This window comes from Ctenopharyngodon idella, chromosome 18 (genome assembly GCF_019924925.1).
Source record: "Ctenopharyngodon idella isolate HZGC_01 chromosome 18, HZGC01, whole genome shotgun sequence".
In the NCBI taxonomy this organism is placed as follows: Eukaryota; Metazoa; Chordata; class Actinopteri; order Cypriniformes; family Xenocyprididae; genus Ctenopharyngodon; species Ctenopharyngodon idella.
The window spans coordinates 30,854,651-30,998,829 of NC_067237.1; the positions used below are offsets into that span (position 1 = coordinate 30,854,651).

General features: G+C 36.5%; 5 protein-coding genes across 5 annotated transcripts; 2 read left to right on the forward strand and 3 right to left on the reverse strand.

Moving 5' to 3' along the window:
• Nucleotides 1-4,417: 4,417 nt before the first annotated feature.
• LOC127499486 (CUB and zona pellucida-like domain-containing protein 1) lies at nucleotides 4,418-15,340 on the reverse strand. Its single transcript, XM_051869838.1, has 13 exons — nucleotides 15,198-15,340; nucleotides 14,326-14,519; nucleotides 13,155-13,292; nucleotides 12,929-13,043; nucleotides 12,659-12,845; nucleotides 11,808-11,949; nucleotides 10,310-10,465; nucleotides 10,166-10,221; nucleotides 8,033-8,208; nucleotides 7,522-7,922; nucleotides 5,839-5,935; nucleotides 5,593-5,770; nucleotides 4,418-5,009 (listed from the first exon to the last, which is right to left on the reverse strand). Exons 1-13 carry the CDS (start codon nucleotides 15,318-15,320, stop codon nucleotides 4,855-4,857), a joined length of 2,118 nt encoding a protein of 705 aa, XP_051725798.1. The 5' UTR covers nucleotides 15,321-15,340; the 3' UTR covers nucleotides 4,418-4,854.
• Nucleotides 15,341-18,844: 3,504 nt separating this feature from the next.
• Nucleotides 18,845-43,868, forward strand: golim4a (golgi integral membrane protein 4a). The gene is made up of 16 exons (XM_051869839.1): nucleotides 18,845-19,418; nucleotides 25,694-25,768; nucleotides 26,051-26,100; nucleotides 26,384-26,437; nucleotides 26,578-26,728; nucleotides 26,849-26,931; nucleotides 28,134-28,217; nucleotides 31,582-31,737; nucleotides 31,847-32,089; nucleotides 33,263-33,528; nucleotides 33,842-33,918; nucleotides 35,554-35,618; nucleotides 36,142-36,333; nucleotides 36,531-36,599; nucleotides 36,693-36,779; nucleotides 42,301-43,868. The coding sequence occupies exons 1-16, from the start codon at nucleotides 19,133-19,135 to the stop codon at nucleotides 42,430-42,432; spliced, it is 2,070 nt and encodes a 689-aa protein (XP_051725799.1). The 5' UTR covers nucleotides 18,845-19,132; the 3' UTR covers nucleotides 42,433-43,868.
• Nucleotides 43,869-47,817: 3,949 nt separating this feature from the next.
• Nucleotides 47,818-56,117, reverse strand: LOC127499493 (uncharacterized). The gene is made up of 7 exons (XM_051869851.1): nucleotides 55,841-56,117; nucleotides 52,918-53,044; nucleotides 52,710-52,803; nucleotides 52,492-52,619; nucleotides 51,117-51,259; nucleotides 49,984-50,182; nucleotides 47,818-48,176 (listed from the first exon to the last, which is right to left on the reverse strand). Exons 1-7 carry the CDS (start codon nucleotides 55,849-55,851, stop codon nucleotides 47,994-47,996), a joined length of 885 nt encoding a protein of 294 aa, XP_051725811.1. The 5' UTR covers nucleotides 55,852-56,117; the 3' UTR covers nucleotides 47,818-47,993.
• Nucleotides 56,118-57,858: 1,741 nt separating this feature from the next.
• serpini1 (serpin peptidase inhibitor, clade I (neuroserpin), member 1) lies at nucleotides 57,859-92,016 on the reverse strand. Its single transcript, XM_051869849.1, has 9 exons — nucleotides 91,879-92,016; nucleotides 69,760-70,029; nucleotides 68,039-68,269; nucleotides 66,776-66,970; nucleotides 63,885-64,089; nucleotides 63,650-63,759; nucleotides 63,314-63,400; nucleotides 60,250-60,339; nucleotides 57,859-58,539 (listed from the first exon to the last, which is right to left on the reverse strand). Exons 2-9 carry the CDS (start codon nucleotides 70,010-70,012, stop codon nucleotides 58,466-58,468), a joined length of 1,245 nt encoding a protein of 414 aa, XP_051725809.1. The 5' UTR covers nucleotides 70,013-70,029; nucleotides 91,879-92,016; the 3' UTR covers nucleotides 57,859-58,465.
• Nucleotides 92,017-92,338: 322 nt separating this feature from the next.
• pdcd10a (programmed cell death 10a) lies at nucleotides 92,339-103,949 on the forward strand. Its single transcript, XM_051869855.1, has 8 exons — nucleotides 92,339-92,492; nucleotides 95,348-95,516; nucleotides 98,334-98,387; nucleotides 100,410-100,527; nucleotides 101,160-101,286; nucleotides 101,789-101,867; nucleotides 101,998-102,080; nucleotides 103,384-103,949. Exons 2-8 carry the CDS (start codon nucleotides 95,427-95,429, stop codon nucleotides 103,463-103,465), a joined length of 633 nt encoding a protein of 210 aa, XP_051725815.1. The 5' UTR covers nucleotides 92,339-92,492; nucleotides 95,348-95,426; the 3' UTR covers nucleotides 103,466-103,949.
• The last annotated feature ends 40,230 nt before the right edge of the window (nucleotides 103,950-144,179 follow it).

Consider the following 144,179-nt stretch of genomic DNA (forward strand, 5'->3'; position numbering starts at 1 on the left):
TCACTACCATAAGGAAGTTGTGCTTTCCAGTAAGTCACCTGAGGTATAGGTGACACGAATCCAAGATTACTTTCTACTGGTATAGCATTTCAACACCAACCTAATAAGCAGGTTTGTTGCTGAGAGTTAGTTTAACTTTGGGTGTTATTACTTTTGTTTCTTCTATAACCTTCTACATAAAATATTTGCAGAGGAAACACCCCAGTCATGATGACTCAGTGGAAACACTGCAATAGTTTTGATATTTGAGTGATGATCTTTTTTAGATTAAATTGATTCATTTTAACAGATATTGTTATTGTTATTCAAAATAAATGTCCTTTTCCTTATTTAACTTGGCCTATCCCTAGTGAAAAAAAACCTATACCAAAATACATTTAAAATAAATTTCATACTAAGTATAGTACAAATCCATTAACATGTTTACTGACATATCGCTTGAGACTTACTGATATAAATATTATAATTAAACTTTATTTGGAGTACTTCTTTATTGCACAATGCACATTATTAAGCCTAAAATGTGTTTTAATATCACTACTGATAGTATGATCACTGTATAATATCTGTCTTTAAATGCGTACCTACAGTATACCTGAAATAGTTCCATTTTAGATAATCAAATATACTAAGTATAGTTGGACCTCAGCACTACTTCTGGATAAGGTAAGGTAAGGTAAGGAGGTAAGGAGCTTAGATGGAACGAAATTAGATACAGAGGTCCGGTTAAAACCACTCACAAATAAATAACTAAACTTCACATCATAATAAATACAAATAAAATACAAATAACCATTCATACACACCCATATATAAACACTAAACAAAATTCACAGCATATTAATAAAAATGCAATATAACTTTGAGACAAAAAGTTCAGTTTGTTCAATTCTAGAGTATGGCAGAGTTAATAAATCTAACAGCTTCTAGGTCTGATGCTGCACAGCCTCCTGCCTGAAGGGAGAGGGACAAATAGTCTATTGGCAGGGTGGGAGGAGTCCTTCATGATGCTGCTGTACCAGATCTGCAGGCTGAGAAATTCTTGATGGTTTGGTCTGATGGTGTTGAAGTTGCAATCGATTTCTCCTGAGTTGACTGAAAAAACGATGACAAACTTGCATGGTTAGTTTGACTCTTGTAGTAGGAAAGAGTTCTTTCTCTCTTCTAGGTAAACACATGGCTGGGGTGCAGGTCGAGGCCTGCCAACAGGCAGCACCCAGCAGATGCAGAATGTCAGTCGGAGGAGGCAAGAGAGTGAGGCTGAGCTGTGCGTCGGTCTTTAAAGTCTGGGAGAAGTCACACCTCTTAGGGTTGACCTGACCAATGAGAAAGGTGGAATTTCTGAGCAGGAAATTCCTCTGTTGGGGTTTATTTCTGGGTGGTTCCTGTTGGTCTTTCTGAAGTCCACAATCATTTCTTTAGTTTTTTTCACATTGATACAGAGATTGTTATCACTGCACCAGGCCACCATTTGTTCCACCTATAATCTGTAAGATGACTCGTTATTCTGAGAAATGAGTCCCAACACAACAGTATCATCTGCAAATTTGACAATATGGTTACTCGGATATCTGACGGAGCAATCATAAGTCACCAGAGTGTACAGCTGTGGGTTCAGGACACATCCCTGCGGCGAGCCGGTGTTGAGAACAATTGGGGAGGACATGATATTATAGATCTATACAGTCTGTCTTCTATTGGTTAAAAAGTCCAGTACCCAATTGCACAGTGAGTAACTCAGTCCAAGAGTCTTCAGTTTATGTATCAGTGTCTGTGGAATGATTGTATTAAAAGCAGAACTAAAATCCATAAAAAGCAGTCTCACATAAGTGTCTGTGCTGTTAAGGTGGGTGAGGGCCTAATGAGACAGCATCTGCAGTGGAATTGTTCTTTCTGTATGCATACTGATTCTGGTCAATACTAACATCAATTTTCCCACTGATTTGAATCATGACCAGCCACTCAAAATACTTCATCACTACCGGAGTGAGTGCTACCGGGCGATAGTCATTCAAGTATGACACTGTAGTAGTCTTAGGCACAGGAATGATGGTAGCCGATTTAAAACATGACCGTACAACTGCTTTAGAGAGTGAGATGTTAAAAATGTCAGTCAGTACCTCTGAGAGCTGATTTACACAGTCTTTCAGGACCCTGCCTGGAATGTTATCTGGGCCTGTGGCTTTACGTGGCTTGACACCCTACAGGACCCTCCTAACATCTTCTGTGGTTACACTGGGTGGCTGGTCACCAGGTGGTATAGTGAGTCTAGTGCTAGGGTTGGTGTTAGAGTCCTCAAAGCAAACATAAAAAGCGTTGAGAGCATCAAGAAGAGACAGGTCTCTAGGGCATTCAGCGTCTCTTCTTTTATAATCAGTGATGCTCTTAATGCCGGCCCACATGCTCTGGGGGTCGTTTGTAGAAAAGTGACCCTGTATCTTAAGAGCATAATCAGCCTTGGCTCTTTTAATCCCAGTACTCAAGTTTCTCCTTGCCACTCTAAGCGCCTCAGTGTTGGCATTCCTGAATGCCAAATCTCATGCTCTCAGAAGGGATCTGACCTCTGCAGTCAGCCAGGTCTTCTGGTTTTGGGTGGATAGTTATTTTTCTGGTAGTAGTAACATTGTCCACATACTTACTGATGTAACAGATGACAAAGGATGCATACTCTTCCAGATCCACCTCTCCAGCATTTGTTGCTGCTTCCCTGAAGACCTGCCAGTCAGTACACTCAAAGCAGTATTGAAGCACAGAGGCAGCGTTACTGGGCCACACTGTGATTGACTTTTGTGTTGGTTTCATTGTCTTCACAGCAGGGCTGTAAGAGGGAACAAGCATAATGGAGATGTGATCGGAGAGTCCAAGGTTAGGAAAAGGGACTGCTCTCTAGGCTCTGCATCTGTTTGTCTACACACGATCTAGGGTATTATTTCCCCCGGTCACAATAGTGACATATTGGTAGAACCTTGGTGTAATGTCCATCAAATTGACATTGTTAAAATCTCCAGCAATCACATTAAATGCATCCGGGTGATTGTTTTGGAGAGAGCATATGTTTTCATGTAGTTCTCCTTGCGCCTCACTAGCTTTTGCGCTCAGGGGGATGTAAACAACTACAATGAACACTGCTGTGAGCTCTCGTGGTAGATAGTATGGCCGACATTTGATGAGCTTCAGAGCAGTGAGTGATAATAATAGAACAATTGGTACACCAACCTTTATTGAGTTACACGCAGAGTCCACCTCCCCGAGTCTTCCCTGACAACTGACTCCGGTCAGCCCGGTGGAGTAGCATGCAGCTAATCTGGTGTGCCGAATCTGGAACATTGCCGTTGAGCCATGTTTCCGTCAATAAAAGCACGCAGCAGTTCCTCATCTCCTTGTACACATTTATTCGCAGCCTTAATAAATCCATTTTGTTGTCCAACGCTCGAACATTGGCTAAAAAAAGGGACGGAATCACCAGTCTGTTGTTGTTAGCCTTTAACTTAGCCAACAGGCCAGCTCGCTTGCCCCTCTTCTTTTTCTAAGCACACCACTTCGTCTTGCCTCTGAGCCAGCATATAGTGCAGCGCCATGCTACTGCACTCAAAAGCTCCATCCTGCCCAGCTCTGATTTAAGGTTCTGTGGTAGTTTTGCTTCATACTTGCTGTTAATTTTGCAGAGTTCAAGTGGATTGTATCACACAAATCTCTCTGCACACGTACACTCACTATCTCTTACTATAGCCAGAGAAGCCGGAAAAACACTAAGGGCTGAACCAGGAGCTTGAGAAGCTGCTGCGCTGCTGCGAGCCGCCATTACGCTAGAGATAACTAAAGTACATGAAGAACAAAATTAGTTGTTCCAATTTAGCAGACTTATCAATTTAGTATACCAAAAGTTCAATTGCAGGGTATTTATATTAAGTACATAAGTATGTAAATACTTTCTTATAATCTGAAAGATTGCAATCGGAATTGGTTTATTGCAATTATATAATAGATATGAGTGAGTAACAGCAAGGTAAAAGTTGTGCATGTACTGCCAGCATCGGTAAGAGAATGTGAGAATAAAACAGGTTTGGGTTGAGGAGTATGATTGACTTTCATAAAGCAAGTCCCATAAAATATAGCTTTTTAATGTTAAAGATATTAATAGCTTCTTTTAAATGGCATGTGGTTTATATTTTGATCTCATGAGGAGAAAGTATGCGTGAAAAATCCAATAAAACCACTTAAACTTAATTCTTTCAGTATTTTTCCGTTTGCTCTTTGTGAGCTACATGCTTCTTTATTGAATCCAGTTCTTTATTTCTTATAATGAATAAAAGTGAAGCAGTTTTCCATGCAATAATGACTGAATAAACACTTTATGTATACAACATTGACCAAGGAGTGTATTTTTTTGCAAATTACCACACACCAACACAATAAATACCTCAATGTATATTTTAATTCAATACAGAGGCATGCATATTGCTTATCACATAACACCAACATTAATTTTTAAACATTTTTTTCTTCCAACAACATTTTATCCCAAAAATGTCAGATCATTCTCAATATTCAAGTGAAAGTTCATGTTTTTTTTCCCCAATAATTATACATCCTGGTAAGCGTGTTATGTTCAGTGAAGCATGTTGAGTGAAAGTGAAGAAGGAAATAAGTGGGGAAAAAATACAATATGCTCAAAGAATTAGGACAATACCAGCCACACCAAAGGCCACTGTTGTGCAATTATACCTTAAAAACTGTTCATTTACTGCTCTTGTGTGAGATATGCAATCAAAACAGAAAGACTTTAACTGGTATTTTTAACCTGGTTGGATGTAGGTTCTTTGTCTGCCTACTCAAACTGGCCACTAAAGGATCTCAGAAAGTGGACAGTAGTTGCATGCGGTCAACTGATCTTGTTCTTTTGGCATTATATACCAACATCCCCACCACCACCGCAATGGAGACAACAAAGAGTCCTGCAAAGACCCCGGTGCTTGTGCTCATGTGTAGAAATCCACCGTCATTTGAGGCTACAAAATGAAAGAGCAACAGAGTTACACAGAAAATAATGACATAGGAATAATATTACGGTCACTGTTAAAGGAATAATTCAGCTAAAAATGAGAACTGTTGTTTTAAAGAAGATCTAGTATGCTTATTTTCAAAGTCATAATTTTATTTTTGGGATGTGCTAGAATAGGTTCTCATGCTTTAATGTTTAAAAAACACATTATTATTCACATATTTCACATTGTTGCAGCACCTCTCTTCCCAGTCTGTCAGTAACACTCTGTTTAGTTCCTGTTTCTATGAAGCCCCTCCTTCTGAAAAGCGCAGTGTGCTCTGATTGGTTGGCTGGATCAGTGTGTTGTGCTTGGGCAAGTGCCTCAAGTGCGTTTTGTAAATGTCATGCCATAATGTGAGTTTCATATAGAGAATATAGAAACTCACATTATTCTCTATAACTGATATAGAGGATGAATCCCTTTGGAGTGACTTTGTACTTTGTAACTTTGCAAACCTTTTTTATGCTCAAACAGCAACATTTCACACTAAAGAAAGTTGAACATGTAAAAAAGCCTAATAGGACCAGTTTAAACCATATTCATATACCTGCAGAATTATGAGTCTGTCTCGCCACACGTAGGGGACCCTGGGTGATGTAGTGTCTGGCTGTTTCTTGGCTCATGTCTCGCCTACGTCTGCGTGCGGCTTGACCAAGACAGCCTTGGGCACATCTGGAGTTTGGGCTGTCTTTTGCACACAGGATCACGGAGCAACTAATGTACACCTGTCGACAATTATTATAGTGAAAGGTTCCCACAATTTACACATTAATGTTATGTGAATGTGTCATACCTCATCAAAGCCTCCTGTGAACTTGAAAGCTTGGATCTCAAAGTCATATTTTGTGGAGTCACCTGGGTAAACCATGACTGTTTCATCCATAACACACCTGAAATAACACAATCAAAGAACTGAATGACTTCTGAACACATCTTGTTCAGTTTCATTACTTGTTTCATTACAGTTTCATTACTTCATACTTGTTTCATTACAGTTTCAAACCTACTCAACTTTTTTGATACTGGTGTTCCCATCATGCAATGGGGCATAAATAATTAATAAGGTTGATTTTTTTTTTGCTGTTTTTTTTTTTTTTTTCAGCTGTATTTACACTGTTTTATCATTGCTTTTGTTGTTAGGTTTAGTAACTTGCGATTTTGTGACATCTCTCATTAGCAGATCAAGTGTTTGCTGATTAAAGGGTTAGTTCACCCAAAAATGAAAATTCTGTCATTAATAACTCACCCTCATGTCGTTCCACACCCGTAAGACCTGGAACACAAATTAAGATATTTTTCATAAAATCCGATGGCTCAGTGAGGCCTTCATTGCCAGCAAGACAATTAACACTTTCAGTACCCAGAAAGCTGCTAAAGACATATTTAAAACAGTTCATGTGACTACAGTGGTTCAACCTTAATGTTATGAAGCGAAAAGAGAATACTTTTTGCACGCCAAAAAACTAAATAATGACTTTATTCAACAACATCTAGTGATGGGCGATTTCAAAACACTGCTTCGTGAAGCTTCGAAGCTTTACGAATCTTTTGTTTCGAATCAGTGGTTTGGAACATGTATCAAACTGCCAAAGTCACGCCCCCCAGTGGTGAACCATTGAAATTTTGAAACACATGACGTAACGAAGCCTCATTTACTGAAATCACGTGACTTTGGCAGTTTGATACGCGCTCCGAACCACTGATTTGAAACAAAAGGTTTGTAAAGCTTCAAAGCTTCATGAAGCAGTGGTTTGAACTTGCACTTCACTAGATATTGTTGAATAAAGTCATTATTTAGTTTTTTTGGCCGAAAAAAGTATTCTCTTTTCGCTTCATAACATTAAGATTGAACCACTGTAGTCACATGAACTGTTTTAAATACGTCTTTAGTAGCTTTCTGGGCATCTGAAAGTGTTAATTGTCTTGCTGGCAATGGAGGCCTCACTGAGCCATCAGATTTCATGAAAAATATCTTAATTTGTGTTCCAAAGATGAACGAAGGTCTTACGGGTGTGGAACGACATGAGGGTGAGTTATTAATGACAGAATTTTCATTTTTGGGTGAACTAACCCTTTAAGTACTTTGAGTAACTTGACCTTATAATTAAATGACATATCATTTTTCTTTCACTAATACAGTTCTTTACCTTCACACTTGTTTTTTCACATTACTAAACCACACCTGCAGCCACAGTAAATTATTAATGGTTTTGAGGAAAGCCATTTTGAGGTTTTCAACAAAGCCTTGAAGGCCGACTGTGTATTTAAAGGAGACCATTTATACATGGCCTTGAACCTGAAACCTTTTTGTTAGTAGACAAAAAGCTTAATCCATTGAGCCTTTAATTCTGCAATGATCCTGCAGTGTTTTAAACATAACCAATGACAAGCTTGGGATATAATGAATAAACTTTTACTCTATCATTAGTGCATGCCATTGCTCATTCTGAAAATCTAGTTCATGATAAAGTCTTACCCATCTTTGATGATGTCATAAAAGACAGGACTGAACGGATTGTCTTCTGGAGTGGCCCTGCAGGACTCAACGAAGAGTGTGACCTCTGGGAGAGCCGTACGGGCTTCAATACCCATGTAGATGGAGTCCATCAGCTGAACCTGCACTGGATACTGGCTGGGATCTACCTGACTGTTAAAGCTGCTGTCGGTGAAAACTTCAAATGAGTAACTAAATGTACCGAAGCTGGATTCAGTGAAGATGTAGTCAGATTTATGGTTGACGTAGCGGTTTGACACACTGGCTATTTTGGGATACTGGCAGGAGAAGCCGAATTTAACTTGATTGCGTCTGGTGATAACAGCATTCGGGTTCTCAAAAGAGTTTATCTCGTTTTTGAAGACCATGAAATCTCCAGAGTCCTGATTGGTGATAAATAAAGAAAAAATAATCAAAATGTAAAGGGCTTCAATGCAACACTCATATATTCATAAAAAAGAACTTAGAAGAACATAATACGCAGTTTCCATACATCCATCGTAGTGCCACAGGTGTTGAGGGACATTGTTCCCAGGATGTGGGTCTGATTGGAGGTAAGAGAGCAGGTGGGGTCTCGCAGTTTTAGCCAGTCCTGGTCAATGCCATCCATGGAGGCTTTACTGACCACAATGCTGATACTGTTATTGTCACAGATGACCTTTGCTTCACCTTAAAAGATATGATGCATTTATTAAGTCACGATTAGAGTATTTTTATGTAACCTGCATTTAAATCATAAAAAAACACTAAAGGATGACACATACAGTGGCTTATTCTACGCAAGTACATGAATGCAAACGCATCTAGCTACATAATTTGTGAGATGAGCAAGAACGCAATTCATAACTCACTGCAATCTCAGCGGACAGCGATTAATCTATTCTAAATATATTTGAAGGTAACTTGCTTGAGCACAAAGGTTTGTTCATCCCCGCCCCAGCAACACAATGTACTGTTAAGTTTGTTCAACCGGACTATACCCATTTGTTAGAAATGGTAAGGATTTTGGTTGATCCGCAGCAAAGACTCTAGATATAGGAAGACGGTTCACTCCTTTTAGTTATGAATGGGAGAAACTGCCACATGCAATATGGCGGAATACATCCTGCCTTCTAAGTAAAAGAGCCAATCGCTGATTGACATAGTCATTGCGTCACTGTGGCTGCCGTTAGCAGCTCCGGTTCCCATAGAAACCTGAGACTCGCTTAGGACTGCACCTGCGCATTGGCTCGTCTAGCCTAAAAAATACGTTTTTTCAACGCTCTTTGAGCATAAGAAATAACATTTACGGGACAGTTCATGTAAGATTTTTTTTGCTGATTTGAAATATGTTATTTAATTGTGAGTTCACCAAGCAGTTTTTGAGATTTCAGGATTCCCCCCTTTGTCCACAGCGATTCACCAAAAAGATTTGTTCACTAATTAGTTCAGTGGCTCTTTCTACAAGTTATCGTTGCTGTTGCGTCAATATGTGGCAATGAGTGAATGTATTTGTACTTTATGAGTGAGTCAGAGAATCATTCAGTTAACCGATTCATCAAAATTTTTTGCATGTCTACAAATCCAATAATAAAGAGCATTAATGCATCATTTTCTCCACAAATTACAACAAAGCAGCCTATAACACACTGATAAAAATGATTCTGTGGTGAAGTAAATACTACAAAAAACAAAACAAAAACAAATGTAATTTCTATTAAAAAAAACTGAAAATTGAATTGAAAAAAAAAAACAAAAAACCCAAAGTAAATTCTGTATTAGTACTCAATTCAAGCTTCAATTCAAGCTAATTAATAAGGTTGATTTTTTGCTGTTTTACCATTGCTTTTGTTGTTAGGTTTAGTAACGTGCGATTTTTGTGACATCTAAAGTTCATTTTCTACTCGAAATGACACATTCATGCTCAAAGATGATCTATTGAATGGGTAACACTTTACAATAAGGTTCATTAGTTAATGTATTAACTAACATGAACTAACCATGAGCAATACATTTGTTACTGTATTTACTAATCTTCATCAACGTTAGTTAATGAAAATACAGTTGTTCATTGTTTGTTCATGTTAGTTCACAGTGCATTAACTAATGTTAACAAGATTTTAATAATGTATTAGTAAATGTTGAAATTAACATTAACAAAAAATAATAAATGCTGTATAAGTGCAGTTCATGATTAGTTCTTGTTAACTAATGCAGTTAAGTAATGTTAACCAATGAACCTTATTGTAAAGTGTTACCATTGAATGTTACCTTCACTGTGCATTGTTTACCAAGTATTGAGGACTCTGTGTTCAGGTGAGTGCCGCATTACTTCTATATGTAGATATGGTGTCACAATAGATATTTCTGAGTAAAGCACTTTAAAAGCATGCTTATAATTTAATGTTATATAATTTGAGCAAAAAGTTAATTTGTTAAATTTACTTAACTTAGATAAGTCGATTTTATTTAATTGTATATGAGAAATTAAATATAAATAAATAATAAGTATTAATTTCTTTATAATGTTAAGTTATAAGTTATAAAAAACATGGATTCATTCACAAACAACACAGAACACACCAGTACTTAAGCATTCACATTTGTATCTAGAAACTTTAGATTTCTGCTAATGTATTAGGCCTACCTGATAAAACCCTTGCTTTTGCCACAACCACAATAATGCACCTCATTTCTGACTGACTGATGAAGAAAAGACAGAAAAGAACTCTTGAGAAATTATACAGAGAACATGAATAACCCGTGAACTTAAATACAGATCCCAGTTTACCTGTTAAGTGTTTCTGCTGTGAAACACAAAGGTACATGACGATACAGATCCGTCTCCTGTGGAATCCAGGTCAGTGTTGCCATCATAACCCCATTACTTAAACTTGTCAGGGTCTTAGACATATTAGAGGGGCCACTGACCTGGAAGTCAAAGATGCTACACAAAAGGAACAGAAAGATCACATAACATTAACTTAAGTGACTGGCACATATGGAAAACCTGCTTTGGCAAACATTGTCAGTTGAGCATATCAAAGTATGCTTTTGATCTAAATATAAAAAAGAAATTCAGTTCAATTATTCTCCTCACCAAAGTCACTGCACTAAGAAATGACATTTTGATACAGCATATCAACTCTCCCAGCTAATAAAAATGTTCTAAAACCATTTTGCTAATGTTCGCATTTAGTTAAAACGTTACTTCAGAATGTTCTCTGAATGTTCACAAACAATTTATAAATAATGTTTTTTTGCTTAAAGGGTTAATTCACCCAAGGGTTTGTTCACCCAAAAATGAAAATAATATCATTTATTACTCACCCTCATGTTGTTCTACACCCGTAAGGCCTTCATTCATCTTCGGAACACAAATTAAGATATTTTGATCAAATCCGATGGCTCAGTGAGGCCTGCATTCACAGCATTGACACTTCCTTTCTCAAGATCCATAAAGGTACTAAAAACATATTTAAAACAGTTCATGTGAGTTCAGTGGTTCTACCTTAATATTATAAAGCGACAAGAATACTTTTTGTGCACCAAAAAAACAAAATAATGACTTTTCAACAATATAGCGATGGGCCGATTTCAAAACGCTGCTTCAGAGCTTTACGAATCGAATCAGTGACTCGGAGCGCCAAAGTCACGTGATTTCAGCATTTTAGCTGTTTGATAGGAGATCCGAGTCACTGATTCGATTCGTAAAGCTCCGAAGCAGTGTTTTGAAATCGGCCCATCACTATATTGTTTAAAAGTCCTTATTTTATTTTTTTGGCGCACAAAAAGTATTCTCGATGCTTTATAATATTAAGGTAGAACTATTGAACTCGCATGAACTGTTTTAAATATGTTTTTAGTACCTTTATGGATCTTGAGAGAGGAAGTGTCATTGCTGTAAATGCAGGCCTCACTGAGCCATTCGATTTAATCAAAAATCTTAATTTGTGTTCCGAAGATGAATAAAAACCTTACGGGTGTAGAACAACATGAGGGTGAGTAATAAATGACATTATTTTCATTTTTAGGTGAACTAACCCTTTAAGTTTTGCATCCATTGTTAAAGAGCAGATAACCGACGGATAATAACCTTACTGGAAGAATGTTTGTTCATAACTTTGAGAGAACAAAGCCAAAAGTCAAAGTTTTGGGAACGTTCCATGTTAGCTGGGCTGTTGAAGTTTGGTAGCATCAGAAATGTAAAAAAGTGAAATGCAATCAAATCCAGAGGTCAGAGACAAAAGTGTGGAAGAGAAATATGTAACACCAAATATTATTCGGACCTGTTGTCTGAGACCTGTGCTCGGAGGGTGATCTCATGAGCCTGTCCCACAGCAGCATGATGCACATCTCCATGCAAAGGAGTTGGTGTCAAGAAACTTGGCTTGTTCACACCTGGCACGCAACCCTGGGCTGGTGGAAGAACTGCAAGATTCCGTAGATTGTGTTTAAATCCGCAGAAACAATGCACACAATACATGCTATTCATTGATGAGCACAACAGATCTAAAATACACATACAATTGTTTCATCATCCACAAACTTTTTGTAAGTACAGCATGTTCACATCTACTTTCAATTACATGTGTGATATAATTAACCACTGAGCCTGTTCATCCACAGTTTTTCTTTTGACATGTATTGCATTGTTTCTGGCTCTTGTATGCATGTCAAATGACAGAAACTGGTTGTTCAGGTTAATTAAACTCAAAAGAATGTCTAATGTTCTGTTGGTGGTGATTGATGTCTCTGTTGGTGGAATTATACTGTGTCTCCATGTCTAGTTTACACTCCTTCATATGCGCACTTTTGATTTTAATTTCTTTATATTTTATCAATGCCTTTATTCAACAACAGATTATACATTTCACACCTTCTAGTATTTTCTGCATGGATCTGAGCCATATATTTGAATGCCTTTTCCATTAATTTGTAAGTATTAGACTTGTGTAATTTTAAAATTTGAAAGAGATTGGCCTTAATATTTCTTACTTTTTTATTCATTTGAATCCTTGTTTGATTTCTGTCAATTTCTTCTTAAATGCTATATCTATACAATTAGCTTCCTAATTTATTTTATTGCATAACTCTGTCTGACCCATAGCAGATGTGCTAAAATGTGATTCTCACTCACTTTCAACTCCAAACTGCAGAGGCACTTGACTGAGAGCAGTTGGATTACTGTCTGATGCATTACTGACTGAGAGGACCCCATTATCTCCCATCACAGTTATGTTTGAAACAGGATAATCCTCCAGGATGAGCTCAAACACGTGCATACCCAGAGCCAGTGAGTCACCTCTGTGCAAAGTGCATGATTCCTACAAAGCAGAATAAACATTTATATATATATATATATATATATATATATATACATATATACATATATATAAATGAACATTACCTCGTGAAGATGTATGTTTGGATGTTGATTGGTGTCATTAAACCTGCATCTCACAACATCGTCATCTGGGTCATGTGACAGCAACTGAAGGTTCTGGAAGCAATTCTGAGGAATCCTGAATATTATCAAAAGGAAGAGCAAGATGCATTATTTATTTATGGAAGTAGATGTGTCTGTTAATGAAAATGCAAATGTAAACTATATTAATACATTAAAATGCACAAACCTTATGTTTGGAATTGCTGCTGAAACAGGGGATCTGTTTGGAGACTGAGTGTCGGATCGTCGGCCAGTGTCAACATGAGTGCGAAGGGTCCATCCACTGACACCCTGAACATTATCCTCCCAGCAACAACCAGAGGAGCTGAAAGAGATATTTGATCAAATGCATGTGCATTCTCTTAATGTCATGTATTTTATGTGTTTAAAGGGTTAGTTCACCCAAAAATGAAAATTCTGTCATTAATTACTCATCTTCAAGATATTTTTGATGAAATCAAATGGTGAGGTATATGACTCGTCCACAGACAGCAATTTAACCACCACTTTCAAGGTCCAGAAAGACATAATTGAAACAGTCGACGTGACTGCAGTGATTCAACCTTAATTTTATGAAGCAACGAGAATACTTTTTGTGTGCAAAAACAAAACAAAAATAACGACTTTATTCAACATTCTCTTCTCTTCCCGGTCATTATTCTTACGCAGTAAGCACAGTGAAGGTTTCCGTGTTTACGTCCGAATGCCGACTTAGTATTGACCAAAGCTGATCATGTGAGCAGCACGACGCATGCGTGTGATGCTGACGCAGGAGCCGGCCAATAACGACGTCGATGTTCTGATGTAGAACCTGGAAGCGCTGGACGTAAACAACGTATGAGAATGACACAGAAGAGAAGATATTGTTGAATAAGTTAATTTTTGTTTTGTTTTTGTGCACAAAAAGTATTCTTGTCGCTTCGTAAAATTAAGGTTGAAACACTACAGTCACAATGATAGATTTAATGATGTCTTAACCTTTCTGGACCTTGAAAGTGGTGGTTAAATTGCTGGCTATGGATGAATCATATAGCCTACCTCTCGGATTTCATCAAAAATATCTTAATTTTTGTTCTGAAGATGAACGAAGGTCTTACAGGTGTGGAACGACATGAGGGTGAGTAATAAATGACAGAATTTTCATTTTTGGGTGAACTAACCCTTTAAATGCTTGAGTTCACTTTATGCATTAACTACAGAACTACTAATGACATATTAATTTGTAAAGTCTTTAGTATGTGCATTTTAGGATTTTATTATTTATTATGTAGGTATATTTTGTGACCATTTAAGACTATTATCAATAAATTAAGGTAGAATATAATAGTTCTTTAATATAAAAGCAGTATCAGAATTACCTCAGAATGAAGGGACCATTAGTAGTGACATTGGTGGCCATGTGAACCTCTGATTGGCACCACAGACCTTCAGGTCCGCTGTCTGTCACCATAGCTCCTGTGTTGGTGAGGACGCCACAGGATCCACTCTCACAGATCCAATTGACTTGAGAACCACAGGGACCCCTGCTGGACTCTCTGTAGTAAAACTGCATCTGCCAAAACACATGATTCCAGGGTTACCACGTTTAGTTTTTTTTAATTTTACTTTAAAATCTAGGCTAAAATGCCATATATACACTGTTATTGCCAAGGAACAAACAATACATATGACAACTAGCAATGCCATTTGTTATTATTAACTAAAACTATTAAAATCATTAGTTATCAATTATATTGATCAGTTTCTCATTTGACCAGTCAATATAACTTCAACTTTAAAAAGTTAAATGAAAATTAGAAATGTTGCCTTGGCAGCTAACTGAAATAAATGTTTAAGTCAAAGTATTAAAATGGCAAAAACTAAAACTGAAATAAAAATAAATTAAAGCTAAAGATTTTCTAAACAAAAACTAATAAAATAACAAAAGCACATAACAATATTTCTAATAAAAATTAAAATGAAAACTGAAAATAAACAAAAAAGCACATTCAAAATATTAATAAATACTATATATAAATAATACTAAAATAACAATGTATTGCATCACAGAAATCATCTCTTTTTTCTAAGAAACTTCACCAACTATTAAAAGTTTAGATTGCTTAATTTTATGTACAATTAATCTTACATATTTTGTATGACATTAAAAATAGAGAATTAGCAAAAATAATGAATTAAAAATAAACAGAGTGAGACTCTTTCAGTTCTAAAATGTTAAAACTGGATTTACCTCCACTGATCCATCTGGAAATCTGTTTCCAGGCGTGAACGTTATGGAACCCCCGTAGAAACCTACGGCTGGTCCCACAGCGAGAGTCAAGCTAATCAGCAGCAGCATCGTGCCGTGTGCCATTGTGTCTGAAGAAATCACACAGTGAGCAATGCCGTACATAGAGAAATGGGTGGATACTTTCTGTTTCCAAGTTATTGTTTAAGTTGTTCCACCAGCTGAAGACAAGCATGTGATGAATGACAGGAATCAGCTTCCTTGAAAAGCCACATAATTACTGATTATTTATATCTGGTTACTGTATTAATGTTGATTTCCTATTATAGAAAAATTATACAGATACAAATATCATTCATGGATATCATGTTATGCATTGCAAAAAAAAAAAAAGTTTCTAAGTTAGTATTTTGTCAAAACTGCATAAGATATTAAAAATTGTTTTCATAGTAAATATGTTGAAATAAGATAAAAATACAAATTTATAAACTGACTTTTGCAGTCTACATTCCATTTGAGAGGAAATTCACATTCCACAAACAAGATACCAAATATTTCAGATGATCTAACTGTTGATCATACTGTCTGGAATCACTAACCATAGTGGCTAAATGTTGATCAGTCAGTATGTTTTACAAAGCAATATAATCTGTAATACTAATCTATAAAAAAATTAAAATTAGGCCATTGTTTACTCAGCCTCATGTCATTGCAAACCTGTATACTTCTTTTCTTCCATGTAATACAAAAGAAGATGTTAAGTATACACCGATCAGACCTCTGTCCACCGCTGAAAGCACCAACAGTGGGCACGTGAGCTTCAGAACTGGACCACGGAGCAACAGAAGAAGGTGGCCTGGTCTGATGAATCATGTTTTCTTTTACATCATGTGGATGGCCGGGTGCATGTGCATCACTTACCTGGGGAACACATGGCACCAGGATGCACTATGGGAAGAAGGTAAGCCGGCGGAGGCAGTGTGATGCTTTGGGCAATGTTCTGCTGGGAAACCTTGGGTCCTGCCATCCATGTGGATGTTACTTTGACATGTACCACCTACCTAAGCATTGTTGCAGACCATGTACACCCTTTCATGGAAACGGTATTCCCTGGCCTCTTTTAGCAGGATAATGCGCCCTGCCACAAAGCGAATATGGTTCAGGAATGGTTTTAGGAGCACAACAATGAGTTTGAGGTGTTGACTTGGCCTCCAAATTCCCCAGATCTCAATCCAATCGAGCATCTGTGGGATGTGCTGAACAAACAACTCTGATCCATGGAGGCCCCACCTCACAACTTACAGGACTTAAAGGATCTGCTGCTAACATCTTGGTGCCAGATACCACAGCACACCTTCAGGGGTCTAGTGGAGTCCATGCCTCGACGGGTCAGAGCTGTTTTGGCAGCAAAAGGGGGACCAACACAATATTAGGAAGGTGTCATAATGTTATGCCTGACCTGTGTACAATGATCTCAATCACCTTGCATTTTCAAGGAGAAAATTCAATGAAAGTAAATGGACACCTGGGCTGTCAGTCCTTAACATCTCCTTTTGTAATCAACGGAAAAAGAACAAGTCACATAGGTTTGTAAAATAGTAAAATACAGCCACCCCACCCACCCCCCATTTTTAGATGAGCTATTTCTTTAATTGAAGGGCAGCTTGTACGTTGTAATGCTTGGCCAAATCTGAGGTTCATATAATGAACCTTGGCTTATCTCCAGCTCAGGGGTGTCCAAAGTACGGCACGGGGATGAATTTCAAACGGCCCGCAGCTTGTCTATTAAAATATATTACATGTGGCACGCCATGCATAATTTACAAATTGTGCAGTTTCACAATGTCAACACAAGGTGGCAGTACTAGATTTTATGCCAAAAGCGGAACGAAATAGCGCTGCTTGTGTGCACTGCGCATCCATGGTATTTTGTCAGAAATGTAAGTTAATATCTCACTTTATTTAATTTTTAATGTAGACATGTATTAAATGAGTAATAAAGGCAATTACAGACTATTTTTTTTTCATTAACTTGCAGTTTTGTGCATTTGTATTTATATTAAATGTGTTTATAGACTAAATAAACACATTTCATAGGCCTATATTTATACCATAAAGCCATTCTACATATAGAAACGATAATTTTACTTTTTACCATGTAGTGAGGTGCCATGTGTGGTTTTACCTGCGGTGATCTAAATAGAGTTCTTTTTAATTTAAATAAGAATAGAGTTCTAACTCAGTAATAATATTTAAATTTAAAAACGAGGTTGTTAAAAATTTTACAGATATTGTTTGTGTATTAAATTTACATCTGTGTCCTATCTCAAGCTACTCTACTGTAAGTTCAAGCTTTTGTCAAATCTGTCATGTTTTCAAGAAACAATATGTATAATAGAAAAGGATCCGGCCCCCAGATGTGTCCACAACATCAAATTTGGCCCCCTTTTAAAAAAGTTTGGACACCCCTGCTATAGCTCATGAGTCAGCTCTAACTCATTATTGTAATGCTCAATAAGGTTGTTTTATTGTTAAGTCCTGCCTTTAAATTAAAAAGACTTCTTTACTCAGAGAAACAGTAGCTTTGGTTACCTTTCATAACATTTCCTTCAAGTGTAGAGTTGAGAGGGAAAGAGAGTGAGAGATCTAAAAAATAACTAGAAATTTTGTTTGCAAAATGGTTAATTAGAAACAGTTGATCTGAACAAAAGGGTTTTGTGTAATGTAGAACATCCACAGCATATTTGCCTCCTGCTGCATTTGTCTAAACAGTCAAAGCGTTTTATTAATTTTGAATAAATCTCCTACAGACAGTTCCAATGTCTTCTGTTATTGTGTGTGGCGTTAAACGTTAGAATAGATAGCTTTTATACATTTACAAAATCAAAAAGCCTGTTGTAAAGATGCAGCCTTGCCAGATTATGTAAACAGCGATAATAATACATGAATGTTAAAATTACTGAATATTAATGACTTCATTTAGGACTGTATGTGATTGTTATGTGTTTTATGTAGGCTATTATACACAAAGGCATTCAAAATTTTAAAAGTAAAATTTAAAAATGTATAATTCTCTTATGCTCACCATATTAATTATTTAAATACAGTAATAGTAATATTATGGAATATTATTAAAATTTAAAATGACTCTTTTCTAACTTAATATATTTTAAAATGTAATTTAATCCTGTGATGCAAAGCTGGATTTTCAGCATCATTACTCCAGTCCTCAGTGTCACATGATCCTTCAGAAATTATTCTAATATGATGATTTATTATTATTATTATTATTACTAATGTTGAAAACAGCTGCTTAAGGTTTTTTTTTTATTATTATTTTTTTATTTTTTTATGGAAACCGTGATCTTTGATGAGCAGAAAGTTCATTTGAAATAGAGATATTTTGTGACATATGTCTTCACTGTCACTTTAGATCAATTTAAAGCGTCCTTGCTAAAAGTATTAATTTCTTAAAAAAAAAAAAAAAAAAAAAAAAAAAACTTGCATACGTAATGCCATACTTAATGCCTTACGTTTTTAAAAAACAAAATAGTTTGTTTTCATCTCAAATAAAAACCAGACACACGCCCCTCCCATTAGAGCGAACCTCTTTTGATTGACATGAACCATGACCAATCAAAGCAATGGAATGTTTGAGGGGGCGGGATTTCCTTCAGCGCTGGATGATCTGCTGCAGCTCTAGGTGACACGTAACGAAAGGTGCGATTAGGCCTCTCTAAACTTAAGATAATTAGTAAAAAAAGACTGCTTTTCATTATGTAAACATCTTCACAGAGCTTGGACTAACCACGAGGACCAAATACAACCGGATTCGTTACTTTTTTTAAACTATTGAATGTCTTTGGAAAACTTGGCAAAACGTAAGACATTTCAGATATGCATGTCGTTTGAGCAGCAGTCCAGAAATATAATGTTTCATGAGAAGTCTCGGAGGGGACAGAGTTGTTTCTATACTGAAGAGTGAAGAGAAAATAATTCCCAGGAACGTTTCTGTGGAATCCAGGAGAGGAGGGAACATGGGCAACGGCGTGTGCTCCAGGAAGCAGAAGAAGATTTTCCAATCTCTCTTACTGGTCACGGTCGTGTTCGGGATGATCTATGGTGGGATGGTGTCTTATGAGATGCACAAGCAGCTGAAGAGGACAGAAGAGATGGCCCTGAAATATCAGCAGCACCAGGAGTCTCTTTCCGCACAGCTTCAAGGTAAAAACACACTTCGTCGCGATGACGTCACAGCGCAAGAAACATTCTCCTAAACTTTGGCAAGCCGCGAGCTCTAAAAAATATGTAGCTTACTGTATGTGCTTATTCAGGTGATACTTTGTTTGTGGTGTTGTTGCTTGGAGGTTAAAGATCTAGAGTGGTAATCAAATGTTTTAGGCTTAAAGCACATACAAGAATGTCACATACAATCCACCAAATGCATTGAATACATTGACTGAGGTTTCTTACATTTCTGCAAGTGTCAAGGCTTTTTCACTAGAATAGAATAGAATGGGGTAACGTTGTCTAGTGGTTAAGAAAGATCTGGGCTGGTAACCAAAAATTTTCTGAAAAGTTTCAAATGACATAAAATAATGTCTGACACAAGTTGTTTAATTGGTGACAAATGTTTCTGAATGTTTCACACATTTATTTTTAGAATAGAATAGAACAGAATAGAATACGATAGAATAGAATGGGGTAGCATTGTCTTATGAATCTAAGTCACCATGAAATCAAAATGGAGTTAATAGAATATTGCAGTATTTAGGTGTACATCATTTAAAAAAAAAAAATCATTAGTCTCTTCTCTGATGAATTGTTTAGTGGCACGAGGGTGGGACAAAATGTTACTTACATGAGATCACAGCAATAGCAAACCACAATGATCCAATCAATTCAACATGGACAAAATCAAGTCCTGCCTACAATTTTACTTGTTCAAGAAGGCGATTCACTCGGATATATGTCACAATGGGGGAAAAAAAATTATTGCAACCTCCGTTTCATGCTGAATTTATACCAAAGACCTGTCAAATCAAACCATATAAAATGATTCCATATAGCAATACATAAATGTTATCATCTACATGACACTTGACTGACACATATTTAATGAAATGCCGCGGTTTGCAAACCTTTTTCATGGAAATCTAACAGGGTTTTGCTGCAAATTCAACTTTGCTGCAGTTCACACAGAGCTTGAAACTGATCAGGAAAAAATGTTTTTGGATGTTCAGGTATTGAAATCCTAGAAATGTTTGATTGTTTTTTCTGTGTGTAGCTACTGCAGTGTTTCCCTGCAGCTGCCGTTGAAGATGCTCATTTTTATGCAGAACATTTTGTTGGCAACCACATTGTTTCAACCTGTGCCTAAAATCACAGTCTCTCATTGTCCCAGTCTTACAGAGATTGGCTTCGCAGTTTGTCTGCAAAGAGGGCAAGAAGAAATGGCCCTTGTTTTTAGATAAAATACAAAGGAAGCAGATCTATGTTCAACTGTTGCCACTTGACAGATTAAACCTTAATTTTGTTACTTTGCAATATTGAATTAAATGCCACATTTTCTGTTCAGTTCTTTTCAAATATTTGGAGTTTGGAGGGAGTTTTGTGTGTGCAAAGATTTTTATTTTTTTCTGACTAGTCTGCAGTCCATATTTTTGTCTTGACTACAACAAATATTATTAAAAAATGTCTTAAGAATCATATTTATTTTTGTAAAAAAAAAAAAAAGATTATTAATGACTGTTAGAAACTGTCATGCATGATTTAGCTATGTTAATTATATAACAAATAAAAAGAATAAACTAATAAATTAAATCTTTTACTATAGGAAAACAAATAAATATTTTTGTACAATCAACTATAAAAATATTTTTTTAAATAAAATAATTATTAATCATATGTTTTGTTGTCAAGACACAATCTGAAAAATATAAATAAATATAAAACAATTTATTATAAATGACTGATGAATTAATTATATAACAATTATAAAATTAATCAATAAAAAATCTAAATCACTTACTGCAGGAAGTTAAATAATTCCTTTTTTTATATATATATGTTTATAAAAAAAAGAAAAAAAAAGATGTTTGTTGTTGTCAAGATCTGAACTGTATTAAACAAAATCTAAACTATATAAATATAATACAAAAATACATAAAAAAAAGTTATTTATGGCTGTTATATACAATAACTATAAAATTAATAATAAAAAAAACATCCAGGTTTCGACTGTAAGTAACCATGGTTCCCTGAGAAGGGGAACGAGACACTGCATCTTGGTCAATGCTATGGGGAACGCCATCAGTGTTTTTTATTATTAAATTTTTTTTAATTATTTAATTTTATAGTTATTATAATTCATTAATTTATAACAGCCATGAATAATAATTTTTAATGTATTATATTTATATAGTTCTTTTTTTATATAGTTCAGATCTTGACAATAACAAATATGATTAACACTTTTTTGGAAACATTTTTATATTTTTGTAGAAAATTATTTATGTATTTATTGAACTTCCTGCGATTTAGATTTAATGTTTTTTTTTTTTTTTAATTGTTGTAATTTATCAGTCATTTATAATAATTTGCATAATATTTATTATATTTATATATGTCAGATCTTTGTCTTGACAATGAAAAATATTAATAATTATTTAGGAAAAATCTTTTTAAATTTGAAAATATTTTATATTTGAATGTACAAAAATATTTATTTTCCTACAGTAAATGATTTAATTTATTTTATTATTTTTATTGTTTATAATTATTATATAATTATTCTAAATTATGCATAATAGTTTATAAGTCATTAATAATACTTATTTTATATTCGTATATAAAAAAAATAGGACTTTTTTATGCACTTTGGAAGCCTAGAGCCAATGTATCTTTTTTTTTAATTTCCTGACCATATGTGCTGCTCATTGCACAAACGATTTTACTTTTAATTATTATTGTAACCACTAGGAGGTCCTGTGATTACTGCCTTCTTTGAGTCCTAATCACTGCACAGCCTCTTTAATCAGCATAATAAGTACTTGATGTGTCATGTAATGATGATTGTAATGGGAGGATACGAGACAAGAGGCAAGGGGTCGGAGGACACATACCATGACTTCACTGTAATAATGCAGTTTAAGGAACAGCCTACGCTGCTGGACAAACACAAATATGGGGAGGAAAGCTTCTGTCAGGCTTCATTTCCTGTGGCATTTCAGATTTTGGAGGAGGACTGGCGTAGCTCATGTTACGTGTGAAAAGAGCAGACGGTTCAACCTTTCATTCTGATGCCATTAGAGAGAAATTAAGAGGGCTCGGATGTGGCACTCGACGGGTCAGTGGTTCACACAGTGGGGAAGTCTTCAAAAATAGCTCAGCTTACTTTACTTTTTGATTGTGGTACTGTAAAAGATTCTGGTTGTAAGGAGATTGTGTTGGTGAGGGGTATGTAGAATTTATTTTTTTTTTTTTCATTTTTGATATTTTTAGCACTGGTGCTTTATTTGCATGTTAACAGGATGCTATACTTTATTTGTTAGACTGACTGCACAGGAAATACATGTCAAAAAATTGACATCTTTAAATTTATATATTTTAAAACACAGCCTCTATTGCCATATGCATTCAGACAGATGTTTTGCATTCATACTGTTTCAGAGTAATTGTTTGCATTAGTCTGTTTACTGTGTTTAGTAAAATCACTTTTCGATGTTGGACTGTAAACTATATATTTTCAAATGACAGTTTAGTGTCATGCCCACATAGGACACATTATTGTATTTGAAAACACACATGGTGCATAATACAGGGGTTTCAAGACACACCGTATCAAAAACACAACTCTCATTGTGCCAGATGGTGAAAAAATGGCACGAGATATGACATGAGTCATGACAGACAAACACGTTTATTTGCATTTTTGCAAAGACCAGAAGTTAAAAAATAACTGTAGCTAATAGGTAACCGAGAAATTTATCTAAACTTTCAATGCACAAAACTGTCATAGACCTTTGGATTATGTGTTCAAATTTTAATGTTACACACACACACAGCTGTGGCTGTAAATTCTCTCTAAAATCATCCCCTGTAAAGAAGCACTGTTAAAATATTAAAACAAAAATAAGCATCATGCTTGACAAAATTAGTGTCAAATTTTTAGCCAAAATCTTGCCATAACAACTGAATGTATTGGTTGGATCTGTTGAGGTCATCAGCAGTCACTTCCATTTTTGATGTTTTTAATAAAGCATATTGTTAATTTTTTCTATAAAGAAAAGCGTAGGTTGTTTTGAAATAATTTTTGATTATATTGTTTGTGAATAAATACAACGATTTTATATGCATGTCAAACCTGCAATAATTAAATATTAATTAAATAAATGTAAAATGCAATGTGTTTAATCTCACTTTATTAAACACTTTTTGCTGCTGACTTTGGGGATTTTTGACAATGGGGATTTTTCAAATGCAGATAGAACATTCTAATTCTAAAAAAAATCACTTTTTGCTTGGAATTATAAGGTTCTGTCTTGCAAAACATTAATTGAAGCAATAATTTTCAAGAAACACAAACAGTTTACTTATAATTTGTTTTGAAACCTAAAATTAGTGTTGTAACAATGTGTTGACATGCATGAGAAAGTTAAATTTAATGCTTTCTATGACATTTAATTCATATTTTAGAATGAATGTTTTTTTCTTGTTCAAGTTAAGCATAAAAGGCAGTGTTAAATATTTTGTCCAGTGCAGATGTTAAATTTAGGTAGGAATATGGTGGGTAATTTAACACATTATTGCAGGAACCATTTAAGTTTTAAGTTTCCTTTTGTTTAGACAGAAGGCAGCTTCTGTAATACATCTGAGCAGGACTTTATTCTATAGAAAGTGGGACAGGTGAAATGGCTTTCTCTCTAGACATCAGTAAGGCTGAAATAACATGCTAACGTTTATTATTGTAATTAAGACCCCATCAATTAAAAAGCTGACTGTTTGACCTTTAAGGCTTAATATTGTAAAATTTAAGACATTTTAAGACTTAAAAAACCGCAAGAAAACAGACAATGCTTCAGCAAAGGTGTTTAACAAAGTTTAATAAACATTGAAAAATGTTTCACTTACTATATATAATTTAAAATATTTCACATTTAAAAATATTTAAATTACTTCAACTATGCAACAACTCAGTTTTTACCAACAATGTAAAATTTAACATTTCATCTCACTTAATGTAGTTTATACACTTCAATCCAGTGTGCCATAGCGTAGAGCTTTATAGCTACATACATCTTAATACAAGTACATAGGGTGGATCAAGATTAAAACATAACCCAATATATACATAACATTCCCTCGTATGACAATGACATGACTGGAATAAAGCAAATAGACTACAAAACCCGAACCTATCCTCTTAATAGCGCTGATGGCTAGCATGGTGTCTAACTATAAAAATAACTCCTCAGCAATCAGATACAACAAAACACAAAAAAAGACTGAAATTTGCTGGAATTTGGGCTGCTGTCATTGACAAGATCATAAATAAAATAGTCGATCATGAGGTTTCTAATAAACATTGTGTTGCGTGGAATTGTCACTGTTTTAACATTTTCTGCGCTCTTCTGTGTTTTCTGCACCAGAGCAGTCCGATGACACGATAAAGAAAGCTGATCCTGATTGGTCCTCGTGTGTGCATTCAAAGTGCTGAGTGGCTCACAGATAGAACTTTATAGAACCAAGTTAGAGTTTGACTTTGTAGATAGAACCTTTTTGTTCTAACCTTTTTTCCCAAAATGTGCACAACTTAAAAAAGGAAACATCACATAATGTAAATAAGTTGTCACAGAATATGAATATGTAAATAACTCAATTTTGACAAAAATGTCAGATAGAATCCAAGGGGATGATTTGGCATGTTTGTGTGCTGCTGCACGTCTCTGTGTGTGTAATAAGCAGAGTGTACGCGTGTTGTACACTCTCCTATAGGCACATATTACTAACTAGCTCTTTAAAGTAACAAAAAAAAATAAAAATAAAAATTGTGCTTTTGACTTTAGACCAGGTTTTAGTTGGTCAATGGCGCAGTCTATTTCATTTGCCTCAAAATAGCAACGCGCCAACAGTGCGCAAGAACACACCTCGTTTTCAGACCAGCACACCCATGGGTGCACAAATGTGCATTTGCTATTTAAACAACGTGGCACTGGACGTGAAAATGATAACCGTGTCGGGCTGAAACTAGCAAAAAACACCTGGCATTGCTTTGCGCTGGGTGTATGATAGAGCCCTAAGTGTGAAAGGACCTTTACATTTGACAAAAATAGAACTTTTGTTTGTTTGTTTTTCTCAACCCAGCCTAGTTGAGAAAAAGTAACGCAGAAGTAACAACTCATTGCTTTCTATAAAAACAACTTTCCCCAACACTGGTCAACACTCAACACCAATACAAAAGACAAATATATTTTGTTCTCTCTCTCTCTTCTTCTCAGTTGTGTACGAGCATCGCTCAAGGTTGGAGAAGTCTCTTCAGAAGGAGCGGCTGGAGCATAAAAAAGCCAAAGAAGGCAAGATTGTTTATGATATATGACAACATAAATGACTAACTGATGAAGAGGAAATGATGAAGTGTAATGACATCCTGTAGCTTGCATGATGGATAAACTGGTGCAGCCCAAAGCAGCTATGTTACGCCAAGTCAAGTTAATAAGATCCTAAGAGTATTTGGACATTTAAGCCACACTTAAAATGCATGAATGTCATTGCAAAATAATGACATACAATTTAGTTAATTAATTAGTCTTGCATTTGTCTCTGCTGTAATACTTGTTTTTGCCTTTTCCTCACAGATTTTCTTGTGTATAAAATAGAGTCTCAGCAGTCTCTCAACAAAGAAAAGGTATGTTGTTTTGAGAGCTACGGCATGAAGAATGTTTTTTTTTTTTTTTTCAGTAAAAACTTGTGTTGTAAAACTAGATGAAATGCAGGCAAAGCTACATTTTTTTTTCTGAGAGCAAACACTCACTTGCCCTGCAGTCAAATACTCATCTGGTTGTTTGTATGCGAATAGCTCATATATTTCTTGAATATCACGGCCTGTGGCTTACTGGCATGGCATTTAGAGGTACAGTGATGCCATGCTTACAAAATGACCAGGTTTGTTTGTATTTGTTTGTTTACAGCAAGATGCCAGTGTCAGGTTTAATTCTCTACATTCCCAGCATCAGATTTTGAAGGTCAGTGAGAAAAATGCATGCTTGTTTTTAAAAACTATGTTTTGTGATGTACTGTAAAATATGCAGTATGTATTTTCTTCACACAACAAACACAGATAACAAACTGTTGTGTGTATGTGTGTGTGTGTGTTTACCATCAGAACCAGCATGACGACCTAAAAAAGCAATATTACGAACTACAAGAGCGACATCAGCTACAAGGAGATGAACACAACAAGGCATTAGATGAACATAAACAGAGACTTGACCAGCTTCATCAGACCAAAGAGTCTGAGATTTCTAAGCTCAAAGGTATCATGTTCTCACCATCTTTCTCTTAGCAACCACAGCCTGGCAACCACCAACTAAAAGGCTCTAGCATCACAAGCTATGATCATTTCAGTTGCCTCTCTTTTTCTCTTTCTTCCCCAGAGAATGTATATAACCTACGTGAGGAGAACAAGCAGTTGAGAAAAGCTCATCAGGACGTCTATGTGCAACTTCAGGATACCAGGGTAATGCCGAAAAGCACTAGGTCTTTTTAGAGCAGTAGTATAAAATATGTTTTATGGTTATTATGGGGTAATTAAGCCAGGTGTACCATTTGCCACAGACAAAGGGGTGAATTTGGTGAAAATATGTCTGGTTATGGCAGCCCCAAAATTCACAAACAAACAAACAAACAAACAAATAAATAAATAAATAAAAAATTACAAAATATATTTAGCATAAAGAAACGTAATCATATTTCAAGACCATTAAGATTTTTTTATTTTTACATAAAGAAAAAAAACATAATTCTATTTATTTCTCTGTTACTTTATATTTAAGTATGCTTATTTAATATATATAATATAATGTAATACATATTATATTTAGTTTTTTAAATAAAATATTATAAATGGTTATTTTGTTACATTACACACATAATTGTGCTTGATTGTTATGATTCTGAAATAATTTCATATATATATATATATATATATATATATATATATATATATATATATATATATATAAATATACACCGATGAGCCATTACATTATGACCACCCCCAGCCTAGAGCAATGAGCGTGCCTGGCAAGCGAACAGTGCCACAGGGGCAGTACACAGAGCAGTATATATACCCACTGACAACCGGCTTTCGGTCAGTAGAGTGTTCACTGTCAGAATGGGAAAAGCTGCTGAGTTATCAGAGTTTGATAAAGGACAAATCGTGATGGCACAGCGCCTCTGAACTTTGATCTTGGAAACGGCGCGCCTTGTAAGTTGTTCACATGCCACTGCAGTGAGTACGCATCAAAAGTGGTGCACGGATGGCCAAACAGCGAACCGTCATCCAGCCGTGTGTCATCCGCAGCTCATTGATGCCAGAGGGTAGCAGAGACTGTTGCGCATTGTTCACAGCAACCACAGGGCCACAGTGCGACAAATCACCAGCAGCTACAACAGTGGTGACCAGGGGAACATGTCACAGCACACAGTTCATCGCAGCCTTCTGCGTATGGGCCTACATGTTATTAGATAGGCTGGGGGTGGTCATAATGTAATGGCTCATCGGTGTGTGTGTGTGTGTGTGTAATATATACATATATATATATATATATATATATATATCATGATAATGATATTTAAGATATACATTTATGATGATAATTCACGCTGTCCATATGAATGCTTGTATTTGAGCTTTGACTGTGATGGTTCCTCTTGTAGCAACAGCACAAGAACCTAAAATCCTCCCACGACCAGCTTGTGTTGACCCTGGAGGACCACAAGAGTGCGCTAGCTGCTGCCCAGGTGAGTGTGTGTGTGTGTGAGCGCTTTAAGCAGGTGAAAGAGTGTGTGTGCCATACAGAGGATATCCTGTGGGAAAGGCAAGTGCAGTTTCACACAGCACATGTAAGCAGCAAAAAAAATGGTGTTATATTTATTTCTACACCCATATTAGCAGAGTATAGTAGTTACACTGTCTTTGTAAGCAATGCAACACTGTGTAGCTGCAAGTAGTATTTCAGGAATTACTTTTTTTGCTGCACATAGAGAATTATTTTGCTGAATTTAGCATAAAACATGGTGAACATGAGCTGTAAACCTACTTATCCGTTGAAATATTTTGCTATAGTAATTTAATAATTACACTATACACATATACTAATGCATTGGGTTTGATAAAAGAAAATTACTAATGAAGCTTTTTTTTTGTACAAACATACACAAAACAATTTTGTTATATAATAATTTTAACACACAATTTTTTTTTTTTTTTGTATATTTTATTATATTTGTAAGTAAAGTTGTTTTCTTCCCCATGGAACTGCTTACATTAATGCAATTAATCTGATATATATTAGTAAAAAATTAAATCTAAGACTGTGGACAAAGTGAGAGAATATATACTTCTACATATAAAAATATCTCATTCAATACTGAAAAGCATTGATTAATGGTTAATAGCATTTATAGTTTAGTGTAATTAAATTAGATTATTGCATGCATTTAACAACACAATACCAAATGCTTACTGTAAGTTGCAGCAATTAAGTTGCTTTTCCTGTGCAATTTAGGAGTATTATTTATTTATGTGGCTTCATCCCAAATTAGTCGCCATGACGGTTAGGATGCTGCCTATGTAGGACATGAGGCAGCTCACTAGGTTTTGCAACAGCTAATATTTTTTATTTCTGCATAGCACTTCATATCAATTTTTCAGTAGAAATGCGCTCAGTGTGAAAGCAGCACGTGATCCTGCTGATTCAGTTAGACTGCAGTGCTGCTTTGCTTATGCAAGCTGTTTCAGACTGGACTAAGCCTGCATTTCAAGTCCGGTCGCATTCCACAAGGCCATTATGATCTCTTGCACACACATTCTCTCTCGTTTTTCAGAAATTCTTGCCCTAGTTTAGTATGCTAAAATGTGCATGAGTCTGATAAGCCATACATGCTGTACTTCCTGTTTACTCGCTTTTTCTCTGCGGCTTTGTAAAACCAGATGTACAGATGCTTGTTAATTAGAACTGTCACTATCTGCTTTCTCAGGATGATAGAGAAAGGATGCTGGGAGGCAGTGGGTTTAGTGTGTTTGTGTGTGTTTGCACTTGTTCTCCTTTCAAACCAACACATCCAGAGTGATATTTTCGTTCCACATGCTGCCAACACTTGGCACTCAAACAGAAAAGAAAACAGGTACACTAGTGAAGGAGGTCTGGGAGAAAGGTTTAATTAGGATTAAAGGATCTTGGGTATGAATTGAGAATGATGAAACAATAGTATGTTTTAAAAGAATAGTCTTTTGAAGTCATACATTAGCATTGTGTGAGGAACAGCCCCAAATTTAAAGTCTTGGTTTACTTTCCTTTGTACCTCTTGCATCTTATTGTACAAGTTGATGTGCAAAGACCTACATTTAATTTAAATCAATACTAATATTGAAACCAGAGCAAAAATATGCTTTTGAGCACTTTTATTGAATATAAATATTAAAGGTGCAATATTGTAAGAATTTTGCAGTAAAATATCCAAAAATCACTAGGCCAGTGTTATATATTTTGTTCACTTGAGTACTTACAACATCCCAAATGTTTGCAACTATTTGTAAATCGTGAGAAAATTGCAATTTTAACCAAGGCTCCGGGACGTGTGAGGAGTCGCCTGTCAATTGCGTCATACCCGCTACTCTTGGTTTCCGGTTTTATTTTGTAGAAACCATGGAAACACCAAAGACGCTTTAATATTTACATATTTTAATAGGCAAGGGAACAACTGTTTTGGTATATTTATAGACAGAAAACGAAATTATTTTTATATAGCTCAACACGCTTAGTCTTATTGTTTAAATCTAGCTTACTGCAATGTGCAACAAGTGTCTCACAGCAGCCACCGAGCGAACGCACAGAGTAACGTTATAACATAATTTTCAACACTCTCAAATGTATCTAATATGATAAACAGAGCTGTGTTACCTCATACTCATGACCGGAAAAGCGGAAGCGGCGCCGGCGACTGTGGCATAATAAAAGTTCCGCTGAGTGTGTTGCGCAATCGCTCCAGCGGCCTCGTTCAGCTCCCACAACACTCGGTCCTGCTCTGCTTCATACTACAGTAACGTTAATAATCGCATCCATGAACAGGATTTCTTCCCGAGTCCTATCCCGATTATTTTCCACCGGCCGTTGAGGTGAAGACCACATGTCCCAAGATTCCGCGCTCAAACTTGCCGTCATCAAGCTACGCCTTTGTTTTGAATAGGCCTTTAGCGACCTCTAGCGGACAGAAAATATTACATATTGAGGCTTTAAATAAATTTAAAACCATGTAGTTTTCTAGTATTTATTATTATTATTATTATTATTATTATTATTATTTTAAATTAAATACATTCTGCTTTTTAACAAAATCTTTTTATTTTAAAAAAGTATAAACATTAAATTATGAAATATTTATTAAATATCAAATAAATAAATAAATACAATAAAACCATGTTGTTTTTTTCTATTTTTCAATTAAATTATTTTTGCTTTAAGATCGAAATATGATTAAATTACATTACATTAGTAAATAAAATGAAAACCATGCAGTTTTGTAGTATTTTGTCAGTAACACTTTACAATAAGTTTCATTAGTTAACATGAACTAATAACGAACTGCATTTATACAGCATTTATTAATCTTTGTTAATGTTAATTTCATTTACTAATACATTATTAAAATCAAGAGTATTTGTTAACATTAGTTAATGCACTGTGAACTAACATGAACAAACAATGAACTGCTTTTTTTATAAAGCTTTTTTGTTGTTGCTTTTTTAAGATATTGCTCATGGTTAGTTAATGTTAGTTAATACAATAACTAATGTTAACAACTGAGAACTTATTATGAAGTGTTACCATTTTGTCAATTAAATAAATGTAGTTTTAGGTTCTCAATTCATTATTCAAGTAATTATACAACTTTTGATATAGATTGCACTAGTTTTTTTCTGATATTGATGTATTTCCCTCATGATGGGAAGAAATGCTAGGCTCTTGATTTTGGCTTGCTGTATTTGTTGTCTGTTTCAACTAACTACCAAACAATCTCTCATGTAACCCTTCACCAATGTATATGAAGCCTTCACTCTGATATGTGGTGTTGTACTGATGTAGTGGGTCTCCATGGGTTCCAGGTTCAGGTGGATGAATATAAACAGCTGAAGGAAACACTCAGTAAGATGCCCAGTCTGAGGCATGCTGCAGGGCAGCCCCAGCAACATGAGGCTGTTAAGCCCATCCAGAACGGGAACGCAGAGGAAAACAATCAACCCCATGATGCTCAGCCAGAGGTATTGAAGCTGTTTACCTATCATGCATTCAAAACTGAGGTTTTTCCCCACTCATGTCACTGGTTTAAATGGTCAAGAATGAGATCTGTCTCATGTGGATCTCCATTAGAAGGAGAAACATGACGAGGTCGAGAAGCCTCAATCGCACCACAGGGAGGAGGTTGGAGAAATGGGAGGAGCCGAGGAGAGGAGGAGAGAGCTGGCAGAGGAGGAGATGGAGCAGGCGGGGCAGCCTCAGAAATTAGAGGAGGAGTTTGATGGGCCGCATAATGAAGTGGAGGAGGAGGAGGAGCCACAGGCCAACCAACCAGATGAAAATGCGCTAGAAAGGGAGCAACGTGACGCTCAGGAGGTCAGAACTTTTGCGACATGATTCTGAATGCAAACATTAGATAAATTACAAATATACTAGTATAGCTACATTACCGTTCAAAAGTTTGGCGTTGCTATGACTTTTTTTGAAAGAATATATATATATATATATATATATATTTCAAAATGTAATTTATTACTATGATGGCAAAGCTGAATTTTTAGCATCATTACTCCAGTCTTCAGTGTCACATGATCCTTCAGAAATCATTCTAATATGCTGATTTGCTGCTTAAGAAACATTTCTTCTAATTATCAATGTTAAAAACAATTGTGCAGCCTAATATTTTTGGAAATTGTGATGCTTTTTTTCTGATTTCTTTAAGAACACCATTTATTTTATAACATTATAAATGTATTTACTCTCACTTTTGATCAATTTAATGCATCCTTGCTGAATAGATGTATTAATTTATTTAAAAACAAACACACACACTGACCCCAATCTTTTAAAGGTAGTGCCTAGTAAGCTGCCTACCTAGACAACATTTTTAGCCATAATAATGTGCTGTTTCAAAGGGTAGGCAGCCAAGTTATTCTGTTTTATAAGACAACTTATAAGACAATTGGTCAGAAAGACAAAAAATGTAGTTTTAAATGATTTTTATAAAGTATTAATCGAAAACGGTTCCATCCAATTAAAAACACACTATGGCTATGTTCAGACTGCGAGCAAAAATCCAATTTTTTACATATCCAGATTTTGCATATCCAAACAAAAAAACGCATGATTCAAACCACATTTGGAGGTGGTTTTAAATGTGATTCCAATCAGATTTACAGATGAGTCTCATTCTGGACACACTGGTTTCAAATTGTCTTTTGCATGACACACAATAATAACGTCAAAACCGGTGACAGAAATGCCAGAAGTATACATACGTTATTCAAAAGATTTCGGCTGTGACTACAGCACAGAACATCACTATATATACCAGTTTTTCTTGTGCAATAAAGTAATTCCCTGCAGTCTGAACATAACCTATTTCACCCAATATTTGTGTGTGCTTCAGTATGTGTTTTCATTCTGTATGTTTTCATTATTATTATTAATATTGAGTTGTTAGCTTAGCCAGTCCACCTTCCTGCATTGTCCTCCAACATTTAACTCATTTTCCATTGTAAGGCCCTCACTCTTCTGTTCTGCCCCCAGGTGGCGCCAGCTGAGGCACATGTGGAGCACGCACAAGTGGAGCGGGTGAAGTCTGCATACGAACAGCAGCAGGAGCAGCAGCGTCTGGCTGCGCAGCTGGCGGAGGAACGCAGACAGTTGCACCTGCGTCAGGAAGCCCTGCAGAAACAGCAGCTGCAGCAGCAGAAGGAGAGAGAGGAAAGATTACGTCTGCAGAGAGAGAGAGAGGAACAGCATAACAGAGAAGCTGATCTCAAAGAGCAACAACTCCAGCAAGAGATGCTCCGGTCAGAGGCCCTCCCTTTACTTTTGTAGTTATTCATTTATTTTAAGTTTATTTTTATTATGAATGATGTTTATAAAAACTAAAAGCTACAAGAGATTGTGTTGCTGTGATTTTCCACAGTTAGTCATCAAACCAAATGCAATATTAATAAAGAAAAAAGTAAATAATCAGTGATTTTCATTTTTTTTAACATTAATGAAGAATAGTCATGTGTGCATGTTTACTGGCTATTTTGCTGTTCTTGTCACAGTGATCTAAGCCAGGAAACTGTAATGGTTTGTTTAATAAATCATTTTATTTTCTGTATTTACCAGGAAAAAGGCACAGTATGAAAACATGGATGCTGATATAGTTCAGGGAGAAGATGACCCACAGATAAATGAGGAGAAAGGTGACAATTTATTTGGTTTGATGTAATACCAGTGCTACTTTTACCCATGGTGTCTCAAAAATGTTTTTTGTAATTTTAATATCTGGTCCCAGTTGTTCAAAAGTGATCTGATCGGATTTCGGCTATCGGATTGGATCAAATCTTGAAAATGTGTTGTTCAAAAGATCAAAATGATTCTGAAATCGGATAAGATCATAAAATTCAATCATGGTTTTGATTTGGATAAAATAGCCAGTTTGTGTTGTTCACTTTTTAGTAAGATTGGGATACCTGTGATCCCCCCCAAAAATAGGATTATCCTGATCCCAGCAGAAGGGTGGATTTCAGGAACAAAAATGTAATAAAACTTTAAAACTGGTCAAAAAATGAAACCTTAGTATCATGTAATATATACACACATCTGTATTTTTATTTTGCTCTTGATTAGTTTAACTGTTAAAGTAATAAAGTACACATTATGCTACCTATTAAGACTTTCAGTGCAGTAAAGTAAAAAAAAAAGAGATTTTAGTGCAATAAATTTATCTCCCAAACAGCTGTCAATATGAAACAAAAATAATATATTTAATTTGAAGTGTTTTTTAATTACTGTATATAAATTACATTGGCATAATCATCAGAGGTGAACCAGTCAAAAGTAGTTTCTAACAACTGCATCCCTTGTTGCATTCATATTTGTTTGTTTTTGTTGTGGGTCACATAAGGGGCTACGGAAACTCTAAAGGGACATGGTGATGGGAGGTAGAAAATGAGATGGGAAGAAAAATTAATTTTAATGCTTTTGCGTTTCCCTAAGAAAATTCGCATTCACTTTCAAAAGTTGAGTTCTTTATGAAGTTTCTTGGGGAAATGCAAAACTAAATATTTAAATTATATATTAAAATATAAACATTTTTCCCATTTCATATATATATTTTTTTTTCATCACCATGTCCCTTTAGTGCCTTCGTAGGGGACTGATAGTTTAATGGGTTAGTTCACTCAAAAATGAAATTTCTGTCATTTATTACTCACCCTCATGTCGTTCCACACCCGTAAGACCTTTTTTCATCTTTGGAACACAAATTAAGATATTTTTGATGAAATCCAAGAGGTATTCGTCCATATACATCAATATAATCACCACTTTCAAGGTCCAGAAAGGTACTAAATGACGCAGGACGCAGAAGCCGGCCAATAATGAGTCGGTGTTCTGACGTAGAATGACACAAAAGAGAAGATATTGTTGAATAAACTCATTATTTTTGGGGGAGGGGTTTGTGCACAAAAAGTATTCTGGTTGCTTTATAAAATTAAGGTTGAACCACTGCAGACTGTTTTAACAATGTCTTTAGTACCTTTCTGGAACTTGAAAGTGGTGATTATATTGCTATCTATGGACAAGTCATATACCTCTCGGATTTCATCAAAAATATCTTAATTTGTGTTCTGAAGATGAATGAAGGTCTTACAGGTGTGGAACGACATGAGGGTGAGTAATAAATGACAGAAATTTCATTAACTTGTGGATGGATGATCTGATCTTGGATAGCAAAACATGGGATTTCCAAATCTAGATAATTCTGAACCCTATAAAACTTTTTGAACAACTGGGCACTGAGGATTATATTTTTCGTATGTCTCTGTCATTTGTAGAGGAGAATGTGCACCATGAGGAGCCGGGGCAAGGTGAAGAGGACCATGCTCACCATGAGGATGAGGTGTGTTCCCTTGTGTTATTATAAACACATACAGAAGCACCAGTATTCATATAAACATGGCTTGATTCTTACTTTTCCTAAGGAGCATGTGCTTCTAAGTTAAAAAAAAAAAAATAGGAGCACATTATAAAATATATCAAATAATGTATATTTCAAAAAGTACACTAGTTTTTTAATATTTCTGCTTAAATTATATTGTTTTTTATATATATATATATATATATATATATATATATATATACTGTCATCTCCTTTTGAAATTTAATAATCACATTCGGCTGTATCATGATTCCTTTTTTCATCCCCAAATTTAAGATGTGTAATTATTTGTTATACCATGTAAGATATTTAAGACTTTTATGACCTTAAATTTAATAAAACTGAATTTTTTCTTTATGAGTGACTTTTTATTTTTTGCACGTGCTTCTCAATACATTTTACGCGCATCTATTTTTAGTCACAAATTGAGTAATTTAAGCCATTGTGAACATGTGTACTGATGATAAATACATTGATCTTTCAGCGACCTGTTGAAGCGGATGTTGATCCAGAGGACGACCCCAACAATCAGGGTGAGGATGAGTTTGAGGAGGCTGAGCAGCAGCAGCAGCCCCGTGGAGAAGAAGAGGAGGAAGAGCTGGCACCCGTAGGCCACCCCGACATGCACCTGGCCGAAGAGAATCAACACCAACCGCCCGCTGAAGAACAACTCGTGGTAAGCGACTGGTTTTTTGCAGCTGGAGTCTCCTAACTGGCAGACGTGACATGTTTTCAGCATGATGTTTAACAGCATTTTTTAATTAAAAAAAAATTGCGGTGATTTAGTTTGGGAATTTGACTGTTGCCAACATCTAGGGGATATTTATTATGCAATTGTGAATGTCTAACTTGAGTTTTGTGTGTTTTATGCAGATGGCTGGAAACCCAGACCAACAGGAAGATGCTCTGGATGAGCAGTACCAGGAAGATGGCGATGATGAGGTCGAATAGCAAATGCAAACACACACACCCAGTCCTAAAAACAAAGCAAGAATGGTTATTTGTTACCTAATTGGGACGACTTTCTCTCTCCAGGCTCAAGATGAGCTGGTAGAAAATCAGAAGCATGAGGCGGTACGAGGGGAAGAGGGAGACCCGTATAATGAGGAGAATGGAGAACAGGTACAACATATTTATAATTTGTGGCTAGTTGAGAAGATCAGACTTGATCAGACCTGCACCTGGAAGATGATAAAATAAATTAAATATAATCCTTAAGATTTACGTAATTTAATTAATGCTAGGGTTTGCAGTTTTGTGTGTATATATATATATATATATTTTATTAATTATACATAATTATAATATAAATATAATAAATAAATAAATTGCAGCAGGCAATTAAAAAAGGCAATTTTGTCTAAAATTCTTTCACTCTAAACTGCTTTAATTTGGAGCAAGAGATACAAGGGGAGTGGCTTTATTGCATCAGATACATGTCACTTTGCTCACAGCTGATTGGTCCAGTTTTGCTCTGCAATATCTAACCCAGATTAAAACCTGCTGTAGAGCAGGTTAGCCGTGTAGCATAAGTTGCCATGGCACCTTCTTGAACCTGAAAAACCACAGTCTGCTCAAACTAATCTTAAACTTACCTGGGTAGCAACTGAAACCTGCTTTATGCAGCAGGCCACTGCTGCAGATTCATTTCAGCACTGATAATGTTGTCATAGAAAGGTAGAAATCCGAGTCTGAGGATGTGAACAGATTCGAGTAGTAGAACATCATGGGTTTGGTTCAGGGGGAACTGAAAAGGCAGCTGCTGTTTGTTTGTGGCGCTCAGTGACTGTCTGTCTACAACTGCATGAACAGGGTGCGCGGAGGTATGGAAATACATATGTTGACAGGCAGTTAAGACATCCTATCATTGTATTCGGACCTAATGCAATAATTGGACGAACATTTTTTGGTCCTGAGACTTCCACAGATATATGTAAATTTGTTTAATATTTAGACCACTACTATTATTGATTGCTGTCAGGATGTAAACCATTTCAACCAACAAAAAAAGTTTATGAAAAATCTTGCCTACCCTACCTTTTAAGCTGCACTTTTGGTGCTCTAGCGGTTAATAAACAGAACTGCATGCATCTTGCGGAAGAACCCTGAAATATAAAGCTTTTGCAACATTATAAATGTCTATGCTGTCACTTTTGATCAATTTAATGCATCCTTGCTGAATAAAAGTATTAATTTCTTTCCAAAAAAAAAAAAAAAACTCTTATTGACCCCAAACTTTTGAACAGTAGTGATATTACAAAAGCATTCTATTTCAGATAAATGCTGTTCTTTTGAACTTTCTATTCATCAAATAATCCTGAAAAAAATATTGTACACAACTGTTTTCAACATTGATAATAGTAATAAATGTTTCTTGAGCAGCAAATTGGCATATTAGAATGATTTCTGAAGGATCATGTGACACTGAAGACTGGAGTAATGATGCTGAAAATTCAGCTTTGCGTCACAGAAATAAATTGCATTTTAAAATATATTCAAATAGAAAAGTTATTTTAAATTGTAAAAATATTTCACAATATTACTGTTTTTGCTGTATTTTGGATCAATAAATGAAGCCTTGGTGAGCAGAAGAGACGTCTTTTAAAAACATTTAAAAAATCTTACCATTCAAAAACTTTTTACCGGTACTGTATATACTACTGTTCAAAAGTTTGTTTGTTTTTTGGAAGAATTTTTTTTCAGCAAGGATGCATTAAATTGATGAAAATTGATAATAAAGACTTTGACGATGATACAAAATCTTTTGATCTTTGTATTCATCAGCACAACTGTTTTCAACATTGATAATAATAAGAAATGTTTAGAATGATTTCTGAAGGATCGTGTGACACTGAAGGCTGGAGTAACGATGCTGAAAATTCAACTTTGCCAACAGAGGAATACATTTTAAAATTAAAATAGAAAAGTATTTTACATTTTAATAATATTTCACAATATTACTAGTATACTATGTATACTTTTTTTTGATCAAATAAATGCAGCTTTGGTGAGCATAAGAGACTTCTTTCAAACACAATTAAACAAATTTTAAACAATACTGTATGCATATTTTAGTATACATTAAATACATTAGTATCTGTTAAGCATTATATATTTGTTAATGACTTAAATTAGCAAATAATTGTAGTGTTTATTTACTTTCTTGTCAAAAATGTAGAAGGCAGGGCCATGAATCTCTAGTTAAGCTGTCTGTTCCAGAGAGTTATGTAGTGCTTACGTGTGTGTACGTTTTCACTTATTCTTTTGTACAAGCTGCTGCTGTAACCGTAGACTGGTGGCAGTGCCACAGTTGGGTGAGTCAGATCAATTGCAGCGTCCTCCACGGTGTTCAGTTACTGCCATGAGTCCAGCTCTACTTTAAACATCCATCCTCCATTTTCACATCATCTCTTAGATTTAGGGAATGTTCTTCCTGCTTTATTCACATCTGTGCACTTTTAAAATTACAATTCACTCAAAATTGAAAAGTCTGTCATCATTTACTCACCCTCATATGGGTTTGGACCAACAGCTGTGTCTGAAATTGCATACTGTATACTAGGTACTACATTTGGTTACATACCTGACCAATAAAATAGTATGCTCAATATAGTATGAATAAAATTCGGACATACTACATCCGCCATGTTGTCACTGTCTTGTGACCTATGGTGTCAGTTGTGCCACTTCACTGCCATTCACAAACCCTCTCTCGTGGCCTTGTGGGATAGTAAAGTGTCCAGTGAATGGGCTCTTCAGAATCTCGCTGGAATCCATTTACACCTGGTGTTTTAATCCGTCTCTTTTATCCACTTTTAACCACTTCTGTCCTGATTTCTTCGAGGGGAGGGTTTATAGGGGGGTAAATGTATGGTTTTTTCAGATCTTTTGATCTAATGAACAATAAGCTGTAGAAAAACATACAGAGAACATCAGCTTTCGTTCCTGCTCTGACAGCCACAAGACCACGGCGAATGTTGTGCTTGGTACGTTTTTTGTCGTCAAACCAAACTTGGGTCTCCAGCCAACAAAGTTTAAATCCTGTCTCGCTAGCACGCTTCCAATGATGTTTCGCATTAAAGGATTAGTTCACTTCTGAATTAAAATTTCCTGATAATTTACTCACCCCCATGTCATCCAAGATGTTCATGTCTTTCTTTCTTCAGTCAAAAAGAAATTAAGAGTTTTGAGGAAAATATTCCAGGATTTTTCTCCATATAGTGGACTTCAGTGGGGTACAATGGGAGGAAAGTCCAAATTACAGTTTCAGTGCAGCTTCAATGGGCTCTACATGATCCCAGCCAAGGAATAAGGGTCTTAAATAGCGGAACGATCAGTCATTTTCTTAAAAAAAAAAAAAAAAAAAAAAAAATGTATATACTTTTTAACCACAAATACTTGTCTTTCACTAGCTTTGCGATCCGCCACGCATGACGTAATCACATTGAAAAGGTCACGCATGACATAGGCAGAAGTACCGATCCAGTGTCTACAAAGCGAACATGCAAAGACTAAGCCAAATGGCCTTTACAAAAAAATAAGGTAAAACAACAGTGTCGAACGATTTTGAAGTTGGAGGTGAAAATGAGATGGAGTTTTTCACCTTACGGCACGTCACACGTGACCTTTGTAACGTAATGTGTGGCGGATCGCAGAGCAGTGCGAGCATTTGTGGTTAAAAAGTATATAATTTTATTTATTTTTTTAGAAAATGAACAATTGTTTCGCTAGACAAGACCCTTATTCCTCGTCTGGGATCATGTAGAGCTCTTTGAAGCCGCACTGAAAATGCAATTTGGACCTTCAACCCGTTGTACCCCGTTGAAGTCCACTATATGGAGAAAAATTTCTTTTCGACTGAAGAAAGACATGAACATCTTAAATTACATGGGGGTGAATAAATTATCAGGAAATTTTAATTCTGAAGTCAACTAATCCTTTAAGTTAGCAGGCGAAGAATACAAAGCTTCGGAGCTTTACGAATCGAATCAGTGATTCGGATCTCCTATCAAACGGCTAAAATGCTGAAATCACGTGACTTTGGCGCTCCGAGTCACTGATTCGATTTGTAAAGCTCTGAAGCAGCGTTTTGAAATCGGCCCATCACTATATTGTTGAAAAGTCGTTATTTTGTTTTTTTGGTGCACAAAAATATTCTTGCCGCTTTATAATATTAAAGGAACACTCCACTTTTTTTGAAAATAGGCTCATTTTCCAACTCCCCTAGAGTTAAACAGTTGAGGTCTACCGTTTTCGAATCCATTCAGCCGATCTCCGGGTCTGGCGGTACCACTTTTAGCATAGCTTAGCATAGTTCATTGAATCTGATTAGACCGTTAGCATCTCGTTAAAAAATGACCAAAGAGTTTCAATATTTTTCCTATTTAAAACTTGACTTATCTGTTGTTACATCGTGTACTAAGACCGACAGAAAATTAAAAGTTGCGATTTTCTAGGCCGATATGGCTAGGAACTATACTGTCATTCCGGCGTAATGATCAAGGAACTTTGCTGCCGTACCATGGCTGCAGCAGGCGCAATGATATTACGCAGTGTCTCTCACAAATGTCTCCATGGTTGCAAGGCACGCTCCCTGTGCAACAGTGTGACAGTATAGTTCCTAGCCATATCGGCCTAGGAAATCACAACTTTTCATTTTCCGTCGGTCTTAGTACATGATGTAACTACAGAAGAGTCAAGTTTTAAATAGGAAAAATATTGAAACTCTTTGGTCATTTTTTTAACGGGATGCTAACGGTCTAATCAGATTCAATGAACTATGCTAAGCTATGCTAAAAGTGGTACCGCCAGACCCGGAGATCGGCTGAATGGATTCGAAAACGGTAAAACTCAACTGTTTACCTCTAGAGGAGTTGGAAAATGAGCCTATTTTCAAAAAAAGTGGAGTGTTCCTTTCAAAGGATAGTTCACCCAAAAATGAAAATGATGTCATCATTCACTTGCTCTCAAGTTATTCCAGACCTGTATACATTTCTTTGTTCTGCTGAACACAAAGGAAGATATTTTGAAGGAAGTTTGTAACCAGGCCACTTTGGGGCACCATTGACTTGCGTAGTAGGAAAAAAATTGACTTAATATGTAAGTCAATGGTGTCCCAGAATTGTTCAGTTTCCCACATTCTTCAAAATATATTCCTCTGTGTTCAACAGAACAAAGAAATTTATACAGGTTTGGAACAACCTGAGGGTGAGTAAATGATGACAGAATTTTAATTTTTAGGTGAACTATCCCTTTAAGGTAGAACTACTGAACTCGCATGAACTGTTTTAAATATGTTTTTAGTACTTTTATGGATCTTGAGAGAGGACATGTCATTGCTGTGAATGCAGACCTCACTGAGCCATCGGATTTAATCAAAAATAACTTAATTTGTGTTCTGAAGATGAATGAAGGCCTTACGGGTGTGGAACGACATGAGGAACGACAATAAATGACATTATTTTCATTTTTGGGTGAACGAACCCTTTAACACCAGGTATAAACAAGGCCTTAATTTCTTCTGTGAAAGAAATTTGATGTGGTTTGTAACAAGCAACCAGACTCGATGGTGATTATAGGTGTGTGTAACAAACATCATACTTGATTATTTTTATTTAAAATGCTGTTTTTTGTATCCGTACAGGAAGAAGCCAGAGGTCAGGTTGTGAAGGAGGATAATCAACTCGCCCAACATCACAATGAAGAGAACTACGAGGAAGAAGAGGAGCAAGAAGGTAACGGGGATAAACCGCCAATTCGCAGGGCAGAAATGTGAGGCGATTGAAGGACAGCCAATCGCTGCCACGTTTGGATTGGGTTTCCCCACCCCACCCTCTTAAACATTATGCCAGGAGACGGTTCTGTTGGGTCGTTCTGATGAATAGGAAACCGTTTTTTCTTCCGGTCTGTGTAACTCTGAAACCGAGATGCACCAAAACGCCCAACCACTTACAGACCAAACACCTGCTGTCTGCCTTTACTGTACGTCTGTCTGTTGTTTCTTATTCTAAGGAGCAGTGAATAAGTTCAGTTTAAATGCATTTAATTTCTTTGGCTGGACGAAAATCTGAAAGCACAGATTTCAACAACCAGAATCTCTTGCACTGAAAGATTTGCCATTTTTTTGTTCAGTTGTGGCTCCACATACAAGATATATTCCATCTTTGAAGTAAACCTTTTAACAGTTAAGACTGATCTTGATGGACAGGCAGCAGTCACCAATCAGCCTTAAATCCTCACTTGGCCATGCCCAAACTTGTGTTGGTAATTCATCTATCTTGTTGATGAATAACGCTATGCAGAAATATTGTATCATGGGTGAGTTTGGCAAGGTGCTTGGGTCAACAGATGTCACTACATGAATGTTTACATGTAATTCAAGCAGATAATTGTAGCTGTCGAAAGTTCGTCATTTTTAAATGTTGTACTGTATGTGCTTATTTACCATAGTCGGATTACTGCTGCCTAAACATAAACCAAATTCATTTAGTTAAATACTGATTTTTATTTGCTTTTCACCAAGTGCCTCATCGAGATTATAAGGAAAATTTTCACAAATGTTGCCCATCTTGCCAGGGTGATTTGGTTCCTGATATCTTTGTCGAATGTCTCTGTTATGGTAAACTATTTTTATTGTTTTTTTCTTTCTTTCTTTTCAAGCCGATCTGCCAACTACTATTCTAGTATAAACTAGTACTAGTGTTCTATGTGCTACTGGACCTGGTCCTCTAAGTCTTATTGTCACTGTTTAACATATGACAGCAGAGAAATGAATGGCACATTGAAAATGAGAATTAATAAGAGACATAATATTCAGATGTAGAATTTGAATATGCAAAAATTAAACAAAATGGTTAGCTTACTCAAAATGATTTGTTCTGAATGTATGCTAAATCACTACAATATTGAAAAATTGTATTTATTTTGTTTTGTATTTACTTTGTTTTTTATATTATATAAAATGAAATAATCTTGTTTTGTCACCTTTTTATTTTCTGGGACACATGATTTTTAGATTTATTCATTGATTTAATATTGGTGAAACCAGCTTTCTTGTTAAGTGTTCAGCTTTAATACTTTATATTTAAAATAAATATCTGTATGTTAGATTTTTTTCTCAAGTTTTCTGTTCTGAAAGTGATTTACAGAGAAATATTTTTGTGCCGTTTTGTTGATAAAGGCATTGTGAGCGGAATAAAAATTGGTGAAGGATTTAATGCTCCATCCTCTTTTAATCATGCACAAAGTCTGGCGGGTGTGCTGATGTTTGAAGTAGAGGAAAAATCTCTTCGCTCTTCTTTCATCCTGCAGTTCCTGGAAGGCTGATGAGATGCAGCAGAAGTGACACAGAGGTAATGTGTAGATTCAGGCGAGAGCTCTGCGTTTCTGCAGTCAGTCTTAGAGGAGAGCAAGAGCCTTGGATGAAATGGTAAAACAAAATGGACTGAGATCATCCCAAAAACATTTTCTACCTATCATTCTTCATGAAACAGAACAAAATTGGTCTGTTACGTTCTGAAGAGTTTAGCATGGTAATGGATATGACAATGTTAATGTATTTGGTCTTGGCAGAATAGATTTGCCATGCTGCTGTTGATTATTGCTGCTGCTGCAGAGCAAGTAGAGACTTGCTACAGCCAATACAAACACACTCTACTATGAACATGTAAGACATGCTGCTGCTGCACAAATAGCATAATATGAAATAACCTGTAGCAGATCTAGACAGGTGGAGCTGGGGAAGGTGGAGGGTTTTAGAGAAACTCTGAAAGCGTGCTGCAAACTGCTACACAAACATTGACCACTTATTTAAATGCTGTTCAGCAAATCACTGGCTACAGATGCAACAGGAACCAATCAGCTTGTGCCGTGTAGTTAACAATGTGAATGTCAGCATTTAGCGTCAAGTACCCCTCAGCCTGCGTCATCTAGAGTTTCATGACAACCTGGTATATATGTTTTAGGTGTGTATATATATAATGGATCAGATATTTGTTTTTAAAGACCCTACAAGTTTTATTAAACCATTAAAATTTAAGGAATGTATATTTTGTAACACTTTACAATAAGGTCTCATTTAAGTTGTATTAAATAATGTAGTTAATGTAATAACTAACATGTACTAAGGATGAGCACTGTGTTTTTACAGCATCAATTATAACCAATAAAAACCTTTGTTAATGTTACTTAATAAAAATGTTCATGTTCATGTTAGTTCACCCAAAAAAAGAAACTCACCCTCATGTCGTCCCAAACCCATAAGACCTTTGTTCATCTTCAGAACACAAATTAAGATATTTTTGATGAAATCTGTGAGCTTTTTGGCGAGAATACTTTTTGTGCACAAACAATCACGACTAAAATAACGACTTTATTCAAAGAAATTGTTAAATAAATTTGTTATTTTTGTTTGTTTTTTTTGCGCACAAAAAGTATTCTTGTTGCTTCTTAACATTAAGGTTGAACCACTGTAGTCATGTTGACTATTGTAACGATGTCTTTACTACCTTTCTGGGCCTTTAAAGTGGTAATAATGTTGCAGTCTATCAGAGGCCAAAAAGCTCATGGATTTCATCAAAAATAAATTAACTTGTGTTCCGAAGATAAATGAAGTAGTTGTTTGGAACGACATGAGTAATTTCATTTTTGGGTGAACTAACACCTTAACTATAAGATTGATGCTGTAAATGCTGTAGTATTGCTCATTGTTAGTTCATGTTAACCAATGCTAACAAATTAAACCTTATTGTAAAATGTTACCTATATATAGCCTATATAGGTTTTTTTTTATAGGGTAGATATGTAAATGTAGGTATGTATTGGGGCAGTTGTGACCTAATGGTTAGAGTGTCGGACTTGTAACCCATGAGTTACAAGGTCATGGGTTCGATTCTCAATACCAGCAGGAAATGAGTGAGGCACCATAACCCCCGCAGTGAATGGCTGCCCACTGCTCCGTGTGTTCGTGCGCTTGTTTTCTTGATTTATGAGGACAAAATTTGTATAATGACATGGGTATTACACTGGTATTACGACATAATGTTTTATGAGAACATTCCATGAGCCCTCATATTTAAAATAGCTTTAAAAACATACTAAACAATGTTTTATTAAAAATGTACAGTTTGTACAGTATAAAAAGCATTACGCCTATGGAATGTCCTCACTGAGAATGTCCTCACAAAACAAACCTGTGTGTGTTCACTACTCACTGCTCCTAATGTGTGTGCACTAACTTAAATGGGTTAAAGGGTTAGTTCACCCTAAAATGAAAATTCTGTCATTAATTACTCACCCTCATGCCGCTCCACACCCGTAAGACCTTCGTTAATCTTCGGAACGCAAATTGAGATATTTTTGTTTAAATCCGATGGCTCCGTGAGGCCTACATGGGGAGCAATGACATTTCCTCGCTCAAGATCCATAAAGGTACTAAAAACATATTTAAATCGGTTCATGTGAGTACAGTGGTTCAATATTAATATTATAAAGCGACGAGTATATTTTTGGTGCGCCAAAAAAAAAAACCCAAAATAACGAATTATTTAGTGATGGCCGATTTCAAAACACTGCTTCAGGAAGCTTCGGAGCGTAATGAATCAGCGTGTCGAATCCGCAGTTCGGAGCGCCAAAGTCACGTGATTTCAGCAGTTTGGCGGTGATTCATAACGCTCCGAATCTTCCTGAAGCAGTGTTTTGAAATCGGCCATCACTAAATAAGTCGTTATGTTATTGTTTTTTTTTTGGCGCACCAAAAATATTCTCGTCGCTTTATGATATTAATATTGAACCACTGTACTCACATGAACTGATTTAAATATGTTTTTAGTACATTTATGGATCTTGAGAGAGGAAATGTCATTGCTCCCTATGCAGGCCTCACGGAGCCATCGGATTTAAACAAAAATATCTTAATTTGTGTTCCGAAGATCAAAGAAGGTCTTACGGGTGTAAAACGGCACGAGGGTGATTAATGACAGAATTTTCATTTTTGGGTGAACTAACCCTTTAAATGCAGAGGACAAATTTTGAGTATGGGTTACCATACTTGGCCTTCACGTCACTTCACTTCACTTTATACTTATTTTTGTGTAGGCCTGTTTCTATTTCTTTTTAGCCTTTTTGTTTTTCTGTTGTTGTGATCTAGCATATCTGCATTGTTATTTTTCAGGCAGCTGTGATGAATCCTTTAGGAAACGCTGGAAAAAATGCTCTCCGAAGGGAAGCAGAGGTCTGCTGACAAACAAAACCGCTTCACAGATTTAATAAGCTGTAGGCCTATAATTTTGTCAGATCTCGTTTTTCTGTTCTTCACTTTCCCGCGCACACAGCCTTCTCGGCTCAGGTTTCAGTGGCGCTGAAATTGACACCAAAATTAAAACAAAACACTGAAGCTCATATGAATTAGTGATCGCCGCTGAAAACTTAACAGAACAATCGCTTTTGAATGCGAAGCCTTGAGCATACGCGGTGGTTACATAGCCAGTGTGCGAATTATGTTTTCAATGTTTATATATGTAGCGCCATCAATTGAGGTATATGTCGCACTCAAAGTGTCAGCTAAACGTCAAGATTTCTTAACAAAATACGTTTTGTGCTTTTAATATGTAAATCTATGATAAATAATGACAGTAGGCTACCTATGTTTTGCTGATGCAAGCGGTTGCATTTGCGACAGGTAAAACTTTTTAAAATGTAACTTACACATAATTTGTACTCTGATTATATATTAGAACAAGTATGTTTGTCTTAAAAAAGACAGTGACGTACAAAGAACAAGGCCCAATCTTTCCTACACGACCATGGTCACAGTTTTAATTTCAATTTAAGATATTATTCATATGCGTCTGTCCACAGAAGCCTTTGAGAACATGAAACGCTAGCTGTGACATCAGTTTTATCTGCTGCTAACCGCAGTGTCACATGACTGCATCTGATTTAATCTCTGTGCCCTTTCTTCACACCAGGCGAGCATCAAGCAATACCACCCAAGAACGGACTCGCCTGTCAAAACAGCCCTCAGGACAAGTGTGAACTTAACAAAGCCAAGGGTTGGCTGGTCATTGAGCAACCAAATAGCCCGAATTACATGCAGCAGACATACTGGGACCTGAACAGTCCTAAATACAATAGAAGCGCTATGATCCATTCTATATGTAGCCACCCGTGCTTTAATAATAGTCTTTTCTCAATTTATTTCTTGGCTGCTGCTGTCTTCAGTCAATGCAGGTTTATTCTGAAATGTGTAAATGTGAAGTACAGGTACAAAAATAGCTTTAATAAGTCATAAAAAATGTACTTTTATCAGCTCAAAAGAGTACATTTGAGAGTTTACAACTATATACAAGTGCATTTACGGTACAGTACATTGGATTCAGATCTTGGCTTCAGGTTTTGCTGTTGTGATGTCAGAGAATGGTGCACAATCTGGATGCTGCTGGTGAGGAGGGAGGCACGGAATCTTCTGGTAGCTTTGGAATGCCATCCAGAACTTGAAGTTTTGGCAAACAGAAGAACACACTGCGGAGGAAACGGCACAAATCTCAAGGTTAGACTTGGCTTTGTACGCTTGGAATGAACTATCACATCTTCGGTCAGCTCTTTTTTTTTTAGTAATTTATATCTTCTGGCATAGCTATTAACTTGGGGCATTATGCGATTTCTGAGACAAATGATGCTGGATGGCGTTTTATAATAATTAAAAGCTGTAATTAGCTGATTAGTTTTAATCAATCCACTGTTTTGACAGAAAGTTATTAAAAGCTCAGTGGTGATCTATGTACCCTTGTGAAAAAGAAGTGTGCTTAATTGTGCTGAATGTGCACTTGTAGTGTACTTTAAATCTTAAAATCTGTATTTATTTTTACTTGGAGATAATATATTATGGTGAAATAAAAGACCATTTATTTCTAATACACTTTTCATGTTTCTTAACATGAAACACTTAAATGGGAAAAAAAGAAAAATAATTCTGTCATCGTTTACACAAAAGAAGATATTTAGAAGAATTTCAGTAACCAAACAGTTGATGGGCCCCATTGACTATCATAGTATTTTTCCATCAACAGTTACCCATATTCTTCTAAATATCTTCTTTTGTGTTCAGCAGAAGAAAGAAATTCATACAGGTTTGGAACAACTTGAGGGTGAGTAAATGATGACAGAATTTTCATTTTTGGGTGAACTTTGAAGAAACTGCACTTTGTAATAATGTCAAGATTTACTTTAAAGTATATTTTAGATTATAATGTTTAATATTCTTTTGCTGTGCTTTAAAGAAGTACACTTATTTTGATGTGTTAACTAACAAACTAAAGCACATGCAAAGTACTTAATTTTTAACTGTAGCATGTTATTTAATATTACATTTAAAGTAAATGTATTTTTTACAAATATTTTTAAAAACATGACATACAAGTTTCAATAGGAATTGCATTAAATTTTAGTTTACCATAAATATTTGTCAGTATCATTCACCAGTACATTGTTAAGAACAGTGTACTGAACATTTCAGATAAGTATAAAGAATAGAAGTAATTATGAATTTACATTTAACCCTCTGGTTCTGCTCCTGTAGTAGTCAAAAATGACAGGTTTTTTTTTTTGTTTGTTTGTTTTCAATGAAATTAATGTACTATATTTTAGTTTGATAATGTTTTTTTTATTTTTTTTTTTATTTAATATGTTGTATTTTTTAGGGGATTTTATTGTACTAAATTATATTTATGGAATAGTTATGATCCATTTATTGCCTGAGCATAGACCTAAAAATGAAATTTCCAACTTAAACTGTCATAAATCTTGAATGCTTTAAAGCACAGACTTAGGTTTTAAAGAAGACTCTTTTTAAAGAAGACACATGGTAGAATATTGCTGAAGTTAAAAAAGTAAAAAAAAAAAAACCCTAAAGAAAGTTACAGAAGTTTAAGTTTATTATGAAAATTGCATAAAATACTATTTTTTAAATTTTATATGAAATATATGTATATTTTCCAAAATGTTTTACTCTAAAACTGTGAGAAAAAAATCAAAGCCATGAATCTTAACAAGTTGCGTTCAAAATTTGAGGTTGATATCTCTAAAAATGAGCTTTTAGTAAGATTTTGTTTGGATGCAGTACCAAACGTTTCCACTAGATGAATTTTGCTTCCCATTCATTTCCAATGCGGTCATTTTTTGACCATGAACAGTATAAGTGTGACTGTTTTTTCAGGACCATTTAACCTTTTCGAATCATGCCCATAATTTTTTTGTGTGTTCACATAGCAAGTCCCAAAACTATTACCAAGTTTTGAACCATTCCATTGAAGTAAAAAATTTCTCTCACCGTGAGCGGTAGTCCTCCAGAAACTGGCAGGGGTTGCATTTGAGGGTCAGAGATCGGAGCGGCGCTGCTCCTCAGCAGGGACAACTCGCCCAGAGAGGAAATACTGTTTTCAGACAGGCACAAGTGCTGGATCTCAGGAACCTTTGGCAGCTGACGAATGGACGTCAAGTTGTTCCGGTGAAGATTCAGGATTTTACATCTATAACACATGCACATTCTCAGTCACAGGTTTTGTTAGTGATTGTAATGTGTCACAATGTTCTGCCTTATATACTAAACTCACATTGCATGAAATTGTATGAATGTCATCGCACTAGATGATAAAATATTAAAGCAGGATTATTCTAAAGAAAAAATACAATGACATTTTTGAAGCCAAATATTTCACACACAAAAAAATGTTTTATGTAATGTGTTGATCTACAGTGAAGAGAAAAGATTCTGCATTTGACTATATTGTATGTATTATATATAATGTATCTAGTGAAATGATATTCACTGACACTAAGTGTGACCAAATCCTTTTTGGAGCCACTGTATTTATAAGTCTCATTCAGTATGGCTGAAAAATATTACATTTTTTATATTTAGTTTAGCCCATAAATTGAAATTTATGACAAATTGTGTCTAGAATACCTGCAAGACAATTTGAAGTTCTCGAGAAAAATACGTAAAATTCATTTTATGTCATTTAATTATAAAATTCAGTTAATGTCATCATGATTATAAATGAAATATTATAGTAATATTAGCAATGCAAATATAATATTTTATCAGTAAGACCCATATTCAAATAAAATAATGTGATTAAAGAGGCTGAGTTTGATGCTGATACATAATTAACAGTTTCCTTCTTACTGTAAAATAAACTCCTCATATGAGATTACAGCACACAGCTAAAGTTGCACTACATGTATTTTTACACAGCCATACACTACAATGTTACAAAACAACCAATGCAATATAATAGGACAGCATCCACTGAAAGATCAAGGGGAGTTTGTGTTATAACCAACCAGATCTGAACTCCATAAACTCATTTCCACAGTGTCATCAGTATTCAGAGTTACATTCACGTGCACTAAACTAAATACATCTTGGCAGTTATTATAGTGTAAAGGTAAGTTTGGTACCTTGGCAGTCTGACAGAACTGAGATCCCTCAGTGCATTATCCACCAGTTGCAGACGTTCCACCCGGATCAGTCTCCTCAGGATGCGGATGAAGTTCTCCAGCTGGTATGGATCTCCCAGGTCCTGATAAGACAAGTTCAGCACCTGCAGTGACAGAGACAGAACTGTGAATGCAATACGAAGCTAGATAGATAGAATTTTCAGCATCATTACTCTAGTCTTTAGTGTCACATGACCCTTCTGAAATCATTCTAACATGCTGATTTGCTGCTCAAGAACCATTTCTTATTATTAGCAATGTTGAAAAAAGTTATGCTGATTAATATTTTTGTGTAAACCGTGATACATTTTTTTTTTCCAGGATCCTTTGATTAATATAAATTTCAAAAGAACAGCATTTATTTGAATTAGAAATGTTTTGCAATTATTATAAATGTCTTTACTGTCACTTTTGATCTATTTAATGTGTTCTTACTGAATTAAAGGGTTAGTTCACCCAAAATTGAAAATTCTGTCATTAATAACTCACCCTCATGTCGTTCCACACCCGAAAGACCTTTGTTCATCTTCAGAACACAAATTAAGATATTTTTGATAAAATCCGATGGCTCAGTGAGGCCTTCATTGACAGCAAATAATTAACACTTTCAATGCCCAGAAAGCTACTAAAGACATATTTATCTGACTACAGTGGTTCAACCTTAATGTTATGATGCGACGAGAATACTTTTTGTGCGCCAAAAAAAACCAAAATAACGACTTTATTCAACAACATCTAGTGATGGGCGATTTCAAAACACTGCTTGATGAAGCTTCAAAGCTTTATGAATCTTTTGTTTTGAATCAGTGGTTCGGAGCATGTATCAAACTGCCAAAGTCACGCCCCCCAGTGGTGAACCATTGAAATTTCGAAACACTTATGATGTAACGAAGCCTTGTTTACTGAAATCACGTGACTTGGCAGTTTGATACGCACTCCGAACCATTGATTCGAAACAAAAGATTCATAAAGCTTCGAAGTCGTTATTTTGTTTTTTTGTCGCACAAAAAGTATTCTCGTCGCTTCATAACATTAAGGTTGAACCACTGTAGTCACATGATCTGTTTTAAATATGTCTTTAGTAGCTTTCTGGGCATTTGAAAGTGTTAATTATTTGCTGTCAATGGAGGCCTCACTGAGCCATCGGATTTTATCAAAAATATCTTAATTTGTGTTCCGAAGATGAACGAAGGTCTTACGGGTGTGGAACGACATGAGGGTGAGTAATTAATGACAGGATTTTCATTTTTGGGTGAACTAACTCTTTAAAGTATTAATTTCTTTCAAAAAAGATGGATGGATGGATGGATGGATGGATGCTTGTTTGGTGTCTCACCACACAGTTCTCCCAGTTCTCCTGGAGTCTCTCTTCCCACTTCTGTCCTTCATCCTCCCTCCTCTTCCTCCTGCCTCCTCTGAGAAATACGTCTTCATTGTTAACAGACAGCTCGTCTTCAGCAGGTCCTGTTTGATGACATCACTGATGGTCTGTGTCCAGTGGTTTTATGATGGTAAAACTGAAAAAATGAATAGTGACCCAGAATATCCTCTTACCCTCTCTGACCCTGGGACAGGCGAGCTGGTCTCCGCGGACATCATGCTCCTCTAGCCAGTGCCACGAGGCAAACCTGAACCGGCTGGATGGCAACTACACAAAACAACCACAACGACAACATTCAATGTCCGTATAGTATAGACACATAAGGTGTCAATCAAACTACACATGATACTTTGCAATCATATCGACTTTGAATTGACTCACTGGTGTGGCAACAATGCCAGAGTCTGGAGTCAGTTCCACAGAGAAAGGAGTGTGTGCGTCACTTAACTCAGAGTAGTGCGAGTGAGACTTCGGAAAGCTTTCACTGCTGGTGTTCACTCCAGAGGAACTAGACAGAGTGAGGCTAAAGTCATTACCAAACATTACATTGGCGTAGTCATGCTTAACATTCAATTTACATTCTAATTTGAATAGATATGAAAATATAGCTGTTTGACTTCAGATTACCTGCTATAATAAGTATTATACAACTAAATAATATTTGTTAATGTTATTAATGACTATTTTCAATAAATTTGCACAAATAGAGACAGATCCTTGGCTGTATCCCAAAACATAGTGAGCTGACTACCCATTTGTATTAAAATTTTGTAGTGTCCCTGTTTTTAATTCATATAGGTGATAAAAAGTAACATTTTACTGATATTTTTACCAATAAACTAGGAAATCCCCAGTTCCATTTCAGAAATTCCGTTAAACATACAACATACTGTGCGGTTGTTATAAAGACTTTTTTTATTTAAAGCTGCAGTCCGTAAGTTTTGCCTCTTTGTCGCCATCCCTGTTCAAAACCTGCAACTGCGGTTATTTGCAGAATTATCATCTTTATGTGGGTTGTGCATCGGCGTGGCTCCTCAGCGCGGATTAAAGGGTTAGTTCACCCAAAAATGAAAATTCTGTCATTTATTACTCACCCTCATGCCGTTCCACACCCGTAAGACCTTCGTAAATCTTCGGAACGCAAATTGAGATATTTTGTTGAAATCCGATGGCTCCGTGAGGCCTGCATAGGGAGCAATGACATTTCCTCTCTCAAGATCCATAAAGGTACTAAAAACATATTTAAATCAGTTCATGTGAGTACAGTGGTTCAATATTAATATTATTAAGCGACGAGAATACTTTTTGGTGCACCAAAAAAACCCACAATAACGACTTATATAGTGATGGCCGATTTGAAAACACTGCTTCAGGAAGCTTTGGAGCATAATGAATCAGCGTGTCAAATCAGCGGTTCGGAGCGCCAAAGTCACGTGATTTCAGCAGTTTGGCGGTTTGACACACGATCCGAATCATGATTCGATATGCTGATTCATAACGCTCCGAAGCTTCCTGAAGCAGTGTTTTGAAATCGGCCATCACTAAATAAGTCATTATTTTGTTTTTTTGGCGCACCAAAAATATTCTCGTCACTTTATAATATTAATATTGAACCACTGTACTCACATGAACTGATTTAAATATGTTTTTAGCACATTAATGGTTCTTGAGAGAGGAAATGTCATTGCTGGCTATGGAGGCCTCACAGAGCCATCGGATTTAAACAAAAATATCTCAATTTGCGTTCCGAAGATTAACAAAGGTCTTACGGGTGTGGAACGGCATGAGGGTGAGTAATAAATGACATTATTTTCATTTTTGGGTGAACTAACCCTTTAATCTAATGTTTTAAGGATATTGTGTGGCTGTCATTCACCGCATCGGTGGATACAGTACTTCGGAATCACAGATTGTAGTCTTGGAAGTATGACCAAAATAAGAATTTTCACCGGAATATTGAACAAGTAAGTAACAAATCTGCCACTTTTGTTCTGACTAACTGAGAAAATAAAGCATTACAATAAATTGCGCTACCAATGGTGATTAAATCTAATGATCACTTAGCTCATATCACATCAAACCATGCAAATTATTATTATTGTTATACTTTGTTCTCAAACTGTTAATGTTAACAACATCAGCATTGCGTCACTACGTGTATTTAGTGTGTATTAGCGTAACCTGTAGATTTCAATTTCTGTACAGTCTAATCTCTAACGTTAATTTGTCATACCATACAATCTGCCAACAAAATGATAAGTTTAATTCTTGCAGCTGTTGTGAGAAAAGGCTATAAATGATCCTTCACCTGCAGCATCCTCACATGCCATATAGCCTACTAGCCGGGACTCTTTATGTAAACAGATGTCATGTAATGACGCGAAGACAAATGGTGGCATGCTTGAAATTTCCCGCAGAAACCTACCAGTACCACTCGAATTAGAAAACATTATTTCAAGCTTACCATTGTGAATCGGGCTAAGGTAAGGAGATAGTTTTGAACACTGGCTGGTTATGTACTTGCTCAAAAATTGATTTTGGATACTTTTTAACCAAAAAAAGTTACGGACTGCAGCTTTAATTATTACTTCCTCTGTTCATTCATTAATTCAGATTCAATCATATTAAATTACCACTTAATTTATATGTTATAATATGACAAAACATCTTCATAGTGTACAGTACAACACCTACGCTGCCCAAATGTGCTGCCTATGTAGGGAGCTCAGCAGGCTTTGAGACACATCTTCTGTGTGTAATAAGAGCCTGCGCGTCCTTACATCCGCTGGGCTGAGGTTCTGGTGTAGATTACCGTGAACTCTGCACCCTGATCCGGATTAAAGTCACCCACGTCAACCGAGCACACCGGCACATTATATCAGAACATTATATATAAGATGTGCTCACATTAACGCTGTTATATTGATTATGTGCTAGGTTTTGTGAAGCTGCTACTTGTAAATACACGTTATTTTCAAACAATGATTAATTAAAATATCTTGTCATATTTGTAACATGGACATCGATTACATAATGTCTTAATAATATTTTAATATAATGTCTTAATAATATCATTATAACCTAAAGCCTATATACGAAAAAAATGGCTTTAAAGATCGATCAGTGGTAATTTTTTCATAAATTATGCAGAAAATTAACTATCACCTATTCCAATCACGAATGAAGCAGACAGATCTAAAATAAAAGCCAGATGACCATGCGTTTCTGTTCCAGACAGTGTTTAGAAAAGTAATAAAAATAAAGCAATTGTGCTCCATATCAGGATGTTCAAAACTTTTCCTACCTTTCGGACATGTCCGTAGGTTCTGACAGATCCCTTTGACATTTGACATGCAGTGAAGAGGGTTATTTACAAGGAATATGGTGCGGTTTCCCATTGATGATGGATGAATAGTGTGCTAAAGTGCGACAGGTGAGTGTGAGCTCTGCGCACGCGCGCAGCAGCGTCAGCTTCAGTGATCTGCGCACGGAGGTCAGCCAGGGCAGCAGTGTGTCTAAGGTTGCACTTCAGTGACTTTTGGTGTAAATTGTCAGTATAACTGTACCCCTTTTATCCGTTATAGACTTTATTTTTGCATTGTACATGCAGGTTTTTTGAGATCATATTGAGATTTGTACTTTTGAAAATGAATTTGTCACACCACAGGACAATTTAAATAAATGTAAATATATAAATATAATATGCATATATCCTTTCAGCAAAGCAAAACTCTTTTTTATAAACTAATTTTAGGTATATAATAGGCCTGAGCGGCTTGAACATGGTGTCTGTCAGAGATGATAATGTACCTAATAATACACAACTGACTCTCATAAGCATATTCAGGAACTTGACAGGTGACTTTGATCTTCTCAGTTGTTAAAAAGATTGCGGCAATTATCAAAGTTTGATAAAATGAAAAAAAAAAAAAAAATTGATACAATTTACATGATTTGCTACATTTTATATATATATATATATATATATATATATATATATGAACGTTTTCTGACCTTTTCTGTTATATTGGTGCACCAGTAGGTGGCGACAAGTGACCGTCTTTATGAGTGAATTATTCAATAAAACAAAAGTAATTCATTTTAACTATATACAAGGGTGGCCGGAGGGGCTGATGAAGTGGGCAAGGATGTCCTTTTTAAGCCTGCAAAATCAAGATCTGTAGTGCCGAGGAAGGGGAGAGTCTCAGAGAAATTTTGATTCTCAGTGGAGGATACCAAATCCCAACTATCACAGAAAATCCTGTTAAAAGCCTTGGAAAGACATTTGATGCAATACTCAAGGACAAGGCAGCAATAAGAGATACTTGTGGGGAGTGTGAGCAAGAATTTGACTAGAGTGGCCTCCCAGGGCGGTTCAAGGCTTGGATTTATCAACAGGCCATACTACCAAGAATCCTCTGACCACTGCTGATGTATGAGGTCCCAATTTCCACTGTTGCCAAATTTGAGATGGTAGTAAGTCGGTTCTTGCGACGATGGCTGGGTTCCTTATTGCTCTGAATAGGAGCTCCTGCAAACTGAGACTCCCCTTGAAATCTATTGAAGAGGAGTTCAAGGTAATGCGAGTGAGAGAAGTGCTGCAGTACTGTAAATCTTCAGATCCAAAGGTTACCAGAGCAAGAGTGGCAGTGAGAATGGGAAGAAAGTGGAGAGCAGAAGCTGTAGTGGAAGGAGCTGAGGCACGGTTGAGCCACAAAGTGTTGGTAGTTGGCAAGGGAAGAGCTGTTCTTGGAAGTGAATCATTGAATCATTCATTCAAATGATTTATTCAAACACACTGATTCATACACTGCTGTGGGACTGCTCAGAGATGCACAATGGCCGATTCTGCTTTGACAATTTATAAGTTTTTCCATTGGTGGAGCAAAAATACCCTTAAATAACATCCATCCATCCATCCATCCATCCATCTATCTATCTATCCAGTTGGTCTTAACATAGACACTTTACTCTGTTTGAACACTGCTTTGAGCATCCTCTCTTGCTTTGGCATATAATCTCACTGACATTTATCATACAAAATAGCACACTAGACATATTTTTAAACATTAATAACCTGACTCAATTGGTTTTTTCTCTTTACATTAACTTCCAACGACATAAGTGCATCTATTATCAGTAAAGTAATAAATGTTTGTCTTTGAAGTGGTTTGTTAATAGTTTTCAATAGAGGTTATTTTAGACATCAAAAGTATGTGCTGACAGTGTGTGAACAGCATAGAGGCCTTTTCTGTATTTATATTTTGCATCAACTCTGCAATTTTCAAAACATCTGTCACTAAAGTAGCACAAGACGACAAGTTGAAGACATTCATCTTTATTTCTGAAATAGAGAATACAGCTGGTATTTTTTTCATCATTTATACCAAATGCACTCTCTCTCAGTCTGCCTGAGTCTCCATGGCAACAGCGCTCCACAACCTGTACATTCGCAACCTTACATTAAATCAAAAACTCATATTTATATAATAAGGCATATTAGTATGTCAGCAGTAGTTCAGCCATGTACAAAACCAAACAAAGGGGGTCTCACCTTAAGTGAGTCTACATATAGAGAAGTGCACAAATCCTTGCAATAAATATCAACATTTCTCTACGAAACACAATAGCAAATATACATGAGAAGAAATACAGGAATTACAGGAACAAATGATGCTGATGTGGAATAAGACGTGATAGAATGTGAGTACATGGAATGGAGTGGACGCAGAGACTTCAAATATTTACAGCTCTGTATTTCCTGGTACGGTTAAAGCTTATGAGTATCAAAACACAATCACTTTTATAATATAAATATCCTGTTTATATAATATTTTCTTGTAATGAGTTTCCTTTCTGTGATGTAACTCGTGGTTGGTAGAAGATAAGCACGAACTTGGTTGAGTGTCACGTTGTGATTGCTGGGCTTTTACATGTCAAAGTTGTTGTCAAAGGGCTCGATCACTTCAGGATTCATAACTCTGCCCATGAAGAGGATTGATCCTATGAGAAAACAAAATAAAAACAATGAATTAACTGATAACATTCACAGATATATATATATATATATATATATATATACACACACACCGATCAGGCATAACATTATGGCCATATTGTGTTGGTCCCCCTTTTGCTGCCAAAACAGCCCTGACCCGTCGAGGCATGGACTCCTCTAGACCCCTGAAGGTGTGCTGTGGTATCTGACACCAACATGTTAGCAGCAGATCCTTTAAGTCCTGTAAGATGTAAGGTGGGGCCTCCATGGATCGGACTTGTTTGTTCAGCACATCCCACAGATGCTCGATTGGATTGAGATCTGGGGAATTTGGAGGCCAAGTCAACACCTCAAACTCATTGTTGTGCTCCTCAAACCATTCCTGAACGATTTTTCTTTGTGGCAGAGAGCATTATCCTGCTGAAAGAGGCCACAGTCACCAGGGAATACCGTTTCCATGAAAGGGTGAACATGGTCTGCAACAATGCTTAGGTAGGTGGTACGTGTCAAAGTAACATCCACATGGATGGCAGGACCCAACGTTTCCCAGCAGAACATTGCCCAAAGCATCACACTGCCTTCGCCAGCTTGCCTTCTTCTCATAGTGCATCCTGGTGCCATGTGTTCCCCAGGTAAGCGACGCACACACACCCGGCCATCCACATGATGTAAAAGAAAACGTCATTCATCAGACCAGGCCACCTTCTTAAATTGCTCCGTGGTCCAGTTCTGATGCTCACATGCCCACTGTTGGTGCTTTTGGCGGTGGACAGGGGTCAGCATGGACATCCTGACTGGTCTGCGGCTATGCAGCCCCATATACAACAAACCGCGATGCACTGTGTGTTCTGACACCTTTCTATCAGAACCAGCATTAACTTCTTGAGTAATTTTGGTCTGTTGGATCAGACCACACGGACCAGCCTTCGCTCCCCACGTTGGCCGCCCATGACCCTGTCGCCAGTTCACCACTGTTCCTTCCTTGGACCACTTTTGATAGATACTGACCACTGCAGACCGGGAACACCCCACAAGAGCTGCAGTTTTGGAGATGCTCTGACCCAGTCATCTAGCCATCACAATTGGGCCCTTGTCATACTCGCTCAAATCCTTACGCTCGCCCATTTTTCCTGCTTCTAACACATCAACTTTGAGGACAAAATGTTCACTTGCTGCCTAATATATCCCACACACTAACAGGTGCCGTGATGAAGAGATAATCAGTGTTGTTCACTTCACCTGTCAGTGGTCATAATGTTATGCCTGATCGGTTTATATTAGTAGTATAGACATTACACTACCAATCAAAAGTTTGGGGTCAATTTCTTACAGAAAAATTCTATTTCAAGTTAATACTGTATTTTTGGACCTGAAAAAAGTAAAACGTATCATGGTTTCCACAATTCCAAAGTTTCTTAAGCAACATATCAGCATATGATTTCTGAAGGATCATGTGACACTGAAGTGTGACACTTGCATCGCAGATGCAAGCTGATTTATCAATAGAAAGCAGTTATTTTAAACTGGAATAATATTTTACAATATCACTGTATTTACTGTATTTTTGATTAAATAAATGCAGCCTTGGTAAGCATAAGAGATTTCTTTTGAAACATTGAATAATCGTACTGACCCCAAATCTTTTAACGGCAGTGTATATAATGTTTTGTTTTTAATCTGTGTTATGGTCATGGGTATTTGAAGATGGCATGTACCTGTCTTTCTGTTTCTGATGACGAAGAAGAAAGGGTGGTCAGCGATGACCTGTGGGTAAAGCACCAGCGTCCTCGTCAATGCGATCATACCTGTAGAAGGGCAAACGATAGAGGCCCAGTGATGTGAAACCATTTATTTTGACTGGATTAAACAATTTGATAAAATACATTGAATGCACTTTTCATTTTAATGCTCTTTTATGATGAACAAGTTTTTAATTTTTGATTAAAATTAACTGATATTTTTGTGGGGTTTAAAATGCAGGTGTTGTAAAAAAAAAAAGAAAAGAAAAAAAAGTCTCATTAAATCCTTGGGGAAAAACTAGTTTAAAGTAGTTTTGGTTTAAAATATCAATATTTAAAAAATGTTTTGTTCACTAAAAATCTGTTGTTTAGAGTCAATGCTGTTTAACCAACAATGCAGGATTCCACATCTTTTAACGTGACAAGAAAACCGGGAATTATATCATATTTTTCCTTCAGGCCCTCAAGGTTAGTAAGTTCTATTTGAATGATCAAATTTGCCCTTGTTCTGCTAAATGCTATTTAACATGCATAAGTTAATGGAAAAAATGTATTTGCACACGAAGATTTGGGGCAAAGGTTCTCCTAAAAATCTTTACTTTGAAATTTACAGAGGCCACAAATAGGTGCAAAAAGATATGCATCTAAAGTATGTGGATATATACGACCATGTCTCATTTCTATATGTGATAATGGCTTTTATCTTGCATTCGACAATATATTGTGCCAATACATGTATTAGGATGTTTACGGTAATACTGCATGCTTTAAATGGACGGAGGTGTGCACTTGCAGTATATGGCACTGATGAAGGGTTGATCCTGAAAACGTTTTCCATTTTTTTGTGCCTTGTGGCCTCTGTAAATTTGAAAGTAAAGATTTTTTGGAGAACTTTTACCTCAAATCTTTGTGTGCGGATCCATTCTTTTCATTTGATTTTGTGTTGGATTTACGCACCTAAGCTTTTTGACGTTGGACTTTGGGACGTACATTTGGCTCTATACCATTCTCTTTATGCTTGAAAAATGTTTTTTTTTTTGTTTTTTGTTTTTGTTTTTTTTAAATGGAAGAGAGTTTTTTTTAGAGAGTTTTTTTCTTTGATACTTGAAAAATTAATAAAATAATTAAAGGGGGGGTATAATGCTATTTCATGTATTCTGACTTACTTACACTGTTAAAGAATTGGATTATCATGCTAAACATGGCCAAAGTTTCAAAACACGAGTTGGACGTATGATGGAGTATTTCTGTGCCAAAAATACTCTTCCAAATCCTCATAAAATCCTCTTTATGCGGGTCCCAAATCCTCTTTTTTTCCCAAATCCTCTTTTTTTCGAGTATGGGGCTGTGTGACGTCAGATAGGTCGGAATTCCTTGTACAGGCACTTCTCCCAGAAAAAAGCGCGCACGCACATGTCGACCAGAGCGAGAGAGCAAGAGCACACGCCCATCAACACTCGTTCGGCTTTATGGAAGTCGTCGGCAGCGCTGCACAGGTCATAGGACTTCACGAAATCAACAATGTCACCAAAGAAGTGTGTTTTTGGTTGTGAGGGAAAGATAACCTTGCTTCCCAAAGAACCCAGAGTTAAGTAGAGCTGAGAGTTTTGTGCTCACGCATTACATTGATGCGCTCTCAATATTTGTTATTAAAATAACCATAGAAACTGATAGTTGCAATCACTTTTTTATTGGTTAAAATGAATGGAGAATATCTTGAGTTTTTCCGTGGCTGCTCGAGCCCTCAGGATCGGCGCTTATGGTTTCATAAACAAGGCCCAGTTCTACGCTGGATTTACAGATCGTTTGAAACTGAAAGATGGAGCGGTCACAGTGATAATGATCCCGGTCATGAGTCGAAACCGCAGGTGGTGAGTAAAACTGCTTCAAATGTCTGTTTTGTTGGCAATAGGCGCCTAAGTGCATATAATGTAAACAACACGAACGTAGTGAATTCATAAATTCACTATACGGTATATTAATTATAGTGATTTAGAAGTTATCCAGGGATAATGCAATGGTTTATTGTGTGTATTTAAATACATTTGTTTAGCTGACCATTGATAGCTTGCAGACGATCGCTACGCAAAAGCTGCGCGTGCTCGTGACAGCTCGTCACTCTTTAGCTCCGCTCACACGGCATGCCTCCAGGCGCTCGGCTGTTTTCAGAAAGACTCGGTACAGCATATGTATCTTTTATAAATATGATAAAACTAAAGACTTTTTGGAGATATGAAGGATGCACTACTACTCTATAGGTACTCAAGATTAACATGAGATTGGCAGAAACTGTGTGTGATACCCCCCCTTTAAAAACAAAGCACAACTTTTCACCACACCCAACACAGTATATAAATAAAAATGTAAATAAAAACATGCTGTATTTATTATATAATCTTCAAATCTAAGCTTAACAACATTAATAATTATTATTGTCATATCAAATATATAAATAGATATATAAATTTGTGATTAAAAGACGCACCATTTGAGTCATTAATTTTTTTTATTTGAAAATGGTAAAAACATAAAATGAAATCAACCTGAATACAAAGATGAAACATCTAATAAGAAATTGGCACATGCATTATTTTTTAAAAACCTTTTCATATTTTTGGACTTCCTTATTTATTTTTGACATCAATATAGAACTGATATATAAAAACTAATATTAAAAGGATTTAACCAATACTACATGATGACTCAGTCAACCTTTTATAAACCTTAATTAAAAAGACAAGAGTTGAACAGGAGGGGGCGCTTTTAGCTTGTCTGAATGTACAAGATTCTCAAAGCAATTTACTGCAGTGAGAAAAAAGCGTATAGAGAACAGACGGAAAAAGGAAGCATGGAGGAAAGTAAAGGTGCACAAAAGGTAAAATTGAGAAACAGTGATAAAAAGGACGTGAAAAGAGAAAATTTGAATTATAAATGCAAAGGATGACTGAAGCGCAGACGAAGACAGACAGAGTGAGAATATTAAATATGTAATGTAATTATAGTAGAATGTGCCAGTAAAAAAAAAAAAGATAAATGTTACCTGATCCTGCCGCCCCCTCGGCTCCTTCCTCCGTTACCTCCAGGTAAGCCTTCTGTACAGCCTTCCCGATAAACAGATCCTGTCCATCTGTAGACAGACAGAATATGAAAAAAAAATATCTTAATATGCTAAGCAAGTTATTTCCATTTATTTATGAGCTGGTGTAATCAAGGATGCAGAGCAGTGTATAATACACATACAGCTCATTCATAGATTTAATTTAATAGATTTAGTTACATCCTGTCCTTGAGCTGTCAATCACATTTTGACCATCTGTGTACATGTGCAGAATAACAGAGCGTTCTCATAGGTCAGTGGGTGTGTTTTATCGATTACCTGTCACCTCGGCTGTCATGGCTGACAGATCGGCATCTTTGGTGAAGATGTTCTTGATGCCCAGCTGCTGCAGTGTGTCTCTCAGATCAATCTTTTGTTCCACCTTGAATCTAAAAATAATGAGGTCAGTGTGAACTTTGTCCAAAAACAACAAGTACAATGGTTTTACATGAATCATAATGCATTAATAAATGAAATGAAAACACCTGGTAAAACTTAACACTGTGTGCCTTACCTGGGAAGGTAGACCTCCACCTTTTGCCTCTTGACGTTGTTGGCCCACTCCTCCAGCAGCTGGGCTTTGATGATAGGCTCCAGGGTGGCCAGAGGAACCTCCTGACGGGGCAGAACGATCATCATGCTCATGTCTTCACCTTCATAAAGCATCTCCAGGACCTGGTACACTCCACCCGCCTCTGTGGTGCCATCGCTGAACTCTCCTGATGATGAACATGGCGAGGTTAGTGATCATTAAATCTACTGAATGTTTGACAAGATGGAGAAGATTTCAGTACGATGAAGCCATATTTTATTTTTTATTTTAGTATGATTGGGATACAATAATAGCTTTTAGTGCTTCGGAGCGCCAAAATCACTTGATTTCAGTAAATGAGGCTTCGTTTACACGATCCGAACCACTGATTCGAAACAAAAGATTTGTAAAGCTTCGAAGCAGTGTTTTGAAATTGTCCGTCACGAGATATTGTTGAAAAGTCGTCATTTTGTTTTTTTGCCGCACAAAAAGTATTCTCGTCACTTTATAATATTAAAGGGTTAGTTCACCCAAAAATGAAAATAATGTCATTTATTACTCACCCTCATGCCGTTCCACACCCGTAAGACCTTCGTTAATCTTCGGAACGCAAATGATATTTTTTGTTGAAATCCGATGGCTCAGTGAGGCCTGCATAGCCAGCAATGACATTTCCTCTCTCAAGATCCATAAATGTACTAAAAACATATTTAAATCAGTTCACATGAGTACAGTGGTTCAATATTAATATTATAAAGCGACGAGAATATTTTTGGTGCAGCAAAAAAACAAAATAACGACTTATATAGTGATGGCCGATTTCAAAATACTGCTTCATGAAGCTTCGGAGCGTTATGAATCAGCGTATCGAATCAGCGGTTCGGAGCGCCAAAGTCATGTGATTTCAGCAGTTTGATTCGATACGCTGATTCATAATGCTCCGAAGCTTCATAAGCTATATAAGTCGTTATTTTGTTTTTTGGCGCACCAAAAATATTCTCGTCGCTTTATAATATTAATATTGAACCACTGTACTCAAATGAACTGATTTAAATATGTTTTTAGTACATTGATGGATCTTGAGAGAGGAAATGTCATTGCTGGCTATGGAGGCCTCACTGAGCCATCAGATTTCAACAAAAATATCTTAATTTGTGTTCCGAAGATGAACGGGTCTTACGGGTGTGGAACGACATGAGGGTGAGTAATTAATGACAGAATTTTCATTTTTGGGTGAACTAACCTTATAATTTTGTTGTGTTTTCGTCACTTTTAAGTTTTTGTTTTTTTAAAAATGTCTATATAGTTAAGTATGTTTTATTTTATTTCAGTTAATGTTAATTTTGTTTCAAGTAATGAACATTTTTTATGGTTTTATTTTTATTTTTAGCCAAGTAGGACATGTTTGCTGGATTGACATAGTATGTTGGTCCTGGAAGAGCATTCTTATCAACTAATTATGGCATTTAGCGGGATGTTTTGAAGCTAAGGTTCTGTACTGAGCCATTTTCAATGTCCTCTAAAGCTAGCGTAGGCAATTTCGGAGAGGGTAGCAATAGAAAGTTAGCTTTAAAAGCACCCTCCTTTCAGAGCACCCTCCAAAGCCACGCCGCCTCCAAAACACATGAACGTGCAAAGCCAGAGCAGAGTCTGCAAAGTACCACAAAAGACGCCGTTAAATTACACATAACATTACAATAATAATGAACATAAACAACTTATAGAGCTCTTACTTGTACCACCTGACTGCTGCAGATTCATTTGGCATTGATACTGTTGCCGTAGAAAGGCAGAAATTCGAGTCTGAGGACGTGAAAAGCTCGTTACGGGTTGCCATCTCGTAATTACGGTAGTTATGGGCATGAACGCAGCATAAGCTCGTTGTTTTGGTCCAGGAGGAAATGTAAACAGTGGCTGCTGTTTGTTTGTGGCGCTCAGTGACTGTCTGTCTACAACTCTGCATAGCCTCATCATGGAGCACACTGATGACGTGTGATGTCTGCGCAAGAAGGGTACGCGGAGGTATGCAAATACATACATTGACAGCAGGGTTGCCAGGTCTGTGCAACAAAAGTAGCCCAATGGCTAGCCAAAAAAATAGCCCAATGCAATTTTCTCCATCAGGCAGCCGAATTATCCGCTGAATTTGTACGTGTTAACCTGCGAAAAAAAAAAATTAACCCACAGCAACAACTTAAAAGTAGCCCAATTCTGCGGGAAAACAGGCAACACTCATTGTCGGGCAGGTAGGACATCCTATCATTGTATTCAGACTGAATACAATGATTGGACGAACAATTTTTGGTCCTGAGACTTCCAAAGAAGATACATGTAAATTTTTTGATATTTAGACTACTTCTATTATTGATTGCTATCAGGATGTGAAGAGAGTTTCAACCAGTATAACAAAACATTGCCTACCCTAGATTTAATGTGACTCTGATTTTCTTTTTTTAAGAGCTAGAGAATTCAAATGTTGAAGACAGCTCTGTGTCTCTCATTTACCATCATCTGTCTTTTTTTGTCGGAGAGATGGATAGGACAAGCGCACTGCAGTGATCCTGTGGGATCTGAAAGCCTCAGCCCAACCGATCAGCAGTGAGCCACGCATACTGTGTATAGTACTACTGTTTTTTGAAAGAAGTCTCTTCTGCTCACCAAGGCTGCATTTATTTGATTAAAAATACAGTAAAACAGTAATATTACTTTTCTCATGCCAACATTCAAACTTTCCTTTTCTAGTTAAACTCCTGCAATCACTCCACAGAAAAACTTGTGCAGCATTTTAACAAAACAAATCATCAAAAAATGACTAAATCTACAGACTTGAGCTTGTTTTCTAAACCCTGAGGTGCATTCAAGCCTGTTCTTACCGTAGTAGAATTCTCCCTGCTGGTACATCATCAAGGTCTGAACTTCACTGCCGTCATCCTTGGTGAAGGAGAAGGTTCTGGTGTTTTCTGGTCTGAACTGGTTCTTCCAGCTGCCCCTGAAGTACACAGCGTTTACTAACATGATCATGGTGGAGCTGCTGAAGTCGTCCGCAGACACCAGGTTGTGGATTTTGCCTGCAACAACAACAAAACCCAGACTGAAATAAATGCTGCATATCACAATCCTCTCTTTCTCGGAACAGGAAAGACAGTATGATCTCTTCAGTAGCATAAAATCATCTCTCTTCCAAAGCTCTGGGATTTGTGCTGGTATCTGACAGTCCTCCTGCAAAGGCTAAAGCTGACTGAGAAAATGGATCTGCCTGGAAATGGATTGGAAACATCATTATCATGCAGAATATGACTGATCTGCCATTATCTACTTTAGTGTCCTCATTCGCTAAAGTCATAGTAATTCCTCTTAACGCCATCTATTCATTTTGAAGAGAGTTTTACTTGAAAGTAAAATCACTCTAAATTGGATTATACACTATGTTTTTATTCAGTGCTTAAATGACATATGTATTTCTTTCTATATAATATATTTGGGGAAATTAAGACTTTTATTCAGCAAGGATGCATTAAATTGATCAAAAGTGACAGTAAAGACATTTATAATGTTACAAAAGATTTCTATTCATCAAATAATTTTGATTAAAACAATATATCAAGGTTTCCTCAAAAATATTTAGCTATTTTCAACATTGATAATAATAAGAAATATTTCTTGAGCAGCAAATCATCATATTAGAATGATTTCTAATGGATCACGTGACACTGAAGGCGAATATATTCAAATAGAAAACAATTATTGTAATGATATTTCACAATAATACTGTTTTTTGATCAATTAAATGCAGTCTTGGTGAGCATAAGAGATTAAAAACATTAAAAAATACTGCCGACTCCAAACTTTTGAATGGTAGTGTGTGCATATAACTATATTTAAGAATTTTGTGACTTCTAGTCCATGTGTATTAGATTTGAGGCCATCTATATGCTTCTATATGTACTTATAAATGAATGAACCCTTCAAGATATCCCAAGACGCCCCAAGATGTCAATACTGGAATGAAAACTATTTGTCAAGCCATTCATCAGGTCTTAGTTAATAATAACAACACAATATCAAGAAATCTTCACAAATACAGCAGCACACAGCCAGTTTGAATTTTTTTTCCAAAGTGATGTAAGATGACTTACTCTCCGTGTGGTTCAGCACCCAAGAGTTGATGCGTTCAGCCACGGCTGCTGACTCGCTGAAGTCCACCGTCTCCACCTCTGCTTTGAAGTACTTTTTCATGAGCTGCAGGAAGTCCTCATTGAAGTGAACCCCCCTCTGCAGAAAGAGGGAGTTGGCCAGCCGGACCACATACTGCTCTTCATCTGTGGACAGGGCCTGGGTCAGGTTGCTCAGCAGAGAGAACTCCTCATCTGGAGCAGGTGAAGCGAACAAGAAAATACTTTTGAACAATATGCTGCAATAGTAAGGTCTGCTATTAATAATCTCATTAAAAATTCAAAATCTCTCTGAGCCTGTGAAGAACATTTCTAGGACATATTTCACTCCAAAATAAAATGGTAAATTTTACATTACTGTAATGCAAAATAATAATAATTAAATAAATGCATTGGATTTGAATTTAATTTTTATTATTATTTTTAATTATTACTTTAAACTGTTTGTATATAACCTCCAAACTTCAAGTTTTTAAAATCATTTTAAAATTTCAGACTATTCTTTTTGAGCCAACAGTCAAATTTCTCATTACTGCAATAAAAATAAATAAATATTATTGAAATTTTAAAGTTTAAACCATTTGTTGTGCTGCCTTTGATTGATATAGAATCACTACTAAGAATAATGGGAATCACACATTTTTTTGTGGAAAATTAGCTTAGAAAATATCTTATGAATATGAAAATTTGCTTTAAGGATTAGTTCACTTTAAAATGAAAATTACCCCAAGCTTTACTCACCCTCAAGCCATCCTAGCTGTATATGATTTTCCTCTTTCTGATGAACACAATCGGAGTTATATTAATAAATATCCTGATGCGTCAAAGCTTTATAATGGCAGTGAATGGGAAACAACGAGTATGAAGCTCAAAAAAGTGCATCCATCCAAAGCAAAACATACTCCACACAACTCCAGGGGGTTAATAAAAGTCCTTCTTAAGCGAAGCAATGCGTTTTGTAACAAAAAATTTTCGAATACGGAAGACGTACGTAGTGTAAGCGTTTTGAACTGCGAGAGGCATTACACTTTCTTCGTAAGTTGAATATGGAAGACGGTCTGGCGGAAGCTAAATATTTTACTTTATAACTTGTTAAATATAGATATTTTTCTTACACAAACGCATCGCTTTGCTTCAGAAGGCCTTTATTAACCCCCCGGAGCCATGTGGAGTACATTTATGATGGATGGATGCGCTTTATTCTCATTGTTTCCCATTCACTGCTATTATAAAGCTTGGATGCATCAGGATATTTACTAATATAACTCAGATTGTGTTCATCAGAAAGAAGAAAGTCATATACACCTAGGATGACTTGAGTATGAGTAAAGCTTGGGGTAATTTTCATTTTAAAGTGAACTAATCCTTTAAGTTTGATTCTATTCGTGCAAAATATTATATATTTTGTTTTTGGATTTGTGAGGTAAATGTCACTTGTTTTTGTGAGATTTGCTTGTATAAACTCTTCAAGTCAAACTGAGAATGATACCTATAATTTTTTGCGCTTTGAATCAAATGTTTAATGTTGTAATTTGTTTAGGAGCTGGTTGGTTTGGTGCAGAATTTGCTGAAATGCCTTTGGAGAAAATGTATAGGAAAAAGTATGTGGTCACTGTTGCGGCCAATAGGAAAAGATGAAAGAGAACAGGTAACCTCTCATGTACTATAGATTTTGTTAACTCTACCTTCTCTGAAATGACTGTAGCCCACGGCCTGTCTGATCTCCTCTAAAGAAGAGCCGCGGGCGCCCAGCTCCACCATGCCCAGAGCCAGAGCCACGCTCAGCGGGGAGAAGATGATGTTCTCTTCTCCCCCTGTGATCTGGAGCTGGTGGTAAAGTCTGACCGAGAACTCTGCCGTCACATCCTCGGGAACGTCTGCCGCCTGGCAACCACACCCCCGTAGCAACATCAGCGGCAAGAGTCCGAGCAGCAACATGGTAAACGAGGGATGAGCTAATGAGAGACAGGAGAGAAAGAGTGAGTCAGAGTAAGAAGGACATGGTAAATATAACCCCACACGAATGAGAGGTATCTGTATAGTGTGAAAGAGACATATCATGAAAATATTCACCATATTCAACATATTCTAATGTTCATGATGCAAAACTGCCATTTCACACAACACAATCTTTTCACAGATTTTTGCCCCGATTTGCAGCCTGGAAAAGCCAGCGTTAGTTGCCTAAAGCCAGAGCCGGTCTGCAGATTTTACAGAAAATTGCACAGTGTATGATGGGCACAGAATAGGTTATTTACATACAGACATCTGAGAATTCAAAAAAAAATTAGATTTTAGAAAAAAATTACAAATAAAAATTGACCTGGTCTGGTCTTATTTTGCGCCTTTTTCGTAAGTTGAATACTGAAGGCGGTCTGGCAGAAGCTAGATATTTTACTTTATACTTGTTAAATATGGATATTTTTCTTACACAAACGCATCGCTTCACTTCACAAGGCCTTTATTAACCCCCCGGAGCCGTGTGGAATATGTTTATTATGGATGAATGCACTTTCTTCAGCTCATACTCGTTGGTCCCGTTCACTGCCATTATAAAGCTTGGATGTTAATATAACTTTATTAATATAACTCAGATTGTGTTCATCAGAAATTTATTAATATAACGTCATATACAAGAAAGTCATATACACATAGGATAGCTTGAGGGTGAGTAAAGCTTGGGGTAATTTTCATTTTAAAGTGAACTAATCCTTTAACATTACTGTAGTATGAAGCAGGGTGTGGCCAAAGACTTTATATATAGAAAGACGGTGAACTCGTATTATTATAAATGGGAGAAAGTTCAACACGCAATATGGCGGAATGAGTCCCGCCATACTGTCATCAAAGTCATCGCATCACTGCAGTGGCCATTAGAAGCTCCAGTTCCTATAGAAACAGTCAAACGCGCGCTTCCTATAAAGACACGCACTTAGGACTGTGCATGCGCATTAGCTTGATCCAGCCTGAAAAATTCCATTTTTTGTCATGATTTGAGCGTTTAGAAACAAAATTTATGAGACAGTTGTCAGATTTCATTGGTGATTTCAAATATGAAATTTAATAGAAAGCTTGGCAAACAGCTTTGGAGAATTTGATGTTTCCCTATTCAAAGAGATAGGAGCTGCACTTTCATGCCCGAGAGGCATTTCAAAAACTTTTCATTTTCCATCGGTCTTAGTACACGATGTAACTACAGAACAGTCAAGTTTTAAATAGGAAAAATATCGAAACTCTTTGGTCATTTTTGAGCGAGATGCTAACGGTCTAATCAGATTCAATGATCTATGCTAAGCTGCAGCTAAAAGTGCTATCGCCAGACCCGGAGATCGGCTGAATGGATTCGAAAAAGGTAAAACTCAACTGTTTAACTCTAGATGAGTTAGAAAATGAGCCTATTTTCAAAAATAGTGGCATGTTCCTTTAAAGGGACTTTGGTGTGGCTGAAAGACGTTGGAGCGGAATGAGGCCGCTGAGGCGATTGGTAATAAGAGACACATGGCTCGAGAGCAGTGGAGCTTTTATTATGCCGCAGACGACTACTTCCACTTCATCCGGTCATCCTTTCGTAAAACCGGAAATCGAATGTAAAGCGGTATGATGTCATTGTTAGGTGACGCACGGACACGATCCGTGTCCTGGCCTGGATAAAATAGCTTATTTCTCTGGATTTAAACATTCTTGGAAACATCTGGGATAATGTAAGTACACAAGTCAACAAAATATATAACATTGTTCTAGTGTTTTTTGGATATTTTAATACAAAAATCTTACATATTGTGCCTATAATTGTATTACTTAGTAATGCGATGCATTGTGCAGAAGAAAATTCACCACTTTTAGTTCAGCAATAAAAACAAAAAAAATGAAACACAAATGTGATGTTTAACTAAAGTCATTTTGTTTATTTATATGGTTGATTTGGATCACTAACTTGCGTTACTTATTTGAAAAAGTAACATTTGAAAAAGATATTTTGTTGTAAATTTTAAAAGTAATGCATTTCTTTACTCGTTACTTGAAAAAAGTAATCTGATTACATAACTCACGTTACTTGTAATTGGTTACCCCCAACACTGGTTCAGAGTTTATCAGTGTACATTATTCCAAAAAAAAAAAAAGTGTCATTTTTATGAGTACTGAATCACCTTTTTCAAGTCCTAATTTAAGTAAAAATCAGCATTACTGTTATTCAATCATATGAGTACATGAGGGAATGAAATTGTTTCTCTTCTTACAGTTACTGGTGCAATTTTACATCGAAAAAGTATGGAAATTGAGACCTGCGTTGAAAGTAAAATAGGTTCAGATACAACAGTGTTAACAGTCTCGCTTCCCCACAGGGTTAATGCCTCTGTTTCTCCCTCTGACTGCATAGCCAACGTTCAATGCACCAGCATACCTGCTTATGCAAGTGAACAAACCCACATTCACCCTCACATATGCACAGATACAGCTCTACCTTCATCCTACTATGGCACAGTCTCCCAGCTTTAGTCGTTGCGTGGCAACAGTGTTTTCCACACAAACAAAGAATGCAGGGGAGAACATGGCCTTGTGCCATTGTGTGATGGAGATGGATAGGAACAGGCATGCCCTGCGTAAAGCTATAGTATGTTCTAGAATCTAGAATTGTATGTTTATAAAAATTAGAAAACTTTAAAAAAGAATAAATGAAAATTAGACTGAAATAAGTTTATGTATTACAATTACTAAAACTGAATTAAAAATAAATTAAAACTAAACAGAAATTTTTTAAATACACAAAACTAATAAAAATGACAAAAATCACATAACAAAAGTACTAGCTTTACACGCTTTTTACTTTTTTAACAAAAGTACTAACTTTACATGCCCATTTTCTCAGATTTTTTCAGCTCCAAGGTATGAACGACCAGACTAAAACACGGGGGGTTCACTTTAAAACTGCAGTCTGTAAGTTTTGCCTCTTTGTCGCCATCTCTGTTTGAAACCTGCAATTGCAGTTTTTTGCGGAATTATCATCTTTACGTGGGTTGTGCATCAGCACGGCTCCTCAGCACGGATGAATCTAATGTTTGCTGTCAGTCACCACATCGGTGTGGATACTGTACTTCGGAATCACAGATTCTACGTCTTGGAAGTATGACAAAACAAAAATGTCATCTGAACAAGTAAGTAACATGTCTGCCACTTTTGTTCTGACCAACTGAGAAAAAAAGCATTACAATAAATCACACTACCAAAGGTGATTAAATCGAACCATCGCTTAGCTCGGATCACGTCAAACCGTGCAAATTATTGTTATTATTATACTTCGTTCTCAAAATGTTAACAAAATCAGCATTGCGTGACTATGTGTATTTAGTGTGTATTAGCGTTACCTGTAGATTTCAGTTTCTGTAGCCACTCCGCAGTCCATTAGGACCTTTCTGGATTATAATTATATAAGTTTATCATTAAATTAGAAAACATTATTACAAGCTTACTGTTGTGAATCAGGCTCAGGTTGGCTCGGGCAGCACTGGCTGGTTGCTTAAAAAATTGATTTTGGATAATTTATAGAATAAAAAATAATAAAATAACTAGTGACAACAGAGGACCAGAAAATTTTTCAAAAGTGGATTCAAACTATATTTTACGTGAAGAAATATTAAATCTTTACACATCTTTTAATGTTTACCCATGCGTAGCTTGCTGCCACGTACATTAAACTTTATTATAAATTCAATTTGTCATTAAACAGAAATTTGCCTTTGACACTGGCACAAAAAGATTACAGACATACATACACAGTACCTATGCATGTAAAAAGACATAAAATAAACATAAAATCCAGGCATATAAATCACGATAACTACAGAAGTTTAAAATTTCAGAATAACCTGTAGCAATAAAAAATGAAATACATTTTAAAAAAACCCTTTACTTAAAAATAATACTGTGTTTTATTGAAAGGGTGTTGTTGCAGTTGCTAGGGTGTTGTTGGTGATTGCCAAGGGATTGCAATGTGGTTGCTTTGGGACGTTGCCAGGGCATTGCTATGTGCTTGCTAAGGTGTTCTGATTGGTTTCAGTGCATTGCAATGCATTTACAGTTGCTTTTGTCCAAAGTGAGATACAATGTGCTCAAATGTGGCTGCTACAAAGTTCTATGGTGATCTGAAAATGTCTGATGCACCACTCATCAATTTCGAAACTATCAAAACTATATTATTATGTGCATCTATTCAGCACCACATGGAATTTAAGTGAAACAAACAACTGATTCAAAAGCTTGGTTTACAATCCACAGACGATTCATCTGTTCTCATTCCTTGAGCTTTCCTGATCTCTCCATTTCAGATACTCTTGGTTTAAGACTCATGTGCGCAGTCTTGTGTAACTGGACCTGACCCTGGTGACCGAGGTCTGGGCCGAAAAACAGATGGTCGCTTGTGAATGGGAGAGAAAAGAGAAAAGTGGGAGGACAAGAGAGGGTTTGCCTGTAAACAGCACCAAACCTACCTGACCTTTCGTTCACCCGTGCGTGATTCTGTAAGGTCTGATGACCACCTGGGAGAACTCAACAAGACCACCAACCACCCTAATGGGACCAACCAGAAAGAAATAAGCAACAATGAAATTCTGGCTCTTGTGTGATCTGTCCTCTCTGGTGACACTTTGTCAGTAGAATTTCACTGAGCGTAACAAAACTAGTGGTGCCTGCATTTGCAAAACCATGTGGTTTTTGGTATATTGCTAATTGCAGTGCAGTTGCTTGGGTGGTTGCTAAGTCTCTATGAAATTCTGTCTCTAGATATTAGGTGTGTAATGGTACATATATTCGCCCTGAACCGTCACGGTACAGATGTCACGGTTCGGTGCATGGAGTCAAATACGACAAATACAGTCGGTCACAGGTGATCCACACTCCAATCCGGAAGAGGGCGCACCCAGTAATACAACGCTGTTTGCTAACAGCCACAACAGGAAAAAGCACAGAAGAAGAAAAGACACTCAAGGCTGCGTTCCACTTCAGTTTTAGACATGCACTCATGAACTTCCCTAAGCACTTCCCCTTTGGGGGAATCCCTGACGCCATTTTGAAGTGCGTTCCACTTCGTAAAGTGGATGAGGGAAGTTTATATGGACAGACCCCCGCTCCCTCGATTTTGACAGAGGGAGCGAGTCTACTTTACCTGTACACTTAAGACCGCTCCATATACCACAATGCAACACGATCGTGACGTCACTGCATATCGCGTTTAATTTACCCCAACACAAACAACTCTATGATATATATATACACACACAGGTGCTGGTCATATAATTAGAATATCATCAAAAAGTTGATTTATTTCACTAATTCCATTCAAAAAGTGAAACTTGTATATTATATTCATTCATTACACACAGACTGATATATTTCAAATGTTTATCTCTTTTAATTTTGATGATTATAACTGACAACTAAGGAAAATCACAAATTCAGTATCTCAGAAAATTAGAATATTGTGAAAAGGTTCAATATTGAAGACACCTGGTGCCACACTCTAATCAGCTAATTAACTCAAAACACCTGCAAAGGCCTTTAAATGGTCTCTCAGTCTAGTTCTGTAGGCTACACAATCATGGGGAAGACTGCTGACTTGACAGTTGTCCAAAAGACGACCATTGACACCTTGCACAAGGGGGCAAGACACAAAAGGTCATTGCAAAAGAGGCTGGCTGTTCACAGAGCTCTGTGTCCAAGCACATTAATAGAGAGGCGAAGGGAAGGAAAAGATGTGGTAGAAAAAAGTGTACAAGCAATAGGGATAACCGCACCCTGGAGAGGATTGTGAAACAAAACCCATTCAAAAATGTGGGGGAGATTCACAAAGAGTGGACTGCAGCTGGAGTCAGTGCTTCAAGAACCACTACGCACAGACGTATGCAAGACATGGGTTTCAGCTGTCGCATTCCTTGTGTCAAGCCACTCTTGAACAACAGACAGCGTCAGAAGCGTCTCTCCTGGGCTAAAGACAAAAAGGACTGGACTGCTGCTGAGTGGTCCAAAGTTATGTTCTCTGATGAAAGTAAATTTTGCAATTCCTTTGGAAATCAGGGTCCCAGAGTCTGGAGGAAGAGAGGAGAGGCACACAATCCACGTTGCTTGAGGTCCAGTGTAAAGTTTCCACAGTCAGTGATGGTTTGGGGTGCCATGTCATCTGCTGGTGTTGGTCCACTGTGTTTTCTGAGGTCCAAGGTCAACGCAGCCGTATACCAGGAAGTTTTAGAGCACTTCATGCTTCCTGCTGCTGACCAACTTTATAGAGATGCAGATTTTATTTTCCAACAGGACTTGGCACCTGCACACAGTGCCAAAGCTACCAGTACCTAGTTTAAGGACCATGGTATCCCTGTTCTTAATTGGCCAGCAAACTCGCCTGACCTTAACCCCATAGAAAATCTATGGGGTATTGTGAAGAGGAAGATGCGATATGCCAAACCCAACAATGCAGAAGAGCTGAAGGCCACTATCAGAGCAACCTAGGCTCTTATAACATCTGAGCAGTGCCACAGACTGATCGACTCCATGCCACGCCGCATTGCTGCAGTAATTCAGGCAAAAGGAGCCCCAACTAAGTATTGAGTGCTGTACATGCTCATACTTTTCAGTTAGCCAAGATTTCTAAAAATCCTTTCTTTGTATTGGTCTTAAGTAATATTCTAATTTTCTGAGATACTGAATTTGGGATTTTCCTTAGTTGTCAGTTATAATCATCAAAATGAAAAGAAAAAAACGTTTGAAATATATCAGTCTGTGTGTAATGAATGAATATAATATACAAGTTTCACTTTTTGAATGGAATTAGTGAAATAAATCAACTTTTTGATGATATTCCAATTATATGACCAGCACCTGAATATATATATATATATATATATATATAATATATATATTTATTTATTTATTTATTTATTTTTTTTTTTTTTTGAATATTTAAAACAACCCAAACACACCTATATACATATAGAATGCTGCATTAAACAATTTCGTGACAGGAAAAAATTAAATAATAAATCAACTCCATAGTGGATTCCAAGTGATCAAGGGCTTAGGACGTTCCAGTTCAGCCCATTAACATGGTTCCGCCAGTAGTGGGCACTCATGCAACGTAAGCAATGACGTACATCCGAGTCAACGAGACTGAGGGCAGTTAGCAAGGGAAGGGCATAAAAAAAAAAAAAAAACGAACCGCAACGCAGCCTATGAATATATTTACATGTAATCTCTCAACCAGTGTTTCAACCGCAGAAAGAAATCAATAAAACAGCTTGAGAATAACATCTCACGTAGCTTTACATTTACCTCAAGCAAGTCATTTAGTGTACACAGCTTGTTAGTTCACTAGAGAAATGAACTCTAGAGGGGAGCATTTCACTAAATATATGCACTATATTAGCTTATATATTCATTATATTTACTTTACCTGTTAGTAATGTCTTAATTATTTAAATACAGTATATATGTTTAAATAAATTTGTCATGAAAACAAGTTAAGACAGTAACTGTGTAAATGATTATATTTCAAAAATGAAATGGAGTAGAAAAATTATTGAAAAATTCTTTTATAATTAGATTTAGAAGTTAATGCAAAACCTGTCTTATGTGCAATTTACATGTTTTCTTATTTAAGTGTTGAATATTAGCCTATATCTAAAAATAAATAGCAACTGAATTTAATAGTTTGGGCTCTGTTGTTAATTGTAACCTTTAATATTATAATAATGTGCAAGAAACGGCTTCCAGTATATAGTTTACACAGCATTAGCTGTGTACTGTTTGTGTAACCTACTGTTACACCCCTACTAGATATGGATCCCACCTTTGGTTTTTGCTGTTTTATGGTCTGCCAGGTGAAAATCATATGCTGATCGTTTGATTTGAGATGTCATTAAGGCAAAATCTGAGGTATAATTCGAGGTATAATTTATACCAAACAGTGAGGAATATGTTTGATGGCAAAGTTTTGTTCAAATCACTAAGAAACTGCCAGTGTTTTTATTACCTCAAAGCACAACTCTAAAATTTTTCTAAACATGTCTGATATCTGGCTGTCATCTCAAGCAAAGCCTAGACAAACCCATCAGTATCTGCTCAAGTGAAATCAAGCTTCAAAGTGCCACAAAACTCTTCTCAATTCCTTTCACACAAGCACAGAGCAATTGCTCTAAATATTCTCCCAACTGCCTTATAAATGTACTCAACTAGCAAGCACATAGTGAAGACGCTTCCAAAATGGGGGCAGCGTAGGCGCCCTTTTCATCTCTTACTTTTTTAAGCTTTTCCTTTTGAGCTCATGCTAAAATACAAGAGTGTAGAAGGATATAGAAAGACAATCTGATGGGAGACCAGCTTACATATCATGAATATCCATGCTTGATAGCCAATATTTCAAGGTTGAGATGTAATTAGGCAAAGACACAGAGAACAATAAAATACTGCTATTTCCTAACTCAGGAAACTGTAAATAAACCTTTGGAGAAATAAGAATGATAAAATTGGGAATTGAGACAAAACTGAAAATTGTGATAATAAATAAATAATGATATAAATACATTTTTCATGTATACATACATGGACAGACATGTTTGTCGAGAAGAAACAATTACAGAGATCTTCATGTTAATTTTTCTTTTCTAAGTAGAGCGATATTTTAAATGTTAAATTTTTAATAATGGAGGCAAACCAAAGCAAACAAACTAGTTCTGAACAAGTTCTGAATGGAGCTCTTGTTTCCCAAAGATGATCATTCATTCATACAGGTGCCTCTGTCATCATCAGAGGGAGAATCACAGTTGGTGGCACCAGAACACTTCCACATCCATCAGCCTCCTCTTTCCTGACATGATGGCCCAGATAGCGCAAAGCATGCTGGGTAAACTGCCATCTCTCTCCTTTTCTAGCTCCAGAAGTCTCCAGAGGACAGACCCAGTGGTGCAGTGCTGTTTAGAAGGGGACACGGAAAAAGACAGAGCGGGAGCAGGATTTGACTGCAAGTGAAATGTCAAGCAGGTTGAGGAATCGGAATAAGACTGCAGAGGAGAAGACATACTAGTTAAGGAGTTAAAGAGCCATGCACTGACAGTGCAGTGGTGAGGGAACTCCACTGGAGACCAGAGAAGTGCAAGACATGGGTCAGCTTTAATTAAACTCTATTCAAGTGACTGACACCCACAGGAACCTGCTGAACACTATAACAAATGACCGTTATCACTCTGAAGATGCAAATGCAGAAAACTGAGCTAAACGGACATATGAAGACTTCAGACATACGTGCCTTCAAGTGCACATGGGAAATTTTTACTTCTGAGTTGGGCATTTGTTATTATGACATTAAGCTTTGAAGGTTTATCTATATTTATTTTATTTTTTTATTTATTATTTATTGTATATTTTTATTTGACATCATTTTCATTTATGCATGGTATCTAACAAAAACCTTTCACATAAGACGTGACTGGTTAACTTTGTGTTTGTTGTCTATACACTCTTTTGTACATAATGCATTAATATTATTTTTCACGGAAATGAATAAAAAATGAGCAGTGTAGTCCGATTACTGAACGAATGACTCTAATAAGTTGATTGTTTCAATTGAATCAATCACATACAGCTAATTGTGAGACTCAAATGAGTGTAGTTACTAAGATGCACATTGTGAGATGTATTATAGCATTTTATAAAATATAAATGAATAAAAGATGTTGCTAATTTTTTTTATTTATAGTGATTAATTGGATTGGCACCTCTAAAACGTAATTAAAAAGTTTTAAAGGCACAATATGTATGAATTTTGCAGTAAAATATCCAAAAACCACTAGACCAGTGTTATATATTTTGTTCAGTTGAGTACTTACAATATCCCAAATGTTTCCAACTATTTGTAAATCATGAGAAAATCGTGATTTTAAAGGGATAGTTCACCCAAAAATGAAAATTTGATGTTTATCTGCTTACCCCCAGGGCATCCAAGATGTAGGTGACTTTGTTTCTTCAGTAGAACACAAATGATTTTTAACGCGTTCTGATGACGGAAGTGATGTCTTGCGCTTATACTTCAATGAATGCGAGACATCACTTCCGTTGTCAGAGCGCATTCAGACCTCACCAACCGCATGCGCAAGGCAGTTGGACATAGTGGTGTTTTAGAGATAAAAAATTACATAAATACTGTTCGGTTTCTCGCACAAACCGATTGTTTCGTGTCTTAGAACATCAATGTGTCGTCATGAGCCGCAGGGTTTAATTTAGATTTGTCTGTGCATGTTTTTTTGACTCTTATAGATGGAGTTACCATTGACATGCATTATACGACTGACAGACTGCAACGGTTGGAGTTAAAAATCATCATTTGTGTTCTACTGAAGAAACAAAGTCACCTACATCTTGGATGCCCTGGGGGTAAGCAGATAAACATCAAATTTTCATTTTTGGGTGAACTATCCCTTTAACAAAGGATCTGGGACATGTACGGGAGTCGCCTGTCCATGGTCAAACCATGGAAACACCAAAGACGCTTTAATATATTACATGTTTTATTAGACAATGGAACAACTGTTTGGTTACATTTATAGACAGAAAATTAATTATTGTTATATAGCTCAACACGTTCAGTCTTATTGTTTAAATCTAGTTCTCTTGATTTTCCGAGAGTACCATGCATTTACCATGCCTCAGAGAAAAACACAATTTGTCAAGTAGCTAAGTAATACAGCATTTTCTCCATCATACAATACGTTTTAAAATTAATTACATGCCATTTATCAACACAAGCCACCCAGCATTTATTAACAGGATATTCTAAAATCGATCTAGCTTACTGCAGTGTGCAACAAGTGTCTCACAGTACGCACAGAGTAACGTTATAATATTTTCAACACAGTCAAATGTATCTAATATGATAAACAATGCTGTGTTACCTCAATACGCTTGACTGGAAGAAGCGGCGCCGGCAACTATGGCATAATAAAAGTTTTGCTGCTCTCAAGGCGTGTGTCGCGTTCGTCTCTCATTAGGAATCGCTCCAGTAGCTCGAGTCCCGCCCCGATTATTTTCCACTGGCTGTGAGGTGAAGACGACATCTCCTAAGATTCCACGCTCAAACTCTGCATCAAGCTACGCCTTTGTTTTGAATAGGCAACCTCTAGCGGCGAAATAACTACATATTGTAGCTTTAACGTTTTGCAAAAAATTTTTTTTTTTAAATTTATTTATTTGTCATGATTACCAGCTAGAGTGCCCTTGATAGCCACCAGAGGGCACTATTATCTCACGAACTCACGAACTACATTTCCCAGAACTCACTGCCCGTTCTCATCATGCTTGATTGTTCTCAGCTGGTTCTCATTACCTTGTCAGTCTCTGCCTATATAAGCCTAGTTCATTCTGTCATTTATTGTGAAGTCTTGTATGTGTCACCACTGCATTTCTGAGTACTCATATGGGTTTTACTCTGTTTGGACTGTTTACCCTGTGTTTATGACCTTTTGTCTGTTATTGGATTATATCTTTGGATTACCCTTTAATAAACATACTGCTCCGAGACACAGGTTGAGGATCCAAATGCAGTAATGTCATTATTATTACAGTTATCATTTTACACAGAAAATGCATTTCTATTCCAAACATTTAATCCTACACACAAGAAAAGAAAACACTCTTCTACTGTACATAGAACCTTAAAGGGTTCTTTCAGGCGCTTTATATGTAGAACCTTTTAGGGGTTTCAATTTTCATCAATTTTCATCAATTCATCAATTTTGTTTTTTATTCGTCTTTATAGTTTAAACAGCACGTAAACATACTTTATCACTAGGGGGGAAATGAAATAACCATTAAATATGAAAGTATTATGCAATCATTTAAGACATTTCTCCTTATGCAGAACTTTTTTGCATAAAGGGTTCTTTTAAAATTGAGTCTAGAACCCAAGAAGAGTGTAGAAGAATTTCTAATTAATTGGTGCAGAATCGTTAAGAGGAATCTAAATTTAATTCTTTATGATTCCCATCCTTACGTTTAAATCAGTCCAGTGGGAAATATTTGTAGGCTCAAAACCAAAGAAATACAGATTTTATGGTCTTACAGTACCCAAGCTCTCATCCTGCCAGCAGTCCTGTACCACCCAGGTCAACACATGGCAGCATCCATCTATCATTAGAGGGTTAGCATCTGGCTCGTCCTGACAACGTTGTGGCAGAGGTTCAGAGTAAGAGGCTTTGACCACAGTATGTGTGTGTTTGTGATATTATCTCCTTCCGTCTACACTGGCACAGCTGTCCAAAAGCATTGCCCACTGCTGGAAATAAACAAAGCAGGGCCATAAATTGTATTATAAAAACTCTATTATAAATGATATGAGGCATCTTTGCTCTCTTTTGCTAGCAACACATCTCTCTTTCCATCTGTCATTTGAAAGTCATTTCCTTTGACCTTTGCCTGCACTTCCTTAAAGGAACGGTCCACCCAAAAATATTCTTTTTTTAGTGAAGCTCAAGCTCAAGCTCATATAGCAAGATACAATTCATAGCGACTAGGGCTGGGCGATACAGCTAAAAAAATTATCACGATATAATGTTTCATATTGATCGGTAACGATAATTATTGAAAAAATTTTAGCAGAAAAAAAAAAATGTTTGAATTTAACCAATGCATTTTTAATTAAGGCAAACAACAAATAATTTTTAAAACAAAGCAAAATAAAATTTAAACAAATCTTTCTAATATTTTATATGAAGATTAAATAAATAAGTGTTAAAGAAACTTAGAGCTGCACAATTCTGTATAAATTGAGAAACTTTTTTGTTTGTTTCAAACTGAGATCACAATTTTGAATGACAACTAAAAAAAAAAAAAAAAAAAAAAAAGTAATTTACTAGAGGTTCTGACAAAATATTAATTGCTGCAGTCTATTTTAACATTTTAAATATATTTGAATTAATTATTTAAAAAAAAAAATCTGTTTGGATGTATGATTCAATGACACGCCCATAAATACTCTTGTTTCATTACTGGATGAATCAGTGTATTTGAAAGAATCTGTTGAAAGAAGATTCAACGTCAAATACATTTTTAACAGTCACTTGTCGCCACCTGGTGGTAAAACAATGTAATCGATAAATGCGTCGTTTTCAGCGCGTTCAAGTTTCTTTCAAAAGCTGATTTGCTCTATTTTGATCGATAACATAGACATTAGTGTTTTATCTGAGCTATAAACTTTTATCTCAGTACTTCTGTGATAATTTGAATATTTGTAGCACAGAAATAATGATAGCCTACTGTGTGACTGAAAACACTGTTTGTGCAGCTGTTAATACCGACATGACAACTGCTCTCTCAAGACGAACTTTGAAGTAGATCAACTGTTAGAAACCATGAAACTGCTACACTGACAAGCTGATATGTCCTTTTTTATTCACAATCTCCTCATCACCGGCAGGTACAGCACTCGTTTTCATGTGTTGCTCCACAGCAACTTGTTTGCGTATCACTCGTAGCGCGTCTGTTTGTGATCCAGGGACGGAGCGAGAGTTGTTCATGCAACCGAACTTCATGTCTGTTTACATTTTAATGCATTTAAGTGAAACTATATCCAGAGTTATATTGAAAATTTTTTATATCGTTATCGATTAAGACGTACCGTCGATAAATATCGATACCGTTTTATTGCCCAGGCCTAATAGCGACAACATCTGTTAAAGGGTTAGTTCGCCCAAAAATAAATATATATATATATATATATATTACTCGTCCATAGACAGCAATTTAACTGACAATCGACGTGACTGCAGTGGTTCAATCTTAATTTTATGAAGCGACGAGAATACTTTTTGTGTGCAAAAACAAAACAAAAATAAAGACTTTATTCAAAAGTCTCTTCTCTTCCCTGGCATTTTCCTTACGTAGTTGCCGCAGTAAGCACAGTGAAGGCTTCCGTGTTCACGTCCGAATGCCTGTCAGTATTGGCCAAAGTTGATCACGTGAGCAGCACGACGCATGCGTGTGATGCTGACGCAGGATCCAGCCAATAATGAGTTGGCGTTCTGACGTAGAACCTGGAAGCGCTGGATGTAAACAACGTATGAGAATGACACAGAAGAGAAGATATTGTTGAATAAAGTAATTATTTTTGTTTTGTTTTTGCGCAAAAAGTATTCTCAGCGCTTCATAAAATTAAGGCTGAAGCACTGCAGTCACGTCAAACGGTTTTAACGATGTCTTTAGTACCTTTCTGGACCTTGAAAGTGGTGGTTAAATTGCTGTCTATGGAGGAGTCAGATACCTCTCGGATTTCATCAAAAATATCTTAATTTGTGTTCTGAAGATGAATGAGGGTCTTACGGGTGTGGAATGACATGAGGGTGAGTAATTAATGACAGAAATTTCATTTTTGGTTGAACTAACCCTTCAAGCTTTAAAAGTGGCAACAGCTGCTATAGTTAAACAGCTACTATAACACACACACACACACACACACACACACACATACACGTGTGTGAACTGCTTTAAGAAATTTACCTGAGTTTGACTTTACCTCTCCCTGCAACCCAGAGTTAAAAACCTTTTATCCTTCCCAAGTTCAAAGGCAGAGTCGCTTTTTCCCTGTGCTGACGAATGAAGACGTGACTCAGAAATGCAGGCGTCCTTCAAAACCACCCCCAAGAGGGCAAAACAGTGACAAACCCAATCGCTCATGGGCTGCCAATGCTCAGACACTTCAAATCTCCTCATCTACATTCACGCCAATTCAGCAGTTCTACAGGAGGTTTATCAGCAGCAGAACAGCCTAAAACATATAACTATTTTAATTAATTACTAAAAATCTATAATTTAAACTACTTAAATAATTAAAATATTCTGTGTTGACTACAGCTTATTATTAAAAATAATGAAATGTATTTTTTTTTTTTAAATATATTTTAAATATTTGAAAATTATATATAACAGAAACACAAAACTACATAAAGTATTAAAATATTTTAGGTTCACTACAGCTTAATATTAATAATAATTAAAAAAAAATATTAAAATATAAAAAATATTTTTAACATTTAAATATAAATAAAATATAATTATTAGACATATAACAAACTTAAAACTACTTATTAAATTAGAATTAAAATATTATGGGTTCACTACAGCTTATTATTTAAAAAAATATATTAAAAATAATACTATAAATTTTAAATATAAATAAAAAACTATTTGTATTAACTTAATTTACACTAAATGCAAATAAGATTAGTGTGATACAATTAGGGCTGAACGATTATGGCCTAAAATCAAAACCTCGATTAATTGAACATTTTACCTCGATTACGATTAATGAACGATTATTTTGTTTCTGTTTTTTGTTTTTTGGCTCGCATAGTTCACTGACAAGGTTTATACAGGTGCTGGTCATATAATTAGAATATCATCAAAAAGTTGATTTATTTCACTAATTCCATTCAAAAAGTGAAACTTGTATATTATATTCATTCATTACACACAGACTGATATAATCATCAAAATTAAAAGAAATAAACTTTTGAAATATAACTGACAACTAAGGAAAATCCCAAATTCAGTATCTCAGAAAATTAGAATATTGTGAAAAGGTTCAATATTGAAGACACCTGGTGCCACACTCTAATCAGCTAATTAACTCAAAACACCTGCAAAGGCCTTTAAATGGTCTCTCAGTCTAGTTCTGTAGGCTACACAATCATGGGGAAGACTGCTGACTTGACAGTTGTCCAAAAGACGACCACTGACACCTTGCACAAGGAGGGCAAGACACAAAAGGTCATTGCAAAAGAGGCTGGCTGTTCACAGAGCTCTGTGTCCAAGTGCGTTAATAGAGAGGCGAAGGGAAGGAAAAGATGTGGTAGAAAAAAGTGTATAAGCAATAGGGATAACCGCACCCTGGAGAGGATTGTGAAACAAAACCCATTCAAAAATGTGGGGGAGATTCACAAAGAGTGGACTGCAGCTGGAGTCAGTGCTTCAAGAACCACTACGCACAGACGTATGCAAGACATGGGTTTCAGCTGACGCATTCTTTGTGTCAAGCCACTCTTGAACAACAGACAGCGTCAGAAGCGTCTCGCCTGGGCTACAGACAAAAAGGACTGGACTGCTGCTGAGTGGTCCAAAGTTATGTTCTCTGATGAAAGTAAATTTTGCATTTCCTTTGGAAATCAGGGTCCCAGAGTCTGAAGGAAGGGAAGAGAGGCACACAATCCACGTTGCTTGAGGTCCAGTGTAAAGTTTCCACAGTCAGTGATGGTTTGGGGTGCCATGTCATCTGCTGGTGTTGGTCCACTGTGTTTTCTGAGGTCCAAGGTCAACGCAGCCGTATACCAGGAAGTTTTAGAGCACTTCATGCTTCCTGCTGCTGACCAACTTTATGGAGATGCAGATTTTATTTTCCAACAGGACTTGGCACCTGCACACAGTGCCAAAGCTACCAGTACCTAGTTTAAGGACCATGGTATCCCTGTTCTTAATTGGCCAGCAAACTCGCCTGACCTTAACCCCATAGAAAATCTATGGGTTATTGTGAAGAGGAAGATGCGATATGCCAGACCCAACAATGCAGAAGAGCTGAAGGCCACTATCAGAGCAACCTGGGCTCTTATAACACCTGAGCAGTGCCACAGACTGATCAACTCCATGCCACGCCGCATTGCTGCAGTAATTCAGGCAAAAGGAGCCCCAACTAAGTACTGAGTGCTGTACATGCTCATACTTTTCATGTTCATACTTTTCAGTTGGCCAAGATTTCTAAAAATCCTTTCTTTGTATTGGTCTTAAGTAATATTCTAATTTTCTGAGATACTGAATTTGGGATTTTCCTTAGTTGTCAGTTATCAAAATTAAAAGAAATAAACATTTGAAATATATCAGTCTGTGTGTAATGAATGAATATAATATACAAGTTTCACTTTTTGAATAGAATTAGTGAAATAAATCAACTTTTTGATGATATTCTAATTATATGACCAGCACCTGTACTGTAAATATGATTGAATATTAAAGGTGGGATATTTTTTCCTATTGAAAGAGTGATCTGACATAACAGCTCACTTTCAGCAGTTATTTTATCTATGGTTTGTAACATTTCTTACAGATTTCTGCTCGTAAATCAGATAAAGATAAATTAGCACAGTACCAGTAATGAGAGCGATTGCGTGTGTGAATTAGTCATACCGTCTCTCTATTAACTGTGAAGCTGTGGGTTGTAAATAGTTACTTAATAACTTTTGAGTTTCTAAGCTACTTTAGTGATAAATCACAGGACAGCGCTGACAACTAGGTTCTGTGTTCCTCTGTGCGCGCGATCTTCACGTTTTGCGCAGCTACTGTTTCTACGAGTGTTCGTGCCACAATGCAGCTGCGCGAGCACGGTAGCTTGACATAATATACATCCAATCGTCTAAAATCGCTTGAATGTCCAAACTGGTAAACCTTAAAACAAATACAACTGACAAAGTTTAGTGAAGACGCAAGGCTCACCGCTCGCGTGCCATCACTATGTGTTGAACCGGCGTTCACCTCCGTGTTGCTTTTATTCCACTGACTGGACGGGGCGGAGTCACGTGGCTACACACGCGGTAGTATGTTTTTAAGGGGGGAAGTATTAACAGGATTAAAAAACCGAAATAACCGACATGGGAAAATTACGTCAGTTAGAGGTTCTGAATTTCGGTTTCGATTACTTTTCGATTAATCGTCCAGCCCTAGATACAATGGCATAAAGATTAACTCCTCTCATGATCATATTAAGCCTATAAAACTTTCACACGATATGCACAAGGATATCAGTAAGCAATAAGGTACAAGAGGCTGTGCTGTATCGTAAGTAAGTCATGGCTAAAAGGTGTTGCAACCCCTTCAGCCGTGACTTATTCATGATACAGCACTAGCCTCGAGTACCTTATTGCTTTTGTAAAACGGTTACCACACAATACAAATATTAAAGCCAGAAATATGTATCAATGCAACTTTCATGAAGTAAACTTTTTCTAAAAGCCTTCCTTCTGCCAGAAAAAAATAGTCCCTGACCGTGAACAGCAACAGAAGTTACATTTTCACGCCATTAGATGGCGGCAAAGACTGTCTTTATGAGTGTGTCAGTCAGTAGCGAAGACTTTTATATTGAAAAGACTGAATTGTTGTGAACACGGAACAAGACGCAACTGACAAATGCTTTGACTAACGCTGTCAGTCACGGGAAAACCCCTTAAGTGTTAAAAGGACAAGATGATACATAAGACATTTAAACAGATTTTTTATTATGAACATAGGACTGACCTGAAGGAAATTGCTAAATCTGAATGCAGGTAATAAACTCACTCACTCAATCTTCTCACATAATAATATCAGAACAATATTAATTGAGAACATACAGTTTACATTGCTAAGAGTGGTTGCTAAGGGTGTTGTGTAGTGATACACAGAACCATTGGGTGAAGCGGTCATAGCCGTGTTTTATCATGAATAAAACAGCTATTGACCAATCAGAATCAAGGACAGGAACTAACCATTTTATAAGAGAAAATATATAATAAATATAAATATTGTTAATTCAAGGAATATAGCCCTATATATAAACTACACAACAAAAAAGGAGGTATTATTTATTTGTATTTTATCTGCTATAATTCATCCACACCTTATTACTGCACACATTGACTGAGTTTTATTGATGGAATTGGATCTTCCGTCACACAAACCTGACTGAGAGGAGAGCAGCATAGGCTGTACTCAATGTAGAGGACAGAGAAAATAAGAAAGATGGAGATTAAATTAAAATGTACTCGCTTGCCAGAAAACAAGCCCGCATCCTCTCAGAAGCAGAGAAATAATTGGTCCATGTCGGTCAGCTGTTCTGACTCAGTCTGCTTTCTGCTATAGACCGTATTCAGAGCAGAGCCATAACAGGTATGAAAGCGAGGCTGTGGGGGAAAGACTTAGCGTGTTTTCAATGGTATCTGCTTTGAAAAGCTGCATAAAGCTCCTAGATCATTTATAATTTTTCACAGCTCCTGTTGTCTGGAGTTTTTTTCTACTGAAATTTCTTGGAAAGATATTTTGGCAGTGTTTCATCAGCAGAACAATCCAAAAACACATTAAATAACAATACAATCCACTGAAGAGATGTATGTCTATCCCTCACAGCCTCAATTACATTCCCCTTAAAAATCAAAGATGGCGCTGCTGTGAATAAGGTCTATAGGGCATGCTTAGCAGATGCAGTTCACAGGCTTGACACATAACTGAACAGTAATCAATAACAGGAGCTTTTCATACTGTATTGTTAGAAAGGCCATCACAGATGCTCAAGGAACATGTTCAAAAAGCAACAGTGAAGTTCAATATATTCTGCACACTTAGTGACAAAGACTTTGAGAGAACACAGATGTTTTTAATACTCTTTATGCCATCTGTGCTGTCCTGAGGCCAAGCGAGTGTTGGCGGGAAGACAGTACTCAGTCAGACCTGAAAAAAAAAATCCCTTCGCCACAGCTGAAATCTGACAATGAGCCTGTTCGTTTATGATATATATGGCTATGTACATTGTAAACCTTAAAATTGAACAATAGAAATGTAAAGCCTTATTTAACTTGTTCAAAAATCACATACCCATTGACCAGTCTTTTTTAAAAAAGGAAAACATCAGCTAAAGCATGCGACAAATGATAAGATAAAATAAAAAACATCACACCTCTCTTCAACAAGCAGCATGATTTTAGAAATCATTTTTTGTAGCAAAATGGTGCAGAGCAAGCTATAACCTTAAAGGGATAGTTCACCCAAAACTGAAAATTCTGTCATCATGTCGTTCCACACTCATAAGACTTTCGTTTATCTTCGGAACACAATTGAAGATCTTTTTGATGAAATCTGACAGCTTTCTGTCCCTCTGTTGACAGCTATGCGACTACCACTTTGACGCTTCAAAAAGTTCATAAAGAGATTGTAAAACTAATCCATATGAATTGAGCAGTTTAGTCCAAATTTTCTGAAGAGACACAATCGATTTATATGATGAACAGATTGAATTTAGGCTTTTATTCACATATAAACATTCATCAACTCACACATCAGTTGTGGTAAACGGAAGCTCAAATATGCTTGCTTGACATGCAAGAACCAATGAGGTTAATTCTCGTGTGTTACGAAGCACATCAAGTAGGTTCGGTTGAGCTTCTGTTTATGTTCGCTGATCAATGTTTATATGGGAATAAAAGCATAAATTCAATCTGTTCATCATATAAAGTGATCGAGTCTCTTCAGAAAATTTGGACTAAACTGCTCAATTCATATGGATTAGTTTTACAATCTCTTTATGAACTTTTTGAAGCGTCAAAGTGGTAGTCGCATAGCTGTCAACAGAGGGACAGAAAGCTGTCAGATTTCATCAAAAAGATCTTCATTTGTGTTCCGAAGACGAACGACATGAAGGTGTGTAATTAAAGACAGAATTTTCATATTGGGTGGACTATCCCTTTAAGTATATTTAACCCTATACATGCAATAATAACAACAACAGTGATGCTTGTCTTATTCACATCATTTTTTTTTTTTTTTGAAAACATATAGTGCAATATTTCCTATGTTGGAAACTGTGTTGGTTCTGTCAATACATTTTAGAAAGCACTTGAACTGTGACCGTTATTCATGCTTTCAAATGAATGGCTCATGCACGCTTGCAAACCAGAAATCAATCTAGGAATCAATATCCACTGATTGGAGGTGACCACCAAGGAGTCCACATATGTATAGTGTGAGTGTGATTGCGAGCCCTGAAAAGTGCTGCAATTCTGTTCCAACTCCTTTGCACCTTGCAGCTTTTTTCCACTGTTCCTTTCTAGTCCTCTCTCTTTCCTCATCCTTTTCCTATCGATCCCTCGCTTTCATTGCCTCCCTACTCATACCGATTGCACTTTAACACCTCATTTTCCCTCCCTTCTCCTTTAGTGGCCTCTCTCTCTCTCTCTCTCTCTCTCTCATATACTCCACATTACACACACTCTCCAGCACACCTAATCTCCACGTGAATGCGTCCCACAGAACAAACCGGCTATTTTACACCAGCAGTAGCAAGGGGGGTTTGGAAAAGGAGGTGCGTTCTCCATTCTGCTCTCCCCGCGTGTCTCATTTACAGAAACATGAAATAGGATTTTCTTGCAGGAGATGATTTACGCATCCCCAGATACGCCCAGATGTGGGGATGCATTGCTGTCTGCGGTTTGCACATACCCTCCGTGATTCAATACAAACATTTGAATTATTGAATCAACAACGAGAGGGTTTAAAATAGAAAATGAAGAAAAAGCCCAAGAATATCACTAAAAAAACAACACTACATGCTCAACAAGACCAGGTGAATAAATGGTTAAAAGATATTAAACAACAGCAGAATTATCTTGAATTTTCTTCACCAAGGTTTGTGATGTTTTTGATTATTTTATGCAGAAAAGATGTATGTGAATTGCATGTAAAACTGCAAATGTATTTAATATCATTGCAAGTACAATTCTAAGCTTTAAAGAAATGTTATATTGCTAATGTACAATCAGACCAGAAAAACACTTGAGAGGAAAATGTATACAGATTAAAAAAAAAAAAACATCACTTGTTATTAAAGGACATTCACATCTGCACACCCTCTCTTGTAAAGAATAAACCCATCACACCAATAACATAACGATGAATTATAAACCTTACGGAACACATTTGTCCTTGTATTTCTGAAAAGATGACATTTGGATAACATAAAAAGACGATGCGTGGATGTCTCTTACCGTGAGATGTCAGAGAGATGCTGATGCTCTGGGATGCTGATGTTAAATCCTGCTCGTCTCTGCACCCTCACACACCTTTATTATGAGAGGCAGCCCTGCCCCTTTTCTCTTCTGATTGGTCAGACCTAACCTTCGCTTTATTTATTGACAGCTTTTTTGTTTTTCGTCTTTTATTTGTTATCTTACGCGTACTATTTTTATCTTAAATAAATCTTATTGCATTTAATTCAACATTTAAAATAAAGAAATACACATTAACCAAACGGAGTTTGTATGAATACTGCGATATGGCGAAACAGACGCCAGTCTTTTGACTTCATGTCGTAAGCTTTAGAAATGGCGGTCGTGGGAGTTGTAGTTCTTTGTCAAAATTATGCGCATTACCTTGCACCGTTTGAAGTCTCTTAAAGGACTACTAAACGTCACACCTCACGCCTCGCTGTTCTCTGATTGGTGCGCACCACCACATAGCTCCGCCCCTCATTCTTCAGATTGGTCATGCAGAAAACTTCCGTCTTTAGCGAGCGATTCCAATCCTCACAGAAAGGAAAATATTCAAAAGAGTTACCGAGCTCATCGGCAGTCAAATAAACATCTATACGAGCTTCACACAGGTAGGAGAGGCTGAAAACACACTTTTAAATTTAACCTTGATTTAACGATGTCGTTTCACTGCGGTTTCTATTAAAATAATTTGTGTTGGGACTAGCAATCACCTAGCTAACAGAGACTTTAGCAATCCAGCTAATCAGAGCCTCACAATAGATCACAAAGTAAGTAAAGTAATGATGTTTTAATTTGATTTATTTTGTTTTATACAAGGCCAGGAAGCCCATCTCAGATCAGTATTTACCAGGCCTCAAGTGAGTAAATCAGTTTTGTAGACAGTAAAAGCAGGCCTGCTGAAGACTGAGAGAAAATATAATAGGAATTTACTCAATCAGGTTTTGAATGACACAGTTTAAATATTACATAGCCTTTGGTCTTATACCAATCATTCATCCGAATGAGGTTAGATAGCTGTTAGAACGTTACAAATGTTAAAACGTTGATATCCTGGATATGTTTCAGACCAGACGTTAGAATCAAGCTGCTGTTACAGTGTTTCACACAATTGCAGTTTTGATAAATATGATGACGTCACAGTTGGGTGTAAACCTGAAATATCTTGACAACTTAAATCAGTCATCTGTTTTGATGCCATTATCCACTTATGTAAGAGTCAGATATAGTTCAACTTCAGTGTATAACAACCCGTTTATGCTGTGAGGAAAAATTGCTGGATTGATTAAATTGAAGTGAAGGAGACCTATCATATATATCAAATAATTATTGTATATATTTTTAATACTGAGGGTCCTTGAATTGTCTGAGAATCCCTGGCTCTGTGAAAGTTGAAAAAACCTGCTCTAGAGCGACATTGACGGCTTGTTTTTTTTGTTAACTAACCAATGTTCGTCAGTGGTGGTGTGTATTTACTGAAAAACGGAGCAGGAAAATGACTGATGGATGAAAATGACTCAGTATTTGTGTTGTTTTATTACTGTAACAAGCATTAAGAGCTGATTTGTGACAGCTAGTCAACATCAGATTGAAAAACCATCATGTTCTAACACATTCAAGCATAATAATGTATAAAAGCTGATTTTTTAGATGTATAGAGCATGATGACAGTATTTATATAATTACAGTTACAGCATTGTGAGATACTGAAATGATTGAACAAAGTGCTTATTTAATATGTACTCAAAATTACAACGGTGCAATAAACAAAAATGAGATGACCAATTGTCATGCATAGCTGCATTATTATTTTATATTGTGGTGGTTCACAAACTTCCCTCACTTTACAGTGAATATGTTGTTTCACTTTAAATTCACTTTTTAATCTTCAATGGATTATAAGATAAAAATGTAGTATAGGTGCATCTGATTCAGGATTCACCTGTGTTAGGGTGTTACCCATTTCAGTGCCAAGGTCAGACTCTGACTAGAGACACTACAGGAATCAGGTGTTGGTTGGCCTTTGTCAAGAGGAAAAAGGTGAGTCATAATAATGCATATGTAACCAGGCAACCATGTTTTATAAGAGGAGTGGTGGTATTTACAACCATTAAGTGAAGCAACAGCCTGCTCTATGTGAAGACGTCACAGTGATCCCTATGAATGTCACCCAGATAAGGCTGCCTCCCACAGTGGGGCCAAAGGCCTTCCGATCAGGTGGGAATGACTCACGGCCTCCTGTCCATTAGCCTGAATCGGCGGCATTGAGATAAGCGTGCCTCGCTTTCAATGGTTTGTAAAGTTCCTTGTAGCTTGAGAGGAACTGTGACCTTCTGCAGATAACAAGAAGCGCTATTGTTTCACACTTGTTGGGTGAAGGAATAAACACTTTGGCATGTTGTTGTAGACTTTGAGAAGAAATAAAGTGACTTAAGGCCCGTTCACACCAAGGACGATAACTATAATGCTAACTAATAATCATTCTAATTCTTTGAGAAGTCTATACCACAATGATGACAATACTGATGAGTGATATTGTTGGAATCAATTTAAGAATGTTTTTTTTTCCAGTTGATGAACGATATACCATGCCAATCAGAATCCACTTAAATTTTAAAAGGTCGAGCATTTAAAGAGGCAGATGGCATAACTGCAGCACATGTTTATAATAAATGAAACATACATTGGATGCTAATTTGTTATTGTGTTATAGTTATCTTTTAAAGTTATCTTTTTTGGAGTGAATGGGCTTTTTTGGCCCTTTTACAGATTGTAATGATGCATTTCCACAGTTATTAACATCATAAATTTAGCAAAGAGTTTAATATTTTCATTTTTACAAAAAATTAATGTACATTTATAACACTATACTTTGTGATTTCTTGCCTTGGAATTAAATTACAGAAAACGGGTTAGCGACAGCAGTTTTGACGTCATTCTTCTGACCACTAATCAATATCTCTTTTTGTTTTTCCTCTTTTGGAAAGTCATAGAAGGATTTTTTTTCTTTTGCTACTGGGGCAAATGGGAACGCAAAAGTTATATTTGTTTTAGTTTCCCTTTACCACTATAGAAGTTTACCCAACTATGATAGCTTCTGAGAACTCTGGAAATGTGAAAAGGGTCCATTTGTTGAATTTAGTAATGTGTACTTAAAATTATCCTTACAATCTGTGTTGTCTTCGGGCTGTACAACCTGAGAAGGATAATTCAAAATCTAACATTATCATCATAAAGTCATGGGTGCACCGTCCAGGAAATAGCCTTTATTTTTCTTACACTGGCCACGTGTCTCGTACTTTTAATCTTGAGGGGCCCAAATCGCCTAAATCTCACCGAAAACTTGGCGCTTTCCCATGGCTATCACGTCTACCTTTGAACGCAGGTTGAAAATGTCATTTCCTTACTTGTGAAATGGAATCCCGCTACCCTTTTATAATCTCTTCCTCATTGGTGCCCCTTTCAGAGATCGTCTGGGCCCCCCTCATCCCGAGCCCCCCAGGAGTGAATGACGCTCCCCCCGTCCCTTCCGTGCCCTGACGAGGATGACAATGGAAGAGATGAAGAATGAAGCGGACGCAACCTCGATGGTATCCATGACTCTCTACGCCGTGATGTACCCTGTCTTCAATGAGGTATGGTGGTTAGTTTCCAGTAGGAGAGAGTTCAGTTATGGTTTTTTTGACATAGACTAAGGATCAGGATTAGGAGATGCAAATGATGCACACCCACATGTTCTGAGAAAGTGTAGTCACACTCATTTTACGGCACTACTAGTTCTGGTTGCACTAATATTTTTTTTTTAACAGACAAGTTGGATGCTGAAGTTGTTATCTGGCTGGCCAGCATCTTTGAATATTTTTTTAATGTTTTTAAAATAAAATGAAAAAAAAAGTTGTTCATATTTTAGAATCCATTTTACTTAAGATAAGAATTGGGGGAGTAAATGACTTAAGCCCCGTTTACACTAGTGCGTTTTCAGTTTAAAACGATCTTCGTCTACACTGGTGTTTCCACAGCATTTTAGAAACGATCTCCGTCTTCACTACGCGACCGAAAATGCATGTCACATGACCGTTTATGCACACTGGACATGTGTGTATAAGTGTAAACAGTTGCCTATTGCACATGTAGGTAGCAGCAGTATTAAAAAAATGCTAAGTTTAAGTGCACAATGGCTGCTAAAAATGACAACAAAGCCAGCAAAGACTGCAGTTCAGTCTCCATGTTATTGTTGACACGGCCGTCAAGGATACACAGAGCGAACGTGGGCAGCCACACCATCGTTTTCAGTATAAACGGAATCTTCTGAAACGCAACCCTGGCGGTTTCAAACTAAAACGGGGTCTGCAGAAAGTCTCCTTTTGAGGTTCGAAAATGTAGGCGTAGTGTAAACAACAGGCGTAACCGTAGCAAAACGTATGCGTTTTAAAACGAAAATGCATTAGTGTAAACAGGGCCTAAATGAAAGGAACTTTGCTAACTTAGAGAAAAAGTTACACATTTTTAAAAAGCTAACAGTTATTCTATCTTTTAAAAAAAAAAAAAAAACATTTTTAGTATTGTTGTAGACACAAGTGAGGTTAATAATAAAAAGATCTCTTCTACAGTGCCTAGTTCATTTCAGTAAATAGTTTCATTAGTATGGATCTTTTCAGTTATTGAAAGGTTAAAAATGATTCTCAGTAGTTTCCCTGAAGTTCCCGTGTAGAGATGGGTACCGAAACCCGGTATTAAATGGGCCCTAGGGCTAAATTATGAAAGACCACTGTATCGATAAGCTCCGACGTTATCGGTTCTGCTGTCGGTACTAGAGAAATTAAGAAAATACACTTACTATTTAATTTGCAATATAGATGTTATCTTGCCAGCCGTTTCTTTATGCAATAATATGAAGACATTGATGCATTATTTGATATTCGCAATCCAGAAGAGATCTCTCTCTCACGGAGCCACAGCATGCATGGCACGAAAGCCCCTGCTTAATGAGTGACGATGAAGGAGAGAACTAAACAGTGAAATGTTTGGTTTCATTGTTTAGGGCTGTGCGATTAATGTAATTTTATCTAAGGATTATAAAAAAAGAAGATATTTGAGGTAAAACTAGCCACATTCCATCTAGCGCACATTGCTTTAATTAATTTTTAATTCGCATCAGCAAAATTGGTGATTTTGGAAAATGCAGTCTAATGTTGCCAAATTGCAGGGTGTGTTTTATAATAAAAAGAGTTATTAAAAGCACAATAATCCATACAAGAGATGCTTTCCCAAGATGACTTTCTGTGCTCCAAAACGGACCGCAACTAGACAAGTAAATTATACTTTGGGCTTCGGGTGTGCGTCTAAATGATCAAATAATTAATTCTTAATTTGTTTCTTTATTTTTAATAACAAAATATAACAAAAAGAACCGAAAAGAATATCTTTAAGTACCGGATCGATAAGCAGTATCGTGAGATTAGTAATACCGTTAAAACCTTAACGATACCATCCCTATTCCTGTGTGACATTTTATCATATTTTTTTGTAGCTTAATATTAAATGTAGCTGTTTTTCACAGTTTCCAAATAGTTTTTAAGGATTTTTTTAGTTGATTAGATGTTTAGGCCTACAAAATTAATGTATTTTAATGTATTTAGCTGCTTTTGTTTGTAACTTGTATTGTATATATTCTGTTTTAATATATTTTAAAATGTCATTTATTATCATCATTACTCCAATCTTCACTCAGTGTCACATGATCTCTTATATGCTGATTTTCTGCTCAAGAAACATTTATTATTATCAACGTTGAAAACAGTTGTGCTGTTTAATATTTTTGCTTAAATTGATATATATTTTTAGGATTCTTTGAAGAACTTTCAAAAGAACCGCATATTGCATACTTTGCTACATGGTACATTGTAATTTGTGATAAATTTTGGGGTTGTATTTACTGCAAAAATAGTTCTGTTGTAATATATACTGTTACAGTGATATAATATTTCTGTCAAACCCTATAATGCAACAGATTATGGTTGAACACACTATGCTGGACTATTAACTTTGGTGATTTTCTTTCTTCAAGAAGAGAAATGCAAAACTAGTACTGTCTTCTAAAAATCTGATAACCATTAAAGTTGTCCCATTTTATAACTAAATAAGTACGCTGACTCAATAACATTGGTTAACACTGGAACCTTAAGAATGTCATATTCTTCAGTCATAAATGATCTTCATTCTCGCTTATGAGCACAGTTAACACACAGCACACATGCTTTTTACACAGTCTACACGTGCTGCTGTGGATTAATTCATGTCTCTTTAATTAGAGGCAAAATCTACACCCACGACCAACTATATTTCCATTTTAATGTGGTGATAATGACTATGTATAATGTATGCAACACTAAAACCAAACAACCTGTTTTATCTGGCAGTAAATTAAGATGGCTTGTGTGTGTGTGTTACAGCTGGAGAGAGTAAATCTGTCTGCAGCACAGACTCTGAGAGCAGCTTTCATAAAGGTGAGTAAACACACCGTGATTCTGTCATTACCTGATCGACAAAACCCTGCGCTCTTCGGCTTGTTTTTTTCTTCTTCATATATTTAATTTGTCAGAAAATCACCATCTGGATTTTAACTACCTCAAGGTAAAATCAAAATGAACCCCATAAACTTGTTTAATACCCGTTTCTGGTCTTACTGCGCATGATTCATCAGTGCATGTTATTCCATTGTCTAATGTAAAAACTTTCTCCACCTCTAAAACAACTTTCCTTTCCTGCTGATGTCACCAAGGCCAGAAAGTAATGTTAGTCAGAAATCAAAAAACTATTTAGGCATTAGTTTCTGTCTGTTTTCATTGCTCTCTTGAGAAAAGAGTTAAATGTACTTTGTAAGCTTAGATGAAAAATCTAAAGGTGGAATCTAAGCTGCAGAAAGAGGGTCATTTGGAAATGGTCATGTTATTGACATATGAACATACTGTATGTTAAAGCATTCACATATGCCTGCCGATTTTACATTTCATTTTCAGCAACTTTGCCTATCCTGATACACCTGATATAAACTGTGCTGATAGGCTAGGGTAGCCAATTATAACAGAGGATATTTGCACATAAAGATTACATTTCAAACATACATTAGCAAAACGGCCAGTTTAATTCTAAATTCCAAAGAAAGTTGGTCATGAGTTGGTTTTAATGCAACTAACCTTGACTAACATAAGTAGACCACAAGGGAAAAATAAAATGCTACAAAAGCACCATTTTAGTTTTGATTCAGAGTCTTCAGAATCAAAGAGATTTGTAAAATTTCAGCAAAAAAAAAATCTGGTGCAGACTGCTTTTGCTGTCTCAGCAGCACCATTTCTGCTCATGGCTTTGAAATATTGTTGTGTAACAGTAATAAATTAATGTTAGAAGACAGATTTATTAATCATGAAAGCATTTTGATATGGTTATCTTTTCCTGATAGTAATATACATAGATTTATTTGTCTTGAAGCATTAGTTCTGTCATTAATTACTCACCCTCATTTTGTTCCACACCCGTAAGACCTTCGTTCATCTTCAGAACACAAATTAAGATATTTTTGGTAAAATCCGATGGCTCAGTGAGGCCTGCATAGCCAGCAAGACAATTAAGACTTTCAATGCCCAGAAAGCTACTAAAGACGTATTTAAAACAGTTCATGTGACTACAGTGGCTCAACCTTAATATTATGAAATGACGAGAATACTTTTTGTGTGCCAAAAAAACAATAACATCTTTATTCAACAATATCTAGTGATGGGCGATTTCAAAACACTGCTTCATAAAGCTTTGAATCTTTACAAATCTTACGTTTTGAATCGGTGGTTCGGAGCGTGTATCAAACTGCCAGAGTCACGCCCCCCAGTGGTGAACCATTGAAATTTCGAATCACTTATAATATAACGAAGCCTCGTTTACTGAAATCACGTGACTTTGGCAGTTTGATACATGCTCAAAATAACTAATATGAAACAAAAGATTCGTAAAGCTTTGAAGCTTCATGAAGCAGTGTTTTGAAATCGCCCATCACTAGATATTGTTGAATAAAGTCTTTATTTTGTTTTTTTGGCTCACAAAAAGTATTCTTGTCGCTTCATAGGTTGAACCACTGTAGTCACATGAACTGTTTTAAATACGTATTTAGTAGCTTTCTGGGCATTGAAAGTGTTAACTGTCTTGCTGGCAATGCAGGCCTCACTGAGCCATCGGATTTTATCAAAAATATCTTAATTTGTGTTCTGAAGATGAATGAAGGTCTTACGGGTGTGGAACGACATGAGGGTGAGTAATTAATGACAGAAAATTCATTTTTGGCTGAACCAACCCATTAAAGTTTCAATATAAGAATAGTATGTAGATCAAATTATGAAACTCTAATTAAAACAAATATTGTTTATTGTTAGGTTTTCCTCCATAATTTGGCACTTAAAATGTTTAATTTTTTAAATATCAGAAATGATTTATTTGTTGTTGTTTTGGATTGATTTGTGTTATTTGTTTGTCCATGTCAGGCAGAGAAGGAGAACCCTGGATTGACTCAGGATATTATCATGAAAATTCTGGAGAAGAAGAATGTGGACATCAACTTCACAGAGTCTTTATTACGCATGGCTGCCGACGATGTTGAGGGTGCGTTTGAGTTTTTACATATTTGAAGAGGAGAAGAACATGCTTGTATGGTTTGCAATGCAAAGTCTTGTTGACGTTGCAGCCTCGTGCCTCTAGGGGGAGCTGTTTCCCCATGAATTAAAACAGTAATGACTAATGTATTTTCCCCTCATAATTTAATTTCTTCCTTTTTTGCAAGTGTTTTTGACATGTTCAGATGTATTCCACTAATGAATGCACAGAAACGCACTGGGTTTCTGGGTAATGCTCATTTTTGTTGATTTGAAATGTAAAGAATACTAAATGTACCTCCAAATTTAATCCAAGCCAATTGTAAAATCCTTGTTTTGCTCTTCCTGCTGTAATCTATCCTTGTGTACTTTGTGTTTATGAGGTGCCTGATTGTGTTTACAGGATAATATAGAAGTTTCTGCCTTGTTATATTTATAGAGCCATCTGCAGTGCATTTAACATTTCAGCATTTGTTCAATAGCTTGTATTATGGTCTCAATTCAGATGGTTGTCCATCATGATTGGCCATTTAAAGTAGTTAAAAGTTATATTATGTCACATTTTAATGACAGGTCATTAAAATTCAACTGTTGTTGCCATGGTGACTGAGTGTTTCTTGTGGGCGTGTTCTTTGTGTGCAGAGTACATGATTGACAGGCCCGAGCGGGAGTTCCAGGACCTGAATGAAAGAGCTCGCGCACTGAAACAGATCCTCAGCAAAATCCCTGATGAAATCAATGACCGTGTCCGTTTCCTGCAGACAATCAAGTGAGAACATATTCATGCACACATTCACACACATATAATAACAAAAAAATTCACTTGCCTTTTTTTTCCCCCATTTGTGTCATGACTTTCGTATCATTTCGTCAGTCTTTGCTTGCACACTTGCCCTGACAGTTTCTTTTTGAAGTATTTATTTAATATTTAAAGAAAGGTCTGGTTCATGTTTCACTCTAAAATCAAAAGAAAAGATAGGACATTTTTGATATTATAAAATGAAGCCTGAAGAGCAGTTAGATCTGTTTTCTTTTTCCTTATTTAGAATTTTTTTTTTTTTTTTCTCCCAGACTTTTTCTTTTTCCAGCCAGTTTTAAAATGTAAGAATTTTGACAGTTGTATGTAAAAAGCATTAATAGTAAAATCTTAAGTATTCACCACAATTACTTTTCCCCACTGATGGTCATAAATATGGCTGATGAGTGGAAAAGTCACATGACTCAGACATTGATACAATATGTTTGAACATTTGTTTAATTGGTGTCCACAGAGATATAGCCAGTGCCATAAAAGAACTACTGGACACAGTGAACAATGTCTTTAAGAAATACCAGTACCAGAACAGAAGGGTGAGTGAGTGACCACACACACACACACACACACACACACACACACACACACACACACAGTCATTATTAAATCGATGCAGCCAGTCTCACTTACTGAAGGAAGAAATGAAAATGGCTTTGTGTTTTTCAGGCACTTGAGCATCAGAAGAAAGAGTTTGTGAAACACTCAAAAAGCTTCAGCGACACTCTGAAAACATACTTCAAAGACGGAAAGTATGGAAGTTTTAAGAATCACCCATTATCTTCACTGCACTCCTTTTTTTTTTATTCTTGCCAAAGTCTTTTTTCCTCTCCATATAAATTAATAATGGGCAGTTCTTGGCTCAATTCTTGTCATCTTTTGTGCTTCCATCAGAGCATGTCATGATATTTAACACAACAAAGAACTAGTAAATTGAATTTGATTTGGAAATTAAATAACAATAATGCATAGATGAAATTACTGTCACAGTACTTCTGGATTTTTCAGACAAGCAGTGTTGTGGTTCCAATGATCTGTTAGATCTGTTACATAATTATAATTAAATTAAATTATGGCAGTGATGTTTGATCATTTTAATTAAAGTTATAGTGATAGCTATGGTTAATAGTGAAGGAAGAATTATTATTATTATTATTATTTTTTGTTAACAACCATTTTCAACATAATTAATTATTGCATAGCATTTAATATTATTCTCCATAAAAAGCATGGAGAAATGTGGCATATTAAAGTAAAAAAATATATAAGTTAAAAGTACCCTTTAGAGACGCATGTGATATGCATTTGACAACAAATATTAGTATTCAAAAGTTTAGGGCCAGTAAGATTTTTTTTTTTTTTTTTAACCAAGGCTGCATTTATTTGATCAAATACAGTAAAAACAGTAATATTGTGAAATATTATTGCAATGTCAAATAACTGTTTTCTTTGTAAATATATTATAAAATGTAATTTATTCCTGTGATGCAAAGCTGAATTTTCAGCATCATTACTCTAGTTTTCAGTGTCACCATTATGTTTCAGAATCACTCTAATATGCTAATTTTCTTCTCTACATTTATTATTATTATCAATGTTAAAAACAGTTGTCCAGCTTAATATTTTTGTGGAAACTGATACATTTTTTTGCAGGATTCTTTGAATAGTAAGAACAGCATTTACAAAATATAAAGCTTGTAAAGCTTTACTCTCTTTGTACTGTCTTTGCTGTCACTGTTGATCAATTTAATTAATCTATGCTAAAACTAATCTTACTGACTGCAAACTTTTAAACAGTAGTGTACCTTATTAGCTCTGTGAAAATTATAATCATTTGAGCAGATGCGGCAATAATAATGGTGGTTTATGAAGTCATAATTTGTGTAAAATTTTTGTCTTTCCATGTTTTTGGAAATGGCATTTCACCCACATGGAATTTTTGGTCATTTTCAGCTCATTTTGTAAATGTGCTGCATAACATTTGTAGTATCGCCTGTAACATTAATATGTGTTTAGATCTAATTCGTATTCCTTCCCTTTTCACCTTTCTTCCAGGGCAATAAACGTGTTTGCCAGTGCCAACCGGCTCATCCACCAAACCAACTTGATACTGCAGACCTTCAAAACTGTCGCGTAGGAGTCGTAGAAGTGTATTTTTGTTTTTTTTAATAACCTTTATATGAACAATGTAAAAAAAAAAACCCCCACACCTTTGGACTGTAATTTATGATTCTTTTCTCCTGGCAGTAACACTTAAGGCAAGGATGGCTTCTATTATGGTTTCTAATCCCATCTAAATCTAATCTTCTTCATGAGCTGGATTGACCGCCCAATGTTTCTCATATCCTGAGCTTTACAGTCACACTATCGCTGTAGAGACTCTCTCGCTTGCTTTCTCCCTCTCTCTCGCTTCCGAAGTGTTTTTGTTCTGTCCGGTCAGTCCAAGAGAGAGCCAAATGCCTGGGGGCCTTAACGGTGAGGGACACGGGGTGTTCCAGACGTGCTTGTAAATGCTGGGGTTTAGCTGTCTCCTCAGATGCTTTGAACTTGAATGAAAGATGTATATTTAATAGATATTTGGTAACAGAATTGTTCAAATAAACAGCACATGTCAAACAAAAGTTGTTTGGATTTGTTCTTTTTTTTTTTTTTTTTTTTTTTTTTTTTGTCCCCATCTCAGCATTAAGAATAGCTAAGGTAAGAATTACTATTACTATTCCTACCTTAAAACTATTACTCACACTTTTGGCTAAGGATTTTTCAAGGCCCCTAACCTCAAGTATTACATTTTGGGTGCACATAAATGATACTTTATTCATGCTAATAATTTGGAAGGAAAAAATGGATGGGAAAAACTGATATGGGCATGCACACATTTTATATTTGACATTTCTGAGCTAATTTTGGATGACTTCTAACTGTATTTGTCAGTGAATTTTAAGATTGGCTTCAACACAATAAATTTAGCATCTGGCGTGCCTATAATTTCTTGAATTGCTCCCTGAATGATAAATAATCTTTAGTTTTATGTGATGTCGTTCTAAGCAAAGAAATTAGGCAAATTAATTTTTTTTAATTTTTTTTATTAAATTCATAATGTCTGTACTGAGATAAACTAATCAATGTTTCTTAATGTGTTTGCTTTGGCTTATTTTAATGTTGAACAAGATCCAAGCTTCACTTATTTTTAACAGTTGCAAATTGTGTCCAAAGTGTATGAAGCTACTGCTATAAATTTAACTTTAACCAGTGTTGGGGAAAGTTACTTTTAAAAGTAATGTTACAATATTGCGTTATTCCCTAAAAAAAAAAAAAAAACTAATTGTTACTTGGTTACATTTTATGGAAAGTAATGTTATGTTACTTTTGTGTTACTTTTTCTCACCTGGGCTGGGCATGCTTGTCTGTTTTTTAATAACAAAAAAAGTTATATTTTTGCAAATATAAAGGCCCTTTCACACCAAAAGTGAAATGAATAAACCTCAGGCTGAAGGAAATGCAAATTCACGCCTGGCCCTAAACAGTAAGAGGGCGCAGCGCAAACCTTTCTGATGTGTAGCCGTTCTGAATTGCAGAAGAAGATGCAGGAGAAGAAAATTCAACACTCTATCTTCAGCAATAAAAACAAAAAATCTATCTAAAGTCATGTTTGCTTATAGTATGGTTGAATTGGATCATCAAAGGTCAGCAGCAAAGACATTGGTTGATAAAGTGACATTAAGTACATAAAGTATATTTGTGTTATTTAACATTCAATTATTACAGGTTTGTGTAATATTCTGAGTTTGCTTTTCACAGTTTTTATTCATTTTGAGGAATACTGCCACGTTCCTCAAAATGAATACGTCAGTAAATTAAAAAATAAAGTAACTTGCTTTACTTATTTGAAAAAGTAACTGATATTTTGTTTAAATTTAAAAGTAATCTGATTACATAACTCGCATTACTTGTAATGTGTTAGCCCCAACACTGACTGTGTTGGGAATATTGTGCTCTGGTCCCTAACATGCTCTTTTCTTCTGAACAGAGAAATGTGTGAATGTCCTCACTCACTCATATCCTGGTTTCCATGAGACATACCCAAGGCTTTGAAAGAGGACTGGTAATGAAAGGGTAATATGTGTGGGCTTTGACATTGCTGACAGCTCCCTCATACTCTCTGGACATACTCCTACTCATGCCTCACTTACTTTGTCCATCTCATGGAAGTGCTCTTCTTACTCTAGGAGCTTGAACTTAAGATCTTGGGGTTCTCCACAGCAGTGCAGAAATCTGTAAAGATCAGAGTTTTGGATGCATTAGATAAGTAGGAGCTGGATTTTAAGTTGTGTTAGATCAGCTTTGTATTTTTATGAGAACTAGTCTATAGGTAAAGTTTTGAAACAAATTTGTACGCACACAGCCACTTAATTTGGTAAGGAATGGTTTCTTGTCACCTAGATTGTAGTTCCCTCTGTTTTATGCATTTGATAAATGATTTTATCTAAATGAACATTCAGCCTCGGAACTAAACCCATGACCTCGCGGTTTTTAGCACCATGCTACTGTTTAAACAACGTGTGCTTTCATATCCTGTTTACAATATACTTCAGTATATTTCAAGTGCCACAAACCATTTTGCGTATGATTGGGTTCCTGGAGAAGTTGTAAAGTGTCTTTAGAATTCTTTTAACTTGTAGAACTTATGGGTTCTATAAGTTCTTCAGAAAACTGCCCTATTTGAAAACATGCCTAGAGTATCTTTAAAGGGTTTTCATCAGTGTGGCATTTTGAAGACCCTTCAAGATGTTTTCATGTTTATAGTGTTCTTCCCTTTCTTTATGATCTTGATGCCTTGAGAACCTTTAAATGGTCCAACAAAGTTATTTTATTACTATTCCTTACCTTTATGATCTCACTCATTTTAAAACTGCCCTTTTAAAAATGATGCCTAGTGGTTGTCTAAAGTTTTCTGCCAAGTAGCAATCTAAAAACCCTCAATGTTCCGTCAAGTTATACTTTTATGTAGTTGGTGTCCTTTACATTTATGATCATTGATACCTTGAAAACTTCTTCAAGGTTTCAATCAATGTGGCTTTATAAAGACCCTTGAATGGTCCTTCAAGGTGTTTTCATGTTTACAGTGTTTCTTCCTTCCCCATTATAATTCTCACCTATAGATTCTCCAAAGGACATTCTGAATGACCTTAAATGGTCCAACAAAGTAATTTTTCAATAGTGTGTTTCTTCCTTCTTTTTATTCTGCTAATTATTTAAAAGCCCTTTTTAAAAGGGTGTCTAGGTTCTCCAAATATTTCTGCCAAGTTCCAATCTGAAGACCCTCAATTGTCACTCAAATTATCTTTTAATTTATGATATTTCTTCCTTTCCTTGATGATCATTGATACCTTGAGACCTTCAGAGGTCTTTCAAAGGATTCCATCATTGTGGCATCCTAAAGAACCCCAGATGGGCCATTAGCTTATGCTTTAATGTTTAATGTGTTGCTCTTCGGTACCTTGAGAACAAGCTTTGAAATGATACCATGCAATAAGATGGCTTTGTTTTGTAGTTCCCATAGATTTGACTTTAGGTTCCTGGAAAAGTGTTCTGCGCTGTACTGTGTGCCTACATTTTATTCAAAGCAACTTCCAATACTGCAACACAAGATATTCATTGTAAGCCAATACTTGCACTGTTCTGGAATATGTGTGACTATAGATGTACCCATTATACTGTATGCTTTTAGTCTCCTGCAGTGGAGCGGTTATGCCGTTCCTCTTATGGTTCTTCTTTCCATAGCCAGACTGCAGTGTATCAGGATCTTACTACCATCCCTTATTCACAGCATGTCCTACTGTTTCTCCTCAGGTGTTCTCCCTATTGCTGTAATGCATAATGCATGTTCTCCCTGTATGAACTCTAGGCTCCATGTCCCAGAGCAACTTCCCCCCTCTTCACTGCACTTTGATTGACAGCTGTTACGGGCCGAAACCATGGAGACTGCAAGTGTTTGGAATATCTCCTGACTGCAGAGGACCTTGTGAATACGCCAAGGCTCTTGTTGTGAGAGGGAATATTTTAACGTAAGCGGCAGAGCTTTTGAAGTCCACTTTGATAGAGCATGTCTGAGTTTTAAAGCTGTCTATTCCAGCTCAGAATGCATTAGGTGGCTTTTGTAGGTGATGTCTGATCTCTGTGTTTACTGAATCTTGGTATGTGTGAAACTTTAAACTTAGGTTTTGGCAGTGCATATTTTAATATAATTTTTGAAACCTGCATTGCAGTTTGAGTTTCAACCAATCCCCTAAATAAATAACACAAGGCCGTAAACCAGATTTACATGAATCAAATTGAGTTCATAGAGGAAGCCTGATTTATAAAAAGATGCTATCTAAGATTTACTAATAAATAAAAGGTTGCTAATTGACTTTTGGGCAAAATATTTTAGAAATACTGTCAACTCTCAATAAGGTCTTTTTTTTTTTTTTCTTAAATGTTTAATTGTGACGATCAAAAATTATTATTTTAATTCCATTGCAAGCATCGTATAGTGTGTCAATGTACTAATAAACAAAAGCTTGTTAAATGACTTTTCAGCCAAATTATTTAAAAATATTATCAACTCAATTAGATCCTTTTTTGTCTCCATAGAAGTCAAAAATTGTTAGTAATACATTATTAGTAAGGCTATCAATATACCAGGAGTATATTGCAATTATTGTTTATCTCAAACTAATGTTTGTGAAAAAAAAACAACAACAATGCATTACAATGAAGTCAACATAAGTTCAGCTAAATGTTTTATTGTACCTTCCCACCTAAAATGATTTTATATGCAAAAGTGATGCTCAAAATTATTTTAATGACTTTGTGAGCATTGTAAAGTATGTAAATACATTAATATAGTACACTCTAAAAAATGCTGGGTTAAAAACAACCCAAGTTGGGTTGAAAATGGACAAACCCAGCGGTTGGGTTAAATGTTTGCCCAACCTGCTGGGCAGTTTTATTTAACCCAACTATTGATTAAAAATTACTATATGGCTGGCTTAAAATGAACCCAAAATAGGTTGGAAATTAAAAATCAGACACATAATTACTAGAGGCAGCAATTATAATCAAAATGTGAACATTTATTAATAAGCAATTTAATAAATATTTATTGTTTAATTATTATTCATTAAACTTAAACATTTGGTATGCCTTTTGTAGGCGTTTTAGGAAAATTTTACAGGAATTCTAAGGGATTAATAAATGTTCATTTATTTAACATTAATAAATGTTAATTTCCAATGTATTTTGGGTTCATTTTAAGCAAGCAATACAGTAATTTTTAAACAATAGTTGAGTTAAATAAAACTACCCAGCAGGTTGGGCAAACATTTAACCCAGCTGCTGGGTTTGTCCATTTTCAACCCAACTTGGGTTGTTTTTAACCCAGTATTTTTTTTAGAGTGTACTATGCTTATTTTATTTAAATTCATTAAAAATAATTTTACTTCTACCTAAACCTCTGCCTAAAAAATGTAAGCTAAATGTTTCATTGTTTCTTATACCAAAAATATTTTAAGTGATGATGATAACTATTTTAATTCCTTTGCAAGCATTGTAAAGTAAATACCATACTCAGTTTTATGCATGTAACAGTCCTGTCCTTCCTCTTTATCAATGAAGGGTCCTTTGAAAAGGATGAAGATCCCTAAAATGTAACATTGTACATTCTTAAGGAGTCAATTTTATGGTTTTAATACTGGTGTTGTGTTTGTTTTGTAGATTAATAGGATTTGTTTTAGGTCGCCGCTCATCCTTTATTCGTTGGCGTTGAGATTTGGATATCACCATGAAATACTACTGCGACACAGTGGACATTTTGAAGATTCTCAAGTTACAGGAGTTGAAAAGATGATTTGGAATAGGACAGTTTCAGGTAAGCTCCAACCCGACATAATTCTACTTCCTGTGTGTCACTTTGAGAAGTTCCTCTTATTTTTCCAGAGAGCCGCAGGTAATGAACACATCACTGTCCAAGTGTCTAAATATCTTACGACGTGTCACGCCAACTCACGTTTAGGCGGACGGGGAGTTTGAAGGACGCCACATCTCGCATTGTAGCCGTTGTGCACTTCCCGCATATCAATTAATATGCAAATCAGTGGCGCTTTACTCTCAAGGCAATCAAGTAGATGCCTCACTGGCTTTTTTTTTCTTTTCTTTTTATGTCTTTTTGATGTCACACCCAATGAGTTTCAACAGGGCAATTAGGAGTTTGAACGCCTCACTAATATGAAAGATCATGTTGTCGCTCTTGCTTCTGTATAAGCACACATACATGACCTCCTATTGAATTATATGAGGAGCGCTCGTCACTCATAACTGCGCTGTTCATGATAAAGGCCCTAGAGCGATTGCTTACTTTAGCTGTCAGCACTTCTTTTTGCCTCTGGATTCGGCCTTGTCATCAAAAATGTGCTGGGGTTATGCCCTGTTGCCTCATGGGATATCGCCCCCCATTTTCTTGCAACATGTATATGAGTTTTTAACTCCTTTTAGTGTCTCTGTTTGACTTTCGCTTCATTTCTTGTTTAATTTCATTTAACGGCAGACCTTTCCCAGTCCGTGGAAAACACAGCCTGAGGTGTATACTTGCCGGGGAGAAACATTTTCCGGGTTTTTCTGTAGATATTATTGACAGACATGCACAACAAGAAGTCGACAGTGAGTATCTTGGGACCGTAGCCTGAAGCCATGATGCAAACGCTCTGATGCGGGCTGTTATCGTTATTTGTCATCGTTACAGTAAGGGACCGTAACTCGGCGCTTGATATGCGTCTCACAGTGTGAAGAAGACAATTTGTGTTCGTTTCTTCGTGTGTGGGTACTTTTGCCCTGGAAGATAGCAAAAGGAATGATGGAAATAATGGAATTTTAAATAAACAAGAAAAACAAACCGAGGGAACACAACGAAACATGAAAAAGACTAGTTAATTGAAAATTGTGGGGTGCTTTATCTCTGTAGCTGTGGGCGGGATCCTTTTTGAAGTCTCACCTCCTTGGGGAATCGTCTAGTGTTCGGGATTAGACACGCAGCACGTCTCAGTGTGTCTGTGTGTGTGTGGAGTCCCAATCCTGTTGGCACTCTGGCCCGATAGATGCTATTTCCCATAATCCCTCAGTCGCTCTTGAGTTTACGGCATCAGCGTTTGATTTGCTTTATTTGGAGTCTTTTGTTGGTTATATGCACATCCTAATTTCATCAATCTGATACTTATTAAGAGCCAAGGCATCTCTCAGCTCTAGGTCAGTGCTTAAGGATGCACATTTTACACTGGACATCCTTTAGCAACCCAACATGGTGCTTAAATTGTTTATGGTACAATGGTAAAGAATGACAATGTTTACATGTGCAACAATAATGTGATTTTTCCAATAATCAAAGCAAGGATTTAATCGCAGTAAGATGTTTACATGACATGAGCAAAACTAACTCCCATTTACATGAAGTTTTCATTTCTCTGATTATTCTCTAAGAATTGTGGTAATTTTACCGCCAGTAGCACTACATTCCACAGTAGCTGTGGAATGCAGTGCAGTGGTGTTCTGAAATGAGTATGTATCTTTTAATTATAGAAAGTTCATGAAGACGGAAATAAAACATCAGCTCATTTTATCCAAAGGCAAAGTGAAAACAACGAGGAAGGTGATAGAACCGAGAGATGCTGACAGAGGGAATGAGACTGCCGAGGTGACGAAGTACTGAAGAGGTGATGGGAGGAGGAGGCGTCAAACAGAAGTGTCAAGATTAGAGCCGTGAGAAGTAGAAAAGTTTTGAACGAAAGGTGAAAATGACACGTTAGAGGAAAGGTTTGGGCTGTGCTCAAGAGAATGTTCTGTCAAGTTTTTATTTTTAACTCAATCAACACTTAATTTGAATGTTTTAATTTGTGATGATGTGGAGCTCTCTCTTACCCCGTTTCCAGTGGAGTTATTTAGCGCATTTTCAGCTGGAAAAATCAACAAGTTATGCATTTAACATGCCGTTGAAATCTTCTCAAAGATTCAGGAATGATTTCATGAAACTTATTTTTATCTCCTCCCACAAGCACACTGCTTCTCCGTGGTCGCGTCACCTGCGTCCTGTACAGTACTGTGTTCAGACAGGAGGGGGCAGTGTGGAGCTGCGCATCAAATTCCGGTCTTGTTTACATGCTGAAACCTTTGTGATATTTGAGGGAATTTTACCGCATTTCATTGTATTAAATCTTTACATAATGATTTAGAGTGTTTAAGAATCACGTTAACTAAAAAAAAATGCTATTTAAAAGATGGAAAATAGAAAATGGGATTTCTTTAATATATCACTTGTTTCTAGATAAGATTAAAGAGAGATCAACTATGTAGGGTTTTAGTCTGTTTAAGCAAAAGAAAATATCCTAGTATCACATCACCCTTAGAGGTTCAGGAGAGATCTCAACATCTCAAATTGTGTTCAGATTTGCAAAGACACAAATGTCTGCAGCAGTGCTATTTTAGTGTCATTGATAGGCTACTATTATAGTTTTTATTTTATTTTTTATGGTTTTATTTTTAGTAAATGATAATAACCCTGGCCTGTAGTTAAAATGCAAAAATCTCACTATGAACTCAAACAATTCCCATTAAAATGAATCCAATATTAAATGATCTGAGATGCTATCCAAATTAATATAGCTCCCTAGTTGTATGACAAAAATCGTCTTGTACCTGTTTTCTCTAATGTTTTTTAGGAACATCAGAGATGAAGTTGATACTTAAAAGAAACAGAGTTTCATAATTTTCCTCTGGGAATATGAGCGAAAACACAGAGGGCTGTAACTTGATAGTTCTCTAGATTCTTATTCCTGTCTAACACTAATTGAATCTTTGACTGAAACACTGAAGGATCATGTAATCCATAATGCTCTTGTCTTGCTTCTCCTTTAAGGTCATTTGTGGGGTTTCAAGCTCTGCATTGACGTGTTGGCTGGAGGACGCAAGTCAAAAGGTCAGCCAATTTACCTGTTGTCATGGCAGCACAGGTTTTAACCGCGGCGCTGGACGAGAGGCAGACACTTAAGGCATGGAAGGTCGGAGGTCATTGATACAGGTGAAATGTTCTGCGATGCCACATACTAAATGCAATTTAAAACTATTTTAAATGGCATTTAGGTATTTATTATTATTATGCATGGTTTTTATGGTCTAATATTAATTGAGAATACTGTAATGAAAAATATGGTTCATTTAATTTAAAAAAAAGTAATGTAAAAATCATGAAAAATGTCTGTCTGTGTGCTTGGCCATTAGCAGGAAGTCAACATCTTATCATCTGAACTGAACAGAACTGTGTGTTTGTGTCTTTCTTAGTTTCTCTGAACATTTGTTATCTGTGTGTCAGTGTCTGACAGCATCTTCATTTTTCATTTTGCTCTCATACTGATGGAACAAAGTTGTTTGTTGTTGGTTAAATGACTTTTATTGTCAAGACACAGTTAACAGTGGGTTGTAGGAAGAATAACAGGTAGAGCAGCAGATGCGACAGTGAGAATGAAAATGTTTGTTTGTGCTTGTCTTTTGCCTGTGGATCTCAAGGCACACAAACACACACACACACACACACACACACACACACACACACACACACACACACACCCACCATATTCTCCAAACACACAGAATTTGCTGATTCTTCTACAGGAATGGTTGATGTGAAAATGAAAATGATCATTATTTATACTCAATGTAATGTTGTATGATGTAAAGATATGATGACGCAGACTTCTCTTATGCTCAGAAAGGCTGCATTTGTTTGATGAAAATTACATTAAAAAGTGTACAATTTCAATTTAAAATAGTTGTTTTCTATTTTAATATATTTTAAAAATATAATTTTTTTCCTGTGATGGCAAAGCTGAATTTTCGGCATCATTACTCCAGTCTTCAATGTCACATGATCGTTCAGAAATCATTGCTAATTTGCTGCTCAAGAAACATTTCTTATTATTATCAATATTAAAAACAGTTGTTCTGCCTCATATCTTTTTGTGGAAACCGTGATACTTAAAAAAAAAAAAAAAGTATATATATTTTTTCAGAATTCTTTGATGAATAGAAAGCTCAAAATAGCAGCATTTGTTTGAAATAAGTCTTTTGTAATATTATAAAGTATTTTACGGTCACTTTTTTAATCAATTTAATGCATTAAATTAACCACAGTTATAAAAAATGACAAAAATATGACTCCAACTGTTCTTCCAACGGTCAATTATTGTATATTATTAGATAGTATATATTATAATTATTATACCTAAATATGCAAAAAAAAAATAAAAAAAAAAATAAAATAAAATATTGAGAAAAGTTGTAAGGTTGTCCAAATATCACATTTTTGATATATTTACAGGAAATTTACAAAATATCTTCATGGATCATGATCTTTACTTAATATCTTAATGATTTTTAGCATAAAAGAAAAGTAGATCATTTTGACCCATACACTGTATTGTTGGCTATTGCTAAAAATATATAACCGTGCGACTTATGACTAGTTTTTTGGTCCAGGGTCACAAATAAAATGTATGTGTCACGGACTCAGTCACATTCTGTTTGTTTGTTGTCATATGTCACATGTTCTCCTTTGCTCTGTTTTCCCACCCTCATCTATCACCATGGACACTAATGATATCATCACAGCTGTTTGTCATTTTGGTTGCTTGATCTGTGTATTTGAGTTCCTGTTTTCCCTGTGTTCCTTGTCCGGTCTCGTCATTCCTGAGTTGTGTTGCGTCTCTGCCTGTACCTGTTGGATTTCTCAAGTAAAGACTTATTGTGTATCTAATCTCCTTCGTCGTGTGTTCCTGCGCAAGCAACCCTGACAGAAGACCGGACCAAACTAAGTGACTATAAGCGTCACGATTAAAAGAGTTTCTTTTCTGTTCCCGTGTTCAGTGTTTTGTTTTCCATTCTGTTCTTTCCCCTGTTGGCACTATGGACTTTGCACCCGTTCACCTCATGTGCCTTGAACAGGGAAATCGCTCCCTCGAGGAACATTTAACAGATTATTTGTACCTCGTACCTCTGACCACCTTCCCGGATGACGCCCTGTGCTCGTTCCTGATCGCCGGACTCAACACCTCCACAAGAGTGCAGTTATCCGGGAAGGGACCTCGAGGGAGCTTTGCCACATTCGTGGAGTGGGTGCTGGCGTCCTGTGGATCGCTGCTCACCATTGGAACTGTCGATGATGATGCCAGCCCCACTTACAACCCAGTGCACAACCAAGACCACCCAGACGGCAAGGATCGGCAGCATGAGCCCACCGCAGGCCACGGGAGCGACTCCGCCGCAACGTTTGAGCCAGCGCCTTTTGAAGCGACAGAGCTGAACAACGCGATGGAGCCTGAGCAACACGTGTCTGACCAGGTGTGCGAGCCGGCTGCAACATCCATCGCCGAGGGAGTTCTAGTGGACATCGAGGGCATGGAAGTGAGCCCTGCCCACCCTCCCGCCACTGAGAGTGAGTTTTTGGATGCTACACTGGACTACTGTCATTTTGGAGAAATGGAACTTTTTGAACTATTGTCATTGGAATCTGTCAAATCATGTCCTTAATTCTCTGTCCCCACCCATCCTCCCTCTCCCACCACCTCTCCAAAATGACTGTGAGACTGTTTCATTTCATGTGGACTTCTGTACTACCCTTCAAGATCCTCTTCAGTCCCCAACCAGTACTGCTACCCTGTCTTCGCTGTCTCCCATCAGCCCCTCTGTTCCACCTCTAGCTCTCAGTGGCGCGGTTACACCGCTGGACTGCTGGGAGCCACCTCTTCCTGGGCTTCGGGAGCCCGTGGCACCACCTCCGACCTCTGCATGCTCCACTCCACTTTGACCCGACGTCCTGACTCCCACGCCTGCGCTCCTTTCACCCTCGGTGTCAGCAGTGACCATTGGGCATTCGGCCTCGCTGGACTCCCTCGGTACATCGGCTCCACCTCGGTCGGACTTCGCTCTACCTACGCCATGGACTTATGGGCCATTCGCTGCCCTCCGGCCCTCCACCTCTTCGGCTGCGGCTAGCTCCGCTCTCCCTCAGGCTCCACCTCCGCCCTCGGTCGCTCCAGCTCAACCTCAGCCCTCCGGATCCCTGCTTCCACCTCGGGGGGTCGTCGCTGCGGCTCCGTCACGGTCGTCAAGGTCATCAGTGTCCCGTCGCATCATCGGCTCTCTGGCTACGCGATGGGCTCCACATCCCACGTCGACATTGCCTTCTGCCATCGCCATGACTTCATCCAGCTGTCTTCCACCACGGCTCCTCCCTCCAGCGACGCCGCCGTGGAGCGCAGCTCTGGTTGTGCACTGGGGTACCATCAGCCTGTCCCTGTTCAAGGCCAACCACTGGATCACGCCACCTGCACCACCCTGGACTTTTATGTTCCGCCCCCCTCCAGGTTGGCCATCCGCCTCCAGAACCACCACCTGCATACATCCCCACGGTCAAATCTGCCTGCTGCTGCCATCCCGTCACCTCCTCTCTCCAGCCCTCCGCCACATCCTCGTCTCCCAACACCCTCCCTCCCTCTTTGGGTGTTTCTGTTTTTGTTACGGCGCGAGGTTGCACCTACTCGGAGGGGGCGTAATGTCACGGACTCAGTCACATTCTGTTCGTTTGTTGTCATATGTCACATGTTCTCCTTTGCTCTGTTTTCCCGCCATCATCTATCACCATGGACACTAACAATATCATCACAGCTGTTCGTCATTTTGGTTACTTGATCTGTGTATTTGAGTTCCTGTTTTCCCTGTGTTCCTTGTCCGGTCTCGTCATTCCTGAGTTGTGTTGCGTCTCTGCCTGTACCTACTGGATTTCTCAAGTAAAGATTGTGTATCTAATCTCCTTTGTCGTGTGTTCCTGCTCAAGCAACCCTGACAGTATGGACAAAATTCACACTATATATTTGTAAATAAAATGTTTGAGTTTAGATGGATTGGAAAAAAATTGTAGCTGTATTCACCATCTTATTGTGTGTTGCTTCACCACATTGGACATTTCCATTGCGACATCTTTCTTGATTATAATGGGAATTTTGTTTTGCTAGACTTCTAGAACTAGTAGTTCTTGTTCTGAGTACCATTATTATACAGTTAATTATAGCGTTTGATGACCAGCAGGTTTTAGGGCCCACAGTGTGGAGGTGATTTTTCCGACACCCTGTTGGTGGAAAAGTGTCTGGGTTGGACGGGTGGCGTGTGCCACAGCGGTGGCGCTCCTCACAGGCATAAACGCCTCTCATCTCTCATTCTGCCCATGTCCTGCAGTCCTCCTCTGCCCTATGGCCCTCTCGTCTCTCTCGTCCTCATTTTCTGGAAGATATAACCAGCAGGAGGTGTTTGAAGAGGCTTCATCTGTTTCACCAGTGTTATTTGGCATCTTAACATAATGTGCTTGTCTCTGTCCAAGACTCATCAAAGAGAAAATCAAAACAGCTCGCTTTTATCTCTGTCCGGGTGTCTCAGAAAGACACAAAACAGTTTGCGTTTATGTAAATGAAAGTCTGTCTGTCTGTCTGTGTGTGTACGTCTATGCGTCTGTGTTGAACGCTCACACTCATCAAAGACAATCTCAAACAAATTCATCCGGGCATTGAAAAAGAATCTGAGAATGATAAAAGCTTCATTAGTATCTGCTCTTGTTTTATCAAAGCTTGCTGTGTGTTTGTGTGTTCACTTCCTCCCTGTGATGCTGAAATGCATGTTGCCTTCCTCTAAAGGAAACAATACATATTCTACAGTGTAATGAACTCCGCTTCAACTCCACGAATACACACAAACACGCACGCTGGGTTTAATAATGCAAGTTATCTCAGACTACACAGTCGTTCCAGGAGGCAAAAACATTTTTGCTCAATGGTTTGAGTTTTTTGGGGGCTTTTTTTTCAAAGACAACATGGACTGTTGAAAATTGTAGTATTCTGGGGTGCGTTTCCCATACAACGACTGCTTCACTATAGTACGATACATCATTGAACAAATCAACTAGCTAGTTTCCCAAAACAGTATTGTTGCAAACCTGTCGTTCAGCTATGTTGGTGAATGATGTCACGCAGGTGGTGGAGTAATAACTCATTAACTTTATAACTTTATTTCCAGAATCAATCATACGCTTGTTCTTACGTACTAGAGCATGTACGCACATGCGCACTCTTCAAAAACGGTGCTTAGAATCTCTTGACAAACTAAAATATGTAAATGACATTTGTATATATTCGAACTAAAAGATATACGTTGTACTTGATATCAGCTTGCTTATTTTGCTCAAGATACCGATTTTTTTAAGTCCACATGTCATAAAAACAAGAAACTATGCTTCTAACCACAGCTCGAGAGCTGTCATTCCAACCACACAAGTTTGCGATGTAGTCTGCGAATGTTCGTTTGAACGATGGTTTCGGGAAACACCAAATCGTTGAACTATGTTAGTAACGACGGAACTTGCGATGTTAGTTGGCTAACGATGCTTTTGGGAAACGCACCCCTGATTGGCCAATTGACCCTTCGCCAGGAGTTTGATTGACAGGCGATCTAACCAATCATAACGCCGAATTCGCCATTTTGTCTGACAAAGCAGTCAGGGGAGTTAGCAGATTAACATAGGTGGACTTGAACTTGTTTATTTGATGCTATAAATGAACTAGTAGGAAGAGATGATCGGTTCACGAGTCGCTTGAACCGAGGCGCTACAGCGATCTGTCATGACACATTAAAGAGCCACAAATTTCTTTAAAAATGACAAAATTTGAAATTCGAGACTTTGTTTCATATCAAAAGTAACCTGCTCTGTCTTGTCTGTTGACGCATTGTCAGTGTCATCTTTGCTCCGCAATGTATTTTTCACTACGTGAGAACATGATGTGTGGCGAGAGATCGGCATGGCTTGTCGGACATAGCAACAGTAACTAAAGGGGGTGGGTCTTTGCAAACGGTCAATTTCGAAATTCTGCAGGATAATATTATAGCACAGTTAAAACTAAACTTGACTGTTGGCCTATACTCTTTCTTCTGTGCATAATAAAAAAAAAAAAATCAAGTCAAATTGATATTTTTTTATTTATTGTTTTATTTTGCCTCATTTTTATTGTATTTATTATTATTATTTTTGTTTTTTATTTTATTTTTTGTTTTGCTTGTTTTTGTTTTTGTTGTATTTTTACTTATTATTTATATATATTTTATTTTATTGTTTTTTTGTTTTTTATTTTATGGTTTATTTATTATTTATTATTTTTGTTTTAATTTAATTTTTTGCTTTGCTTGCGTATGTTATTTGTTATTTGTGTTTTGTTATTTTATGTTATGTTGTTGCTTTTGTTTTATTTTATTTATTTATAAGTAGACCTGCATCATCACGATGCCAGGTTTTGCACAGGTAAGCACCCACTCATATTTTCTTCATAAAATCTAGTTTTAACAGTTGTATATATATTTTTTTTTATAAATTAATGAGGCGTATATCCTGTACACTAGTATTTTGAAAGCCATAGAAGAGTAGAAAGACTGCACCAGGGTTCAGTTTGTCCTGCAATTGAAAACTTCACAGAACACTGAGGGGACAATTAGAGGGTGATAAAGTGGAGATTTTGTGTGTGCGTGCTTCTGAAAGAGGGGACGCACTGCAGTGTGAACGGAGCATAACTAACAAGCTATTTGAAACATTCCTCCTGTCTGGATTATACTGATGCTCAAATTAAATTATGTTTACTGGAGCGTCCCAGGCGTGGATGGCGGCGCAGTGAATCTGCATAAGAGAGAAGCCACTTCTCCTCATCAATATTCAAATTCACTGACTTTTTCTTTCACGCAGACACGGCTGTGACAGCGACGCTCGCGGCCAAGCACACGTCAAGACTGTGGCTGCGCTCTGTAGTGAGTTTTTTACACAAACGCACATATTTTTTCACTGCAAGTGTTTGTTGACTTTACTGTATGTCAAACTACATGATTATGTTCGCACACTGCCCATCTGTATTTCTAGCGTTTTTAAGTTTCATAACTAAATTTCAGATCCTTGAGGGCATGAAAAAAAACAAAAGCAATGCTCAAAGTCTGAACTATTAAAGGAGTTGTTCAACCAAAAATGAGAATTATGCCATCGTTCATGTCATTCTAACCCCTCTTTTTTTTCTGTATTTCAATATAATAAAAGTGAACAACTGAAGCAAAAAAAAAAAAAAAAAAAAAAAAAAGGACTTAAATGTAGTCTATACTAATATATTTATCAAAAGTTTGGGATTGGTAAGATTCCTAATGTTTTTGAAAGAAGTCTCTTATGCTCACCAAGGTAATTTATTTAAATAAAAATAAAGTAAAAACAGTAATATTGTGAAATATTATTACAATTTAAAATAACTGTTTTCTATTGTAATACATTTTAAAATGTAATTTATTCCTGTGATGCAAAGCTGAATTTTCCGTAGTCATTACTCCAGTCTTCAGTGTCACATGATCCTTTAGAAATCATTCTAATATGCTGATTTGCTGCTCAGGAAATATTTCTTATTATCAATGTTGAACACAGTGAATTTATTTTAAATATTTTTCTTAAAGGGTAAGTTCACCCTAAAATGAAAATGATCCCATAATTTACTCACCCTCAAACCATCCTAGGTGTATGTGTCTTTGTTCATTCAGCCGCACACAATCGGAGTTATATTAAAATATATCCTGGCTCTTGCAAGCTTCATAATGGGAGCGAATGGTTCCTTAGATTTTGAAGCCCAAAAAAGCACATCCAACCCTCATTAAAGTAATCCATATGGCTCTAGGGAGTTAATAAAGGCCTTCTGAAGCAAAGTGATGCATTTTTGTAAGGAAAATATCCATATTTACAACTTTATTAACTGTAATCATTAGCTTTATTGGCACGTTCACGAGAGATTCAAGTTACAGTGGATGGGTGACGTCTGACCCGACGTATGATGAAGGACAGAAGACGAAGGACGTATGACGAAGGTGTAGCTTAAAGGAACACTCCACTTTTTTTAAAAATAGGCTCATTTTCCAACTGCCTTAGAGTTAAACAGTTGAGTTTTACCGTTTTCAAATCCATTCAGCCGATCTCCGGGTCTGGCGGTACCACTTTTAGCATAGCTTAGCATAGTTCATTGAATCTGATTAGAAGCAGCAGGCGCAATGATATTACGCAGCGCCTGTGACCCACTGCTTGCACAGGGAGTGCGCCTTGCAACCATGGAGACATTTGTGAGAGACGCTGCGTAATATCATTGCGCCTGCTGCACCCATGGTATGACAGCAAAGTTCCTTGATTGTTACGCCGGAATGAGAGTATAGTTCCTAGCCATATCGACCTAGAAAATCGCAACTTTTCATTTTCCGTCGGTCTTAGTACACGATGTAACTACAGAAGAGTCAAGTTTTAAATAGGAAAAATATCGAAACTCTTTGGTCTTTTTTGAGCGAGATGCTAACGGTCTAATCAGATTCAATGAACTATGCTAAGCTATGCTAAAAGTGGTACCGCCAGACCCGGAGATCGGCTGAATGGATTCGAAAACGGTAAAACGCAACTGTTTAATTCTAGGGGAGTTGGAAAATGAGCCTATTTTCAAAAAAAGTGGAGCGTTCCTTTAAGCTCAGGTGAGAATTGATGAACGCGGAAGCACAGAAGATAGAGCAAAACAAAATGCTGGTCATAAATTAGAAGTCTAAAACGAGAAATTTTAAAGAAAAATGTCGGAGGATTTCGATATAACAGAAGAGGAGCTACGTCATACGTCGGGTCAGAGGTCACCCTTCTGCCGTAACTCGACACGCTTGTGAACGCGTGGACGGCTGTTACTGGAAGCTAGTGATTACAGTTCATAAAATTATAAATATGAATATTTTTCTTACACAAATGCATTTTGGATTACTTTGGATTACTGGCTGGATGTGCTTTTTTGGGCTTCAAAATCTAGGGCAGCATTCACTCCCATTATAAAGCTTGGAAGAGCCAGGGTATTTTTTAATATAACTCCAATCATGTGTGGCTGAAAGAAGAAAGTCATTTGCCCCTAGGATGGCTTGAGGGTGAGTAAATTATGGAATAATTTTCATTTTTGGGTGAACTAACCCTTAGTATTTTTTGTGGGCAACATGATTTTCACAGGATCCTTTGATGAATAGAAAGTTCAAAATAACAGTACTTATTTGAAATATAAATCTTTTCTAACATAAAAGTCTTTACTGTCACATTTGATCAATTTAATGCTTCCTTGCTGAATAAAACCATTAATTTCTTTAAATTTTTTTTAATAAAAATTATAAATCTTACTGACCCCAAAAATTTGCAGTGTATATATAATTTGTGATTGAATCATTTATAGTGTCAGATTTTATCAATAATTTTGTTGATCAAGTTTACAAAACTGATGAATTGAATTAGACTGATTTGGTTTTTAAATGATTCAATGACCTGATTGCAGGTAACAGTCCAATGTAATGGGAGTTTATTACTGAATTACAACTTAAATTTGTGTCTGTTTATTGCACAAAGTTATATTATGACTTAAAAAGGCTTGAAATATAGCATGTAAAGCTCCAGTTTCCATTCATTGTTATTGCATCTAAAAGAAAATATCTTCTTTTGTATTCCACAGAAGAAACAAAGAGGGTATTAGTGTGAGTAAATTACTGAATTTTGATGAACTATTGCTTTAACATTAACATTGAATCACAAGGTTTGAGTGTACGATATTCACCCAGGAGAGTTGAGATGCCGGCCACTGCCTTTTTCTGCACACCTCAGCGGCTGCATTAGCACACTGATTGGAATGGATGACTAGCGTGTACGGGACAGTTGTTCGGGACCTTGAATAAGTATATGGCCAGTGGGCAGATGAATAATGGAAGTTGTGTGCCGTGGCTTATTTTCTTCACACCAGAAGCCATAACACAGACGTCTTTAACATTCCTCGCATTGCTCTCATGTGTTCAGCATCTGAGTTTGACACAAAATGAGAACTTTTTGAAATGAGAGTTTGATGGTGTTTTTTGTTAGGAGCAGTAATGGCGAGATGATTGTATATGAAAAAAAAACAGCACAGAAAACGCCTGCGGAAATGTCGAGGCCCAAGGGCAAAACCTTTGTCATATGCACTTTGCAACTTAACAAGTGAGCTGTCAGAATCCTGTCTTTCAACCAAACTTTTCAATGAGCAGACTATCAATACAGTTGATGTTTAACTTATCAGAAAGGTAACTTCTTCCGCTTCTTTTTTTTTTGCAGACGTTGTTTTATGCTGCATTCAGGTCCAGTCGGGAAGTTGTAATTAAGAGGTGATTTTGGTCAGAATAAAATGCACTGACCAACCCAGGAAGCTTTTTAGCAACACTTCAATAAAATGAAGAGCAAAGGGTGCACATTAGATGTGTAATTGAAGCTTTTTCTGTGTATTTTATCATTTTCATGCTGCCACAGGGAATGATGACAAATGTTGTTCGGTTATACGAGTGCCTCCTCATCAACTGACTAAATGAGTAGTGTTTTCTGGCAAGCTTCATCACTGTTCTTCATTAAAAGTACATGAAATGAGTACAACATTCAGTTTAAAACTTATGATCAATACTAATTTGCTTTCTCCACAACCCTTAAATTCATCATATTCAGTGCTTAAAGGAGAATCAAGTGCTAATTATGTCTTTATTGTGTCGTTAATGTGTGCTTATCTTGTAAATGCAATCATTCTGACTTGACTTCAATGCAACATTCATAAAATCTTATTTTTCTCATTTATTTGCTTGATTTTGGACTTTTCTGTCTTTTGTAGTTTTAGGAACTTCAGACCCTTTTTCCTAAGGGAACACAAAGGTGTAGCAGCATCAAGAAGGTCACAGACAATGTGATGGTGCTGGATGCTTACAATGATGGTATCGGATTGTAAAACTATGGTGTTAACATGGTACTCCAAGATACACTGTTCAAAAGTTTGTAGTCAGTAAGATTTTTTTGGTTAAAAATGATCCCAAATCAATTTTTGAGCAAGTACATAACCAGCCAGTGTTCAAAACTGCTTACCTTAGCCCAATTCACAACGGTAAGCTTGTAATAATGTTTTCTAAATAGAGTGGTACTAGGGGGTTTCCGCTGGAAAATCGAGCATGTTCGTCTTTGCATCATTACGTCACGTCTGTTTACAGCTAGTAGGCTATAGGGCATGTGGATCATTTATAGCCTTTTCTCACAGCAACCTCAATAATTAAACTTATCATTTTGATGGTCCAAATGACAATCATCAGTGACAACTGGAGATTCACCCGTAGTCAAAAGCAAAAGACTTCAGACTGCGGAGTGGCTACGGAAATTGAAATCTACAGGTAACGCTAATACACACTAAATACACGTAGTTACGCAATACTGATGTTGTTAACATTAACAATTTGAGAACAAAGTAAGTTATAACAATAATAATAATTTGCACGGTTTGACGTGATCCGAGCTAAGCAATCGTTAGATTTAATTACCATTGTTAGTGCAATTTATTGTAATGCTTTTTTTTCTCAGTTGGTCAGAACAAAAGTGGCAGACATGTTACTTCAGATGACATTTTCTGGTGAAAATTCGGTAACACTTTAGTATAGGGAACATGTATTCACTATTAACTACGACTTTTCCCTCAATAAACTCCTTATTTACTGCTTATTAATAGTTAGTAAGGTAGTTGTTAAGTTTAGGTATTGGGTAGGATTAAGAATGTAGAATAAGGTCATGCTGAATAAGGCCTTAATATGTGCTTAATAATCACTAATAAACAGCCACTACTCTAGTAATATGCATGCTAATAAGCAACTAGTTAAAAGACCTTAAAATAAAGAGTTACCGAAAATTCTTATTTTGGTCATACTTCCAAGACGTAGAATCTGTGATTCTGAAGTACAGTATCCACACCGATGTGGTGACTGACAGCAAACATTAGATTCATCCGCGCTGAGGAGCCGTGCCAATGCACAACCCACATAAAGATTTACAAATAACTGCAATTGCAGGTTTTAAACAGAGATGGTGACAAAGAGGCAAAACTTACGGACTGAGTCATAAAAAAACATGTTTCCCCAAAATTAACAACTGTTATCAATATCGAAATAGTTATTTCACATAAAAAAGTTATTTTCTATTGTAGTAATATTTCAATATTACTGTTTTTACTGTATTTTAATGAAATAAATACAGCCTTGGTGAGCATAAGAGGCTTCTTTCAAACAGTGATATTTTATTATAAATTTATTACATTATTATCGTTTTATTTTTTACATAGTTATTAATGTATTTTCAGTTTATACATTTTTTGTCATTTTTATTATTGTTTTTTAAAATATGTCTATAGAGTTTATACTAATTAATTTAGTTTTAGTTTTAGTACCAGTATATTAAATGAAACTAAATGAAAACAGTTTTAGTTAACTATAATAACCCTGCTTACCAACCCCAAACATTTCGAAAGGTAACGTACTTCATGTTATTAACATGGTAAATGTCCAAACACTTTTGTATGACAATAGTAGTTTCGGTAATTAGCTTATACCATAACCCTTATTTTCATTTAACCTCAATGGTTTACCATAACCTCATAATAGTCATTTTCATCTGAAGTTCTTCATCCACAGGAGAGCAGATCTAGTGTTGTTTTGGAGTTTCAGTAAAGGAACAAAGTATCTTCTTTTGTGTTTTTTTACTGAAACAAAGTAATACAGATGATGACAGAATTTTCATTTTGGGGTGAACAATTCCTTTAACTCAGGGTTGCTCCAAGCAGATTGTTCCTATAGTTGACGTGTACTTTAAGTTGCTTCAAATGGAAAAGCGTCTGCTGAATGAATGATAATAGTGAAAGCTGATGCACAACTCTCACGTTAGCCATAAACCTCCCTCTCAGTTAAATCCATCGATTCTGCTTGTAAGCACAACTCAAAAAAATCATTACCATCTTCATGACGGATGATATTTTTCGGAGAGAAATGTTTCTGCTCATCAGCGCTACTGTCGGATGTACCCTTTTGTCCTTGAAAGACAAAGCAGGCCTGACATCACAATAGAGTGATTGATGACTTGAGAGAGGGGTGTTTGTCAATTCCCCATAACTTTTGCCGAAATATAACCGCTCCTTCCAATGAGGATGAATTGGATATTCATTTTCATTTTACTGCTATAACAACTCATGATAATTTGTGGCTCCACATTTAGCGGTTAGACAGCACACTTGTTTGATGTAATGGCCTAACAGACCATGTAATGGATTACTACGGTATCTCTCCAAGAGAATGTGGCAGCGGTTCAGATACCTGTCTGTCTCTCTTTGTTGAGTTGCAAAGTTGTGTTTAAAACTTTGCCTTTTAGAAACTTTGTGGAAAGGGGTCAAAGGTCAGCCTGGTTTGTTTGTGTCCTCCATAAGTTGCTTTGACTTTAAGCTGATGTTTTCTGTATACTGAGTTTCTTGCATATGTTGCATAAAAATGTACAAACCCGATTCCAAAAAAGTTGGGACACTGCACAAATTGTGAATAAAAAAGGAATGCAATGATGTGGAAGTTTCACATTTCAATATTTTATTCAGAATACAACATAGATGACATATCAAATGTTTAAACTGAGAAAATGTATCATTTTAAGGGAAAAATAAGTTGATTTTAAATTTCATGGCATCAACACATCTCAAAAAAGGTGGGACAAGGCCATGTTTACCACTGTGTGGCATCCCCTCTTCTTTTTATAACAGTCTGCAAATGTCTGGGGACTGAGGAGACAAGTTGCTCAAGTTTAGGAATAGGAATGTTTTCCCATTCTTGTCTAATACAGGCTTCTAGTTGCTCAACTGTCTTAGGTCTTCTTTGTCGCATCTTCCTCTTTATGATGCCCCAAATGTTTTCTATGGGTGAAAGATCTGGACTGCAGGCTGGCCATTTCAGTACCCGGATCCTTCTTCTACGCAGCCATGATGTTGTAATTGATGCAGTATGTGGTCTGGCATTGTCATGTTGGAAAATGCAAGGTCTTCCCTGAAAGAGACGACATCTAGATGGGAGCATATGTTGTTCTAGAACTTGGATATACCTTTCAGCATTGATGGTGCCTTTCCAGATGTGTAAGCTGCCCATGCCACACGCACTCATGCAACCCCATACCATCAGAGATGCAGGCTGAACTGAGCGCTGATAACATCTTGGGTTGTCCTTGTCCTCTTTAGTCCGGATGACATGGCGTCCCAGTTTTCCAAAAAGAACTTCAAATTTTGATTCGTCTGACCACAGAACAGTTTTCCACTTTGCCACAGTCCATTTTAAATGAGCCTTGGCCCAGAGAAAACGCCTGCGCTTCTGGATCATGTTTAGATATGGCTTCTTTTTTGACCTATAGAGTTTTAGCCGGCAACGGCGAATGGCACGGTGGATTGTGTTCACCGACAATGTTTTCTGGAAGTATTCCTGAGCCCATGTTGTGATTTCCATTACAGTAGCATTCCTGTATGTGATGCAGTGCCGTCTAAGGGCCCGAAGATCACGGGCATCCAGTATGGTTTTCCGGCCTTGACCCTTACGCACAGAGATTGTTCCAGATTCTCAGAATCTTTGGATGATATTATGCACTGTAGATGATGATAACTTCAAACTCTTTGCAATTTTTCTCTGAGAAACTCCTTTCTGATATTGCTCCACTATTTATTGCTACAGCATTGGGGGAATTGGTGATCCTCTGCCCATCTTGACTTCTGAGAGACACTGCCACTCTGAGAGGCTCTTTTTATACCCAATCATGTTGCCAATTGACCTAATAAGTTGCAAATTGGTCCTCCAGCTGTTCCTTATATGTACATTTAACTTTTCCGGCCTCTTATTGCTACCTGTCCCAACTTTTTTGGAATGTGTAGCTCTCATGAAATCCAAAATGAGCCAATATTTGGCATGACATTTCAAAATGTCTCACTTTCAACATCTGATATGTTATCTATATTCTATTGTGAATAAAATATAAGTTTATGAGATTTGTAAATTATCGCATTCCTTTTTTATTCACAATTTGTACAGTGTCCCAACTTTTTTGGAATTGGGTTTGTAACACAATAATATTTTCTGTAACAAACAATGTAGATTTATGGTCTGACAACTGTAGTAGACCAATATCTATCTGTTTTAGTCAAAGCCGGAAGTTACGCTCTTATTAATAGGAGGAGCACTTGCACCTGGGGTGTCTAGTTAGCTTCAACATTAGGTGAGAAAAAATAGTTTTTTGTTTTATTTATTTAGCTCTTAATAGAGTACCTCAGAGATGACGCATCTTTGTAGGCAAAACCCGGAAACGAGTTAGCATTTTAGGACTTCCGGTTCCTTCGCCCTAAAATCTATGGGTTTTTTGAATGGGTTTTTGTTAAATCGCCTGAAATAAGGTCTGTGGTTAACAAAGCCTCTAAATATTTTCACGTTTTGATCTATGACATAAAACACACCAGTTATAACCCGCTTGTGATTTTTTAAACCTTTATTGTGTCTTAAAAACAGCGGTTGCTAACAAGTTGCTAAAAGGGACTACTTCCTTTGGCGGGGACTTTAGACGTCATCATGACAAACAGGACATTTGGACAGCATTTCTCATGAAAAAGTGGATAAGTATTCATACACAGCGCAGATCATAATCAGCGAGCATGTTTTTAAATAAAGTTGTTTTTTAAATAAAGTTTGAGGAAGCTTGGTGGTGGTGACGTTGATCCACGACCATGGTGTGCTGTAGTCCGTTTATAGCCTACTGTTAGCTTTTTATATCTGACGACTTTATTTAGGCTTCAAAATGTATAAATGTTGTGTTAACTTGTAAAGATTATCTTGATAGACAAAACGTGTAAGTGTCATAACCCTTTGTTAAACACAGAGCTTATTTTTTGCGATTTTCCAAAAGTCTATGGGAAAAATGCATAGGCTTTTGATCGAGGGAACCCGTGCGCCGCTAACTTCCGGGTTGGCCTACAAAAACACGTCATCCCTGAGGTACTCTATTGTAGACATTTACACATGTGAATGGATTATTTTGCTGCAGCATTTTAAACAAATGTTTATATCATTCTCCCCTCAAACCCCCATAGTAAGTTGAATTTAGAGAACACTGTAATTATAAAACCTTATACGGCCCTGCTGCTATTGTGTTACGAAATGTAGTTTTAAAAGTTTTTCAGGCTAGAATGTACTTGTTTAAAGGGGCCATGAACTGCGTTGTTTTATTGTTTTATAATGTTTCCTGGGGTGCACTTATAATGTTTGTATGCTTTTTACATCCAAAATTGTCATAATTTAGAAATAAAAGGCATTTTTGCTACCCTGATTTTAGGGATTTTAAGGGGCGTGTCTGCTGTGAGACTTCAGTGTAAACGCCCACTGCTGTGATTGGCTAACATTTTTCCATTTGAAATAGCCAAGTATTACTCTCTCTTTTAGTGCGTTTTCACTATTACAGCTCTCAAGGTTAACTAATCGTAAAAAGTGCTGCATTACATTTAGATCTGTGGCATTATATCTAGATAGTGGCATGAAAGGTTGCAGTGATGAAGATTGTAGCCACAGACATGTTGAGTTCATGAAAGCAGTGATCTCGTCATTGCAACTCAATTTCTGCGCGCTAACAAATGCTTTCATCGTCACTAACAGTGCAAACGCGATATAACTAAGAGATCTGTTGAATAAAACGTGAGTTTTGGTGCGTGTCCAGAACTTAGTCACTGATAAACTCATGCTGTTTGATTGACAGCTCCAACGATAGCAAAGTTTAAATCACCATTTAAATAACAGGTTATTTTCATCCTACTTTATTGGACTAAAACGGAAGTTATCAGTTCTGAAACTTACAGGATATTCTTAGTACGATGACCTCTTAATATATCAACAGCTCAAGGAAAAGTTGATTTCTCAATTCATGACCCCTTTAAAGCTCAAATATGTGGTTTATTTATAAGGATGATTTGAAAATTTACTGTTGAATTTCTTTCTTCTGCTGAACACAAAAGAAGATATTTTGAAGAATATGGGTAACCAAACAGTTGATTTACCTCATTGACTTCCATAGTATGAAAATTCCATAGTCAATGGGGCGCATCAACTGTTTGGTTACCCATATTCTTGAAAATATCCTCTCTTGTGTTCAGCAGAAGAAAGAAATTCATACAGGTTTGGAAAAACTTGAGGGTGAGTAAATGATGGCAGAATTTTTATTTTTGGGTGAACTAACCCTTTAAGTTTCATAACTTTATATATTTATATGCCGTTGCACTAGAGCGCAGACTTTGTACATTGGACTGAATTGTTTGCTTTTCTTTATTTCCTATTGTATAAGCTTCTTTCACTTTATACTTATACTTTTATAATGTCTATTATTGTACATTAAAGACTGACATTTAACAAAAAGAGACAGGGTTGTGTTTTATGTCTTATTTATTACCTTTGTTACCTGAATGAACATAAAAGTAGTAAGAGCACAGCAAGATTCATGCTTTCTGTTTTAAATGTATAAATTACTTATGGCTGTACATTTCTTGTTAATAATCTGTGTGATGAAATATAGAAAACATCTTGCACTTCTGCAGGGGACCATGTGGATGGAGACAGGACAAGCTCTAAATACACTGGATCTATGGAATGTGTTAATCTGCTCTTTACAAATAGTGAGATTAACCACCTACATCATGCTGTGCAGAATATGTGCACTTAAAAAGCAGATGTATTTTTAATAAGGGGCCGAAAGCGTTCAGAATGACCTCTGGATTAATTATGTGAGGCTCGTAACCAGCAAGGTTTTGAAATTTATATATTCCGCTTTTATCCTTTGATCCGGTGGCCTCATCTCATTTTGGGTTTGATCGTAGAGACTTTTGTGACATTTAAAGTTCTTTCTTTCGCACACAGAGCAGGAGGTAATGGATCACGCAGATTTATGAGATTTCAAGCAGATATGAGGAACGTCTCACGGTGGTAAGCAACTTGAGAACTACATCAGGGGTAAATAACTCCCTGAGGTCCCCCTGAGATCAATTATTCTGACAAATGTTGGAGAATCAGGGATTTTCGTGTGTATCACAGGAAAAAAATTCTAAATAGCTGCTGTCTTCACTTTCTAAAATGGAAAAAGAATTCAACGTTTACTTTCTTAATACATTTTCCTGGTGTCCTCTGAGACAACTTTCCTTTCCGGGTGACAACACTAATGAGTTTTTACTTCATTTAATATACAAGTTATGGCAATAATAGCAAATACTTATAGACAAGGTCTGACTCTATTATTCTGTGCCTCATGTTGACTTTTTAAAAGCATTTGTCTTTCTAATCTGTTAACTAGCTAAGGACAGGCTGTTCTGAATACCCTGACAAGCTGTATTATATGAGCATCCAAATGAATAGTACCTCCTCCAGAGAAATCAAGTGTGTGTGTGTGTGCTGTGCTTTGTCCAGATGAGTTTAGTCATACAGTACCAGATGTTAGGACAGACCTGCTGGTCACCTGGTTGTCCTTTTACTCTGTCTGTTTCTATAACAGCTGCTCGGTTTTGTAGGGTTGATAGAAATCAGGAGGCCTTTAAAGTATACGATTTTTATATGATGGAAATGATTTTATATTATGATTGGCTTCATGTGCTGCCATGGTTCAAGTTGCTGAATACTAATTAATCATTGATGTCTAAATGTTAACATGCTCCTGGCTCATAAATCTGGGATTTTGTTGTTCTTATACTAAACTGAATAATATATTGATATCTGCTAATTAAGTGCTAATTAAGTCAGCATTTGCAGTCTTTATTGTTGTCTCAACTTCGATACTGTTATTGAACTGAACCGAATCAACACTGAACTGACTTCAGTCGAATGTCTTTTTTAGTGCTGCATTACAGCAGAATTTGAATTTCTCATATTTAATGAAGTTTGCATCATTGATCGTGTTTGCCACCGTGAAGCTGATTTGAAACAATCTGTACTTGACTTGACATGAAACGTGGGTGATAAATTCCAGAATGGAGTGAAAGCTGAATGTGAGTTTAAAACAATGTCTAAATAGCCATTTGTCTGTTAGTTAACCTTGACCAATTAGCCTGTGTGGCCTTCATGACATAAGCTGAAAGGAAAGTAATTTCAAATGCAGAGCAAGATATTTCATTTTGATTACAAAGACAAACATTTTTTTTTTTAATTAAAATTGTGTGCACTGATGAATACAACCAGCAGTGTATTAAGAGTACAAATGCTTTAAGAAGTGTTTGATTTCTGCCTTTTTGCATTTCCTGTGCACTCTTAAGAATTAAATCTATACATCAATGTTTTTGTAAGCTAGTGGTTGTTCTTTCAGACCAAACAAATCTTTCTAAAGCTTTGTGAGAGAGTTTAATTGTTGTCCTCCATGTTTCATTTGCAGCTGTCAGGTACATTTACTGTGTTGAGGACAGATGTGTTGGAGAAAGTGCCACAGAAGTGGTTAATTTGGGCAATTCCCATTTGAATTTTGGCAAGACATGGAGGTCCTGGTTACTACTCGGGACAGTAAGAAAATACATGATTTTGCTTTACTGTTATTTTTAAGTTGTGACTAATTCAGAGTTTTTGAAGGTTATAATAAATGTGGTAAAAAAGTAACTTCACCAGACCTGGCTTTGTGTGTTCAGTGATTTTTGGGATTGCATAATTTGCATTTTATGTATGAAAAGTGCTATATAAATTATTATTATTAATTTTATACTTTATATAATATCATGTGTAATTTAATAATAATATGAGTTTGAATAATTTATGAGTTTAATAATATAGTACTGTTATTTTCCTTAGTATAACGGCATAATGGATCGATATGTGGCAAAATGATTGCGATTTGTGATTTTACAATATTAATTTACCTACATAATAATAATAATAATATGTTTTATTATTATTCATATTCAGTGTTGGGGAAAGTTACTTTTAATAGTAATGCATTACAATATAGCGTTACTCCCTAAGTAACTAATTTTGTTAGTTACTTTTTATGAAAAGTAATGTGTTACGTTACTTTTTCTCATCTAGGCTGGTCTTGCTGGTTTGTTTTTTAATAACAACAAATTAGTTCTATTTTTGGCAAATGTAAAAGCCCGTTCACACCAGAAGTGAAATGAATAAGCCTCAGGCTGAAGGAAATGCATATGTACGCCTGTACAGTAGAGGGCGCAGCTCAAACAAACCTTTCAGCTGAGCTGCCATTCTGGATTAAAGAAGAATAGGATACAGGAGAAGGAAGTTTAACACTTTTTTTTTTTTTTTTTTTTTTTTAAATCTAATCTAAAGTAATTTCTGCTTATTAGTATCTTTGAATTAGATCATTGAAGGTCAGTAGCAAAGACATTGGTTAATAAATTGAGATTAAATTTGTGTTATTTAATATAGTTAATTATTACAGGTTTGCATAAAATTCTGAGATTGAACTTCACTGTTTTTTATTCATTTTGAGGAATACTGAATGTTTTTGTGCAAGTGAGATGAGTAAATGCATGCTCACATTTAGTCTAGAACTACAATAACCATCATGTTGACACAGAGCACACAACACCTCTGCACTTTATTTCTCTCAACATAGGGACAGGAGAGCTGTCAGTCAATAAATATGAAAACGTAACTTGTGTTACTTATTTGAAAAGTAACATAGATATTTTGTTGTAAATTGAAAAAGTAATGCGTTACTTTACTAGTTACTTGAAAAAGTAATCTGATTACATAACTCAAGTTACTTGTAATGCATTACCCCAAACACTGTTTATAATACATACCTAGTGTGCATACTTTTTAAAGAAATGGTATGCAATTGTTAAAGTTGAAAAACTTTTGAGAATATTTCTTTTGGAATGAATTAGCTGCCAGTGATTGTGTTGTTTTGTTGAACAGTAGCAGAGAATCCAGCTGTGTCAGATAGATTTACATCCCTTGTGGCTCTCTGTTCATTTGTGTGTGTGTGTTCAGTCTGTGTCCAGGTGTTGTGTTTTGGCAGGCCTTGCTGAACAGATGCTATGGTGTGTGTCCCTGCATACTGTGATATCACCGTGCCCTTGAGTTAGCAAATTAGCAAATTCCAGAGATCTCCTCTCAAGCTGTTTGTGTGAGTGTCCATCTAGTCGTATGTGTGTGTGCCTCTTTGTTAAAATGCTCCTCTTGCAGCAATTAGCTTCATACTATCAGGACGTGTTGCTGTCTGATATGCGGTGCCGATGATGTGTCATCTTAATGACATTAGTAATATTCAAATTCAGAAAGTGTTTACATGTAATGTGAGCATTAGGGTTTGATTCACACTCAGTAAACAATAGGGCAAAGATCACATGCTAATAAAAGTCGGAAAGCGGTTTTGGCTTATGCTACGTTCATGTTGATTCCCATCTGTTCACATCCTCAAACTTATCAATTATTCCTTTCCATGGAGATGCTAATGCCAAATGGATCCATGTGTGGCTTTGTTGTAATGATGACAAAATGCTTGAAATCAGTGATTTAACTACAGACCTTATGCGCCAAAGAAACAAGCGCTTTAGAATTTTGTGTTTAAACTTCTGTTTTAGGGGGAGCCCTGTATATTTCTATGGCATCGCTGTTGAAGGGTAATTAGCTGGTGAAGTGAATTAACTTATTGTAAGGTTAGCGAAAGTTATAATGAGCATTGTAATGTTTGAAGTGGATGTCACAACAAATGTCAGTAGAAACAAGTGGTTCATTCATAAATCCATAGCATCTTACCTTCATGCTGTGGAAATACAAACCGGAAGACAGAACATAATGAGCGCAGTGCTGAAAAGGGGCGGGGCTACATAAGGTCTATACATTAACTTTTAATTCACCAAAATAGTGTAGATGTTCCTAACTCTCTTTAAAAAAACATTAAAATCACTTAACAGTTCTCTCTCATCTGTTGATGTATTTCATATTGAAGCAGGATTTTTTTATTGCTATTAATAATTTGTCTCTTATGCTCACCAAGGCTGCATGTATTTTAGTAAAAATGTAATATTGTGAAATATTGTCTCAATTTAAAATGACTTTTTTCTATTTTAATATAATTTGGTGCTCAAGAAATGTTTCTTATGATTATCAATGTTGAGAAGAGTTGTGCTTAATATTTTTGTGGAAACCATTGAAACACTGCCATTCAAATGTTTGGGGGAAGTAAGATTTAAAAAGAAAAATGAAATGGATACTTTTATTCAGCAAGGATGCAATGAATGGATAAAAAATGTGACAGTAAAGACATTTATAAATTTCTATTTCAAATAAATTTGGGTCTTTTGCATTTTCTGTTCATCAAATTATCCTGAGTTTAACAGTTTCCATGTATGTATTATTCATTTTATCAATACATTTGTGGCTTTAAATCCATGACTGTTAGCTTTAGCTATATAGTCAATGTTTATTTACAGTATATAGTACATTTAAAGGGATGGTTCACCCAAAAATTTAATTAAAGGTGATTAAATACTCACCCTCATGTCAGTGAAAAAAATATAATTTACCACTTTATTTACCACTATATATATATATATATATATATATATATATATATATGCAGTCAAACCAAAAATTATTCAGACTAGAAATAATTTTTTATATATTTTTACTAGTGGGTGCAGGACACTATAGTTTTGTAAGTGAGGATAGCAAAATAAAGTAAGCTGTGACATATTATACCCAAAAAATTCTCCATACAGTGGACTATCGGTAAAACTGATAAAAATTTGGGACCAAAAATTATTCAGACACTTTGACCTGACCATGTTTTGCTTAAGTGTTATCTGACATAATTAAGATAATTTTTTTCTGACACAGTTTAACTCTGAGATCTTGTCATCTTGTCAAAATACGAATGTCTTACGGGTTTATATATATATATATATATATATGTGTGTGTGTGTGTATATGTATATATGTATATATATATGTATGTATGTATGTATGTATAAATGCTTTTAAAGGGTAGTTGCCAAAAATGAAAATTCTGTCATTAGTTACTCACCCTCATGTCTTTTCAAACCCGTAAGACATTCGTTCTTCACAAATGAAGATCTTTTTAATGAAATCTGAGAGCTTTCTGTCCCTCCACTGACAGCCTATACGCAGCTACCACTTTCAAGCCGAAAGGTAGTAAAGACATCATTAAAGTAATGTGCCTCCAGTGGTTTAACCTCAGTTATATGAAGCAACGTGAGTGCTTTGTTTGCACAGAAAAACATAATTTACCACTTTATATACAAAATATTACTCTCCAACATTCACGCAACAATGCTTCAACAAAACACATATGCGTTGGAGATTAATATTTTCTAAATAAAGTGGTAAATTATATTTTTTCACCGACATGAGGGTGAGTATTTAACCACCTTATTTAATTCATTTTTGGGTTAACTATCCTTTAAATGTACTATATACAGTAAATAAACATTGACTATAAAGCTAACAGTCACGAATTTAAAGCTACAAAATTATTGATAAAATGAATAATTTAATATCATGGGGTCTTTGACTGTTGAAGCTGCTGTCGTTTTGGTTGGTTTTATGTGATAGTTTCCAAGTTGCAATTACGAGTTTGGAAAAGACTAATGATTTTTATAGTCTAAAACTCCGGAAGTAACCTCAAAATGATATAAACGGAGCATTAAACTATATTCAATATTAAGTGATCTGCTAGGTCAGTAAACTCTTGTGACTAGAACTTGCTTCCAGTATCTTTAGAATGAATTAAAGTTAGTCTGCAGTTAATTAATAAGGTTAATGATCTCTACAGATCTGTAATATATAGAGCAGGGGTGGGGAACGTTGATCCTGGAGGGCCAATGTCCTGCAGAGTTTAGCTCCAACCCTGAAAAAAACCCACTCACCTGCCTGTAACTTTAGTAATCCTGAAGACCTCGATTAGCTTCAGGTGTGTTTAATTAGGGTTGGAGCTAAACTCTGCAGGACAATGGCCCTCCAGGATCAACATTCCCCACCCCTGATATAGAGGAATCCTGCAGGTACAATAAAACAAATGTAGTTATCTTTTTAAAACAGGAAGCAGTGCAGGTTTTCGGGTGCTGGAGTTGCGGCTTCCAAAGCAAAATAGAAGAAAATTAAAAATCGGGCTACCAAACTCAACTGAGATTAGTTCCCCTACTCGGCTTTGCGCAGGAAGCAATTGGGTTGGTGTTTTGGATGTATGCCAGTCTGTGGGAGAAAAAATGGGTGCAGTTCATCAGAGCAGTGATTCTGCCGTGAATAAGACCATCCGTCCGTTACCAAGCAACGGTTCCACTCGCTCCATCATCAGTGCCGGCCCGGGAGACGGGTGCAGAAACGTTGTTATTGATGGCTCCGTACACCCGTCTAATCTCTCGGCTGACACAGAGGGTTTAAATAACCACGAGAGAAATGAGGACAGACGCCCACGACGCAAGCCGCCTGTGCCCCCACTGGCAGAAGAGTCAATTAAAGTTGAGGAACTTTTCGATGGGAGTTAAAAGTCAAAAGTGACGTGGATAGAAGCCAATTACTAACCAAATCTTTCCTTTATGGAATGTATTCCAGATGCTGAGTGCACCTGTTGCTTTAGTGAGTCCTGAGAGATGGGAGGCAGTCATGTGGAAACATCCATAAATGCATGTTCTATACAGTGTAACTATAAGGTGATATTGACATTTTGTTCTCTACTCTAACATGTTCCTACACTATTGGCATTGATGGTTCCATGAAGAACTTTTAATATCTATGAAACCTTTCCATTCAACAAAAGGTTCTTTGGGGAGCTGAAAATAGTTCTTCTATTGCATTGCTGTGAAAACGCCCTTTTGGAGCTTTTATTTTTAAGAATATATTGACATTCACTCTCCCACCTGATGATATCAGTATCTTGGCATCAAAGCACTGTTGGGCACTACAGTCCTCTGGTTCTGCTTCCAATGTGTATTGTATTGGCACAGTTCATTGTAGCAACTCTAAACAGCCATGTACATTAGGATCTTTCACAGGTGAGTTGCTTTATTTGTAATACAGTAAACATCAGGCTTATAATGCATATGAGGATTTGGAGGATTTACTTGTTTTCTTCTCCTGTTTTGTGGTAATGCATATGTTCTTTGGATTTTATTCCTGGTAGACAAGCATTATATCCTTATAGCAAGATGGTGAGACACTATACACTACCTGGTCAAGTGCTGCTGATATTTTTTGTTGAAACCGTGATACCATTCAAAAGTTTGGGGAAGCAAGATTTTAAAGAAATTAAAGCTGCAGTCTGTAAATTTTTTTGGTTAAAAATGATCCAAAATCAATTTTTGAGCAAGTACATAACCAGCCAGCCAGTGTTCAAAACTATCTCCTTACCTTAGCCCGATTCACAATGGTAAGCTTGTAATAATGTTTTCTAATTCGAGTGGTACTGGTAGGTTTCCGCTGGAAATTTGAGCATGCCGCCGTTCGTCTTTGCGTCACGTCTGTTTACATAAAGAAGGAGTCCCAGCTAGTAAACTATAAGGCATGTGACAGATCATTTATAGCCTTTTCTCACAGCAGCTGGAATAATTAAACTTATCATTTTGATGGCGGATTGTAATCCAGAAAGGTCCAAATGACAATCATCAGTGACAAATGGAGATTCACCCGTAGTCAAAAGCAAGAGACTTCGGACTGCGGAGTGGCTACAGAAATTGAAATCTATATTTAACGCTAATACACACTAAAGACACATAGTTACGCAATGCTGATGTTGTTAACATTAACAATTTTAGAACAAATTATAATAATAATAATAATTTACACGGTTTGACGTGATCCGAGCTAAGCAATTGTTAGATTTAATCACCATTGTTAGTGTGATTTATTGTAATGCTTTTTTTCTCAGTTGGTCAGAACAAAAGTGTTACTTACTTGTTCAGATGACATTTTCCGGTGAAAATTCTTATTTTGGTCATATTTCCAATATGTAGAATCTGTGATTCTGAAGTACAGTATCCACACCGATGTGGTGACTGACAGCAAACATTAGATTCATCCGCATTGAGGAGCCGTGCCGATACACAACCCACGTAAAGATGATAATTCCGCAAATAACTGCAGAAAGGTAGTAAAGACATCATTAAAGTAATGTGCCTCCAGTGGTTTGACCTCAATTTTATGAATTGACATGAGTACTTTGTTTGTGCAAAAAACAAAAACAAAACAAAAAACAATTTACCAAATTATTTACAAAATATTAATCTCCAACGCACAGAGATTAAACTCCAATGAGCGGTCTCAAATCCCACGAAGGAGCTCTGGAAGGATAAAAGGAAGAGTGACGAGAGGACCAGGCCTGGACTTTATGTTGTTGTTATATTATATGCGACAGTCATCTGTGAAGGGCTGCCGCTTTACTTTCGTTTTGTTGTTTGGTTATTAAGTTTGTTGAACGTTCGGAGGTTCCCGTCACCTTCTTCCCTGAACACAAACCTCATAACACAGTTATTTTAAATTGTAATAATATTTGACAATATTACCTTTTTTGCTGTATTTTATTAGCATAGGAGACTTCTCTCCAAAAAAAAAAAAAAAAAATCTTAATTATTCCAAACTTTTGACCAGTAGTGTATGTGCAGTTAATGACCCTTGAAGAGGACCGTTTTCTGACTATCTAATTGCATCTTCAGATCATGAAATGTATGGAAACCATTAAAGGTTGCTTGGGCAGCAAAAACCATGTTAAACGGACGATCACACTAGACTTTATGTCCCATTCATTGCCATTCATATGCATGTTCAAGTTTTGTGGAGCTGCAAATTTGCATAACGAAAAGACATTTGAGCAGCAGACAATGTTAACACCACAGATTGACTCTTGACTGAGAATGAAATTCTCATTTTGGCAATACAAGTTAAAAAGGATGCAAACTTCAATTAAGAAGATATGCTGTGGTTTTCAGTCGTGGGAAACTGATGTAGATGGCATATTTTAACATTCTGAATTTATAATTCAAAACAGAAGCATCATATCCTGCCAATATTTGTTGTGGACACAAAATAATTTTGCATACTTAAAATGTAGTGTGACCATTTTTTTTCTAGGAGTTATAGCGCGAGGTTTCTCGATCTCATTACGTATGCCGTTCTCACTCAGTAGCGTTTGGCCCTATTTTGCCGCCGTTAAGATGGGCTGTTGGGTGCTGTGGTTCCACTTTAACTAATCTGCTAAAATGATCTCAGCAATGCATGCTGGATGAATGCTGCGAAACTCATTATCATTCTCGCATCACTCCTTTGCAAACTCTGAGCCTCCTCAAGCTGCCTGAAGAAGCATGTTCATGAAGGGGGAAAATACGCCACTGTACTCATCTGAAATTCAAATTCGCTCTGTACGAATTATTTGAGGCCCAAATTCTCAATTAATTTTATCCACAGCGTATAATATATGTGCTGCATGCAGCTTTCGGCGAAATACAAAAGCAGTAATTGCCTGAAAGGAAATTTCGTAGTCGTGTGCTCATGCCAGTATTAGCATTTCAAATTGAGTTATGTGCTTAAACAAGCAATGGAGTTGCTCCTGGTGCTCTTTTCAAGAGACCACTGTTGTTTGTCTTGTATGCCTAAAAAACTGCAGTTGGGCTGTTTTTACTGCAGTATTTGTTTGAACACTTACAAAAAAGTTTCATAAAGTACCATGGTATTAGGGTGTTTTTCCCCCTGCATATTGTAATACCATGTTTTTGTTTTCTTGGACAGTTTTTATGGTTTTCCATTTCATTTGAATACCCTATACATGACCACTGTACCTGGTGGCACCATAACACTTGCAGATAGTTCATAAATCTTAAAAGACAGCATGAGTTTTCTTTGCTGTGTTGATTTCCTATTGAAAGTAATGAAGTAATGTACTATAGCAGATTGTCCTCAAAGATGACAGATAAGGACTAAAAGCTACAGAAAAATATTAATTCATGGGGTCTTTTATATTCTCCCCTGACACCCGTTACAGAAGTGGTTAATTTGGGCAAATAAAATTTCATGTCCTGTAAGATTAATAAACGTTAGGAAGATCTCCTCCGCCTACTGTAGGCCTAACGATCCTCTACATTGTCATAACATTACCATAGCATCAAAGATGGTGTTTTAATGCCCACTCTCTGTCCTTCCTCCCAGCACTCACTGATATGATGCCATTATTGTTGTTTGTAATTAAGCAATTTCATATAAGTGAGTGAAAAAATACTTTAATTAAATTTCTGTTCAAATCATAAGTGCAATGCTGAGGGGGCTGAAATTTATGCAGATTACTCTGTGTGAGGAGATGCTTCTCACGCTCGTACACACACGCGCACACACACACACACACACACACACACACACACACACACACACACACACACACACACACACACACACACAAACTCACAGACTGTGTGCAGAAAACCAGGAACTTACACTTGCATATGAACAAAGACAGTATTATATTTTATTCTTTTCACACAGATGTACAGTACTGTGGGAGAATGAAATGTATTTTCTGCACCACATCCTAAATGTCATTTTGATGTTAACTATTTCTAAGCTTTCAGTGGGTTACATACATTAGTATTCTGTTTAAAACACACAGTGTTCTTATGGAATTCCTAATGCATGTATAATTTAAATGATGCAATGTAGTGAATATTTATGCCTCCATTAAATGTTCATCTGAAATGTCATGTATATGTATATACTGTATAGCTTTATAGGGAATTAAGGTCAAATACACTCCTCCGTACTGTAGGTGCTTAGTAGAGAGTGAGGTAGAAGTTGTGAGTTCATTTGGGATAATGTTCGGAAAAGGTGCTGTGGGTTTTTTCTTTAGCCCAGTTGTAACATGATGATGCTGATGTTGTTTATATATATATATATATATACTGTGTAAATTCATAGAGGTGGTTTGTAAGTCAACTGGTCTAAGGGATGTAGCTAGATTATAATAAGTGAAAAGATAATAAGATTGGACCATTTAAGCTGTCCTCATTTGCCCCTTTTTATGTAAATGAATGCAGACACCACTTACGACATTAAGTCGTTAGCATTGGTTTGTTGATTCACATTTTTATTTGCTGTTTGATTGCCAGTAAACATAACCTTTTCTGCACTGCAGCTGCTAATGGATTTTTGGATCATTTTGGCATATATAGGATGGCCTTCTCAGATTTTTCTACCAATTAGGTTTTGTTTGTGAATGGGTGTCTGAAATATTTCTCTAGATTCTCTGTCATAGTTGGACTTTTGACCGTCATCAGTCCACATTGTTTGATTTGTAGCCAAGAACATAGATATATTTGCTAGAAAACAAACACAAAAAGTGTTTTCATTTGCTTTCATTGACTCTTGCACATTTTGAATGCTTTTCAAGCTGAAAATGTCACCAGTAACTAGAGGTAAGCTTAAAGGGTTAGTTCACCAAAAAATGAAAATTCTGTCATTAATTACTCACCCTCATGTCATTCCACACCCGTAAAACCTTTGTTCATCTTTGGAACACAAATTAAGATATTTTTGATAAAATCCCATGGCTCAGTGAGGCCTGCATTGACAGCAAGATAATTAACACTTTCAAATGCCCAGAAAGCTACTGAAGTCATATTTAAATCAGTCCATATGATTACAGTGGTTCGGCCTTAATATTGTGTGCCAAGAAAAACAAAATAACAACTTTATTCAACAATATCTAGTGATGGTCGATTTCAAAACACTGCTTCATGAAGCTTCGAAGCTTTACGAATCTTTTGTTTCGAATCAGTGGTTCGGAGTGTGTATCAAACTGTCAGAGTCACGCCCCCCAGTGGTGAACCATTGAAATTTTGAAACACTTATGACATAACGAAGCCTCGTTTACTGAAATCACGTGACTTTGGCACTAGATATTGTTGAATAAAGTCGTTTTGTTTTTTTTGTTTTTTTAGCACAAAAGGTATTCTCGTCGATTCATAACATTTGTAACGCACTGGTTGTGTAAACACACGAAGATGAGCATAAACAGGTACGATCCAACAGAGAAGCAAGCAACACAACCATAACCGAAATGAGATCAGATCAAGACTCATCAGCTGAACTGAACTTAAATACACAGACGATTAACTCAAATGACAAACAGCTGTGATGATTAGTGCAGTGTCCATGGTGACGGACTGTGGCGGGAAAACAGAACAAAGGAGCACATGAGACTGATGAAAACAAACAAACTGAAAGTCCATGTGGTGTGAGCGTGTGATAACATTAAGGTTGAACCACTGTAGTCACATGAACTGTTTTAAATATGTCTTTAGTAGCTTTCTGGGCATCTGAAATGGTTAATTATCTTGCTGTCAATGGAGGCCTCACTGAGCCATCGGATTTGATCAAAAATATCTTAATTTGTGTTCTGAAGATGAACGAAGGTCTTACAGGTGTGGAATGACATGAGGGTGAGTAATTAATGACAGAATTTTCATTTTTGGGTGAACTAACCCTTTAATTTAATGAACTTAAAACTTTTTTTTTTTTTTTTTTTTTTTTTTGAGCATGGCAAACTGGACAAATTTTTTTTTATTTTCAAAGGTGCCGTTCTGGATGGTTTCGGCCTACTTTAACTCCTGTATGTTGCACCTATAGCCATCTAAGCCAGAGTTTTCACAGAGGAACACATCGACATGTAAATCCACTTGAAAATCACTGTGAAGGTTACAAGTCATAGAAGATAACCAGCCCAGTTATAATACAGGCAACGATTTGCATTTTCACAATAAACGATCAGCAGGGCTTTTGAAGAATCTGTGAATACTGTCAAACTTCTGGTCCACAGAGCTAAGCTGAATGATAGCAGTGAAACAAAAGAGGAGGGAGTCCATTAGTGAGACGTCAAGAGATATATATTTCAGCCGCTTGTCTTCCTCACTTCTGCGCAGAGGTAACGAGATCTGAGACTACCTTTCCTTCTCTGTCTCTTTCTCTCAAAGCTCACGTAATTTTTTATTTTTTTTTGTCTCTTTGCTCAGATAAGTGTGGGGTTTCCCCTGGACGGCGGGCGATCAGGGAGATAAACAGGCTGAGAGCAAATGGAATCTGAAGAGAACTTGTTCAGAAGGCCTTTGTGTGGGAGCACAGATGGGGAAGAGGTGTCAAAAGTGCCTCTTCACGTCTCACTGCCGACAGAGGCAGATGAGAGGCAGATGAGAGGCAGAAATGAAGGGGTGGCCTTTACTGGTAATAAGAACAAAACACACTTTCAAGGAGAAGTGCAGCTCAGCGTATAAAGGGAAATGCGCTGTACACAAGCGGTGAACTGCACACTGATGAAGTCTGGACAAAGTAGAGTAGCGTTCTTGATTCTGACATTTCCTTTTTATAGCAATGAGTACAGATCTGCTGCTCAGTTTATAAAGCATGATGCTTCTCTGGGAATACACATACTGATCAAATATATACCGTGAATGCACTGTAAGTCACTTTGGATAAGCACATCTGCCAGATGAAAATGTTTTAAGCTGACAGTTATTTTCCCGCATTTCAGGTGCATCAGAAGGCTGCGCTTTTCCTGAATGTCAGAGGGATGTTTGACCCTGTGGGTGAATGTTTAGAGATGACAGGTAGGACATTTTAGAGTTTTTTTTTAACCCAAAGTTTCTGAACTTTTCAAGCCAAATACTAGCAACACTGAGATGAGTTCAATTCTCGGATAGATAGATAGAAGATAAAATGTTCACTTTGAATGCAAATTAAATAAATGCATACACTATCTTTCAAAAGTCTGCGGTAGTTCTTGTAAGATTTATTTTTAAAAACATAAAATTAATATTTTTATTCAGCAAGTATAAATTGATCAAAAGTGAAAGTGA

Excerpts from the sequence above, each read along its gene's own strand:
- LOC127499486 (XM_051869838.1), bottom strand. The coding sequence starts at position 15,320 with ATGGCACACGGCACGATGCTGCTGCTGATTAGCTTGACTCTCGCTGTG. Across the intron at positions 13,293-14,325 it reads AATGGTCCCTTCATTCTGAG|CTCCTCTGGTTGTTGCTGGG; the intron begins GTAATTCTGATA and ends TATCTCTTTCAG. Across the intron at positions 12,846-12,928 it reads CAAACATACATCTTCACGAG|GAATCATGCACTTTGCACAG; the intron begins GTAATGTTCATT and ends TCTGCTTTGTAG.
- golim4a (XM_051869839.1), top strand. The coding sequence starts at position 19,133 with ATGAGAAGTCTCGGAGGGGACAGAGTTGTTTCTATACTGAAGAGTGAA. Across the intron at positions 28,218-31,581 it reads GTGCGCTAGCTGCTGCCCAG|GTTCAGGTGGATGAATATAA; the intron begins GTGAGTGTGTGT and ends CATGGGTTCCAG. Across the intron at positions 36,334-36,530 it reads CCGCTGAAGAACAACTCGTG|ATGGCTGGAAACCCAGACCA; the intron begins GTAAGCGACTGG and ends TGTTTTATGCAG.
- LOC127499493 (XM_051869851.1), bottom strand. Across the intron at positions 51,260-52,491 it reads AGAACTGGGAGAACTGTGTG|GTGCTGAACTTGTCTTATCA; the intron begins GTGAGACACCAA and ends CTGTCACTGCAG. Across the intron at positions 50,183-51,116 it reads AGTTCTGTCAGACTGCCAAG|ATGTAAAATCCTGAATCTTC; the intron begins GTACCAAACTTA and ends CATGTGTTATAG.
- serpini1 (XM_051869849.1), bottom strand. The coding sequence starts at position 70,012 with ATGTTGCTGCTCGGACTCTTGCCGCTGATGTTGCTACGGGGGTGTGGT. Across the intron at positions 63,401-63,649 it reads CATGACAGCCGAGGTGACAG|ATGGACAGGATCTGTTTATC; the intron begins GTAATCGATAAA and ends GTCTGTCTACAG. Across the intron at positions 58,540-60,249 it reads CATCAGAAACAGAAAGACAG|GATCAATCCTCTTCATGGGC; the intron begins GTACATGCCATC and ends GTTTTCTCATAG.
- pdcd10a (XM_051869855.1), top strand. The coding sequence starts at position 95,427 with ATGACAATGGAAGAGATGAAGAATGAAGCGGACGCAACCTCGATGGTA. Across the intron at positions 98,388-100,409 it reads TGAGAGCAGCTTTCATAAAG|GCAGAGAAGGAGAACCCTGG; the intron begins GTGAGTAAACAC and ends TGTCCATGTCAG. Across the intron at positions 101,868-101,997 it reads ACCAGTACCAGAACAGAAGG|GCACTTGAGCATCAGAAGAA; the intron begins GTGAGTGAGTGA and ends TGTGTTTTTCAG.